General features: G+C 55.7%; 2 protein-coding genes across 13 annotated transcripts; one reads left to right on the forward strand and one right to left on the reverse strand.

The window, feature by feature from the left end:
* Positions 1-2,178: 2,178 nt before the first annotated feature.
* LDLRAD2 (low density lipoprotein receptor class A domain containing 2) lies at positions 2,179-13,330 on the forward strand. The gene is made up of 5 exons (XM_047791446.1): positions 2,179-2,474; positions 4,078-4,506; positions 7,753-7,884; positions 12,846-13,052; positions 13,134-13,330. Exons 1-5 carry the CDS (start codon positions 2,393-2,395, stop codon positions 13,328-13,330), a joined length of 1,047 nt encoding a protein of 348 aa, XP_047647402.1. The 5' UTR covers positions 2,179-2,392.
* A 384-nt stretch (positions 13,331-13,714) lies between these two features.
* HSPG2 (heparan sulfate proteoglycan 2) lies at positions 13,715-121,432 on the reverse strand. Of its 12 annotated transcripts, none has more exons than XM_047792341.1 (99): positions 121,300-121,432; positions 86,868-87,003; positions 83,627-83,671; positions 77,524-77,633; positions 77,363-77,421; positions 76,897-77,057; positions 75,731-75,781; positions 75,183-75,311; positions 74,676-74,939; positions 74,478-74,597; positions 72,327-72,458; positions 72,042-72,186; positions 71,794-71,945; positions 71,549-71,695; positions 69,534-69,697; positions 68,838-69,017; positions 68,549-68,745; positions 68,299-68,446; positions 67,320-67,447; positions 66,941-67,027; positions 66,794-66,852; positions 66,562-66,629; positions 65,402-65,542; positions 65,108-65,284; positions 64,793-64,972; positions 64,568-64,686; positions 63,822-63,933; positions 63,534-63,647; positions 63,324-63,451; positions 62,896-62,982; positions 62,137-62,186; positions 61,738-61,835; positions 61,283-61,423; positions 60,731-60,922; positions 54,549-54,641; positions 54,149-54,229; positions 53,711-53,941; positions 51,478-51,591; positions 50,302-50,429; positions 50,076-50,162; positions 49,141-49,199; positions 48,806-48,973; positions 48,547-48,657; positions 47,133-47,233; positions 46,855-47,035; positions 45,938-46,063; positions 45,639-45,791; positions 45,418-45,560; positions 44,965-45,100; positions 44,727-44,884; positions 44,403-44,553; positions 43,519-43,688; positions 43,286-43,433; positions 42,721-42,866; positions 42,402-42,537; positions 42,162-42,310; positions 41,077-41,212; positions 40,789-40,940; positions 40,267-40,405; positions 40,024-40,175; positions 39,121-39,256; positions 38,843-38,994; positions 38,495-38,633; positions 37,208-37,359; positions 36,903-37,050; positions 35,943-36,094; positions 35,390-35,531; positions 34,916-35,067; positions 34,378-34,516; positions 34,130-34,270; positions 33,687-33,821; positions 33,255-33,436; positions 31,766-31,961; positions 31,337-31,516; positions 30,776-31,036; positions 28,801-29,005; positions 27,916-28,013; positions 27,223-27,489; positions 25,742-25,851; positions 25,404-25,551; positions 25,205-25,321; positions 24,825-24,842; positions 24,463-24,574; positions 23,579-23,723; positions 23,386-23,485; positions 23,151-23,260; positions 22,895-23,003; positions 21,901-21,999; positions 21,297-21,518; positions 20,783-21,027; positions 20,248-20,419; positions 20,031-20,153; positions 19,888-19,944; positions 16,187-16,262; positions 16,018-16,096; positions 15,857-15,927; positions 15,578-15,661; positions 15,066-15,169; positions 13,715-14,953 (listed from the first exon to the last, which is right to left on the reverse strand). In XM_047792341.1, the coding sequence occupies exons 1-99, from the start codon at positions 121,360-121,362 to the stop codon at positions 14,781-14,783; spliced, it is 13,284 nt and encodes a 4,427-aa protein (XP_047648297.1). In that variant the 5' UTR covers positions 121,363-121,432; the 3' UTR covers positions 13,715-14,780. The 12 variants fall into 12 exon arrangements, with proteins under 12 accessions (XP_047648297.1, XP_047648294.1, XP_047648295.1 ...); XM_047792338.1 differs by having other exon boundaries at positions 48,806-48,970; positions 65,402-65,563; XM_047792339.1 differs by having other exon boundaries at positions 35,943-36,088; positions 65,402-65,563.
* Positions 121,433-131,939: the final 10,507 nt, after the last annotated feature.

Genomic DNA, 131,939 nt, shown 5'->3' on the forward strand with positions numbered 1-131,939 from the left:
GGGTTCGATACCTGGCCTTGCTCAGTGGGTTAAGGATCCAGCATTGTTATGAGTTGTGGTGTAGGTTGCAGACTTGGCCTGGATCCCATGTTGCTGTGGCCGTGGTGTAGGCTGGCAGCTACACCTTTGATTTGACCCTTAGGAACCTCTATATGCCACAGGTGTTAAGTGGGTTAAGGATCTGGCTTTGCCACAAGCTGCAGTGTAGGTTCCAAATGGTCTGGGTTCTGTGTGCTTGTGGGCAGCTTACAGTTAATTTCGTCCATCTGGTGGGGTTTCAGTATCTGCAGAACAGCTCAAAGGACATGGGTCCGGATATTATCTATAGCCCTTGAGGAGGAACTAAAGGTCCTTGACTTTGTTTAATGGCTAAACTATCATTGTTTTGTCTTGTTTAACTGTTTTCCTTTGTTTCTGTATTTTCTGACCTCTCTGATTAAATTTATTCTTTGGGTCTCAGGGAAGGCCTAGGAAGCTAAAGGCAGAGGACAAGGGGGGCAGGGAGAGGGGTCTGCTTTGGGGTTGCCCCACAGGGTCCTGCTAGGGTCCTACTTGAATTTGCCTTCTTTAACTTGTAGGTCACAGATGGAGGTTCCCAGGCTAGGGGTCCAATCGGAGCTTCGGCCTACACCACAGCCACAGCAATGTGGGATCTGAGCTGAGTCTGCGATCTACACCATAGCTCACAGCAATGAGGGATCCTTAACCCACCGAGTGAGGCCAGGGATCGAACCTGCGTCCTCATGGATACTAGTCAGATTCGTTTCCGCTGAGCCACGATGGGAACTCCTATTGCTCAGTTTTATTTTATTTTTTTATTTTTAATTTTTGTCCTTTTAGGGCCGCACCCACGGCATATGGAGGTTCCCAAGCTAGGGGTGCAATTGGAGCTACAGCTGCCGGCCTACACCAGAGCCACAGCAACGCCAGATCCGAGCTGCATCTTCGACCTACACCGCAGCCCACAGAAATGCTGGATTCTTTTCTTTGTGTGTGTGTTTGTCTTTTCTAGGGCCGCACCTGCAGCATATGGAGGTTCCCAGGCTAGGGGTCTAATTGGAGCTGTAGCCGCCAGCCTATACCACAACCACAGCAACGGGGGATCCGAGCCACATCTGCATCCTACACCACAGCTCATGGCAATGCCAGATCCTTAACTCACTGAGCGAGGCCAGGAACCAAACCTGCAACCTCATGGTTCCTAGTCAGATTTGTTTCCGCTGCACCAAAACAGGAACTCCTATTGCTCAGTTTTAAACTGCCACACATTTATTCGTTTTTTTTGTTTTTGTTTTTGTTTTTTTTCCCTTTTCTTTTTACAGCTGTCCCTGCAGTATATGGAAGTTTCCAGGCTAGGGGTCGAAGTTTCCAGCCTGCCCCACAGCCATAGCCACAGCCACACCTGATCAGAGCTGAATCTGAAACCGATACCACAGCTCATGGCAACACCAGGTTCTTAACCCACTGATCGAGGCCAGGGATCAAAACCATATCCTTACCAAGATTATGTCAGGTTCTTAACCTGCTGAGCCACAACGGGAACTCCTAAACTGCCACACATTTACTCATTTCCTGGATGCCTGCTCCGTGCCAGGCACTCCGCTATGACCTAGGGCTTCAGGGAGCAACAAGACACTCACAGAAGACAATTTTAGTGGGGACTATTGGACAATACATACAATTGGATCTAAATAAGCAAAATAATTGCAGTGAATGGTGAGAAAAATTCAGGGAGATATGATAGAGTGACAAGGAGGGAGAGCGCTAATTCAGGGTGGGATGTGGTCAGGGAAATGTGGTCTGAGGAGGGACACGTGAGCTTGAAATCTGAACGCCCTGGGGAAGCCAGCCATGCAACGCCACAAGGGAAGAAGATTCCAGGTGGAGGAAATGCCAGGGCAAAAGCCCTGAGGCAGGAAAGCTTTATACCAGAGCTGACTCCTGGTCCAGTGCTCCTTCACCATGTGCTGCCTCCCTGGGTGCTCAGAGAGGCCCCTTTGGTGTCCTGGGCCTCCCTTCAACTCAGCCCTAAGATGCCAACTTCTCTCTGAGGCTGTGGGTCCCTGTGGCTGAACCGGATCTGAGTTTTCTGGTTCCTGTCTGGCAGAGGATGAGCAGACATCCTCCCGCCTTCTCTCCCCAGGCTCCAGCCCCAGCCCCAAATCTCCATGGCAACCCTAGACACAATCCTGACCTGAAGGAGGATCTGGGAAGGGGAGCACAAACATCACTGGAGAGACCAGAGCGGCAGGTGCACTTGCCTCTCCCTGCTCCGTGTGTCCTGCCAACCTCTCCGGTGACCCAGCCAGGACCCCTACACCCCAGTCTCCCCAAAGAACCCACACCGAAGATTCCGCAGGTCTGCCCCACTGCCGGGCACGCAGGGGCCTGGATGGAAGCCTGTCCTCTGCACCTGCCCCAAAGGCTGCTCCTGCTAGGGGTGGCTGCCCTGGCTGCACCTGTTCCACACACAGGTGAGTATGAGGGGGCTTGGTTCGGGCAGGCAGGAGATTCGGGCCCCACCACTCTTAAAGATTACATTTCCCTGATCACACTCATGCAGATGGTCTGGGATCCCATGAGTCAGGGGAAGCTGGAAAACCCTGTCTGGTCTTGCCTGGCCCCCCAAGTCCACCCCACCCCCTCTGGGTGGCTATAGCTCCAAGTCACACAGAAGCGGGGGTCTGGGGGCGGTGGGGCAGTTCTCCGGTCTGGCATCGGAAATACTGTGGGCTTTGGAGTTTGACAGTCCTGTGTTCACACCCTCACCCTGCCTCTTCCTACGTTTCTCCCCCAACATCACTGTTTCTGCTGAAGTTTTAGGTTTTTGTTTTTGTTTTTCCAGCAGTAAAATGGGAAAAATAGCCCCTTGCTCCTTAAGGGACTATTATTATTGTGCATTTAAAGTGAGATAAACCATGCCCAGTGCCTGGCACATAGAAGGTGCTAGCTCATTCCTTCTCTAAACCTCCCCAAGTCCTGGATGCCTCCAGGGTAGGTTCTGGCTTTAGCAGGTCTGCACAGATGGGAGAAGATGCTCCCACATCCCGAGCCCTGAGGGAGACTTTCTCCCCAGAGACCCCCGAAGACTCACATCTTGGCCTGTCCTCGAGCACTGGTGGTGCCCCTAGCATGCACCGGCAAAGCCACCTCCAGTTCACTCTATCCTCACAGACATCAGAGCTGGTTTGAATACTTACACGTTATCTCATCAATCCTCACAAACACTCTGTACCAGTGAGGATGTTTGGGGCTGGAAGTAACAGATAACAAACTAAATGGAGCTTAAACTATAAGGACACTTATTATTTCACTTAAGAAGAATGGCCATAGGTGATTCCAGAAATGGTTAATTCTGCAGCTCAACTGTGTCAGGCGTTTCCATAATTCTGATGACTTCATTCCTGCAAGGTGGCTGCTGCAACTCTGAGCATTGCATCCCCAGCTCTCAAATGTAGGACGAAAATAGGGCCCCTCATCACAGAGCTCGCCCACCTTTTTTTTTTTTTCCTGCTTTTTAGGGCTGCACCTGAGGCATATGGAAGTTCCCAGGCTAGAGGTCGAATTGAAGCTACAGCTGTCAGCCTACACCACAGCTCACGGCAACGCTGGATCCCCCACCCACTGAGTGAGGCCAGGGATCAAACCCTTATCCTCATGGATACGAGTTGGATTTGTTTCTGCTGCTCTAGAAAACCAAAATTTCTTCTTAGCTAACTGGTAATACCTGTCCTGAGCTGTCAGAAGGCTGCTTATTGTCTTTATCTATCCTACTTAGTAGAGTAAATGTTTTGTACAATAGTTCTAGAAAATGCATTTGAAGATAGAGGGCTGTGGTAGACTGTCCTTGGGCCTGCATCATATTATCTTTCTAAAATTTGGAAAATTCTGAAACACAACCTAGGGTTTTTAAATAAGAGATCGAGGACTTACATTTTTTAATCCTCACAAAAATTCTCAAGAAAACTGAGGCTCAGAGAGGGTGAGCGACTCACCCGGGGTCACACAGCAGGCAGGGGGCAGGGCCAGGCTTGGAACCGGGCCGCGTGGTTCCAAGCTCTGTGTTTCTCGCTGCAGGGGACCTGGTGGACCTGTGCGGCCAGACGTGGCAGGGGGCCGGGCTGCTGCTGCGCTCGCACCCCACGTCCCGCCGCTTCTACTTCGTGACTCCTCACACCGACTGCCGACTCTGGTTGCGGGCGGCGGCCCCAGGGGACAGGATCCACTTCCAGTTCCGCTTCTTCCTGGTCTACAGCCTGACTCCGGCGTCCCCGCCCCCCCCTGCACCCAACGCGTCCTCCCCAGCCGACCCCTGCGCCCCTGGGTCCTACCTGCAGTTCTACGAGGGCCCGCCAGGGGCGCCCCGGCCGCTGGGGGCCCCGCTCTGTGGTCTGACCATCCCTGCTCCGGTGGTGTCTTCTGGGGACTTCCTGGCCCTGCGCCTGGTCACCAGAGGCCGCCAGCCGCGCGTGGACTTCGTGGGCGAAGTCACCTCTTTCCAGTTGGGTGGGTTGGGGCTGTGGGCCTGGACCCTGTCCTCTCCTGGGCTCTGGAGACCCTAGGAGACGGAGGGGGCTGGTCCTAAGAGCACGCAGGGGTGGTGCCTGCTGGTCGCCTTAGGCGAGGCTGGTAAGAGTGTTCCACCCAAAGAGCCAACCCCATAATCTGCCTTCCATGGATGTGGGTGTGTCCCTCGCCTGGTGACATGCAACTCCCACGCAATTCCCAGCCACTTGCAACACCTCACACTCTGCCTACCCACTCACTTGCACTGTGCATGTGCACAACTCACACTTCAAACACACAAAGCCACACCATGCACACCCCGCCTGCCTCACACACATGGCAACACACACCCTGTATGACTTATGTATTGCACACTCATCTGCACACACAGTTCACACATCACACACGCTGCCTACACACACTGCTGCTTTTCACACTTCCACACAACTCCCTCACAGACTCTCACGCACTGAATTCTCTGTCCTGGGTCTGCCCTTCAGATGACTGCAGAGGGGCAGAGAGTTAGGACTCCTGTGATTGTAGGTGACAGAAACCCACTTAGGCAAGGAAAAAAACTGATAATAATAATAATCCCTTATTGAGCCTTGCCTTTGCCCCCCCCTTTTTAAATCTTTTTGCCTTTTCTAGGGCTGCTCCCACAGCATATGGGGCCCCCAGGCTAGGGGTCGAATCAGAGCTGTAGCCACTGGCCTATGCCAGAGCCACAGCAACGCGGGATCCGAGCCGCGTCTGCAAACTACACCACAGCTCACGGCAACGCCGGATCCTTAACCCACTGAGCAAGGGCAGGGACCGAACCCGCCACCTCATGGTTCCTAGTCGGATTCGTTAACCACTGTGCCACGACGGGAACTCCTATTTATTTATTTATTTGTCTTTTTAGGGCTGCACCTGAGGCATATGGAAGATCCCAGGCTAGGGGTTGAATCGGAGCTGTAGCCACTGGCCTACACCAGAGCCACAGCAACGCCAGATCCAAGCCATGTCTATGACCTACATCACAGCCCATGGCAACACTGGATCATTAACCCTCTGAGCGAGGCCAGAGATTGAACCTGCATCCTCATGGATCCTGGTTGGGTTCTTTTTTTTTTTTTGTCTTTTTGTCATTTCTTGGGCCGCTCCAGCGGCATATGGAGGTTCCCAGGCTAGGGGTCGAATCGGAGCTGTAGCCACCAGCTTATGCCAGAGCCACAGCAACGCAGGATCCGAGTCGCGTCTGCAACCTATACCACAGCTCACGGCAACGCCGGATCCTTAACCCACTGAGCAAGGCCAGGGATTGAACCTGCAACCGCATGGTTCCTAGTCGGATTCGTTAACCACTGAGCCACGACTGAAACTCCCCTGGTTGGGTTCTTAACCATAAGAACCTCAAGGGGAACTCCGAAGAGTTCTATTATATCGTTTTGCAGGCAGATCTCACTGGCTAATTGGAAATCGACCCCTCCCTTTCAACTTCCTTCCTTGCCTCTGTTTCTACCTCCGTTTATCTCTTGCCCTCCTTCGAGGCACAGGCCAAGCATGTCGCAGATACTCTGTGTTTAGCAGGATTGGACTCCAGAAATCAGGTGGCAGTCGTGAAGCCCTATCACACCTCTGGGTTCCTTGGATCAGTTTTTACCACGTTGATATATTTTCTCTCTCATAGATATTCACTCTTATACCTACACACTTTCTATATATCAGAGCATTCACTTTCATTTGCACATGAAAGAAACTCAACTGAAGTTGCCTTAAGCCAAAGGAGAATTTGAGGGGATCCTATAAGTGGGATACTAAGGCATGGGTTCAGGAGTTCAAGTAATGTCACCTGGGCTCTGTCTCTTTCTTCTCTCCCTTCACATTATGTGGGTCTGTTTGGCTTCCATCTCAGGCAGCTCCTTTTTGTACTTGACAGCAAAGTGACCTTGCAGCTCTAAATCTACAATTCCTATAATCCCTACAATGCTAAAGTCAATAAAATAAAGAGCAAGGATCTTATGGTTCCCAGCACAAGTCCTTGGGGCCAAATGGGTCATATGTCCATTGCTGGGGCCAGGAAATGGAATGTTCTGGTTCTCATGCCCACCTGAGAGCCATACTGTTGGTCAGTTCCACCTGAAACCAGCTTTACTCCACAGAATGGAGTAAGCCAACTTGCCTGCCATACCCTGTGCTCCAAGGGTATGCCATTCTTTAACCTGTGTACAAATTCATTCCTTTAACAAATACTGAGTCCCTGCCATGGCCAGGTGCTGTGCTAGGCTCCGTGGATACACGCAGCAATGTACAAAATAGACGTCCCTGCCCCATTTGAGCTGACATTCTAGTGGGGAAGACAGACCCAAAAACAAAGAATCAAGTAAATCCATACTCTGCAGAGGTAGTAAGGGCTGCAAGGAACCTACATCAGGAGAAAGAGGTTGTGGGTGAGGGGTGGTGCGCGTTCTCCTGCGGACGTGAGGGAAGACCTTTGACAAGATGACATCTGAGTGGAGAGCTGAAGGGAGCGAGCCAGGCAGAGACTGTCAAGTGGGACTGATGACAGGCGCAGTGCCACGAGAGAGGATTTGCTTGCAGTGGTCAGTTTACTGGGCTACCACAGGCTGCGTGCACACACAAGTGCGGATATACATACAGTGGGTGCCACATTCTTGTGAACATAGGACTGAATTCCTACCCTGCTGCTTATATACAAGCTGTATGGCCTTGGTCTAGTGACTTAACCTCCCTGTACCCCTTCTCATCTCTAAAATGGAGCTAGAGTTCCAGCTGTGGCACAGTGGGTTAAGGACCCGGTGTTACGTTTGTTGTGGCATGGGTTCCATCTCTGGCCTGACACAGTGGGTTAAGGATCTGGGAATTATTGCTGCTGTGGCATAGGACCCTGCTGGGGCTCAGATTTGATCCTTGGCCTGTGAACTTCCGTATGCCACAGATGGGGCCTAAATCAATCAATTGATAAATGGAGTTGATAACAGTATTGACCCCACAGGTTTATTGTGAGAACTGGGATGTGAACCATGAGTGGCATGGAATAGGAACTCAACAAATGCCATCACCATCACCATCACGTCCTTAAGATCATACACCTGCTTCTAGCGGAACACTCCTCTATTCTAGCACCTGAATAGCATGGAAACAGCCTCTCCGGCTCATACCTCCCACCCCCCCCCCCCCTTGAGGGCCACACATCCCGTAGGGACCAGAGCCCTCATCTCTCGCCTCCCCTCTCAGCCCCAGGATCCTGTGGCGCCTACTTCCCATGTCGGAATGGCAGGTGCATCCCGCCGAGTCTGGTGTGCGATCAATGGGACATGGACAACTGTGGTGACGGCAGTGACCAGGCTTCCTGGCCCCCAGCCAACTGCAGAGGTCAGTGATGGGTGTGACCTGGGCCCTGCTGAGCAGCTAGGACAGAAGCTGGAGGCCAGAGGCTGGGGTGCAGCAGGAGGGGATAAAGTGAAGCACCGTAGGGAATTGGTTTAGACTCGAAAGCTAGAGTGATGCTAGAGGTGATATAATCCAGCTGCTTCCAAGAGATGTTTCAGAGATGAAGCTTTGCCTAAATGGAGCCTTAAACAGAGGCCCCAGTCATCATGAAGAGAGATGCTCAATATTTTGTGGGGGGGCCTCACCCTCAGCATGCGGAAATTCCCAGGCCAGGGAGTCAACCTGAGCCATGGCAGCAAGCTGAGCCACTGCAGTGACAACACTGGATCCTTAACCCACTAGGCCACCAGGGAACTCCAAGAAATGCTCTATTTAACTGGATGTGGGAGGGGGGCCTGGACCCCGGCTGACTGATGTCCCACTGAGAGATCTGTTTGACCCTCAAGACTTTGAAAATCATTGCTCCAGTCTGCCTCCCACATTTTGTAGTTGTAGAAGCTGAGGCCTAGGGAGGAGAAATGCCCAGAGTCAGTGAGCGCCATAATCAGGAATGACCACTGTGGATGGACAGAGGGGACAAGACTAGGTCACCCTTGATCATCCTTCCTAGAAATCTCGAGATGCCCCCACCCCCTGTCAGGGATGCCCTGTCCTGTCAGTCAGGTTGTTCATTGCAAAAAAGCACCTGGCTGAGGGGTGAAATCCAGCTTCCCAGGACGCCATGCGCTTACCTCCAAGCCACTCCTCGGGCCCTATAGCAGGCTCTTCGTTATCTCCCTCACACTGTGCCCTGTGCCAAGAGGCCCAGGCCCTTCATCGTCTCCTCCACTCCGCTGCATCCATTCCCTCCAAGATCTCCTTTATAAGTTTCACCAGCTGACTCCTCTTCCAGCTCTAGTTACATAACCACCTGCCTACTCAGCATCTCCATGTGGATGTGGAGGCAGATCTGACAAATTGCACCAAACTGAACTCATGATCCACAGCCTTCCCTGCATCCTGCTCCTCACCCGTGTCCCCTTCTTTTTTTTTAGGGCCATGCCCACAGCATATGGAAGTTCCCAGGCTAGGGGTCGAATTGCAGCCGTAGCTCCCGGCCTACACCACAGCCACAGCCACACTGGATCTGAGCCTCATCTGCGACCTACACCACAGCTCAATGCCAGATCCTTAACCCACTGAGTGAGGCCAGGGATCGAACCTGAGTCCTCATGGATACTAGTTGGGTTTGTTACCACTGAACCACAACGGGAACTCCCCAATGTCCCCTTCTTACTAAGTGGCAGCTTCGAACTCTGATTGCTCAGATCCAAACTGTTGTCTTCCTTCACCCCTTTTTCTCCTCTCAGCCCACAGCCAAGCCAGCAGTGAAATCAGCATTAGTCTGATGTTTTCTTTGTCTTTTTCTTTTTTTTTAAGGGTTGCACCTGCGGCACATGGAGGTTCTCAGGCTAGGGGTCAAATCAGAGCTGCAGTTGCCAGCCTACACCACAGCCACAGCAACACCAGATCCAAGCTGCGTCTGTGACCTACACTATGGCTCATGACAATGCGGGATCCTTAACCCACTGAGCGGGGCCAGGGATTGAAACTGCGTTCTCATGGATACTAGTTGGGTTCATTTCCACTGAGCCATAATAGGACCTCCTGGTCTGATGTTTTCCTCATGATAAGACTGGAGTCAGGGGTTTTTAGGAGGAAGAACGCAGAGATAAAGCACCGTTTTCATCACATCAGGCCCAGCCAATGAGATCACTCCCAGCACGATTGATGGATGTTGGTGTTGGCCTTGATCGCAGGGCTGAGGTCGTGTTTGTCAGGTTTCTCCGCTGTTACTCTCCCTGCCTCCTCTCTCCACACAGTCCTCTTTGGAAGGAAGTCGCTATGTGCAGCCCACACATGGATGGGGAGTTAAGCTCCCCTGCCAGAGCAGCTATTTTATTTATTTAAAAATAAATATTTTTGGAGTTCCCGTCGTGGCGCAGTGGTTATCGAATCCGACTAGGAACCATGAGGTTGCGGGTTTGATCCCTGCCCTTGCTCAGTGGGTTAACGATCTGGTGTTGCTGTGAGCTATGGTGTGGGTCACAGACGCAGCTTGGATCCCACGTTGCTGTGGCTCTGGCGTAGGCTGGCAGCTCAGCTCTGATTAGACCCCTAGCCTGGGAACCTCCATATGCCACAGGAGTGGCCCAAGAAATGGCAAAAAGACCAATAAATAAATAAATAAATATTTTTATTTTATTTTATTTTATTTTTTTTTGGTCTTTTCTATCTTTTTTAGGGCTGCACCCATGGCATATGGAGGTTCCCAGGCTAGGGGTCGAATCGGAGCTGTAACCGCTGGCCTACACCACAGCCACAGCAACGCAGGATCCGAGCTGCATCTGAGACCTACACCACAGCTCACGGCAATGCCGAATCCTTAACCCACTGAGCAAGGCCAGGGATCAAACCCACAACCTTATGGTTCCTAGTCGGATTCATTTCTGCTGCGCCGCAATGGGAACTCCTATTTTAAAGTAAAAAAAATTAATTAAAAAAAAATTTTTCAGCCACACCTGTGGCTCGGGTTGCTGCTATGGAGTGGGTTTGATCCCTGGCCCTGGAACTTCCACATGCCATGGGTGTGGCCACAAAAAAAAATAGCAACCCTGTGTCCATCAAAAGAAAAACAGGTAAACAAAATGTGGTCTGTCCACACAATGAATTTTTTTTTTCTCTTTTTTGGCCCGTGGCATATGGAATTCCCGGGCCAGGGGATCCGATCCAAGCCAAAGTTTCAATCTAAGCGGCAGCTGTGGCAAAGCCAGATCCTGTGCCAGGGATCAAACCAGTGTCCCAGGGCTCCCAAGATGCCACTGATCCCAGTGCATCACAGTAGAAACTCCCACACAATGGATTATTATTCAGCCCTGAAAAGGAAAGAAATTTAGACAATGCTACAACATAGATGAACCTGGAGGAGATTAGGAAATGTAAAATAAACCAGTCACTAAAGGACAAATGCTGGAGTTTCTATTGTGGCTTAGGGCGTTAAGAACTTGACTAGTTTCCATCCTACCACCTAGGATATAGGTTCAACACCTGGCTTTGCCCAGTAAGTTAAGGATCTGGTGTTGCTGCAGGCTGCAGCATAGGTCAAGAATGTGGCTTGGATCTGGGCGTTGCTGTGGCTATGATGCAAGCTGACAGCTGCATCTCTGATTCGACCTCTAGCCGGGGAACTTCCACACACTGCAGGTGCGGCCCTAAAAAGGCAAAAAAAAAAAAACCAAAAAAAAAAAAGACAAATACTGTATGATTCCACTTAAATGAGATACCTAGAGTACTCAAAATCATAAGGACAGGAAAATGGAGTGGTGGATGCCAGGGGCTGGGGAGGGGGGAATGGGGAATTACTGATAATGGGTATGGAGTTTCAGTTTTATAAGACAAAAACAATCCTGAGAATGGATGGTGTTGATGGTTGCACAACAAAATGAGTACTTAAAAATGGTTAAAATGGAGTTCCCACTGTGGCACAACAGAACCGGTGACGTCTCTGCAGTGCCAGCATGCAGGTTTGATCCCTGGCCTGGCACAGTGGATTAAAGGATTGGGGGTTGCCGCAACTGCGCTGTAGGTAGGTCACAACTGCAGCTGGGATCTGCTCCCTGGCCCAGAAATTCCATATGCTGAGGGAAGAAAAAAAAAAAAAAAAAAGGTTAAAGTGGCAACTTTTGTGTTGTATAGTTTACCTCTATTAAAATAGCAACCCTGGAGTATCCCGTCATGGCTCAGTGGTTGATGAACCTGGCTAGTATCCATGAGGACTCGGGTCTGATCCCTGGCCTTGTTCAGTGGGTTAAGGATCTGGTGTTGCCGTGAGCTGTGGTGTAGGTCACAGATGTGGCTCGGATTCCTTGTGGCTGTGGCTGTGGTGTAGGCCGGCAGCTATATAGCTCCGATACGACCCCTAGCCTAGGAACCTCCATATGCTGTGGATGTGGCCCTAAAAAGACAAAAGACAATAAAATAAAATAAAATAAGATAAAATAAAATAAAATAGCAACCCTGCCCCAGCCAATGTGTCCTGTCCCTTTTCCTGTGTAATTTCCCCCCATAGCACCCATCTCCATTTGACATATGACAGAGTTTGTTTTGTGTCTCCTTACACTGAAATGCCATCTCTGTGAAGACATTTTTGTCTGTTGCTCACTGTCATATCCCCCAGTCCCTAGAGCAATGCCCGGGGTGCAGTAGGAGATCGACTGAAAAACACTCAACTGGGTGGACCAATGAACCTCTCTCTATGCCTCCGTTTCCTTACCTGTAAACTGAGGATGATAAACCTAACCTTTCAATATATCATGAACTTTAAGGGAAATCCTTTGGGCAAAGTGCCAAGTGCAGAGCATGATGCTTGGTGCATGGAAAATGCTCAGTACGGGTATATATATATATACTCTTTTTAGGGCTGTACCTATGGCATATGGAAATTCCCTGGCCAGGGGTTGAATTGGAGCTACAGTGGCCGGCCTATGCCACAGCCACAGCAACATAGGGTCCGAGTCGTGTCTGCGACCTACACCATAGCTCAGGGCAACACCAGATCCTAAACCCACTGAGCGAGGCCAGGGATCGAACCCACATCCTCATGGATGCTAGTTGGATTCATTTCTGCTGAGCCACAAAGAGAACTCCCAGGTATATACTTCTTGAGAAGTAGCTCCACTCATCAATCCCAGCTCCTGGAGCTAGACTGTGAGTTCGAGTCCACCCCTGTCACTTCTAGCTGTGCGACTTGGGCAAGTGACTTAACCTCTCTGTGCCTCACTTCTCTTATCTGTAAAATGAAAGTACTAACACTCTCTAAGTGGTTTGGGGATGATTAAACGAGACATAGTCATGGTCTGGAAGGGGGAGTTCTCCGTGTGCTAGCTCTGTTATTTCTCATGCAGGTCCCTCTCTGGCGCCCAGCCAGGCAGGGGGTACAGATGCTGGTACCTCCCGGCCCTTGACCCTTTCCCTGGCTCTTGGGTCTTTGGGGACCCTGGGGACTGCAGCTGAGAGGAGTCCCCCTGCAGGCTGGGACCATGAACGACAGGATGCAGCTCTGGAAGGTAGATGGCTTTTGGTTACCACCTGCTCTGCCTCCTCCCACCAAGGTCACAACTGTCCCTCTTCAGTGATGGGTGGGGGTGGCAGGCCTAGGCTCAGGCCTGAGTGGACTCTCGTTCCTTCTGCAGGTCCCCGGCTGCAGGGCGTGGCCCTGGCCTCCTCACTGCTCCTGGCCTCTGCTGGCCTCCTGCTGGGCCTCCTCTGGTGCTGCTGCTCCTCCAGCGGGCTGGCCTGGAGGGCAGGTGCCCGTGGCCTCTGCCTCAGCTGCACCATCTGTTACACGTGTCCTGGCCAGGTGGCCCCTGGGGGGGCCGTGACTGAGTGAGCCAGCCTTCCAAGGTCGAGGGGGTCAGCTCCAGAGAGGCTGCGGGCCTCGGAGGAAGGAGGGTGGGCTCTGCGGTCAGACAGTCCCTGGGTTCTGCTCCCACCTCCCACAGGGCTGTCGAACCTGGGCAGGTCATATAATCCTCTGGGACTCAGTCTACTCCTCTGGAATGTGGGATTATTTCCATCTCGCAGGGTCGTGGGGAAGGCCACAGAAGAGAGCTGACCCTGCAACTTGCATGGCGGCTGGCACAGCGGGGAGCTGACTTCGCTCACCTGAAGCTGCCTCGCTTTGCTCCCAGACCTTACCTGCCCTGCTCTGCCCACCCCATCCCGCCCTCAGGTACCAGGCATCCAGCCCTCATCAGAGACACAGAAGATGGTCTTGGCAGGGATAGCACCGTTTATTAAGAAAGATCAAGACAAAAACCACAGGAGGGTCCCTTCTAGGACACAGAGGCCAGGCGCCCCGACCCCACATATGGGGGCTGCTGGTGGGGAGGCTGCTTGCCCCCATTTGGGCCCTCAGGCTCCCACAGATGGGGCAGGGCTGTCATGTCCCCTTCCTGTCCCTCCCAGGCATGAGTCCTGGTTCTCCCCACCCAAGGCACTAACTCTTTCCAACCACCAATGCCCTTCTCCCCCATGTCCCCTGGGCCTTCACTTCTAGATCAGTGGGGGGACGTGTCCTGGTACGGGCAGGGAGACCCTCTCAGTGCTGGGCTCTGCCTGTAGCAGCTCCTGGTAAGAGCTGGGGTGGAGTTTCCCTTGCAGCCCCTGAGGGCAGGGGCCCTGGACTAGGTGTCGGGTTGAGGGGATGCAGGCCAGGAAGGCTTGGTGGGATGGGGAGGCTGCCAGGGGCAGGTGGCCCAGCTGGCTAGGTAGAGGTGGAGGTGGGGGTGGGACATGGGCTGGCAGGGTGGGGGCTGCCTGCCCAGGGGTGAGCTGCCTTTTGCTCCAGAGTTGGCACTAAAGAGCTTTCCCAACACAGAGGAGGCTGGCAAAGGCCACTGCGATGCCCTTTGCTCCAGGTAGGTGGTGAGACTCCAGGCTGTAAGCCGAGGTTGGCTCCCGCAGAAACGAGGGCTGCCCAAGGGCAGAAGAAATAGGCAGCCCAGCATTCCCTTGGGGGGGCTTTATTGGTGGGGCCAGTTCTGAGCCCACTCAGCCACGATGCCTGACCTCAAGTCCTGGGGCTCTCAAATGCTGCCCTCTAAGGCACCTGCTCCCATCCCACCTGCCCTGCCCAGCAGGCTGTGGCTTTGCCCAGGTGTATTTGTGTGTTGGGGGGTGGCGTGCCCACCCTCCAGTCCAGCCCAGGGCAGTAGCAGCAAAGCGTGGCATCGCCTCAGTTTCTTACAAAATATTCATAATAATAATATTAATAATAATATAGTCGATGTTGTGGGGCCGGGGCGCTGCCCGAGTGTCCGTGTGGGGGCAGGCAGTGCCTATGAGGGGCAGGGGCGCATGTTGGCCCCTGCCTGGGCACGGTGCTGCAGATCCAGGGGCTGTGGGGGTGGGGCGCCAGGCCGGGCAGAGTGTAGCACCAGATTCTTGATACAGCCCGTGATGCCCGAGGAGAACCTGCCCCCGGTCAATGCAGCCACGTCGGGGGCTCCGCCTGCAGGGAGGGGGCGGTGCCTGTCAGCTCCAGGAGGCCACGGGCTCTAGCTCTGGGGGAGCCCCGTGCCCTTCCTCCCCGGCCGGGGCTGAGGCCCGAGCTCCAGACTTACCGATGTAGACGCTGCCCTTGGTGTTGACCGCCACGTTAGGGCCTGGGGACTGGCCGCTGACCAGCTCCTCACCGTCCACCTGGATGGAGCCTCTCCGTCCCTCTCTGCGGGGGAGCTGGGTCAGGCTCCGCACCACCGATTCCCGGTCCTTCCCAACCCAGGGAGAGTCCCCTCCCTTTGCTACAGAGACTCCGGACAGAGAAGTCTGGCCCCTACTCCCTGAGTTCTTCTCTCCTCCCCCGGCTGGAGGAGAGATCCGGCCCCACAAATCCAGCTTCCTAGCACCCCACCCAGGTTTCACCCATCCCCTAGGGGGCTTGTGCCCACCCCCATGGAGTTGTGCCCTGCCCGGGAAGTCTGGGCTCTGGCGGGTGGGCTCTCCGTGAGCCTGGCTTCAAGTTCTGTCTCCCCAGAGCTCAACGCCTGCCCCCCTGTGCCTGGTGGTTGGGGGCATCCTGTCCCATTCCAGAACTCCAGGCCCCTCACGCCGGTGCCCGGGTGGGCTCCCTTACCGCAGTGCCGTCACCCGATGCCACTCCCCGTCATTGATAGGGTCCTCGGAGACAAGGCGGGCCTCCCCACTGCCTAGCTGGTAGCTGCAGTCACACAGGCCCAAGAAGGCATGAGCATGGGGCACGAATGGGGGGGTGGGGCACGCTGGTAGGGGTGTGGCTGGGGCAGTGGGAACTGCAGCTTCTTGTGGGAGGAGCATGGGGCTGACCAGAGGGGAAGCCACGGAACAGGGAGTTGGGGAAGGGAGGGGAGAGGAAGGCTGGGGTGCCCGGACCCACCTGAAGACAAGGTGCCCATCCTGAAGCCCAAGACAGATGAAGTCCTTGCTTCGGCCGGACTCTCCCACCTCCTGCCAGGGAAGCACAGGGTCTCTGGGGGCCCCGGCCTGGAGTGCTCAGCCCCCCAACAGCTGGATCCCAAGCTGGGTGCCCACACTCACCACGCCCTGCCAGAGCAGGAGGCCGCTGGCTGTGCTGGTTCGAACCTCCAGCTCAATGGTCTCGGGCACTTCAGGGAGGCTACAGGGCAGGGAAGTGGGTGAGGAGGCAGAAGTCCCAGACGGCTCTTCCCTACCCCAGGCCCACAGACTCTCCCGACACCCGTCTCACCTCCTGGAGAAGACGCGGCCAGGCAGAGCGAGGAAGCCGTCATCGTAGAAATAGGCTCCGTACTGCCCGGGGGCATCTGCAGGGGGCAAGGGTGGGGCGGGGGGAGAGTGGGAGGAGCTGGGACACCTGCTCACCTGCATGGCCCGACCCTCACCTCCACCCCAACCTGTGCCATTGCAGGGCTCTGAACCCGCAGTCCCTGGAGACCCAAGGGGGCCGCTAGTGGAATTCAGGGGCCTGTGAACTTGGCTGGGAAAACACAGCAGTGCTAGTTTCACTCACTTCTCCCAGAAGGTTAGCAGTTCTTTCAATCAGGGCAGGTGGACCACACACTCACAGAGCAGCAGGGCCTGTGACCCAGTCAGCAATAGAGGATTTCCTCATTGGGTTACGGTTGGTAGTTGTAAATATTTCAAAACACTGTTTATGGAGTTCCCATTGTGGTGCAGTGGTCAACGAATCCGACTAGGAACCATGAGGCTGTGGGTTCCATCCCTGGCCTTGTTCAGTGGGTTAAGGATCTGGCGTTGCCGTGAGCTGTGGTGTAGATTGCAGACGCGGCTCGGATCTGGCGTTGCTGTGGCTCTGGTGTAGGCTGGTGGCTACAGCTCTGATTAGACCCCTAGCCTGGGAACCTCCATGTGCCGCGGGAGCAGCTCTAGAAAAGGCAAAAAGACAACCCCTCCCCGAAAAAAACCACAAAAAACAAAACACTGTTTATACTTATTGCTATTGTGGTAGCCTTTGGGACTAACACTAGATCTTGTTATTTTTTTTATTTTTATTTTTTTGTCTTTTTGCTATTTCTTGGGCTGCTCCCGCAGCATATGGAGATTCCCAGGCTAGGGGTCAGATCGGAGCTGTAGCCTCCGGCCTACGCCAGAGCCACAGCAACGTGGGATCCGAGCCTCGTCCGCAACCTACACCACAGCCCACGGCAATGCCAGATCATTAACCCACTGAGCAAGGGCAGGGACCGAACCTGCAACCTCATGGTTCCTAGTCGGATTTGTTAACCACTGCACCACGATGGGAACTCCTAGATCTTGTTATTTAATGTGTTAACAAAGAAGCAAGGACTTCCTGCTGTGGGGTATCGGGTTAAGGATCTGGCGTTGTGTCTATGGTGGCAAGGGTTTGATCCCTGGCCTGGCGCAGTCGGTTAAGTATCCGCCATTGCTGCAGCTGTGGCACAGGCTGCAGCTGCAGCTTGGATCCAATCCCTGGCTTGGGGACTTTCATATGTTGCAGCTCGCCAAAAACAAAAAATTTTAGGAGTTCCTTGGCAGCCTAGTGGTTAAGGACCTAGAATTATCATTGCTATGGCTTGGATTTGATCCCTGGCCTGGGAATTTCCACATGCCATGGGCACAGCCAAAAAAATTTGTTTTTTTTGTCTTTGTTGTTGTTGTTGTTGCTATTTCTTGGGCCACTCCCGCGGCATATGGAGGTTCCCAGGCTAGGGGTTGAATCGGAGCTGTAGCCGCCGGCCTACACCAGAGCCACAGCAATGCGGGATCCGAGCTGCGTCTGCAACCTACACCACAGCTCACGGCAACGCCGGATCGTCAACCCACTGAGCAAGGGCAGGGACCGAACCCGCAACCTCATGGTTCCTAGTCAGATTCGTTAACCACTGTGCCACGACGGGAACTCCCCAAAATTTTTTAAAAAATATTTTGATACAGGAGTTAAGAACCTGACTAGTATCCATGAGGACTGGGGTTCTATTCCTGGCCTCACTCAGAGGGTCAGGGATCTGCCTCAGATCCTGTGTTGCTGTGGCTGTGGCATTGGCCAGCCGCTGCAGCTCCAGTTCAGCCCTTAGCCTGGGAACTTCCATATGTTGCTATGGTGCAGGTCACAGATGCAGCTTGGATCTGGTGTTGCTGTGGCTGTGGTGTAGGCCGGCAGCTGCAGCTCCAATTCAACCCCTAGCCTGGGAACTTCCGTGTGCTTCAGGTGTGGCCCTAAGAAAAAAGAAAAAAAATTTTTTGAAAAACCTTACTTCGGTATAATTGGTTTTCTTTGAAATCCTATGTATTTTCATTCTGTGGAGTCAATAGAGTCTAGGTAGGGTGATCAACCATCCTTATTTGCCAGGTCCTATCCTGGTTTTAGCTTTGAAAGTCCCACATCCCCAGCAACCCTCCAGTCCTGAACAAACCGGGCTGGCTGGTTACTTAGGTTGGTGGCACATAAATGGTTCTGAATCCTTGGTTCTCTCCATCTTATGGATGGGAAAACAGGTTCAGGGGTCAGTGACGTGCTGGGAAAGTGGAAAGCCGAGATGGCACCTGGACCTTTCAGCTCCACCATCCATACTGTGTCTAACACCCCAACCCTACCTGCTCAAACTCATTCCACACCGACACTGGCCCCTGGGGCCTGGCAGCTAGCAGCATAGGGGACACTGTGTCACCTTCCACCAAATGACGAAATTAACAGCTAACAATTACTAAGCACCTACTCTATGCCAGTAACTGTGCAGGAAGTTTCACATCTAGCTACAAACATAAGTTTTGTTGTTGTTGTTGTTGTTGTTGTTGGCTGTGCCTGCAGCATGCACGAGTTCCCAGGCCGGGGATGGAACCCCTCTCACAGCAGTGACAGTGCTAGATCCTTAACCAGCTGCACCACTAAGGAACTTCCTACAAACATACATTTTTTTGTCTTTTTAGGTCCGAAGTCATGGCATATGGGGGTTCCCAGGCTAGGGGTCCAATTGGAGCTATAGCCGCTGGCCTACATCACAGCCACAGCCACGTGGGATCCAAGCCGAGTTTGCCACCTACACCATAGCTCATGGCAGCGCCGGATCCTTAACCCACTGAGCGAGGCCAGGGACTGAACCTGTGTCCTCATGGATACAGTCAGATTTGTTTCCGCTGAGCCATGATGGGAACTCGTCCTACAAACAAAATTTTTAACTAGATCCTTATAACAACCCTATGGCTTAGCCGTAATATTAACAAAAGTTAACATTCTGTACCAACTCTGGACCAGACATTTTCTAAGCATTTTAAATACATAAAAGAATTTTACTCTTACTTATTAAAAGCCTTGTGGAAGGATGTCACTTCTTTCTATTTTATACATGAGAAAACTGAGGCACTGAGAGGTTAAGTGACTCGTCCAGAGTCACACAGCTGGTAAGTGGCAGGGCTAGGATTTGAACCCAGGCTCTAATCCACTATACCACTACTTCTCTTATATTAGTGATAAATAATAAGATGTATCTATAAAGCAGTTAGCACAGGGCCTGTAAATGTTCAGTAACTATTTTTGTTTCTTTTTTATTAGGGCCATACCTGCGGCACATGGAAGTTCCCAGGCTAGGGTCTGAATCAGAGCTGTAGCTGCCGGCCTACACCACAGCCACAGCAGTGCCAGATCACATCTGTGTCTGCAACCTACACCACAGCTCACGGCAACACTGGATCCTTAACACACTGAGCGGGGCCAGAGATCGAACTCGAATCCTCATGGATACCAGCCTGTTCTTAACCTGCTGAGCCACAATGGGGAGCTCCTGACTCTCTTGTTCTATCTCTCTGTGTCCAGGGAGCCTCTCACATGGGCCAGTTTGGTTTAGAGGTTAGGATGGAGGGTGTGGGGTCCCTGGAAGAGGGGCTGAGAGACCCACAGTCTGGGAGGGACGAGCCTGCTCACCTCCCTGGCTGGTCACAGCAAGTACGTACCGTTGCCCCCACTGCCTTCAAGATGCCAGTCGGACTCTGCGATGCCATGTCCAGAGCCTGTGGGGAAAGGCAAGGTCCAGGCGGTGGGCTATGTCCAGCCCCAGGGCCCCAAGGGGGAGGTGGAGAGAAACCGCAGTGGTTACCTTGTTGGCAGCGTGGGCCAGAGAAGCCGGGGGGACAGAGGCAGCGGGTGCCCTGGCAGGTGCCCCCGTGCAGACAGGGCTCGTGGAGCTGGCAGGGGTTCTCCTCGTGTTCACAGAGGTCTCCTGTGGGCCAGGGCAGAGGTGAGTGGGCACGGGCTGGAGCAGCCGCTGACCGCTCGGTGCCCCTCCCTCCCAGGGCCTGGGCCAGCTCACTCGCCTTTGAAGCCATCCCGGCATAGGCACTGGAACTCGTACTCGCCCGCTGGCATGCATGTGGCGCCATTCTGGCAAGGCTGGCGCTCACACGGGGAGCTGTCGTAGCACTGCCCGATGCCCCGGCTGCCCAGGAAGCTGTAGGTAAGGTCCAGCCGCTTTCCATTCACTGACACCTGTGGGCATAGGGACACCAAAAGATGCGAAGGATGCAGGAGGCAGAGGCACAGGTATACCAACAGAGAGAAGACTGCATCAGAGGGTAGCTGGGAACCCAAGTCGGAGCTTGGGCAGTAACATGGGATTCTAGGGGTGGCGGTGGGGGGACGAAGCTGAGTGTCTACTGTGTGCCAGGAACACCCACCAGTGCGGTCCATCCTCAGTACAACCCTTCGAAGCAGGTGAAATTATCCCCACTTTACAGAGGAGGACAACTGAGGCTCAGAGGTGAAGCGTCTGGTCCCAAGTGCCCCAGGCTGGCTGCAGGTGGAAGGAAATCACCCCGCCTGCCTGCCTGTTATCTGGAGGCTTCTCCTTACCTCGCCTATGCAGCCGTGGAAGTGAGCGCTCATGTTGGTGGCCGGGGGCAGCTGCACGGATGGCTCCACGCCACCGAGGTAGAGCAGGGTATGCAGGTTGAGGCCCTGGCTCTTGCCGGGCGAGGAGCGCAGCACGGGGCGCCCGCCGTTCACCCGCAAGCTGCCATCCTTGTTGAAACGCTCTGCGGACACGTGGTGCCAGCGGCCCAGGGCCAGTGGCTCAGAGCTCCGCAGAATGGCCAGCCCTGGGGAGGATGCCCGGCAGGGTTGGCACAGGGATGGTCACTGCCCTGTCCCACCCCCTCCTGGAACTTGAGCAGATAGGGAACTTCCTTCCTGTCTAGGGTGTCCCAGAGGAACCTGAGAGATCCAGGGACTTGCTTCCAGTCACACAGAGAGAAGCAACGAAGAACGGGGACTCCAGTTGGTCTGACTTCAGAATTCACTCCTTCGCGCCTCCTTGGGGCACAGGGCTTGGTGCCTATGCCCATCTGCATTTGGCGGCAGTGCTCACCTGATCCCAACTCGTAACGGAACTCCAGATGGCCGCCAACCATCGCCAGGGACACAAAGTCCTCCACAGGCCCACTCTGGCCTCCGCTGAACACCAGGATCCCGTCGGGCGCTAGCGGCTTAAATTCGACATCCAGGCGTAGCTCGTGGTGTGTGTTGGTGAGAGCAGGCAGCGCCAGGTAGGAGCCCGTACCCGACATGGAGGGGGTGGTCACGGTCACACCTGTAGCAGCCACAGCTCAGCCAGGGCAGGGAGGTTCTGGTGCCCTGGAGGGCTCCAGCTCCCAGCCTTCCTCTAGGATCACTGTCCACCCCTCTAGTCCCAGAGGCTTGGGACCAGCTGGGCCATGGCTTCGGCAGCAGCCTAGGAGCACCCTGTCCCCTGGCACTGCAGACCAGGCTGGATTTCCAATAAGATGGGGTACCCCTTTGGGACCCTCACATAAGGGATCTGGGCTGCGCAGAAGCTTGGCCAGGTGACTTTGAGGCCCTCTGGCTCCAGAATAATTTTATCATTCACAGGGCCCGTCCTGGCCTTGGCGTGCCCTGTCCAGCTCCCCCATCCTTACTGGATCCCTGACGGGCTCAGGGCCCACTCTGCTCACCTTCCTCACACCTCCTCCCTGAACGGCCCAGGTGGCAGCGGCAGGTGTAGCCTCGGCCATCAGGCCGATTCACACAAGTGGCGTCGGGCCCACAGGCCTCTGGGGGACACATGGGAAAGTGAGGAGAACATTGAGATGGACTGGAGAGGGTGAGGTCCCGATGTCACAGCCCTACCTATTGCCCCCGGGGGCCTTGGCCATTGAGGGCCAGGCCAGCCTGTGAAGGATGTATCAGGAGCCGGGAGGCAGGGCTCTGGGAGGACAAGGGCTGCTCAGAAGACAGGGGAGAAGGAGAGGATTCAGGCAAGGGTGGGGCTGCAAGAAGCCAGGCAGGGGGCAGCATGCGGAGAAGTGAACGCGTGACTCTGTGGTTCTTAAAAGAATGCACCCAGGAGTTCCCATCGTGGCACAGTGGTTAACGAATCTGACTAGAAACCATGAGGTTGCGGGTTCGGTCCCTGTCCTTGCTCAGTGGGTTAAGGATCCGGCGTTGCCGTGAGCTGTGGTGTAGGTTGCAGATGCAGCTCAGATCCCGAGTTGCTGTGGCTCTGGTGTAGGCTGGCGACTACAGCTCCGATTGGACCCCTAGCCTGGGAACCTCCATATGCTGTGGGAGTGGCCCAAGAAATGGCAAAAAGACAAAAAGACAAAAAGACAAAAAAAAAAGAATGCACCCGGATAACTGTTGGGGCGATGAATACCTGGGGGCAGGGAGCGGGTGAGTACCTTGGTAACAGGGCGGGAGGTGGTAGGTACAGGGGAGCAGTGACTGGAGCTGGGGGAGAGCCCTGGAAGTGATGGGGGGTGAGTGCTTGAGGAGCAGAGATGGGAGGCAGAGTGGGGGTGAGGGTGGCAGTGATGAAGTCAGCATCCTGGAAGACTGCTACTTACTTGGGAAAGACAGAGTGGTTGGGGTAGAGGTGGATAAGAAGGCACAGCGATGGGCAGAGGGAAGTACCTGGGGTGACAGGGCTCGGGCGGGTGGGGTACCCACCTGGGTGGCAGTGCAGGGCCTGTGAGTGCTCACAGCGGCTCCCGGTGAAGCCAGCTGGGCACACACACACATAGCTGCTGCTCTCCGAGTCCTGGCAGTGGCCCCCGTTCTGCAAAGCAGCCCCTGAAAGTCAGGCTGGGAACACTCTGGCCCTCCCCCCCACCCCCCCACCCCCCCGACGCCACTCCCCCCCAGGGTCTGTCATGACTGAGGGCAGTGGCCGGGCAGCCAGGAGGAGGGTGTGGCAGGGGGGTACCTGGCAGGGTCGGTCCCGACAGGTGGGGCAGTGGGAGATGCCATGTGCTGTAAGGTTGAGGTCATGGAAGACGATCTCCTCACCCTGGATACGCAGCTCCCGGACACAGCCTGGGGGGCAGGCAACCAGGATGAGTCAAGGCAGGGGTGTGGGGGGTATTGGGAGCAGCCCCAGCCCATGCCCTGCAGTCCCCCCACCCCAGGTGCCCAGGGCTGAATGTGGGGAGGGGGCTCACCTACGAAGCCGCTGCTCAGCCCCGCCTTGGGGATGGCACCATAGTCGGGGTAGCCGCCCAGGTAGAGCTCCTCATTCAGGTCCAGGCCCTGGAACTTGCCCTGGGGAGGAAGGGGGATGTCAGGAACGGCCGGACAGAGGCTGGGCAGAGGTGGGGATGGGCTGGAAATAGGGGAAACAGGGCTGGGTCTCACCTGGGAGGTCCCATTGACCGGGGTCAGGCTGCCCACAATCAGGGAGCCCTGGGTGAGGCTGCGCAGCAGAGTCACGGTGTGGAACTGGCCCAGTGCCAGGGGTGTGGGGTGGCGGATGGTGGCCATGCCTGAGCCTGCATCAAACCTACACCATGGGGTGGGAGTGGGGGCCAGGGCAGGAGAGGACAGATTTGAAGGAAGGGCTGGGCAGGGGGCCCGGGCTGGGCAAAGGTGTGGTCACCACTCCCTGCAGTCCTGCTCCAGTTCCGTCCTTGCCTTGTCCTCTCGTGCCACCACCACCCCCACTTACCCCGTCCCCACCCTCCCCAGGTCTTCTCTCCCCACACCCTTTCCCCGGGAGCTTGTCCAGAGCAGTCCCGGATCTCCCTTCCCTGCAGCCTGGCACCCCTCACTGCTCCCCTGAGCACCCTTCCCTCCGGGAGCACCCTATTTCTTTCCTTCTTTATGTATGGCTGGTCTTCCCCAACTAGAATATGCATTCCCACGAGGACTTGACCTGTTTTTTTATCTCTGTGCCGGTGCCTGGCACATAGTAGGTGTTCAGCAAATAGCTGTTGCATGCATGCATGCATGCATGCTTGAGTGAATTCTGGCCTGCATAGCCTGGAAGGATGCACTCAATATCATAGCCGGTTTCTGCTGCAGTTTTGTGCAAGTCTGAGGCTGCTTCCCTGACACCTGGCCGGTGATCTGTGCCGATCCCAGCAGAATGGGTGGTCGCCGAGGGAAAGGACCACATCTCCTGCTTCTCCAGAACCTCCTTTGTACAACTCAGCCCAGGGTGGCGTGTGCCTGACTAAAATCCTGCAATCTAGTCCCCCAGCCTCGTTTTCCCACATAAACAGGGTGGGAGAGGGTCTCACCGGAACTCAGGTCTTCCGCCCACAAGGCCAAAGGAGATGAAGTCGGGCTGCCTGTTGGCCAGGTTGGTGGGGCTCCCTGGGATCCGCTTCTGCCCATTGTACAGCAGCATCCCTGGGCAGGCACGGCTGCATTAGGGGCTCCTGCCCGGCTCCGGGCTCCCTGTCTGCCCGGCCCCAGAACAAGCGACCCTTACTAAGTCCTGCCCCTCCCTCTGGCACACCCCACATGGCCAGGGCCGTCTCCCTCTTGGGATGGTGCTCTAAATAGAAGGGCCTTGCTGAGAGCCCCTAGAAAGAAACTGAATTGGCTTTTCTTACACTGTAGGGAACACATGAATGAGGAGAGGGAGGCAGAGACTCACCCGAGTAGAGAAGGAGGCCTGGACAGTGAAAGTCAGAGACCCGTAAGAGGCGGGAGGAGACAGATGAGAGAGAGAGAGGAGGAAAGGGTGAGAGATGGAGGAAAAGGGGGAGGAGGGAGCAGAGGCGGGAACAGGGAGATGGGACAGGAGGCCTGGGGGTTGCTGCACCAGTGGCAGAGGGGGAGGCTCAGGCGGAGCTGTCACAGGTGGGGATGGAGAAGAGAGGAGGCATGATGGAACCACAGGGGTGGCCTGGAACCACAGGGGCTCTGGGACAGGAAGGGCTGAGGACTGGGGGCTGCCAGGGCTCATACTGAAATGGCAGTTACTTTGGGGACCCCCCAGCCCCGGGCCCCCCAGTCAGCTCCTCTCCTGCTCACCATCAGCTGAGTCGGGCCGGAAGGTGATCTTGATCTCGAACTTCCTGTAGGCATCCTTGATGGTGGGCAGTGGCAGGAAGGAGTGGGGGGTCTGTGTGAAGTAGGGTACCACCCGCTCTGCGGGCAGAAAGCACAGTTCAAGAGGATGCCCACCAGGCTGCGGGCAGGCCGCTGCCGATCCTGGGGAGCGTGGTCTCACCTGGCACCTGCAAATGGGCGAAGGCTTTGACCTTGCCCTGGCGGTTGGTGGCGGTGCAGACGTACGTGCCTGCGTCCTGGGGCCGGACCGAGGGCAGCAGCAGCATATTGTTCTCCAGGCGGCTGTCAGGTGGCAGGTTCCCATCCAACTGCAAACACCCATGCTTTGAACCCTGGCCTTGGCCCGTGCCTCCACGGGCCTGTCTCCCATCTCCACCTGGGGCCACCCTCAAACGGAGCGCGTGCTCTGTGCCAAGCCAGGTTCTAGGGGCACCGAGATGGTGAAGACCTGGCCCCTGCCCCTCTGGCACACCCGCTGGTCCTCTGCTCAGCATTTACCTTGCTCCAGCTGATGTCAGGAGTGGGGTAGCCAGAGGCCATGCAGGGGAAGACGGCTGCAGAACCAGCGGGCACACGGACCTCCGGGGGTGTGGAGATCTGCGGCAAGGCTGAGAGCGGAGAAGGAGACACAGGCCATCAGGCTGACGGCACTGCCATTTGTGAGTCCAGCCTCTGCCCTGACCTACTGAATCTTCACATCATCCCTGGAAGGGAGGCACTATGTCCCCATTTCACAGATAAGGACGCTTGTGGTTTAGAGGGAAAAAGTGTTCACTTCCGGTTGTGCAGGTGGAACCGGGCAGAGGCAGGGCTCAGGGACAGGTCCAGTTGACTCCACAGCTTGAGACTCTTCAACACACCTAGGTGGAAAGTTGTGTAGCCCCCTGGGGACCTGAAAAGGGGCTACCACAGCAGTGTGGGTAAGTGGGGGGCAAGTCATAGGGCTTGGGGCGAAGAGGAATAGCCTTTTTTTTGGTCTTTTTGCCATTTCTTGGGCCGCTGCCGTGGCATATGAATGTTCCCAGGCTAGGGGTCGAATCAGAGCTGTAGCCGCCAGCCTAAGCCACAGCCACAGCAACATGGGATCCGAGCTGTGTCTTTGATCTACACCATAGCTTGTGGCAATGCCAGATCCTTAACCCACTGAGCAAGGCCAAGGATCGAACCCGCAACCTTACGGTTCCTAGTCGGATTCGTTAACCACTGAACCACGACGGGAACTCCAAAAGGAATAGCCTTTGAAGGACACACTGACGGTGTCTTCCTGGCATCATCCATCGCTCATGTTTTACTGTTTTGTGTCTGTTTTGTGTTTGCGTTGCCTCTGCCATCAGACTGGGCTGGAGGTCTCCCTCATCAGCGCAGGCGCTCTGGATCCCATTTTCTCTCGATGCTTCAGGGCACAGCTTTTCCCTGCAAGTCCCAGCTGCCCCAGAGGAATGCTCCCTTCTATCCCCTGCTGCTCCTGCTCTTATGAAACCTGCCCCTTAGGAGTTTCTCTGTGGCTCAGTGGGTTAAGGACCCAGTGTTGCGAGTGTTGTGGCTTGGGTTGCTGCTGTGGTGTGGGTTCGATCCCTGGCCTGGGAATGTCCACATGCCACAGGTACAGCCAAAAAATAAAAATTAAAAAAAAAAGTAAAAGAAACATGTCCCCGAGAGTTCCCACTGCTGCACAATGGGATTGGCAGCATCTCTGCAGCTGGTTCGATCCCTGGCCCGGCTCAGTGGGGTGAGGATCCTGTGTTGCTGCAGCTGTGGCATAGTTGCAACTGCGGCTCAGATCTGATCCCTGGCCTGGGAACTCCATATGCCACAGGGCAGCCAAAAAAGAAAAAAAAAGAAATATGCCCCTTAAATACACAAAACTGAGAATTCTCAAGAGAGCAGGAAGGAACAGTACAGGAGGGAAGGCAGGTGATGGCGACGTGAGCAGCCCCTGCCCTGCTCCCTGTCCCCAAGAGGTCCCCACCAGGCTTCACCTTGCACCAGCAGCAGCACGTGGGACTGGGTGGTGCCAGCGGCGTTGGTGGCAGTGCAGCGGTACTGGCCAGCATCGGCCAGCTCCACGTGGGCGATCCTGACGATGCCTCCGGTCTGCACGATGCCAGGCCGCAGGGGCCCTCCAACTTTGCTCCATGTCACCTGAGGCTTGGGGTCACCCAGGGCCAGGCACTCAAACTCCACAGAGTGGCCAACCACCACGGTCTGCACGGAGGTCCGGATGTTGATGAGCACGGAGGGCAGGGCTGCGGGAGGATGGAGGCAGAGCAGAATGAGGCCCGCCCACTGCAGGCCTGGGCTTGGAAAGGCCGCAGACTGGCCCGGAAAAGGGAGCTGTGGAGCCCAGGCATTCATCATTGCACTGGCTTTTGCAGGCCTTCTCGCATCAGCACACTCACTTGTGTGCTCCTTTTTTATTTGTGTACTCACGTGTGTATCCACCGTCACGTTCATTGGTTCGTCTGAGTGCCCGCCCACTCTGCCCATCTCCCTTCTTCCTCCCTCCCTTGCAACATCGGTCAAGCCCCCTTCCGATAAGCTAGATGCAACAAGGTACACTTGAATAATTTTCTTGATTTGCGCACATTTAAGGGGCTTCTTGGAGAACATGGTCCCTGTGTCTTTCAACTCTGCCCTCTGCTCTTAGCAGAAGCCTGAAGCCACCCTCTTACCTTGGACAACCAGCTGAGCACTGGCCTGTGCCTGTCCCCATGGGCCATAGGCCTGGCAAACATATGTCCCTTGGCAGCTCTGGTCCAAATTCTGGATTCTGGAAAGAAAAAATTAATAAATACAATTGGTGAAAATACTTGGCGATTGCATGGGAGCTAAAAGCCATCAGAAATCTGCACGTGTTGTAAACTTCTTTTTTTTGTTTGTTTTTTTGCCTTTTCTAGGGCCGCACCCACGACATATGGAGGTTCCCAGGCTAGGGGTCTAATTGAAGCTATAGCCGCCGGCCTATGCCACAGCCACAGCAGTGCCAGCCACAGCAACACCAGGTCTGAGCCTCGTCTGCAACCTACACCACAGCTCACGGCAATGCCGGATCCTTAACACATTGAGCAAGGCCAGGGTTCGAAACCGCAACCTCATGGTTGGATCCATTAACCACTGAGCCATGATGCAAACTCTGTGGTATAAACTTCTAGTCTCCCCCAAACCATGGGAGGTCGGTAGGTAGGCAGGGTGAGCATCTGCACACGGCTTTTAGACCCAGACCTTCTGGTTAAGCACTCAAGGTCACACAGCTATCAAGCAGCAGAGCTGAGATGTGGCTCACAAGTATATATCTGGCCTCGAGCCTGTTCCCTTCCCTTAAATGACAATATGAATATGTGCTACTGATTACTGAAGGTCTCCCGGATACTAAGTGCTGTGTTTAGTGCTTTAGGTAATCTCGTTTTTGTCTCATTTAACCCACTGTACAGCTAGGAACACTGAGGCTCAGGGAGGCGAAGGCCATTGCTTCATGCTAAGCCCCGCAGGTATTCTAACAGCCCCGCCGTGAGCCTTGAGCCGGGGTGCCCAGGTGTAGTCCTGCCCCACCCGCTTACCGGAGCACTCCATCGTGCACACTGTGGCCAGGAGGCAGCTGGCCCCCTTCCTTGACCCAACGGAGCTGAGTGCCCTGGTCGCTGGGCACGATGCAGTGGAACTCGACGCTGGCCCCTATGCTCTTCGTCTCCAGCTGAGGGGTGACCTGAACGGCAGGTGTGGCTCCTGCTGGGTGGGGGGTGGCAGGGAGAGAGCCGGAGGGGCCTGTGGGAACAGGTGTAAGGTTCTGTGTGTATGTGTGTGCCTGGGATGTTCCTGATGCCCCCCCCCACCCCCGCCAGGACCCAGCAAACCCCCCTCCTAACATCCAAGGGACGTTCTTCTCCTGTTTGCCTCTATGACCAGGGAAAAAAGACCTTTCAGGGGCGGATTCATTCATTTGCTCACTCATGCAGTCATTCAATCAACACAAATAAGAGTCTGTGGAGTGCTGGGCTGGGCTTCCACAAGCTCCTGGCCTTTGGGAGGGGAGGGCAGTTCAAGGTGAGAGCGGGAGGGGTCAGTCTTGGAAAGATTCAGACATTTTTGGCTGTGCCCACAGCATGCAAATTTCTGGGCCAGGGATCCAACCCAAGCCACTGCAGTGACCCGAGCCACAGCACTGACAACCTGATCTTTAACCACTAGGGGACTAGGGAACTGCAGATTCAGACATTTAAAAAATTTTTATTTATTTTTATTTTTTTGGCTTTTTATTAGGTCCATTCCTATGGCACATGGAGGTTCCCAGGCTAGGGGTCGAATCAGAGCTATAGCTGTCAACCTAGGCCACAGCCACAGCGATGACAGATCCGAGCTGTGTCTGATCTACACCACACCTCATGGCAACACTGGATCCTTAACTCACTGAGCAAGGCCAGGGATTGAACCTGCATGGATACTGGTCAGATTCATTACCACTGAGCCACAATGGGAACTCCGGTTTTAGACATTTTAAGGAAAGACAGCAAAGCCTATTCCGGCTCTGGCCTAAGAGAGGAGGATCCCAGGGGAAGGCACCTACATGTCATGGGGCAGGGGATGGATGGGCAGGTGGGTCAAAGGCATATTATCACCATTTACCAAGTACCTGCTATTTGCCATGGGCTCTACATATGTGTGTCTAAGTCAGCCTACGTGCTGGCATTGTTCTCTCTGAGGCTTGGGGTTCACTGACCCACAGAACTATCAAGTGGCTGAGCCTGCACTTGGGCTCACTGCAGCCTAAGCTCTTTTTTTTTTTCTCTTTTTAGGGTTGTGCCCGCAGCATGTGGAGGTTCCCAGGCTAGGGGTCCAACTGGAGCTACAGCTGCTGGCCTATGCCACAGTCGCAGCAACGCCAGATCTGAGCCGCATCTGCTACCTACACCATAGCTCTCGGCAACACCAGATTCTTAACCCACAGCGGAACGAACCGGCAACCTCATGGCTCCTAGTCGGATTCGTTTCCACTGTGCTAAAATGGGAACTCCATGCAGCCTGAGCTCTTGAGGAGACCATGGAGTTGCTGGATTCTTTGCAGATCCACAGAAGCCCTGGGCTTCAGGGGGTGGGTGCTGCCCTAACTCGTTCATTGTCCTCACTCTTCAGGTTTTACGCAGCCTACTCTGGGTCCCATGGTGGAAAGACCCAGGGCCACTAAGATGTCTGGGTCCAGGCTCTGCCCTAAAGTGTCCTCAGGCTGGGGGATGAGGCAGGCAGGGGTACTGATGTAAACATAGCCCCCGGCAGGGTGAGGTCAATGCCAAAGGAGGGATGCAGCAGTGAGAGTTAGAGCTGCTGGGAACACAGTGACAGGGGTCTTCCTGGAGGAGGCAGGCCTGCCTGGGGCCTTGGAGAACAGGGGAAAGGAAGACAGTCCAGCCAGGGGAATGGAGAGAGGTCTTCCTGTCCCAAGTGAGGGTCTCCGGGCACCCGTTGTGGGGTAATTGAAGGGTTCAGACGGCCTGGAGGAAAGCTGACCCCCATGTGCCAGCCTGAGCTGTAACTGCTCACCTTGGACGAGCACCTGGGCGAAGGCCTCAGCCGAGCCCACCTTGTTGGTGACACGGCAGCGGTAGCGGCCCGAGTCCTCAGGAGCCGCAGGCTCAAAGAGCAGCATCTCCTTCCTTGCGGTCACCCTACTGGGGAGGCTGCCACCCACTCGGCTCCACTGGAAGGTGAGCGGGGGCGTCCCGTGAGCCAGGCACTGGAGGTGCACCGTCTCCCCTGCCCGCACTGAGGCGTGCTCTGGGACCGTGGTGGCATATGGTGGGCCTGGGATGGGGGGGAACACAGAAGTTAGGGCAGCGAAGAGCAGAGGTCAGGATGGGAGCAGGTGTTGGGACGTGCCAAAGGAACAGAGAAGCTGAGTGGTGAGCCAGAGAACCAGGGATGAGGGAAGCCAAGGTCCCAGGAAGGGAGGTGGGTTTCAGGTTGGGGCAGGCTCTGGGGCCCTGCATGGGGCCCTACAGGTGGGGTGCCTCGGGTTCTGTTCAGGGCATAGCCTGGTTGGGGGGCTTAGACCTCCATGCAGTGCAGAGATGGTGGCTCAAGGAGGGTGGACGAGTGCCTTACTCTCTACATGCAGGGCGATGGTGGCCTCAGCATGCCCAGCAGGGCTAGTGGCGTTGCAGATGTACTGGCCCGAGTCCTGCTGGGCTACCCGCGGGATGATTAGCGTGTCACCTTCCAGCTGATGCTGCCAGGGCAGTGGGGAGCGCAGCTTGGACCAGTGGATGGTGGGCGTGGGGCTGCCTGTGGAGTGGAGTGGCACAGGTTGGCGGGCTGCCCCAGGACTAGCTGGGGGTGGGGACAGTCAGGAAGGGACCTGGGTGAGCATGCTCCTTCGTGGGGGTCACAAAGTGGGTACCTCGGCCATCACTGGGAGATGACCAGCAGCAAAGCCCCCTCCCTGGCTTTGACATCTTCAATTCTCTTGTGTCTAAATTCAGGCCCCAGGGCACCATTAGCCTGCCCGCCCCGTGTGCCAGCCCCCGTCCACACCTGTGGCTGAGCAGCGCAGGGTGGCTGTGTGTCCAGCTTCCACAGTCAGCTCAGCTTCTTCTACTTGGACTTGGGGGGCCCCCGGGGCCACGATGCCCGTGTCTACGATCACTTCCACACGCTTCTGTGTTGTGCCCAGTGCATTCTGAGCTAGGCATACATAGATGCCTGCATCTGATGGCTTAGCTGAAGATATCTGGAGGAAAGCAAGGATGTTGGCTATGGAGGCAGGGGGTGGGGGGACCTTGGCATCAGCCCCCAGCTCTGGCTTGGTTTTACCTTTCCTCTATTCATCCCTTTAAAAACTTTTTTGGTTATATTTCTAGTTGTACAACCATCATTGTCCCTTTGTTTTTAGCTTTCCTTTTTTTGTTGTTCTTTTTTGGGGTTTTTTTTTTGGCTGCACATGCAGCATGTGGAAGTTCCCAGGCCATGGATCAAACCTGCATCACAGCAGTGACCTGAGCCACTGCAGTGTCAACACTGGATCCTTAACCCACTGAGCCACCAGAGAAATTCCTTTGGCTTTTTTCTTTTTTTTGTCTTTTTGCCATTTCTTGGGCCGCTCCCATGGCATATGGAGGTTCCCAGGCTAGGGGTCTGATTGGAGCTGTTGCTGCCGGCCTCCGCCACAGCCACAGCAACGCAGGATCCAAGCTGCGTCTGCAACCTACACCACAGTTCACAGCAACGCTGGATCCTTAACCCACTGAGCAAGGCCAGGGATCGAACTTGCAACCTCATGGTTCCTAGTCGGGTTCGTTAACCACTGAGCCACGACGGGAATCCCTTGGCTTTTCTTTTTTTTTTTTTGTCTTTTGTCTTTTTTTTTTTTTTGTTGTTGTTGTTGCTATTTCTTGGGCCGCTCCCGCGGCATATGGAGGTTCCCAGGCTAGGGGTTGAAGCGGAGCTGTAGCCACCGGCCTACACCAGAGCCACAGCAACGCGGGATCCGAGCCGTGTCTGCAACCCACACTACAGCTCACGGCAACACTGGATCGTTAACCCACTGAGCAAGGGCAGGGACCGAACCCGCAACCTCATGGTTCCTAGTCGGATTTGTTAACCACTGTGCCATGACGGGAACTCATGGCTTTTCTTTTTGACTGGCTGCTTGAAGGTTCACACTCAAGATGTCCCTTTAGTCCATTCATCCACTTGTCCATCAACCCATCCCCCATCCATCCATCCATCCATCTATCCACCCATCTTACCCATCCATCCATTCACCCACCAACCTACCCACCCAACCACCTTCTTTCTCCGTATCCCTTCTTCCTGTCTTCCACCTTCCTTCTTTCTTCCTGACCATTCTCCAATCCACCCCTAATACAACTACACCTGTCCTCCCTTTCTCTCTCCATCCATTCAGTGCCCAGCTGCCTATCCACCACCCATTCCTCCAAGCATCTACTCAAGGATGGGCCCTGACTGGCCTCAGACCCAGATGAGACGCCCTGGCCTCTGGCCAGGGGGAGCCACTCCTCACCTGCAGCAGCGTATGGCTGTCCAGATGCCCATGCGGCCGCTGCTCCAAGTTGGTCGGGGCGCCAATCCGGGTCCAGCGAGCAGAAGAGCGGGGCTCCCCAGCACTGACACACTCCAGGGTGATGGCCTTTCCTTCTTTCACCCGCACAGGGCCCTCGGGGAGCACCGACACCGTAGGGGGCCCTGCCCAGAGGAATGACACCACTGACACAAACACAGGGCTCTGCTGGCACTTGTGTGCTGTTGCCAACCCCTTGTCAGTAACTGCTAGTGGGCACTGGTCTCCCCACTGCTCCGACATAAAGACCAAGGCTCAGGGCAGGAGAATGCCCAGCATGACACAGTGGCAGAGGCGGGATTAAAGCCTGGAGGTTCGGACTCAGAATCAGGGATGGAACAGGAAGCCGGAGCCCATGGGGTTGAAAGCCCTCACCGTGCACATTGAGGGTCACGACGCTCTGGGCCACACCATAGGCATTAGAGGCCACGCAGCGGTAGGCACCATGGTTGCTGGGCCGGGTGCCCACAATGGTGATGATGGAGCCGTTGGGGCTGATGTGGACGTTGTCTGTGGGGTTGACATTGGGGAGGGTACAGTCAGAGAGCATGTCCTCATGCCTTGGTGCTGCTAGTAGGCACACTGGTGCCCTGTGCCCCCGAACCCTCCAGTCTGGGTGTGCCCAGCTCATGGGTCACAGATGGCCGATGAATGAGTCCTGGGAGACTCCTGGGTCCAGACCCCTCACCATCCAGAGAGGGAGGGCCTTCCCCAGGGCCACACGGTGAGCTTGGTGCCATTGTCGCCTCTGCCCAGCCACCTGCGGTGGTCACGGAACTTTCATACCTGCCTCCAGCCCACCCAGCCACCCGGCTCACCCTCTAGCTCCTGGTTCCGAGTCTTCCACTCAAGGCTGATGGGGGCTGCCCCGTCATGGATGAGGCACTTGAAGCTGGCATCCTGGCCCTGCTGCACGGTGCTGCTGGGCGGGTCGATAGAGATGACAGGGCTCCTAAGGCCTGGGGGAGGGGGGCAGAGGGCTGGGCTCGGCAGGGCTGGGTGGGCTCATCCCCCTGCCTTGGCTCCAGGGTCTCCCCACCTCCCCCCCACTGGTGGCCTCACTCACGGTAGGACCCTGCACTGGGTGGGACAGTGACCGTGAAAGAGGCCTCCAGCTCAGGGCCTGAGATGCCAACCACACGGCACACGTATTCTCCAGAGTCGGCCTGCGAGACTTGGTGGAGCCGCAGCCGGGAGCCATGGGTCTGTTGGAGCGAGGAGGGGGTAGTAGTCATTGCATCAAAGCACTCACGACAGGCAAGTCCCCAAGCCCGGCTGTGCCAGTGCCCAGTTCTCCCTTGGGTCTCAGGAGCTCAGGGCTCCAGCTGGTGGGGACGAGAAAACTTCATGCATAGAATCCTACGTGTCCAACCCACCCCCTTGACGGAGGAGGAAATTGGCTCAGGAAATGATTCAGCAGCAGGGCCGGAAGAAAAACCCAGGTCTCTCGACTCCCAGGCTGGTGAAATCCTCCCCATAAAGTATTTTATCCTCGGGGTCCCCAAGCAGGCCTGGGTTTATATGAAGAAGGTTTGGGATGCAGAAGGCAACTGCAGGTTCAACCTCACCTGCCCTGAAATCCTCCCCATCTCTGGCTCCTATACCTGATGCCGGGCAGGGAGGCTGCCGCCACGCTTGTGCCACGTGACTTGGGCGTGGGCCTGCCCAGGTACCACGCAGTTCAGGTCCAGGGTCTGCCCTTCGGTCACGTGGGAGGAGGAGGCCTCAATGTAGATGGGCTGGGCCAGTCCTGGGGCTGTGGGCACAATGGTGGGTGAGAAAGGTGAGGCTCTGGGGGGCAGGCCCAGACCCAAGGAGGGGCAGTGATGCCAGCTGGTCCTCCTGGAGGTGCAGTGGCTTAAGAGCAACTAACTTGGCTGAGGGCCATTGACCTAAGAAGGGTCTCTGTCCCCGGAGGGCCAAGACGCCATGGTGAGCCTTGGTCCCCACATTAGGGGAGGGATTGCAGGACCTTCATGGAGCTGAGCACTAGAGCCCTGCTGGAGAGCAGGAGAAGCAAGGTCGGGAAGGGGCCCCCACACCTGTGCCCAGCACTGCCCACTGCTACTGTCACTCACCAGGAATGGGGCTTGGGCTGGAAGCCTCGATCGTGACCAGCACAGAAGCCTCCAGGGTGCCCGAGCTGCCAGTCACTCGGCATGAGTACTCGCCGGAGTCGGCAGGGGACACCTGGTTCAGCCTCAGCAGGGGGCCGTGGACCTGGCCAGGGTGGGGCGGGGTGGGGAGAGGGTGAGCTGGGGGCCTGTGGCCAAGGCTGCCGCAGCCCGCTCACACCTGTACCCCACCTGTACCACGGCGGAGGCTGCCTCCCACCAGAGGCGTCCTCCTTGGACAGGAGACATCCTGGCATGTGTTTACTATTGTTTTTCCTGGGAGGAGAATGTCCAGGGTCTTGAGTAAGAGGTGTTTTTTTTTTTTTTTTCTAATTCACACTCAGGGGCTGGGCAGCCACTGATGGCCCTGCCATGCCCAGCCTGGTTTTGATTACCTGACTCCCAGTGATCTCCTGCTATAACTTTCCCGAAGCCCTGGATGTGGGGTATTTTTCCTCCTGGGGAGGGAATGGATGGGGAGGGGGCACCCACATCCTGCTATCTCTGGCCTCCATACCTGGTGTCGGGTGGGAAGACTGCCCCCGCGCCTGTGCCACGTGACCTGGGCGTGGGCCTGGCCAGGCACCACACATTTCAGATCCAGGGTCTGCCCTTCGGCCACGTGGGAGGAGGAGGTCTCAATGCGGATGGGTGGGGTTCCACCTGCAGCTAGGACACAGGAAGAAGTCAGTGAGCTGGGACTCCCTGTGTCCTAGCCCCTGCCCCCAGGGTGCCCAGATGTTCAGACCAGAGGCCATGGGGAGCTGGCCCTGATTCCTCCCTTCCCTCAAGGTCTGGAGCAGCTGGGTTAGCCTGGGGTATAGAGGAACCTCATACTCCCAGTCCTGCCCCAGACAACGGCCTCTCCATCTCCTCCTGTGTTCCCAGCACTGCTGGTAGCCAGGGCTCAGGACCAGGCACCTCTACACAGATCACTAATGTTTCCCAAACTTGAGTAGCTCTGGCTAAGAACCTAGACTTGGGCCAGAACATGCAGCTCAGTGGGTTTCAGGATCTGGCTTTGCCATGAGCTGCGGTGTAGGCTGCAGATGCGGCTCGGATCTCGCATTGCTGTGGCTGTGGCGTAGGCTAGCAGCTGCAGCTCCAATTCGACCCCTAGCCTGGGAACCTCCATATGCCACGGGAGTGGCCCTAGAAAAGGCAAAAAGACCAAAAAAAAAAAAAAAAAGAGGGCACCACCTAAAAACATCCGCTCAGGCCCCAGAGGTGCAGTTCCAGCCTGCAGGGAACTCTTACTGCTGCAAGAGCGCTACCTGCCCCACTTTACAGATGAGGAAAGCGAAACATGGAGAGCATCCCTCGTGGACAGAGGAGCTGGACTCAATGCACACACGTCAAACTCCGGAGTCCATGCTCTCGGGCCTGAGAGATGAAGAGCTGGCTTCCGACCTCGGCCTGCTGGTCCCTTCCTTTCCTCCCTCCTCCAGCCGCCCGGCCCCACCATAGGGATCCTCACCAGGGACGAGAATAGTGCCAGAGCCAGAGGCCTCGATGGTGACCAGGACTGAGGCCTCCAGGGGACCAGAGCTGCTCACCACGCGGCACACGTACTCGCCCGAGTCAGCCGGGGACAGCTGGTACAGCCGCAGCCGCGAGCCGTGGGCCTGAGCAGGGGCAGGACGGGAGACAGAGAAGCGGGATGAGATGGCCCTTGGGATCCTCGAAGGCCTGGGGCCAGGGTTCCACCTCTGACCCGGGCCCCTCCCTGGCGCCCCCACATCCAGCAACCCTCCCACTACGTCCTGTCCCCGATTCCCATACCTGGTGGTGAGCGGGGAGGCTGCCTCCACGCTTGTGCCATGTGACCTGGGCATGGGCCTGTCCAGGGACCACGCAGTTCAGATCCAGGGTCTGCCCTTCGGCCACGTGGGAGGATGACGACTCAATTCTGATGGGCATGGCCCCGCCAGGAACTGCGGGCACAGAAACAGCAAGCTGGGGTCAGGTTCAGGAACAACTGGGTTGGTGGGAGCCTCAACTATAGAAACCCCTTTCCCCCAAGGTAATGATAATAGCTAACACTGGAGCTCCCGCTGTGGTGCAGTGGAAACAAATCTGACTAGGAACCCTATGAGCTTGCAGGTTCGATCCCTGGCCTTGCTCAGTGGATTAAAGATCCGGCGTTGCCATGAACTGTGGTGTAGGTCACAAACGCGGCTTGGATCTGATGTTGCTGTGGCTCTGGCGTAGGCTGGCAGCTGTAGCTTTGATTAGACCCCTAGCCTGGGAACCTCCATGTGCTGTGGGTGTGGCCCTAAAAAGCAAAAAAAAAAAAAAAAGCTAACACTTAGTAAGCACTTACAGTATGCCTGGCACTGTTCTAAGCACTTTACGTGCATTAACTCATTTAATCCTCACAAAATTTGCAGACTTTCTGCGATAATGGAAATGTTCTATGACCTGCACTCTTGAATGCAGTGGCCACCATCTATATGTGGCTACTGAGCACTTTTTTGGGAAACATGAGGATGTTAATTTAAACATTTAACTAAATTTTTTTTTTGTCTTTTTGCTATTTCTTTGGGCTGCTCCCGCGGCATATGGAGGTTCCCAGGCTAGGGGTTGAAGCGGAGCTATAGCCACTGGCCTACGCCAGAGCCACAGCAACGCAGGATCCAAGTCGCGTCTGCAACCTACACCACAGCTCACGTCAACGCCGGATGGTTAACCCACTGAGCAAGGGCAGGGACTGAACCCGCAACCTCATGGTTCTTAGTCGGATTCGTTAACCACTGCGCCACGACGGGAACTCCCCATTTAACTAATTTTAATGACCACCCGTGGCTAGTGGTCATTGTACCTGACACCTCTGCGGGGTTGACATAATCAATATCCCCATTTCACTGGAGAGGATCCTGGAGCTGAGCGAGGAGAGTAACTCTCAAGCCCTTTGTGGTGTAGGCAGGACTCGAAACCTGGCATCTTTTTGCTGGCCCTGGGCGAGGGCGCCCATGCTCGTGTGAGGGCTCGGACGGCAGAGGCCTTCCTCCCCGGGCAGCCCTGCTCCCTGCATCTGCCAGTCCCTTCCTGGACCTTCATTAGACTCACCAGCGGGACTGCGGGTGCTGGGGGAGACTGAGACCACGATGGAGGCCTCCTGGGCCTCGATGTTGTTGTTAGCCCGGCACACGTACTCGCCCGAGTCCGCCACGGACATCTGGTGCAGCCGCAGGTGGGAGCCGTGGGCCTGGGGGACGTGGAGAGGGAAGGAGGGAGTCGAGGGGCCCAGGGGTCACTGGCTGGCTCAGGCCTCCTCCGTCAGACTGGCTGAGGCTACCTGCTGTCTACCCAGGGCGGGAGGGAGGACTACCCTGAGATTGCCAGCTAATGCTTCAGGTTCTTTGCCCAGAGGCTGTCCCTGCACTGCCCGCCCCCCTGCCAGGCTCCACCCCGTACCTGGTGTCGGGTGGGAAGGCTGCCCCCACGCTTGTACCACGTGATGGTGGCCTGGGGTTGCCCAGCGACCACGCAGGTCAGATCCAAGGTCTGCCCCTCGACCACTGTGGGGGATGAGGACTCGATCCTGATTGGTGGGGAGACACTGGGCACTGGGGACAGAGAGGAACAGACCGCCCAGCCGGAAGTCAGACAACAGTGATGGTGCCAGGGACCTCACTGCCTCCCCTGCCCCCACTGGTCTAGAGCCCCCCCTCCCCCACCCTGTGAGTTCTCACCGTGGGAGGAGCCGCCGCCCTGGATGGTGACGATGAGCGAGGTCTCCTGGGAGCCAGCACCGTTACTGACGTGACACACGTACTCACCTGAGTCCGCGGGTGTCACCTGGGGGATCCGTAGCCGGGAGCCCACGATCTGAGGGGGAGCAGGTGTCAGTAGGTGAGGGCAGCACCTCCACGTCTCAGGTACTGATGCTGCCGCCTCTGGACTCCAGGGGCCTTCCTGCCTTGCCTGGGGCCCCCAGCCCTGGCCGCTCTCAGGACTCCCCCCAGTGGCCTTCCTGAGGCTCTGCGCTGGGTAGACCATGCCTCTAGCTTTAGTACTGTTCTCACCCATCACCCCTGCAGAAAGCCCACTGAGGCCCTCCCTGGTGACTCCATAGCACCCTGCTGTGGCTCCTATCACACTGCTGTCACATGGCATGTCTGCCTCGCCCTTTAGCCTGTGAGCTCCCTGAGGACAGACCAGGGCTCATTCCATTTGAATCCTTAGTGGCAGGAGCAGGACTTGACCTAGAGCAGGTTCTCTAGGAAATGCAGAGAGTGAATGAATAAAAGAATGTTTGGTTAAAATACAGGATCTGGGAGTTCCCTAGTGGCACAGCAGGTTAAGGATCTGGTGTTGTTACCGCTGTGGTTCGGGTCACAGCTGTTCGGGTCACAGCTGTTCGGGTCATTCCTGGCCTGAGAACTTCCACATGCCATGAGGAGGTCAGAAAACCCCCAGGATCCGACTGAGGTCTCTGGGTCCTCAGCACTGGTCTATCCAGGGCCCATCTAGCAAGAGCACTCGATGTTTGTTGAATGACTGAATGAGCACACAGGGGTTGCTGAGAGCCCCTCCTGATTCCCATCAGGATCAGTGACCCGAGCTTTTGCTCTTCCTGCCTGCTGGTTCCATACCTGGTGCCGGCTGGGTAGGCTGCCTCCACGCTTATACCAGGTGATGGTGTGGGGCGCTTGACTGGCCACCAGGCAGTTGAGGTCCAGGGTATGTCCATTGGCCAGGGAGTCTGAGGAAGACTCAATGCGGACAGGATACACCACACTCTGGGCTGGGAGGATGAGATGGGAGACAGGGTGTGGGAGCCCCTGAGGGTGCAGCAACCCTCCCAGCCTGCTTGTTATGACACCTGGGGCACTCACGGCGGGAGGGGCCGAGGCGCTGCTGGATGGTGACAAGGACCGAGGCTTCCTGGGTGCCTGAGCTGCTGACCACACGGCACACGTACTCCCCGGAGTCAGCTGGAGTCACCTGGGGCAGCCGCAGCCTTGAGCCATGCACCTAAGAGGGGCAGGAAGGAGGAAAGTTCAGAGCCGGGCACAGGGGCTCACAGCCAGACTCTAGCTCCCTTCCCCGGTCCCCCTCCCAGCCTGACCCAACCAGATGGAGCTGGAGGAAAGCTCTCCCAGGGTCATTCATGCCCTTCGATTCCCTTGCCTGAGGATGGGCCAGGGTCCGGTGGGAAGAAGCGGGGGACCAGCATTTGTCGATGTCCCACGGGGTAGGTGAGGGGGGCAGTGTGAGCCAGCCCACTTGACAGCTGAGGACACTGAGGCCAGTCAAAGGACTGGCCAGGCAAGTGGCAGAGCAGTGTCTGAACTCAAAGCTCCTTACTCTGTGTTCTCGAGTGTCCTTCAGGCCCCCCTTAGCTCCCTGCCTCCTACCTGGTGCCGGGCGGGGAGGCTGCCCCCACGCTTATGCCATGTGACCTGGGCTTGGGCTTGCCCAGAAACCAGGCAGTTCAGATCCAGGGTCTGCCCTTCAGCCACATGTGAGGAGGACGACTCGATCCGGACTGGAGGGGTGACTCCCAGTGCTGGGGACAGAGGGCAGAAGGTCAGTCCCCAGCTGGGAGGAGTGGGGGAGGGGAAGGTGTGAGTGAAGTCAGGGATTACTGGTCTCAGGGGCCCTGCGATCGCTGGAGTGGGGAGCCTCCCTCCAGCACCACTTACCAGGCACAGAGTCTGCAGGCTCAATGGTGACCAGGACAGAGGCCTCCAGGGGCACCGAGCCACCCACTATGCGGCACACATACTCGCCCGAGTCAGCCGGGGACACCTGGTAGAGTCTCAGCAGTGAGCCGTGGGTCTGTCCAGGATGAAGTGAGGTCAGAGGGGGCCTCTCAGGACCCTGGCACCATAACCTGCACCCCTGCCTCCCTCTGAGCCTGGAACTGGCTTTTAGCTGCTCCCCACTGCTTAGGGATGGAGAAGCAGGAGTAGGGGGTGGCCAAGAGGAGCCACGGGGAACGGGGCAAATACCTCAGACACACCTCTTTTTTATTTTTTATTTTTTTGCAGCATATGGAAGTTCCCAGGCTAGGGGTCGAATTGAAGCTACAGCTGCTGGCCCACGCCACAGCCACAGCAACACCAGATATAAGCCATGTCTGTGACCTACATCGAAGCTTGCAGCAATGCCAGATCCTTAACCCACTGAGCGAGGTCAGGGATCGAACTTACATCCTACAGATACCAGTCAGGTTCTAAACCCGCTAAGCCGCAATGGGAATTCCTTAGACATACTTTTTAATGTCTCTGGACTCAAGAAGCATCTTACAGTGAACTGCAGTTACAAATGACAGGTTGTTTTTTGTTTTTCTTAGAGGCACATAAAATAATGGTACATGCTGCAATCAGTGGCTTCCTAAATTCTAGAAACTAGAGCAATAATAAAGGCTCATGATATTGCAGTAATAACAGCTTATAGAACTTTCTATGAGCCAGAGCTCTAAGCACTTTGCATATAAATTAATTCACTTCATCCTTAATTCCTTAAGATAGGTACTATTATTAGCATTTTCGGATGCTGAAAATATGGTACAGGGAGGTTAAGTAATTTGCCCGAAGTGACAAGCCAGTAAGCAGTATTCACACCTAGGCTGGCTGGTTCTAGAGTCCGGGTTCCAACCATACACTGCAGCGGGGTCAAGGCCTCCCCGTCACAGAGGAGCCTCGGGCCTCCCCACCCTGAGCTCCGTTCCCCAGTGGCCTCTTTCCCGCCCCCTTCTTGGCCTGTCCATCCACCCATCCTGTACCTGGTGCCGGGCGGGGAGGCTGCCCCCGCGCTTGTGCCATGTGACCTGGGCGTGGGCCTGCCCGGGCACCACGCAGTTCAGATCCAGGGTCTGCCCTTCAGCCACGTGGGAGGAGGAGGGCTCGATCCGGATGGGTGTGCTGCCAGGAGCTGGGGGAGAAGATGGTCACCGATCAGGCCAGTTCTCTGCAGCTGCCCACCCCCCTTCCCCTTTTCTGACCAGCCCTGTGGTCCCACTCACGGTAGGCGAAGTTGGCTCCCTGGGTCCTGGTTACCGTGACTGTGATGGTGGCCTCCACACCATTGCTGGCCCGGCAAACATACTCGCCTGCATCTGCTGGTGAGGCCTGGAAGATGTAGAGCCGGGAGCCGCGGACCTAGACAGCCAGGGGCAGTGGTGTGAGAAGGGGGCTTCCCAGAGTCCAGCAGGCACCTCCTACCCCGTTCCTCTGAGCTGGGAACTGAGTCCCTCAGCTCAGGGGCTGTCTGCTGCTCCCATCCCCACCCACCGTCCACAGCTTGGCCAGCTGGCCCCCTCCCACCTTCCTGCCGCTGTGTACCTGGTGCCGGGCAGGGAGGCTGCCTCCGCGTTTGTACCACGTGACCTGGGCGTGGGCCTGCCCTGCCACCACACAGTTCAGATCCAGCGTCTGCCCTTCAGCCACGGTGGGGGATGAGGACTCGATCCTGACAGGCGGGACGGGTCCTGGGGCAGTCGGGAGAGGGGCGAGGGTAGTAGGTGCCCCCCAGAAGAGAAGGCAGCTCAGCCTTGTGGCTGTAGTGGCCTGGGCTTGGGGTCCTGAGCAACCCTGAGGGGCGGCTGGGGCGGGAGCCAAGGCTTGCCCAGGGCGTGAGGAAGCAGGAGAGACGAGGGTAATTGAAAATTAGGCTGGGAGGGAGGAAGAGGAGGCAGGAGCAGAAACACGAGAGACGTGGCCACAGAGAAGTGATGGGAAGATGGCATCAGAGAAGCGGCATCTGTCCGGGCCAGGCCCTGTGGCCAGTCCCAGCGTGGGCTTCCTGCCACCCTCTTCCTCATGTCACCAACAGGAAGTCACCAGGACCTCAGCACCTGGGAAGGCTCTCAGCCTCCTCCAGCTCACCTGGTCACCAGCAGTCACTTACTAGGGATGGAGCCAGTGCCAGAGTCAGACGCCTCAATGGTGACCAGGACGGAGCTCTCCAGGGGCCCAGAGCCAAGGACTACACGGCACACGTACTCGCCTGAGTCGGCTGGGGACACCTGGTGCAGCCGCAGCCTCGAGCCATGGGTCTGAGTGCAAAAGGGAGGGTTAGGAGGGGGCCGAGGCAGCCCTAGCCAACCCCTCCAGCAGGCTGCCCCTGGGGGGCTGCTGTACCTGGTGCCGGGCAGGGAGGCTGCCCCCACGCCTGTGCCACGTGACCTGGGCGTGGGCCTGTCCGGGCACCACACAGTTCAGATCCAGCGTCTGCCCTTCGGCCACGTGAGATGAGGAAGACTCAATGCGGATGGGGTGGGTACTGCCTGGAGCTGGGGCTCCACCAGGAGCTGGGGCACAGAGGGGCTGGTCAGAGGCCGGGGGCTCAGGAGCAGCCTTGAGCAGGGCCCTGGGATAGGACCACGCCCTAGCTTGGGAGGGCAGCTGAGAGGCCTTTCTGGGGCTGGGACCACACTTTCCTGCCTGGGCAGGGCCAGCCAGACCCCTCCTTCCCTCCTCGACCTTCACCTTGGTGGTCAAGGCCCATCCGCCCACCCAGGACTCCTGGGTCTGTGACAAGCTGCTCTGGCTTGCAGGGACATAGAGTCCTACAGCACCCAGCTTGGGCCAAAGGATGAAGACAATGGTGCCACTTCTTTCAGAGTGCCTGCTGTGTGCTCACACCACAGGGCCGTGGTGCTGTCCCATTTCACACACGAGGAAAATAAGGCCTCAACGGTAAAATCAGTTCAAGGCTGATGAGGAGTAGAGACAGCATCTCAACACAGATCAGCCTGACTCCCAACTCAGGGTTCAACCCTGACTCTGCTGCTTTCAGACCAATTCTGCAAACAGTCCCCCCACCACGGGGTCCCAGGAAAGTCAGGTCAACCTTATCCCCATCGTCAGTCCCTGCATCTCCCCTTGCAGGGAGTGGAGGGTCAAAGCCTGCCTCGAGGGCGTCTTCTTGTCCAGATGTCACCGAAGAGACCACAGGCGCTATCCTTGGGAACAGACGGGAGGTCGGAGGGCTTGGCCCCCAGCCAGCCCCGGCGGCTCCTCACCTGGGGTGTAGCTGGGGCCTGAATGGGTGCTGTGGAGGACAGAGACGATGATGGAAGCCTCCTTGGGGCCTGACTCATTCTCCACTCGGCACACATATTCTCCAGAATCAGCTGGTGATACGTGGGACAGCCGCAGCCGGGGGCCATGCACCTGGGCCAGGTGAGGACAGAGGTAAGTGACAATGGGGTTACCACTCCCGCTGAGCCTCCGGGCCTGGCTCCATGCAGAGCCGTCCCAGGCCAGAAGCTGGAGAGGGAGGAAAGAAGGGCAGGCCCTGCAGAAGGCCGGGCCGCGTGAAGGACCGGGCTCAGGGACACTCGTACCTGGGCGTGGGGAGGCAGGCTGCCCCCTCGCTTGTACCACGTGACCTGGGTGTGGGCCAGCCCTGTCACCACGCAGTTGAGGTCCAGGGTCTGCCCTTCGGTCACAGAAGGCGACGAGGACTCAATCCTGACTGGCGGCGGGGAGCTGGCACCTGAAGCTGGGGCCAGAGGAAGCGTGAGTGGGCCTCAGAGAAGCCCTGGCCGGCCCTCCCACTCCTCAGCCCCCAAGGCCCCGCACCTGGAAGGACCACCACTTGGATCCGGGCCTGGGCGGTGCCCGCAGGGCTGGTGGCCACGCAGAGGTAGAAGCCGGCGTCGGCGGTTGTGATGGCTGGGATGAGCAGTGTGGCGATGTCGGTGCGTTCAGACCGGGCCTGCCACACAGCAAATGAATCAGCCGCCCGAGGGCCGAGGCAGGCTGGCAAGGGCCAGTGGGGAGGGCAGGCAGGGGGGAGCCTAAAGAGTAGAGGCCAGCTCAGAGCCAAGATCAGGGCCCCAGCTGGGCACCAAGGAGGGCAGAACCAGCCATCAAAGCAAGAGGCTGACAGCAGCCACCTGCCAGGATGCAGGGAACAGGGCGTCTGAATAGGCCCCCATCTTGGAAGTGAAGGGAAGCAGAAGAGGTCGGGACTGGTGGCAAGTGCTGGGATTCCGCTGAGCCCATGGGCCCGGCCTGGTCGGGCATCCTCACCTGCGGGGGGAGGCTGCCCCCTTCCTTCCTCCAGGTGATGGTGGCACTGGGCACACCTGCAGCCCTGCAGTACAGCCTGACGGTGCGGCCCTCGTGGACCTGGGTCCTCTCTGGACTCACCTGGACCCTGGGCCCGTTGCCCCCTGCAGACAGATCCCTGTAAGGACACCTCTCTGGGCTGCTGCGCGCTCCCCACCCGACCCTCAGCCCTGCCCTCTCACCGTGCACGTGGAGCACGGCCCTCGCCACGTGCTGCCCGGCGCTGCTGTGGGCGTGGCACAGGTACTGGGCTTGATCCGAGGGCTCAACGGCTGGCAGGCGCAGGATGCCGCCAAGGATTTGGGCCTTCTGAGGGAGCTGGCCACCGGGGCCCCCTGACGTGCAGAAGCAGGGTTAGCATCCACTGGGATTGGCATTGCCAGTCCCCCCGGAGGTTGCAGTCTACATCCTAGAGTCCTGCCCTTGGCCCCCCACATCCAGGACAGCCAGGCCCTGACTGTCATTCCTGCCACGGCCTCACCTGTCCACTCGAGGGTGGGTGTGGGGTTCCCCGTGGCGCTGCAGCGGAACTCAGCCAGCTGCCCAGGCTGCACTGTGAGCTGCGGCGGGTGGATGGAGGCCATGGGGGCGGACGGGGTGCCTGAGGCTGAAGAGGGAGAAGAGGACTAGGTGGTCAGGGCGGGGAGTGACCCACGGCAGCAGTCTCCTTGCTGCTCTCTTTGCTTCCACTCTGGCCTCTTGTGGCTATTTGTCCACGGAGCAGCCAAAGGGAGGTTTTATTCATTTATTTATTTTTTTTGCTTTTTAGGGCCATACCCTTGGCATATGAAAGTTCCCAGACTAGGGGTCGAATTAGAGCTGTAGCTGCTGGCCTACACCACAGCCACAGCAACACCGGATCCGAGCCACGAGCCACATCTGCGACCTACGCTGCAGTTCATGGCAACGCTGGATCCATAACCCCCTGAATGAGGCCAGGGATCCAACCCGCATCCTCATAGATATTAGTCGGATTTGTTTCAGCTGAGCTGTGAAGGGAACTCCCAGAGGGAGCTTTTAAAGTACCAGGGGGATCTTGTTACTTTCCTCCTTCAGGCCTGTCCATGGCCTTGTATGTATGTATGTATGTATGTATATATGTACGTATTTTGGCTGTCCCATGGCTATGAATTTCCTGGGCCAGGGATCAGATCCAAGCCATAGTTGTGACCTACATCGAAGCTGTGGCAACACCAGATCCTTAACCCACTAGGCTGGGCCAGGCGATTGAACCTGCATCCCAGTGCTCCCAAGATGCCATCAGTCCCATTGTGCCACTATAGGAACTCCTGTCTGTGGCTTTTACTTTTATTTTATTTTATTTTTGCTTTTTAGGGCTGTACCCGCAGCATATGGAGTTTCCCAGGCTAGGAGTCCAATTGGAAATGAACAACGTACCTTGCACGTGCAGCGTGGCTGTTCCCTGGTCCATGGCGAACATGTTGGAGCCAGTGCACACGTAGGTGCCTGCGTCACTCGGCTGTACGTTGCGAATGGTCAGGATACCATTGAAATCCATGGCTCGGGTTGGCAGTTTCCCATTGTGCAGGCGGGTCCACACCAGGGTGTAAGCAGGAGACTGCGGGGGGGGGGGTGTCGGGGGTTGGGGGTCAGGGTGGAGGCCGAAGACCTGGGAAGACAGATCCTCACCCCATGTCACTCCCTGCCCCTCCCACCTTGCTCTTGGCTGTACAGATGAAGGTGACATCGGTTCCAGGGCGAACACTCTGGCTCCGCTGCTCTTCCACAGTCACTGTGATGGGCTTGCTGGGAGCCTCTGCAGGGATGGGAGGTCCCCTGTGAGCTGTGTGCTGGCCAGGCCCCTGTCCCATGGCCACTTGCTCTCTCTCCATCACCCTCTCCAGATGTCAGCTCCTTTCCCGTCTGACTTGATTCCATCCCATCCCTCATCCCGGCCGAACCCCCCGTGCGCCCGGCAGGCTATGATCAGAGCATCACACAACCATCCACGTGGCTCTGATTCATGATCGCAGACCCCAAACGAGCTCCTCTCAACCTCTCCACCCTCCCGAACCCCCCACCCCTTCCACTTCCATGGCTGATGGCTTCAACTCACGCTTCTCATGAGAAGCGAAACCATGAGTCATGAATTTTCCGTGTCTCCAAATCTACCCATCTCCCTCCTTCCTGGTCCCTGAAGGATGAGACTTCTCCCCCTCTCCAGCCCCCTACTTCCCCTCCTGAGCGCTGGAGCCCCCCACTCCCACCCCCACCACAGGGACTTCCTCCCGGGGGGGGGGGTTGGGGGGGCCTCTCCTGCAACATCAGCCTCATTTCTCCCTCCCCATGGGATCACTCTGCTCCACAGATAAGTGTGTTCTAGAATTTTCCATCTCCGAAAACGCCCCCTTGACCTCTTCTATCCCCCAGCTACTGCTCCATTTCGTGGCCTCCCTCAGTGCCAAGAATCTTGTAAAAGCTGTCTACACTCTGTCTTCCCATCCACTCTTCACCTCACTCCAATCTGATTTCCACCCCTTCTCGCCACTGAGAACCGCTCCTGCCAAAGCACCACCTCCAAGGTTATTTCTCTGCCTCAGCTGGCTTCCCGGGGGCCTCTGGTGAGGCTGGCCACTCTCTCCCGGAAGCCCTTTTGCCTCTCGATCTTCAACACTTCACTTCCCGGCCTCCTCCTGGCTACTGGCTGTGCTCCCCGCTCAGACTCCCTTGCTGCCCTCCCTCCTCTAAGTGACACGTTCGAGTTGGAGCCCCTTGGGCTCTGTCCTGGGTCCTGTCCTTGAGCCACACTCTCCGGGGTAATTTCATCCTGGCCCCTCCTTATGCCAATAGCTCCCAAGTTCATTTCTCCAGCCAGGGCCCCTTTCCTGAGTTCTAGGCTCACAGATCCAAATGCCCACTTGATGGACCCACTTCCATATTTTCCCCAAACATCTCAAGTTTGATTGAGTTCAAAACCAAACTTGGGGTCCCCTCTAACTTTTTGGTAGCAACTGCTGCCACGTTCATGTCCCCTCACCCTGTCACTTTATTTTTATTTTTATTTTTCTTTCTGCCATTTCTTGAGCCCAGGACAGGCAGTCTTAGGGGTGGGAGGTGATAGGAACTCACCAGTGACCAGCAACTCTGCCCGGCTGGTGTTGGCATGATGGAGATTGCGACAGGTGCAAATGTAGACCCCAGCATCTGAGGGCTGGACGCTGGGGAAGTGGAGCTCAGAGCCTGGCAGCAAGGAGATGGGAGCTTGTCACTAGAGATGCACCCTTGCTCCACCCAGCCCCGAGTGTAAGGACAGGACCTCAGTAGGGCAGGGACAGGCCTCTGCCTCCTCTCCCACGGGGGTGGCTGAGGGGCCTGGGGCCATGTGTACCTTGATGTCGCTGCTGGGTGCTGCTGGGCAAGGGCCGTCCATCTTCACGGGACCAGTAGAAGTAGTGGGGTGGGCTCCCACTGACCTGGCACCGCAGGGAGTGGGGACCACCCTGGGGTACTATGCTCCGAGGTGGTTGGACCTGAACCACCAGAGGGGCTTGGTCTGCTGGTGGTGGTGGGGAACAGGAGAGGCCATTCAGGCAGGAGGCCCCCAGCATGTAGCATTGTCTGCCCTCCAAAAGACTGACATGCCCCACCCTTCACCTTACTCCCCAAGCCCCTAGGCCCCGTGCCTTACCCATCACCCCAACCCAGGACCATGGTCCCACTTACCCTGTGGCAGGCACCGGCCCCCTCGCACATTGGGGTTACCCACGTATCCTGGGGCACACCTGGAAGGAGGGACAAAGACCATCTCTGTCAGGCCCCGGGGATCAGTGTCTCAGAGAGCACCTCGGGACCCAGAAGCTCAGCTCTTTCTCCAGTGTTGGGTGAGGAGGCTCAAAGCTCTAGAAGGACTTCATAGACCAAAAAAGCCCCAGCACAAGGTCTCTGTGAGCTGGGAAAGGGGAGTGGGAGGAAACAGCAGGTTCATTCATTCAACAAACATTTATTAAGCAACTTCTATGCTAGGTTCTGGAAACACAACAGTGAACATGATGAAGTCCCTGCTCTTATGGAACTCACATGTTGGGAACTCAACATGGAAACTATATAAATGAGAATGAGGGACATGTGAGGGCACAGTAGTGGTGGTGGCGGGGGTGGGCACTAATCCAGCCCTGAGAATCCAGAGGCCTCCCAGGGCTTCCTACCATTACAGGTGGTAGACTCCAGAAGAGCTGGGACTGAATCTGTCTTGCTCATCACTTTATCACCAACACATTGGCACACTGCATGGCATGCAGTAGATGTTCAATAAAAAAATGTGCTGAATGAGAGAATGAAGCTGAACCTTGAAGGCTAGGCAGGAGTTAGTCAGGAACAGGGGAGGTAGGGCTTTGAGGGTGAAGAAAGTTCCACGTAGAGGGAAACATGAACAAGTCAAGAAGTTAAGCCAGCTAGAGCACAGAGTTGGGTGTCAGAAGTGGGATAAGACGAAGACTGATAAAAGAGCTTGGGCTGGTCCCAAGGGCAATGGAGAATCTTGGAAGGGTTTTAGGCATGATCCTGGTAGGTACGTTTCTGAGCAACACCATCCGGGACTCTCACCTAGGAATCTACTATATGCCGCCCACCCCCTCCATCCCGCCTATTTGTAAACTTACTGCTCACAGTACTGGCCAGTGTAGCCAGGTTCGCAGGCTGTGCAGCGGTACCCACCAGCTCCCAGGCTTTCACAGGTGCGGGAGAACCTGGAATCAGAGAGGCAAAGGTCAGGCCATGCGACACCCACTCCCCAACCCGTTCCCTCCACTTCTGCCCCCAAGTTGGTGCAGTGTCCTCCACTCCCCAGTGGGAGTTCTTCCTTGGGCCTTGAGTGAAGGCACCCACATGTTCTCTGGGTTGGCCAGTGGGCAGGCACAGGGCTGGCAGTCCTCAGGTGTTCCAGCCGTGGCATCTCCATAGTAGCCAGGTGCGCACAGCTCGCAGAACTCCCCAGCGGCGTTGTGCTGGCATTGCTGTGAGGTGTAAGGATGTTAGCCACTTGCTGTTTGGCACCATTTACCAAAAAACATACAATTGTAATTCCTTGACTTGGAAATCCCATGTGTGCAAGCTTATCTTAAATAATTGTGGAGGGGCACAAAGAGTTCACTACAGGATGCTCCTCTCAGGGGTCTTTACAAAAGCAAAATGCTGGAAAGACCCTTGAACAAAGACCTGGGAAAATGAAAGCGCATCCACGCAAATAGCTATCAAAGAGTCAGATACTGATTGCATTTCTTACATTGTTCTCCCTCAACCCCTGCAATAGAAGAGGAACGTGAAGGGTGCACCTGGGGATGTCAGGGCAGAGTTTTGGAAAGAAGCACCTCATTGTAAAAATGCCTGTGGGTTTTATGTTCTCCAAAGAGAGGCATGTTTCTTTTAATACAGCACGTTCTTCACTCCACTTTTAGTTTGTGGCTCTGTCCACCACCCAGTCCTTGGCTACATAAGGCTGGAGGGCTGTACATGCACCCCTCTGAAAAGTTCAGGTATAAAAAAAGTATTCAAATATTGAAAGATGTCCATGAACTTGTACGGGAAAAAAGTCAGTCATCAAACATGATGATCCTATTTTTATTTGTAAACAACGAAAGGTATATTAATCTGTATAAATAACTGCCCAGAAAAAAGAGCAAAAGCGCTCCACAGTCCAATGTTGACAATAATTATTTCCAGATGGTAGGATTACTGGGACTTTTTACTTTCTTGTTAAGTTATCTCTATATTCTGATTCTTCTTCGGAAAACATGTGTCACTGTGGTGTTAAGAAATAGCAGGGACCAAGGTTTTCTTCATCGAGAAGGACGTTATTCCACAGTCCTGGCCACCATGCCTGAAACCCCTTGAGGACCAGACCTGCTGGTCTAGATGCTTTGCCCCATAGGCTGTGTCCTGTGACCTTGCCCCAGACCGAGGCTGACCTTACCAAATGTATCCCTCTGTACCCCACAGCCAGCCCTGAGACCCCACCCAGGCCCAGCCGAGCTGACCCCTGCCCTGGCCCTGCTTGCATCTTACCGAGCAGGCCCCGGTCTCTGGGTGGCACAGGTCTGAGTGGCCATTGCATTCGCAAAGCTCACAGTGGCCGAGGTAGAGTCCACTCCCAGTGCGCGTGTAGCCTGGGGCACAATCCTGGGGGTAGAGCGGAGAGCTGGCCTCTATCTCCAATGTGGTCCCACCCAAAGCCAGCAGCCCAGAACCCCTCTCCTCCATCCCCCTCCACCATCAAGGCTCCTAACTGGCTCCTAGTTCTCCAGCCCAGCCCCCCCTCCCCCTCAGGAGCCCTCGTTCCCCATCTTCATTTTCCCAACACTCCAGAGCTGGGACAGTATCTGCCCCCATTCTGCCTGGCATCTCCAGTCACTCAATATACTGAAATAATAGTTTAATCTTAATCTTTTGTTTTTCTTTTTATGGCAGCACATGCAGCACATGGAAGTTCCCAGGCTAGGGGTTGAATCAGAGCTGCAGCTGCTGGCCTATGCCACAGCTTGCAGCCATGCCAGATCCTTAACCCATGGCGTGAGGCCAGGGATGAAACCCGTATCCTCATGGACACTATGCCAGGTTCTTAACTGGCTGAACCACAATGGGAATTCCTAACAGTTCATCCTTAATGGAGAACCCTTCTCCATCCCTAGGGCTTTGTTCCTGAAAATTCTTCCGGCAGAGTCCTTATAGAAAAACAACCTCTAGATGGAAAAAAGGGGTTCAGGAGACTTGGATTTGGGATGAGTCCTGGAAGATCTTTACGACTGTGATTAAATTCACTCAGCGAAGGGAAAGAGGTAGCACTCCTACAGCCAAGGATGTTTTTACACATCCCGAGTGAGTCACCATGGGTTCTGAGAACAATGAATTGCTATTCGCGGCCTCTTCTTTGAAATCTCTCCAGGGCCTCCCTCCCTGACCATTTCAAAGGGATGTTTATAAACCTGTTTTATTTCACTGCAGAAAATGTGCACCAAGGATTCTGCTTTGCCCAGGGGTTCTCCTTCAAAATGTGTAAAAATTTATAACTTCAAGGGATGCCAAGTTCATCTATCTGGATTTGATTTTTTTTTTTGTGTGTGTCTTTTTAGGCCCACACCCCACAGCATATGGAGGTTCCCAGGCTAGGGGTCCAATCGGAGCTTTTGCCACTGGCCTACTCCACAGCCACGGCAACACCAGATCCCAGCCGCTTCTGTGACCTACACCACAGCTCATGGCAATGCCGGACCCTTAACCCACTGAGCAAGGCCAGGGATCAAACGCGCAACCTCATGGTTCCTATTTGGATTCATTTCCGCTGCGCCACGATGGGAACTCCTATTTGGATTTGAAAGCTCTTGCGGCCATAGCAAAGGTGCGGAGATGTACAACTGCAGAGATGTGGACCTCGCACTGGGAGTTCCTGAACTGGGGGGCACTATTCTCACATTCAACCTCCCTGCCGCCCACCTGGCATCACAGCCCTGCCCCTTGTCTCCCGTGATCCCCCTTCCCCAGTTCCCTGTTCACGCATGAGAAGTTAGCTGGTCGCCTGCCATGTGCCTGGGGATTCAGTAATGAAGAGTCAGCTCGGGCCCTGCCCTTGGGTTCAGTCTCCCGCCAAACCCTGCAGATGTTCTGGAGTCTCTCCAGCGGACAGCCTGCTGTTCCACACCCCCTGCTGCCCTCCCCTCCCAAGAGGGCCATCTCCCCCGCATCCATCTCACTCACTACGGGCAGAGGAATTTTCCTTGGGCCCAGTGCTGATCCCAGCACTCCCTGGGCGGCTTGGCAGTCCCTGCTGGACTAGCCTTGCTCCAGGGCTAAAGAACTGCCCCCCACCCCGTTTCCCAGAGGAGACCTCCTGCCTCGCAGGCTATGTCCCCACACATTCCTCTTTCTGAACTTCTGCTTACTCTGCCCTTCTGCCTAGAATCTTCCTCTAGGAATCTTCATGTTGTTGGGAAATGCCATTCGGAGACTCTTTCCTGCTCTGCTCTGTGTCTTGGTATGGTCTCCTGTCTCTGGCGGGCGCCCTGGGAGCACAAGCTGGGTCTTAACCTCCGCTGAGTGTAGCTCTGTGCCCTTGGGTATGTCACCCACCTTTAGCGTCTCATTAAAAAGAGTCTGTTAAAAGGGGATAATCACACATCTCGCAGCGCTGTCATGAAGAATAAATGAGATGTGGCCGAGTACACGCAAGTCATGATGGAACTCCCAGGCAACTGCTGGCTGACCCAGCTGTGTTAGCGCAGACACCTGGGCTGGCCACACTCACCTGGCAGGATGAGCCGACATAGCCTGGGGGGCAGCGGCACTCCTCCACCTCGGGGGCCCGGGGTCCCTCCGAGGGCCCGGGCTGGGCGACCTCCAGGCTGACTGAGCTGATGCTGGCTGCTAGTGGCATCGAGGAGAACGTGGCCCGGACCAGGAGCTCGTCCAGGTCTGCCAGCGCCATCAGGAGGTGCTCACGTGTGGCCGGCTGCCCATCAGGCCTGCGCCAGAATTCCTGGGGTGGGGGGTAGTGACAGCAATTGCAGGTGAGGGGTGTTGGATTGTGGGTGCTTCTCCTGCAGCACCCCCGCCCCCAGCTCCTGCCTTCCCGGGCTGTGAGCTGAGGATGGGGGAGTGAGAGGCAAGGGTGGCTAGAATCAAAACCAGGCTTCAAAGCAGGGTGGACAGTGAGAGGGGTCAGACGTGGTGTGGCGCCTCTCACCTCTCGGAAAATGATCTCGTAGCTCCTCCTCTCTGGGCCTTGCAGCGCTGGCTGGGAGGCCACCAGCATGATGTTGTTGCCCTAGGGAGACACCGGGGGGGATCGGGAGGGGAATCAAGGGGCTCTGGGGACAGTGGGATCCTTCAATCCCAGCCTCCCACCTCTCCAATCTCCCAAGCTTATGTGCCTAAAGGAATCAGGTGGGTGCCCACTGCCCCCATCGCCCGCCAGCCAGGCCTCTGCCTGGGTAGTGTCCAAATGGTGGGGTTGGGGCATGGGCCTGACCAGTGGGTGGGTGCCGGGCCAGCTGAGTGCTGGACCGAGAGGACAGAAACACCGAGGGTGTCCCCTGCCTCTACCTCTCCCTTCTGCCCGCCTGGTGTGGAACCCACGTGCTCACCGTGATCTGGACGTCAGGGTCAGAGAGCGGGCTGCCCTGGGCCCCTGCCGTGTAGGAGAGAGAGTATCGCAGCTTTCCGCCGTAGGCTGCCACCTGCAAGAGGCAAGCCCTGTGGTTACAACCTGACTCAGTCCTCCTCTGGGGGGTGACCATACAGGGGAGGGGGGCAGAGCCTCTGGAGGCTTTTTTGTACCCGTGTGGTCCCTGGCACCCAACCAGAGGCCGGTGGTTGCCTAAGTGACAGGACATCTCTCAGTTCCTTCTGTCAGATCTAGTGGCAGTAACCCCCTTTCCCATTGTCTCACAATCCCAGCAAACAAGCCCCAAGTCCCTTCCATGAAAGGAACTTTCCATAAACCAGACGGGGGGTAATGACAGGGACCACCATGGGGAGGTAGCAGGAGGCTCCAAAGTTCTCAGCCATGGCAGGGGCACGGGGGTGTGGAGGGTAGCCCCTCAGAACTCTTGCCTCCAGGGTAGGTGGTTTTTATTTATTTGCTCAGAATCCATTTCCCTGTTTTGCAAATTGCAGTCTTGGTTTCCTTTGTTTTTTGTCTTTTTAGAGCTGTACCCATGGCATACGGAGGTTCCCAGGCTAGGGGTCCATTGGAGCTGCAGCTGCTGGCCTACACCACAGCCACAGCCACAGCCGATCTGAGCCACGTCTGTGACCTACACCACAGCTTGTGGCAATGCCAGATCCTTAACTTACTGAGCGAGGCCAGGGATCTAACCCGATCCTCACAGAGATGTCAGGTTCTTAACCCACTGAGCCATGGGCACTCCAGTCCTGGTTTCCTTTGAGGGAAACGGTTGTACATGCAGAAGGTGGGGTTTGAGGGCCCATCCCCTCCTCTGCAGTGGAGACATGAGCCAGGCCTGTGGATGTGCACATTCCACCATCCCCCCTCTCTGCTCCATCAGGTTCACGAACATGTGAGCCTGGCACTTCTGCACTTTCTACTGGAACAGAGAAATCTCCTTTACTAGTCAGACTGGAAGCTGGAGAACGGTGCCAGCTGAGATCAAGTCCTCATGAGGCCCTGGATCCAGCCATGCCTGACACCAGTTATCCTTGGGCTTTGTAGTTGCATGAGCCAGTAGATTCTTCATTGTAGACAAGACAGACGGCTGTGGGTTTTTTATTGCTCACAACTGGAAGGGTCCTTATATTTGCTGCCGGGGGCTTCCACAGGGGGCAGCCAAGGCCCCGGCTCTGCCCCACAGGACCTTCCTTTCTCTCTGCCACCAGGGCAAATGTTCAGATCAATACTACACTGCGTCAGGCCTGGCCCATTCTGCTGGTGAGCATTTATTAAACGTCTACTGACTACATGTCAGGCCCTGGACTACACACGCTCTGAGATGTTCTCCATAAGATCAGGGTGAGGTAAGGGATCCGGGGCATAACCAGATAACATGACACAGCTGGATGCCAGCAAGTTCATCGCCATGTCTAGGACCAAGCTGCAGGTGAGTGTAGCAGGGTGGCTAAGAGAGCAGATTCTGCAGTCTAAGACTGGGGGTCAAGTTCAGCTCTCCTGGCTGGATGGCCTTGGACAAGTCACTTAACTTCTCTGAGTCCAACTTTCCTCATATGGAAATGGGAATAAAACTAATATTTACCTTAAAAGGTAATATGAGGATTAAGTAATACAGACCACATAAAATCCTGCACTCAGCATAGGGCCTGGGGAGTACACAGCCTCAATGCTTGCTAACAGCTCATTGTGCCCAGTTTCACCCTTGGTTCCAACAGGTCTTTCCTGTCTTCGTTTCCTCCTGGACCAGACCTTCCTGTCTGCTTCTCTGAATGTTATTGTACTGCATATTGTGTGTATTCTTTTTTTTTTTTTTTTTTTTGGCCATGTCTGCGGCACATGGAAGTTCCCGGACCAGGGATTGAGCCTAAACCACAGCAGTGACAACACCAAATCCTTAACTGCTAGGCCACCAGGGAATTCCTGTTTGTGTGTATTCTTTTTTTTTTTTTTTGTCTTTTTAGGGCTGCACCTGCGGCATATGGAGGTTCCCAGGCTAGGGGTCTAATCAGAGCTGTAGCTGCCAGACTACACCAGAGCCACAGCAACACCAGATTTGAGCTGCATCTGCGATCTACACCACAGATGGTGGCAACGCTGGATCCTTAACCCACTGAGTGAGGCCAGGGGTTGAACTCGTGTCCTCATGGATACTAGTCAGATTTGTTAGCGTTGAGTCACAATGGGAACCCCTCAAAAATGGTTTTGAAAAGGGGCGGCCTGATATTTTAGGATTTGATGACACCCTTGTTCCTCCCCCTCCCCCATCCTGGTTACCTTGTTCCCCAGGAAGGCTTTGGGCAGCTGCCAATAATAGAGGCTTCCAGGAAGCAGAGAGAAGCCTTTGTAGGAGAGAGAGAACTAGAAAGAAGGACAGGTCGTGAGAGAGGAGGGAGCAGGCGGGGCTGCTGAGAGGGCAGAGGTGGTCTTGGCAGGGGTGAGCAGAGGCCCTGGAGGGAGACCTCGGAGGGGCAGAGGGACAGGAACCCCACCCCCAGCCCTGGAGCTCAGGTCCTGGCCCTGCTCTTTCTTTTTTTTTTTTTTTTGTCTTTTTAGGGCCACACCCATGGCATATGGAAGTTCTCAGGCTAGGGGTCAAAGTTTCTGGCCTACACCACAGCCACAGCAATGGCACATCTAAGCTTCATCTGCAACCTGCACCACAGCTCACAGCATTGCCAGATCCTCAACGCACTGAGTAAGGCCGGGGATTGAACCTGAGTCCTCACGGGTACTAGCCAGGTTTATTTCCACCGAGCCACAACAGGAACGCCCCGGCCCTGCTCTTTGGACAACTTGCTCCCCCTGTCTGGGCCCAGACATCCCAAAGGCTCTCACTGGCCACGGTTTGGGTATCTCCCCACATCTGGTGCTGTGCTCTTCATGGACCCCAAGAGTATTTATGGGGCGCACCAGAGAACAGTTACAAATTTAGTGGCTGTTTTGTTTTGCTTTTGAGGGCTGCAGCCACAGCATATGGAGGTTCCAAGGCTAGGGGTCTAATCGGAGCTACAGCTGCCAGCTTACACCACAGCTCACAGCCACGCTGGATCCTTAACCCACTGAGCGAGGCCAGGGATCAAACCTGCAACCTCATGATTCCTAGTCGGATTCGTTTCCACTGCACCACAATAGGAACTCTGTGGCTGTTTTAATGTATATTTAAAAATGTATAACCAGCATAATTGAGTTGGCAAATGGTTGATTTAAAGAAAAAACTGGAGTAAATAATAGTCTAAATCATGGGCTGAAAAGGCAGAATTTGTAAAGTTGGGTGAGAAACTAAAGTCTAGAAAACACAGGGGGTGGGGGGGTCCCTTGGTGGGGGTCTTGGCACATACCTGAGAGCCTGCAGAGGAAGAGAGAGAAACAGAGGAGGAGGAGGAGGAGGAGGGGGAGGAGGTCCGAGCTGCTTGCAGAGCAGCTGCAGGCTGGGGATGGGGCGAGAGCCCCTGGGGCTGGGGGTGGGAATGGGCAGCAAAACTGGAAAGAAGCTGCCAGATCTCCGCATCCATCCGCCTCTGGGCCTCATCCACCTGGGGGACCGGGAGAGGGAGGATGGAGAAAACGAGCAAAGGAACAGAAAGGACACCATGAAGCTTAGCCTGCTCCCAGGTGACACCAGGCCCAGCCAGCTGCCCACTTCCCTGCCCTCGGTTCACAAGTGCCAATGCCCAATGCTCCTTGGGGGCCTGGAGGAGCTACCTGGAAGGGGCCCAGACTACGGGGAGAAGCTCATACAGTGGGTGCCCCTGGCAAGAGAGGGGCAGATGGCTCTGCCCAGCTCGGGCAGCCCCGGGGGCACTGGGGTGGGAAGACCACTCCTTGGGCTTCATGCTCCAAGCATGCCCATGGTACCAGCCCAGGCCATTCATGTTTCTGGAATGTTTCCCAAGGGCAACACTGGAGTGGTGTGGCCATCAGGCTGGGGCCTGACCTCCGGGAAAATGACCCAGCAAGGCCAGGGCCTCAGCTCAAAGCTCTGTGGACTCTGCTCTCTGGTTTCCTCCCTTGGGCTCTAGACCAGCCTGTCCCTGGCCGGGCCTTGAGTTACCTGTGATAGTCGCTGTGCCCGGCCCTTGCCCCGTGGGGACCCCGGGATCCTCCCAGCTGCCACAGCTGCCCGCAACTGCTCCTCTGAGAGGGATGTGCGGTTCTGATGGGCAGAGGGCACAGGGCAGCTCAGACCCCCCAAGGCTAGAGCCCTGGAGAGTGTCCCCCTCCCCATGGATACGGTGGCCAGAAAGGCCCACACTGTGTGGGGAGAAAGATGCATGCTCCCCTTTCCAGGCTGGCACGCAGGTGTTAACTCCCGCCACAGGGGGTGATACACACACAGAAGGTTAACAGGGCTGCTTGGGAGGCAGCGCAGGGGTAACCTGGTGGGCCAGGTACAGTCATGTGGTTTAGCATCAAGTTAGTTTTCCTGCCACCTGGACCAGCCCTCTGGCACAGCTGGTTGGCACAGGGACCAGACCACACAGCAGATGAGGCACATACCGCCACTGACTTTAACTCTGGCCATCACAAGGGCGTGGGCACAGTAGTGCCCTGAGCACAGCAGTGTCCTGAGCATAGGCCATCAGGCCCAATCTGAGGCTGTGCAGACCCACACTGCCTGGGATGCTGGCCGTCTCCCCATGCGGACCGAGGGCATCCAAGAACACACCGTGCCCATGCCATGTCAGTTTCACAGCACTCAGATGGCACGCCTACCTGGTGAGCCCGTCGCATCCGCGTAAAATAGGCCTCCCTCTGCGGGGTACAGGGAAATGCCGGGGTAGGGGGGAGGCAGAGAGAGAGAGAGCGGTCTGGGAGCTGCAGGGCAGAGGGGAGGCGGACACAGCAAACAGGGAAAGAGGAACCCGAGAGGGGAGAAGGCAGCAGAAGGCAGCCTGCCCTGGGAGGAAGCTGGGATACTTGGGTCTGCCCAGGATCAGGGACAGGGCAGCCTCGGAGATCCCCCTCCTAGGTGTCCCTGACCTCCCTGGGGCCATGGGCATGGGGACACATCTGTCTGAACACCGGCCTCGGCCAGTAGGGGACTGCTGGACTACGACCCACTATCCCTGGGTGCTGCCAGCTGGGCCTCGACGGCTCATGCGACACATGTGGGTGGTCGCCTAGAGTCCACCCAAGGACACCACCACAACACACCATCACCATTGCTCCATCGCCTCTGCCCTAGACCATGACTCTGGAGGAGCAAAGACGTGTCCAGCTCTGACTAGTGCACAATATTTAAGGGTAGCCTCTGACCCGGATTTGAATCCCAGCCTTGCCACCTTCAGGCTGTGGAGCCCAGGCAAATTACCTAAGTTCTCTCACCTGTTTCCTCACTTCAGAAATACAGCCGTGGTTGTGATTTATGACACATAAAAGCGCTTGGAACCATGCCTAGTGCAGCGTTAAGAGCTCAATAAATATGATCTATAATCAGAATGATATTTTTTTGGTCTTTTGTCTTTTTAGGGCCGCACACGTGGCATATGGAGGTTCCCAGGCTAGGGGTCTAATTGGAGCTACAGCTGCCGGCCCACACCACAGCCACAGCAACGCAGGATCCGAGGCACGTCTGCGACCTACACCACAGCTCATGGCAAAGCCGGATCCTCAACCCACTGAACAAGGCCAGGGATCAAACCCACGATCTCATGGTTCCTAGTCGGATTCGTTTCCGCTGCGCCACCACGGGAACTCCTATAATCAGAATGATTATTGGCCTAACACCGCGCACAGGGCGGATGGCAGAGAGGAGTGAATTCTGAGTGAGCAAATGAAGGCAACAAACTGTCTCACGTGTCCTGTGCTTCCCAGGACTCGGCCAGGACCTGACCACCTGCATGAAAGCTAATAATCATGGATGTGAACAGGTGAGCACTTGTTAGACGCCAGGCTCGGGCTCTAATCCTCCGAGCGGCCCTGGAGCTGAGGTTTATCCAAGGGAAACCGGCTGGGAAGCGACACAGCTGGGTTTAGATCAAGGCTCATCTGACCCAAAGGCTGCATGCTTAACCATGACACGGCTGACGATCTCGGGTCAACTCATGTTTGAGTCCCCACTGGCCCCAGGGCTCAGCAGGGGCCTGGCTCAGAGCTGGCGCTCAGGGAGGGCCTGGCAGGCCCTGCCGCATGTCACACCTTGTCTCCCTGGTATGTCTCCGGCAGCTGCCAGTAGAAGGACTCATGGCCAAGGTTGGCGAAGTTGCCAAAAGAAAGCTGGGCACCCTCGGGCACAGGTTCCACGGTGAAGCCTCCTGTCAGGCGGCTGTTCCGCTGTGGGTTCACCAGGGCAAAGCCTTGGAAGTCCCCAGGCGCAAAGCGAGTGGAGATCTGGCAGCAGAAGGAGGAGGGGGGTCAGTCTGGGCGCTGGGCATGCGCCTTGGTGGAGGAGGGGCACGGGAGGGCATTAGAGTGGGTGATAGGGGGCTGCGAGATCAGGGCTAGGACAGAAATAATGGGTGAATGGAGAGGACATTGGGGGGCTGGGGTCACGGGAGGGCATTAGGGTAGGGGGGTGAGGGTTGCTGGGATCTGTGCTTCCACGGGCAGTAACGGAGGCATAGGGATGTGTGTCCCCTTAAGCAAGGGGACGCCGCTGGGCCAGGCTTCTCACTTGCCTCCGTGATGACCCCTGTGATGACTTAGGAGAGGCGGGGGTGGGGTGGGGGGGGGTGGGACCTGGGATCTTACCAGGTGGCGCATGTAGGAGGAGCTGGAGCACTGCTGGGTGACGCCCATGCAGAAGCAGGGCAGGCAGCCATCCGGGTTGCTGGCACTCAGATAGAAGTGGTGGGGCCGGCAATGGCTGCAGGTGGGGCCCTCCACCTGGGCCTGAAGGATGGATAGAAAGGTGGGTGCAGGGAGCTTGGATGGGTCTCTTGCACCTCCAGCCGCCTTTGAGGCCAGCCTTGAGGCCTCTTCCAGCAGTTCTGGGGAGGTCCTGCCATCCCCATGCTTAGGCCCCAGCTCCCATCAGATGCTGCCAGACTTCCCACAAGGCCCCCGAGCTGTGAGATGGGGGTGAGGCCCGAGAGGAAGGGTGGCGGGGGCACAGGGGCAGCTCTGAGGGTGTGGTGAGAGGCAAGGCCAGGCAACCACTGGGGCCGCAGTTCAGGGTGGTGTGGAGGGCAGGGGTTTGGACTGACCTTGCACTGACATTGTCCAGCAGCGTCGCACTGGTTGCTAATGCTGCCCTGGGGGTGACAGCTACAGCCAATCGGCTCTGGCACTTGGCCGTCGTCTCCTGAGGTAGAGGAACACCACAGATGGAACCCCAAACCTTCCACCCAGCATCCCCATTTCCACCACCCTCTGGGCATCTAACTGGCCCCCTGAGAGAGGAAGTGCTTGTTCCCGAACCCCTACCAGGTGTGGGCATGATACACACTCATAGCAGCCCTTGGGTGGGCCTTTTACTCGCCCCATTTTACAAATAAAGAAGCTGAGGCTCAGAAAGGTAAAGTCACTTGCCCCAGGCTGAAGGAGAACAAAGGCTCTGTCCTAGCTTCACCCCTGGGGTAGCCAGATCCCAAAAGCCTACTCACTGTGGCAGGGCTGGCCCTGGCTGGGGTTGCCATGGTAACCTGGTGCACACCTGGGGCGAGAGAAAGCACTGGATGATGGGGCCAGAACCGCAGAATCCTGGATTGTGCTGGGGGCCCCATAGTGGACTCGATGACCTCAGAGTGTTGGAAGGAACCAATCAGCCTCACTCACCCATTTCACAGATGGGGAAACAGGTGGGAGAAGAAGGGCAGGCACATGCCCTAGGCCAGAAAGTCAGTGAGTCAGGCCAGTCAGGCCTCGAACCTAGGACTTTCAGCAAGGATGTGGGGTTTTCTGGCAAGACTGGCCTGGCCAGGGCAGGGGGTGTTGGGGGCTGGAAGTGAACTACAGGCCTAGACTTTTTCTTTGTGCTTTTTTAGGGCTGCACCCATGGCCTATGAAAGTTCCCAGGCTAGGGGTCGAATTGGCCTACACCACAGCCAGAGCAACGCAGGATCCAAGCTGAGTCTGTGACCTACATCACAGCTCACGGCAACGCCGAATCCCCAACACACCGAACGAGGCCAGGGATCGAACCTGCATCCTCATGGATCTTGTCAGGTTCGTTAACCACTGAGTCACGAAGGGAACTCCAGGGCTAGATTCCTGACTCCAGGCTAAAGATTAAGGCTCTCAGGGAGGGGAGCTGATTGTTTCTGGGATGCTGTATAAGGGAGAGGGGGAGGCCTCTGGTCTCACTTGGTCGGGAGGGCTGGGCCCCTCCTGCACGCTCCCCACCTGGCCCGCCCCCGCCTCACCTCTCACAGTGACGCCCGCTGTGGCCTGGGGAACACGCATCGCAGGTGGGGTGGCCGTCCGTGTCCAGAAAGCAAGTGTGGGTGGCTCTGTGGGTGGGAGGAGCAAATTGGAGGGTCAGCAGCCCTTCAGGACTGGGGAAGAGGGAGAAGAGGGGCATCATGGGATTGAACGTGATGAACTGAGAGCTCCACGGCATCGACTCATTCTCACACAAGGGCCAAGGTGGGGAATAACATCAACCCCATTTCACAGATGAGAAAGTAGAGGCCCAGAGAGGGAACTGTTTCTTATTCAGGGTGACACACCGGGGAAGGGGTGAGGCAGGGATTTAACCACTGCCTCTCCGAAGGGCCTGGGAGGAAGGGAACCTCAGACAGGAGAGTGGATGTTTCAGGAAAGGGCAGGTTTAGGCAGGGACTGGACGCACTGGCCAGCAGCAGGGGCTCCATGGCATGGGCATGGCTGGCAGTCCTGTGGCGTCCCACGCTGAGCGTCCCCGTAATATCCTGGCTGGCACTGCTCACACCGGGGGCCCTCCGTGTGGTGCTGGCAGCCCTGGAGGGGAGATCATGGGTTGAGGCTGGGCCTCTGGAGACCACAGATCCTGGGAGTAGGAAGGAAGGAGGGTGGGACTCACCTGGCAGGCACCTGTTTCGGGCTCACAGACCTCTGTGTGGCCATGGCAGCTGCAGCGTTCGCAGGTGCCCAGGTAGAGGCCACTGGGCATGCGTGTGTAGCCGGTGTCACAGTCCTGGGGGCAGGAAGACGCGGTGGGAGGGGCTTCCTCAGCAGGGCCCCTTCTGGGCAGGGACCACTGGATGGTGGGGCGGGGGTGGGTCTGGGGAGCCGGGACACCTAAACGAGGAGGAGCCAGAAGCTCCATGGAGGGAGCTGGCAGGACAGGTGGGTGGAGCCCAGGGCTCACCTGGCAGGATGGGCCACGGTACCCAGGTGGGCAGGTACACTGCTCCACTTCCAGTGCAGGGTCCTGGCCAGTGTCCTCGGGCACAGCCACGTCCATGCTGATGCCAGAGACCCTGGGTGTGGCAAGACCCCATTACGAAAGGGTATTTGCACCATGCCAGGCATTCCGGAGACCCACACTGTCTTGCTGCGATGCTACTGGGGCCCCATCCAGCCCCCTGTTCGGGTGTCCACCCTCCAGCTGCTACCAGGACTGTAGCGAGTGGCTTATCCTGCACCTTTTTCCAGAGAACCAGCCTTCCTGGCCGGGAGATGTCACATCACCCCACTCCCTTGGGGTGACCAATGACAGGCTCACCCAGGGTACAAAGGCCCCTCTGCCTCAAGTCGGATGACTCTGTGGGGCTCCGTGGGGATGATACCGAGGCTGGTCTTTACCTGGAAACTTACACTTCCTTGCCTGGCCCTCCCCCTCCTGTGACCCTCCCTCTCTCTCAGGTTCTCCTTGTGAGCCCTGCGCACCCAAACCCCGTCTTAGGCTTTGCTTCTAGGGAACCCAACCTGAGACAAGCGCTGTGAGGGACCAACTGTCATAATCTCCACCTTACAGATGCGGAAAAGGAGGCCCCCAAAAGCTGCAGAGCCGGTAGGTAGGTGGCAGAGCTGGCGGTCTGGCCGCACTACATCACATGGCTTAGCCTGGAGCTGCCCCCAAGCCCCCTCCAGTCCTGCCCCAGCCCCAGACACCTGCTCTCAGCTGGCCGCTGGGTGTAGGATGCCTGGATCAGGAGCGTGTCGATGCCCGCCAGTGCCATCAGCAGGTGCTCCCGCGTGGCCGGCTGCCCATCAGGCCGTTGCCAAGCTTGCTGCCAAGGAGAGGACATGTGGGCTGCCACCCCTGTCATCCTGACACTCTGGAGCAGGGGGCCTGCCTGCCTTCCCCCAGAGGTCTCCCGGGACAGTGCTGCTCACCTCCCGGAAGGGCACGGTGAAGGTGCTGGGCTGGCCGGGGCTCGGCTCCTGAGAGGTGTGATGCTCTAAGATGATGTTATTGCCCTGCAGGACCACCAACGGCTGCCCGTGCAGGGGCACAGAGCCAGGCTGGGGCCGCTGGGTCACCGTGAAGCGCAGCTCTCCGCCATAGGAGGTCACCTGGGACACAGGTGGACAGGCGCTCAGCTGGGGCCCCCATGGACGGGCCCTGCCACCGCTCTGGCCGTCTCCTCTGCCTCTTCTCCAAAGGGATCAGGCTGCCTGGACCTCCTTCTCTTCCCACCCCCTGCCCACCTTGTCCCCCAGGAAGCGTGAAGGGAGGCTCCAAAAGTAGGGTCCCGATAGGAGGCTGTGAAAGGAGGAGAAGGCCAGCTCCCCGGGCGTGGGTGATGAGATGCCCTCGCTGGTGGTGTGGGTGCCCGCGGCGTTGGTCAGGCTGAACTGAGCGGGCTCTTCAGAGGCCCCAAGCACCTGGGATGGGGAGAAGAAGCCAGGATGTGGGCCATGGCCTGAGACTGGCCCGTGGTCCACTCAGCCCTGGGCTTGGTGGTCCTGCCAGTCTGCCCCGACCCCGCCTCACATGGGTACCTGAGCGCGGCTCCAGGAGGAGCTGGTGCACTGGCGACTGACGCCCATGCAGAAGCACTTGAGGCAGCCATCGGGGTTGCGGGCGCTCAGGTGGAAAGAGCCGGCGACACACTCGTTGCACAGGCGCCCCACCACGTTGTTCTGCAGGCACAGAGCTGGGAGCTGCAGGGTGGCCCATGGGAGGGGCTGCCTGGAGCTTCCGGTCTAATCCACCCATATTCTAGATGGGAACCCAAGGTCAGAGGGAGCCGGGGAAAGGGCGCAGGTAGGAGGGATGGCCACTGTGTGAACAGAATTCCCAATTAATGGGAGGGTTTTTTGGCTGCTCTGTGGCATATGGAGTTCCCGAGCCAGAGATCATTCTGAGCCACAGTTGCAGCAACGCAGGATTCTTAACCCACTGTGCAGGGCCAGGGATCGAACCTGTGCCCTGGCGCTGCAGAGATGTTGCTGATCCCATTGCACCACAGCAGGAACTCCCAGATTAATGGGATTTTATACAACCAAACCTTTTGCTCTTTTCTCTTTGGCTGCTGGGGGCTCACAAATAAATTTAGATTTGAAAGCTATTACTTGGTTAAAATAATTACTGGTACTATTTATGGAGTGTTTCATGCACTGTCTTGCTTTCTATTCAACCACTCTACTCCAAACTAGTAACTCCTCTGAGTCCCTTGAGAGGTCTATGATGGTTCCACGCTTCACTCGAGGAAACTGAAGCTCGGGATGGAAAATGATTTACACCAGGTTACTCGGCTCATCAGCTCTTTCTTCTGCAGATACCTGCTGGTCCCATCCTCAATGCAAATGATTTCCCTCCTCTGAGCCCCATCTCCTCACCTCTTGGCTGGAGCTGCTAACAGCTACAGCATTGTGTCAACGCGAGAATGAAAGCACGGTTGAAGCGAAGGTACAGAACAGATACAACGGTTACACAAAGAATGACTAGTGTAAGGTCACCTGCCTCCCCAAGCTCTCTGCTGCCAGGCTGCCTCTCATGAGGGGGAAGACTAGTCGGCCAGGCCCATCAACCTGCAGCCAGGCCACCAGTCACTGGCCAAAGAGCTATGGAGAGGATGGAGATGAAGCCTTCTTCCTTCCTCTCGGGGCTGTGTTCTGGGACCCAAGGCCCCCGGGGTCGGGGAGGGGAGGGCACGAACCTTACAGCGGCAGGCCTCCCCAGAGGTCCCCGTGCTGCCTCGCTCATCACAGCGCACAATCTGCTGGTCTGGAGACACAAAGAGGGTGTTGGCTGGGAAGGTGGGAATGGTGGACATGATCAGGACCGAGAAGGCGGCTCCCCAGGGGTCATGCGGTTTGTGCTGGGCTTGGGGATTGGCGCCCCGCGGGCAGCCTGGGGACGTGCCAGGGGATGGTAGCTGCAATACTCACTGGTGGGCCTGCACTTCCCGCCTGGCTGGATGGGGTTGCCCTCGTATCCGGGGGCACAGCTGGGGGAGGGAGAAGGTTGTCAGCCATGCTCCAGTGCCCCTACCCATGAGGGCCCCTTTTTCCTGGCTCCCGCCCGCTCGCCCTCACCTCTCACAGCGGCGGCCCGTGTAGCCTGGGGCACATGCATCACACGTGGCTTGGCCATCCGTGTCCAGGAAGCAGGTGTCTGAGAATCTGGGGGTATCAAGTGGACAGGACATGGGGCAGGGCTGCAAAGACGGGCCAGGCCAGGACTTACAGTTCCACCTGCTCATGACCTGCTGCCCCACAGCAACACTAGGAAGGCAGATGGGCCCATTGTATGGAAAAGGAAACAGGCCCTGGAGGTCAAGGGGCCTGGAATGATTTCATGACCAGGAGAAGATGTGAACCCAGCTCTCCCCCCTCCCCCCTCCAGAGCGTGCCCTGGGCCCGCTGCACCGCCTCCTCCCCAGCCCTGTCTGCTCCATCCTGAGCTGGGTCTGACCTGCGGGAGGCGTCGATGTATGGGCAAGGGCAGGGCCGGCAGGCCGTGGCCGTGCCCTTGGTGGCATCACCAAAGAAGCCGGCCTTGCATTTGTTGCACTGTGGCCCCTCTGTGTTGTGCTGGCAATTCTGGGAGGAAGGGAAGGGAGTGGTTCAGGTTCTAAGGAGCAGCCCTCTGCCCCCAGCATAGGGCACACCGGACCAGATGGATTCCTTGAGGGTGGGCCTTTGAGGCTATCTAGACCAGCCTCCCTATCGTGCTGGAATTACCTCACAGTTGTTTTGTTTTATTTTTTTGGCCATGGCATGCAGTGGCTCGATGTGGGCCCATAGTTCCCACACCAGGGACTGAACTCGGGCCACAGTGGTGACAGTGCCAAATCCTAACCCTTAGACCACCAGGGAATGCTCAGCCCACTGCTCGGCAGAGAAGGGAACATCCAGCTCCATCCTGATGGGGAATTCATCATCTTATATGGTAGCCCCTCCCATAGAAGGTTCCAAAGGCCTGCTTTGTATTGACCTAAACCCATATTCCTTTCCAGTCTGCACCCATTGGCCAGTTCTGCCCTCTGCAGGCCATTCCTTCTACCCCCTGACAGCACTTCAGGAATCTGGAGGTAACAGTTCTCCCTGCTTGATCCTTCTCTCCTGTCAGCTCCACAATCTCAGCCCCCTTCACCATTCCTAAAAAGCAGTGTATGATTTATAGGATCCTTCCCCTTATGGCAGCTATGCTTTATACAATACTCTCCAGGAATGGTCTGAACAGGGTGGAAGAAAGTAAGAGCTTCACCTCCCTCATCTAGACATAATGTCTCTATTAATGCATCCAGAGGTCATGATCGTTTGTGTGGCAGCCATGGCGGTCATTCTGAAGGCTTATGTTAAATTTGTGGGTACAAGGAAGCCTCAGCCTGGACCTCCCACCCTGCCCCTGGCCCTTAGCCAGTGTCCAAGTGTCAGTTGGCATGACTCACCAAGCAGTGGCCATACACAGGGTCACAAGAACTGGCGTGGCCATTACAGCTGCAGCCAGAGCAGGTACCCAGGTAGGGCCCACCAGGCACCCGGGTGAAGTGGGCATCACAGCTCTCACAGGATAAGCCGGAATAGCCAATGGGGCATCTGTGGGGACAGGACAGTGGCTGCAGGAACCACGAGGCCTTGCTGTCTCTCCCCTATCTTTGCCAGGGTCTCTGTGGTACGTAGCCCTGCCGGGTCAGGCACCTGCACTCCTCTACGCTGTGGGCACGGCCGTGGCTGGTGGCGTAGGTGACAGTGGTATCCATGGAGATGTCACTCAGCCCCACACTGGCCATCTTGGCATTGTACACTGTCTGGATGAACACAGCTTCCAGGCTCTGAAGTACCTGCAGCATCTCTGCCCGCTGTACGGGTCGGCCAGACTCATGGACCCAGTGCTCCTGGGTGTGGGCAAAGGCAGGGGTCATGTGTCAGCGCTTGCCCAGCCTGTACCCCCTGCACCCCCAGCCCCAAGGACTCAGGCCCCACACACCTCAGAGAACTGGACCTGGCGCTGGTTCAGAGTACCGGGCTGTGTGGGTGTGTGGCCTCGGGAGTGCAGGCGATGCCCGGCGCCCACAAGGACCACATCTGGCCGCTGCACCGGCTCCAGCGTGCCACGCGCCAGCTCATAGCGCACCTTGTAGCGCAGGAAGCCACCATAGGAGTCCACCTGGCCGAGACAGGGCAGATTAGGGCTGGGCAGCCATGGGCACGTTTGTCACCCACCGTGTGACCAGCCGTCCCTCTTCTCTGTCACTCTGTGCAGCTGGTGTTCACTGTGTGCCTGGCACAGAACTGAGCACAGGGAAGTAGAAATGGGTGGGACTTGGGCTCTGCTTGGGGGTGCTCAGTCTGATGCGGGGGAGGAGTCTGATAATGCTGTTCAAAGGTGCCCAGGGCAGCCAGAGGAGGGACACTGACTCCACTCAGGCGTGGGGTTGGGAGGGGGGAGTTTCCAGGGAGGGCTTCTCAAAGGCTGAGTTGGCATTCCTCCCGCCTTGACCCTGGTGGGCAGAGCCCCTGCCCTGAATGAATGAGGCGCTGCCACGGGGGCTGCCCTGGGGTGTGATAACCCCTCTCCCAGAGCAGAGACGGCCCTGTTGCCCTCCAGCATTAGAGGGAGGTTCTGGGCATGTGCGGAGGAGCTTGCCCCCTCCCCATCCAGGGTGGCAGCCCAGCCCCTCACCTTGTTGCCCAGGAACTGCTCAGGCAAAGCCCAGAAGGAGTCGTGGACCAGGAAGCGTCGGGACAGGTCGACCAGTTGGAACTCCTGCAGGGCAGCGTCGATCTGCAGCTGGGTGGAGGAGAGCGGCGGCATGCCGGGCTGCGAGGGCATCGTCACGTTCACGCCTGGGTGGCAAGGGGGAAGGGTGAGGGCATGCGCATGGTTACCCGAGGCAGCCACCTTGAGGGGAAGTAAGCCAGAGACATGGGAAAGTTCTGGGAGAAATGTGATTTAGAGAGATTGTCAGTCTCTCTCCCAAAGTCAAGCAAAAGTCTTTCCTCCTGAAGTTCTGCAGCAGCAGTTCCCAAAGCATGCTCTGGGAAAAGGCAATGCTGCAGAATGACTGGTTGGGAACCATTTGGAATCCCCAAGGTCAAAGAAAGGTCAAGGGGATTCTATGCAGCAGGACTTCTCAGAGCCTTTGCTTTGCCAATAGATCCATGGATTGTCAGGGTTGGAACAGCCCTCAGGGGGCAGCAGAGAGCTACACAGGGCTGAAGAATGGGTGCCCAAATTCTGGTTCCACCACCCTCCAGATGTGTGAGTCTGGACAAAGCCTCTGTACACCCTCTCTCTCTTTTTTTGGCTGTGCCTGTGGCATACAGAATTGTCTTGGCCAGGGATCAAACCCACGCCAGAGCAGTGACCCAAGCTGCTGCAGTGACAATGCCTGATTCTTAAGCCACTGTGCCACACGAGAACTCTTTATCTGTAAAATGGAGCTAATAGTGGCTTGCCTCACAGGGCTATTAGGAAGCTAAAATTAGCAAACTGATATCAAATGCTTAAAACAGAGCGTGGCATTGCTGTGGCTGGGGCGTAGGCCGGCAGCTGTAGCTCTGATTCGACCGCTAGCCTGGGAACTTTCACATGCCCAAGGGTGGCCCTAAGAACAACAATGACAATAAAAACCAACCAGAGTGTGGCGCAAAGGAAGTGCTCGGAAATTGGTTAGCTGTTCACGCATATGGGAATTCTCTCTACGGCCTCCTCCCAAATCTCAAGGGCAGCACCAACCATCCAAGAGAACTTTCTGTGATGATGGAAAGGTTCTTGAAGTCAGGTCCACCTGACGTCTGGGCTCATGAGGTTCTGCCTCTCAGAGGGGAGAACCGAGCCCAACTGTCTGCCTCTGCATTTAGGAAAAAAGGCCCAGAGAAGCCAAGAGTCTTGAAGCCACACAGGCAGTAATTGGTGCAATGGTCAGCTTCATGCTAAGAAGATGCCAAAGCCTGGGTTCTTACGATCTGGGGTCCCTGGTACCTTTCTGTCTCTAAGGATGAGGATGACGAGGACAGGTGAGGAGGGGGAGGATGATGTTACGGAGTATTTACTGGGCACTTACAACAGACCAAGCATTATTCTTTTATTTATTTATATATTGTTCTTTTTGGCCACCCTGAGGCATATGGAGCTCCCAAGCCAGGAATCAGATCTAAGCCACAGTTTGGACTGAAGCCACAGCTGTGATGATGCCGGATCTGTAACCCACCACGCTGGGCCAGGGATCAAACCTGCATCCCAGTGCACCCAAGAAGCCGCCGATCCCGTTGAGCCACAACGGGAACTCCCCAAGGACTATTCTGAGTGGCTTATGCGTACTAATCCATTAAGTCCTTATCACAACCCAGGTAGTTATTATTGCATCCCCATTTTGTAGATGAGAAAAATGAGACACAAGACAGTAACTTGACCAAGAGCACACAAGCAGTAAGGGTCTGAATCAGGATTTGAACCCAGAAACTGGCTCCAGAGCCCATTCTCATCATCACCTAATTTGGGCAAATAGAGACGGTGGCTTTTCCTTAAAAAGTTTATTTTCCCCCGAAATGCTCTTCTTACAGAGCTCAGCCTTTCTTTAGCTGCCCTACGTCCCTCCCTGAACCTGGCCCTGCCTGTCCAGGGCGTGCTGCTCTCCTGTATCTGCCCTCTAAGCCCACTGGAGCCTGGAGCCTGCCTCCCATCCACCGACTCACCCTTGAAGTCATTGGGCCGGTCAAAGCGCAGCAGGATCTGGTCTCGGAAGCGGCGGCTGCTCTGGCACACGTTGGTGACACCAAAGCAGAAGCAGGGCAGGCAGGAGGCACTGTGCTCCAGGTAGAAGTGCCCATCGGGGCAGGGTCCTGCTGGATGGCATGGGAGTGGGCTGCAGCAGCGGGTCCCAGCCAGGTAGCCTTGGCTTCAACGCCACCCCTGGGGCCCACTTGCCCGTCGGCCGTACCTCGCTGCGGGATGAGCTCCAGGACCCCGTCGGGGATGCCGAACACCATGCCGCGGGCATTCATGGCCTCACAGGTGTAGGCCCCTTGGTCTGCCTCCTTCACGTCACGAATGATCAGTGTGCCACGGCCTCCCTCACTGGTCACTGTCACCCTGGTGGGCCCCAAGACACAGGTGAGGTCAGGCCTGGGCCACGGGCCCCACCGCCTCCCCCACATCCCTCGCCCCCACCCCGGGCCAGAGCTGCACCTGGGATGAGAGGGGATGTGGCCCCAGTTGAGTCTCCAGTTGATGATCGGGGTGGGGACGCCGATGGCCACACAGGTGAAGGTCACCGTTTGGCCCCGGGAAGCCTGGATTGACTCCTGGGGAGGGGTCACCACCTGGGGAGGCACTGGGAGACGGGAGCAGGAGTGAGGGGCGGCGTGAGGGACAAAGGGAGGGAGGAGGGGAGCAGCTCCGAGGAGCCAGGCGGGAGGAGAGACTGTGGGGAGGGGCCCGGGCCCAGAGCTCGCCCCCCAGCTCCCCGCTCACTGCAGCCAAACTCGTCACTGCGGTCCGGGCAGTCACTCTCCTCATCACAGTGGAAGCTGGCCGGGATGCATGTGTTTGTGGACACACAGCGGAACTGCGTGGGCCCGCATACGTCCTCGGGGCGCTTGACGGCTGGGGACAGAGCCAGGTGGTGTGGGCAGCAGACACTGCCTTCAGGGAGGACCGCCCCCATTGCCTACCTATGCCCAACAGCCTGCCCTGGCCATCTTCGCCAGGTGTCCCCAGCATCACTCTCTCATCTTATCCCCATGACAACACAGCTGCCTAGATCAGGCCCAGACAATGCTGCCGTAACACTGCCCACAATGTCATGGTCACCAGTCGGCCATCAAAAAGCCATCACTCACTCTGTTTCCCAAAACAGAGTTATACCTGGCATGTCGGTCACTCGGCTCCCCACACATTCAGCCATGAGAGAAGCACAAGACCCCTGGTCAAAGGCACGGCCTGAGTGGCCAGCATCTCTGGACACCAAGTAATACCTAGGCAGTTCTCTCTGCTGGAGAGGGCTTGCAAGGGCCTGCTGGCCCAGCCTCGCTGCTCCGTACCTTCTAAACGGTCCAGGAGTAGCACCTGACCAGAGGCCTGGAGTTGGCCGGGCCCCAGGGCTGGGCCCCAGCCAGGCATCTCTAGTGGATGGTAACTGACATTCTTCAGGGAGACTGAGCTTGAGACAGACACACAGGCGGGAAAGAAAGGGCACAGTGGTGCAGGAGCAGAGGCCACCCGTCCACCAAGAAGGGACAAGGGCAGGCAGGAGGCAGCCACCTACTGACCCCCCGCCAGGGGCTTCTGTGCCAACACCTCCCAGCCTCCAAAGCCATTCAGCTTTCACGTTCTCCATTCTGTGCTCTGTCCACAAGCACTTGGCCTTCCTTAGACTATTCCCCACAGAGGCCTCCGAGAAGGGCTTTTCAACTAAACCCATCAATTACTTCTCCCGCCGAAGGGGCCGTGTTGTCAGGCAAGCTTAGGGCCACAGAAGGGCATCGTCAAACTCTGCCTGTCTGCAGCACAATGCTCCTCTCTCCAGGGTTTGCCGCAGAGCAGGGAAGGTGAGGGAAGGCAAGGAGGAGAAGCTGGACTAGCAAACACCAGGAATGTCAGCTTGCACTCAGACATGTGACCCAGGATCACAGAGAAATGGTTAAAGGATCATCCTCAGTCTTGGACTAACAAGGCTCAGGCTTTGTCGCATAGGACAGGACACACAAGATGCTACCTGATGTGGGCTCTGACTCTCCAGTCTCACCCACTTAACTGTCACATTGTCTGTAATGGCAATTAGGTGGATGGAGGTCAGATGGATGGATGTGCAATGGGTAGATGGATGGCTGGACAGATGAATAGAAGGTGAGAAAGATATTGGCTATAGGAATGGCCGGCTGGCTGGAGAGCTGGAAAGATGGACAATGCATGGATGGATGATGAGTGGGTAGATGAAGAGATGGATGGGAGGAAGAATGGTGGACAAATGGATTGATGGACAACAGATGGGATTTATGATAGAATGGATGGTGAGATGAACTGGAGGAAGGATGCTGGATAGACAGGTAGATAGACCAATGAAGAACTTTGCAAATAAACAACGGATGGATGGCTAGTTGGATGAATGGGTGGGTGGATAGATGGATGGAAGGGAGGAAGGATGTTTGACAGGTGGATGGATGGAGAGATGGGCAATGGATGGTTGAATGGTTACATGGATGGTTGAATGGTTATATGGATAAAAGCTGGGCAGAGGGAGGAACAAATAACTCAGAACCAGCTCTAGATGAAAAACTTCTAGGCCCATAAGGGGAAAGCTTTGAGTCAGGCATACATCAAAGACCCCGTCATCAAGGGACCCTGGTGTATCAAGCCCACTTGTATGACACCCACACAAGCATAAATAACAAATAGAAGATCAATGGTAACAAAATGAAGAAATAAGGAGTCATTAACCATGAGGAGTCTGGCTATACTGCTTGCTGCAAAGGCTAGCTCTAAGTCAAAGAGACACTTAAAGTTTGTCCCCAGGGTCCTCCCACTCAGCCAGGGACAGCAAACAAACCTGCCTGAGTAGGGTGGGGGCGAGGAGAGCTAGGCCTGCGTGAGGCCGGGGCCCTGGGTGGACCTGGGGACACTCACGGCAGTCAGCCTCATCGGTGCGGTCCTCACAGTCAAAGTCGCCATCACAGCGCCACAGCTTGAGGGCACAGTGTCCATTTCCACAGGGGAACTCATTGGGCTCACAGGGCGGGGCGGGGCCTGGGGGGACAGGGCAGGGTTCAGCCAGTGGCCCTCGGTGGCCACTCCCCCACCCCTGTGGTCCTGCCCAGCCCTCACCGCAGTCCAGTTCATCACTGCCGTCCCTGCAGTCCTCCTGCCCGTCACAGACGTAGTCCTTGGGGATGCAGTGCCCACTGCGGCATGTGGCCTCGTGAGGCCCACAGGGCGCAGCCTTGTCTGGACTGGGGAACAGAGCCTGGGGAGCAGGGGTGGCTGGTAGCTGCCGAGCAGTGGCTGCCTCCGGCTCAGGTGGTGATGGCGGTAACGGCGGTGTCTCTGCCAGTGTGGGTGGCAGGGAGCTGAGCACTGGGACCGGCTCCTCTGTGGACAGAGCCCGCTTGGTGTTGGCAGGAAGGGGTGGCTCCTCACCCCTTCCCCTCTTCCCCCCTTCCCCCATTCCCCAGGGCCTGACCTGTTATCACCCCTCCTGTATCCCTGCCTACCTCCTTCAGACTCCTTTGCCTGCAGTAAACCCTCCCAGGCCCAGGCTGACTTGGAGGTCCAGGCATACCCTGGCCCTCCCCTGGCCTCTGGAGGCCGCCGTGTCCCCACACAGCCCCTCACCACAATCAAGTTCATCAGACATGTCCCTGCAGTCAGGCCTCCGGTCACATCGATACTCCAGGGCCACACACTCATTGTACCGGTGGCAGGCGAACTCGGCCTCGGTGCAGACTCTTGAGAACTGGGGCACTGTGGGGGTGGGAGGGAGTCAGAGAGGCTGGCGGGAGGTTGCTGGAAGATGTCACAGGTGGCACAGGCACGGCAGGGCTGGGAGGGGGCCTTGGTGCCCCGTGTCAGGCCGCGTGGTTTCTAGCAGACTCAGCAAAGGCAGAGAGCAATGGAGGACACATCCACAGCACACGTGGGACATGTGGCAGTGATCTTCCCCAGCCCTTATTAGACTCCGTACACAGTTGACATGCCACACACTACACAACCACTGCAATACACACATGCAGGCCACAACCAGGCCGAGCAAGGATGAAGAGGAAGGGGAGGAGGGGTGGCTTGGGGCTGGGCCCAGCCATCTTGCCCTCATCCTTCCTTCTCTTTCATCCATTAACTTCTCAAGTTATCAGGCTCAGCCTGGGTCTGGCTTCCACTCTCACCTGGTGTCACTGCAGCCGCCACAGCGGCCAGTGGGGGCGGGGGTGTCTGTGCTGGAAAGGAAGGTGTGATCAGCAGCCGGCCCACCTGGGACCTGGGAGCTGTGGGCTGCAGGGCTGAGTCAGGCCCATCCCACCATCCCTAGCCAGGAGGACTCATTGGAAAGTGGAGAAAAGAGGACTGGACACTCAACAATCTTTAGATCTGGGCCTGGGGATGCCAAAGAACAAATTTGATCTTTAGACACATTAATTAGGGCATTATGTGCAAAACAAGGGAGGTGACAGTTTCATCATCGTCATTATTATTTTTGATAGGGTTGCATCATGGTAGGGATGCAGTTTGTTCAGTTCTGGGTTCCACTGAGTCAGGGATGGTGACATGCTGGAGCCTTCCTAGAGAGAGAGGACTGAGACGAGACTGAGGTAGGCTGGGAACTGGACCTAGCCTGGGAGGAATGAACTGGGACTGTTTGGTCTGGAGAAGAAAACACTCAGGGAGTTGAAATAGGAGACAGAGGGTGCAGTGAAAAGAAAGCTGGGTTGACTGAGAGTATGAAGGCCAAGGTTGTGCATCCAACCGGGGTGTGACTTGGGGCCAGTTTCACATTCTCTCTGAGGTGTGTTTCTCACCTCATCCCGTCACAGGTTCTGGCAAGACCAGCACAGATGCCGGGTTTGGTTTACATTCTGGCTCTTCCGCTATCTCTGTGTGTGGATTTGGACAAGTCATTTTGCCTCGCTGGGCCTTAGGCTCCTCACCTCTAAAAAGGGAGAAATAATATCCACTTCCTCGGAATTATTGTGAAGACTGAATGGGAGACTGGAGCCTTGCATCAGTAAACAATGGCTGGTTATTACTTAACACAAGTGTTTGGGACCTGAAAGCATCATGTGAAGAGAGGAATGATCACCTACTGTGATGGAGAGAGGTCAACAGAGAGGAGCAGAAATGGGGTCTGATGGGTACATGTGAGAGGAAACAGATTATACTCCACCCGAGCAAGTCGCATAAAGACTGATGGGGCAGACTTGTAGGGTAGAGAGCTCCCTGTCCCTAGTGGTGTGCAAGGCCAAGCTGGAAGAGCCCATGATGGGGACACCGAAAGGGGCTCCACACGAGTCTGAGAAACTAGAGGAGGTGACCCCCAGTTCCAGGATGGGCTCACCTGTGCCCAGGCGTCGGAACTGGAACCCCTGGGGAGAGGTGACGTAGGAGGCAATGGAGCCGCTGGAGATGACAGCGTGCAGCACCTCCTGAATCTGAGCCCCATCGGCGTTCCCTTCGGAGCCCACGTCCAGCTCCACGAAGACCCAGCTGTCTAGCTCCCTAGGGATGGGCGTGGGCCGGGCAGCAGGGTAAGGACAATACCAGTGGTCTCATCTCCTCCCTGGGGCCCCTGCCTGCCTGATGCTCAGGCTGGATCTCTTGACTCTCCCCATCTCCCCGACTCCTGGACAAGTCTGTACCCCACGCACGGCAAGTTAAGGTCCAAAGAGTCCCCCTACCAAGAATTTCCATCAACAGAGGTTCAGCCTGTCAGGCCTCTCCTGCCTCCCCCCCCAGACACCGGGCTTCTTCCCTCCCTGGTCCGTCCCCCACCACCCCCGCCCCCGCTCGGGAGCTCTTCTCACTTGATGAACACCACGCTGACAACCTGGTCTCCGGGAATCTTCAGGTATTCTGACTCCAGCTGGAAAGGGACACAGCACCATCAGCCTGCAGGTCCCTTTGCCCGATCTTCAGTCCCACCCTGCTACCCGGGTGGGGGTTCCCCAGTGCCCCTTCACCTCACCGTATCTACCACGGCCTCAGACACCTCTCGGAACGCCTCGGAGCCTGCATCCTCCAGCTGAGGGCTGTAGTCGATGGAGCGAGTGAAATTTACCAGGGCTCGGAAATAAACTGCAGAAAGTGGGGAGGCAGGAGGGGGTTTGTCACGGTGAGGGGCCCAGCCTGGCAGGTGGTGGCCTCAGGCAGTGGGCCAGTGGGTGGAAATGGGGAGATGGGCCCCGGAGGCCTCTCGCTGCGGCTGACACCTGTGTGCCCTCAGCTATGCCCAGCACTGCCCGTAGGAGCACAGGCTGCAGTTGGTCCTGGTAGGCCTGCCCAGGGGTCAAAGTCAAGGCCCCACCCTTGTGTGAGAGGCTTCAACTAACAGGGAAAATGGCCCGATCCAGACACCAAGTGATTGTGCAGAAGGGGAGATCCCCCATCGGCTCAGAGGAAGGCTGAGTAGGAAGGGGTGGTTTCCAGGGGAGGCGGGCCCAGCACAGAAATTACTCCGGAGTGACTGTGGCATGCTACCCCTTGTTCGTGCCCGTTCCTACCCATCCCTCAGGGCTCAGCTCAGCCATCACCTCCTCTAAGAAGACCGCCTGAACTGCCCTCCTTTCCTAGTCCTGGCGGGGTAGAGACTCCTCCTCTGGGCACCTTCAGCGCCCTGGCTTCTCCATCAGAGGACCTTCTGCCCCATGTGGCATAAATCCTGCCTGGTTATACACAGCCTATGGAGCCTCGTCATAAAGATCGTGGGTTCTGAGGTCGGCCACGCCTTGGACACGGACCGCCCCTTTCCGAGCGTCTGTTTCCCTTTTGGTGAAATGCGGAAATTAATTACGTTGACAGCACTGGGTGCTGTGGGACTAAATGACATCATGCTTACACGCCCATCTCTCTGTGCACTAAGATGCAGGCCTGGTGCGGAGCAAGTGCTAGGCAGTCGGAAGCTGTTGGCATCTTTCTCTCTCTACCACTAGACCATAAATTTGACGTGGGGAAACCTGGATCTCCTTCACCCCTCAACCCCCAGGGCTTGCACAGTGCCTGGCACACAGTAGGTGCCTAATAAGTGGTGGCGGAATACATTCATAGCAGGTTGGTATGAGCATACCCTTATAACTATTGTTTGCTAAGCACCTACTATATACATTTTATGCACATTAAATCTCATAATGTTGATAAGTTCATAATAGAAATTACAAGTATGAATTACTATGAGTTGCAAATGAATCACATATATGTACACACACACAAACACAGTGCTTAGATCCGAGTCTGCCACATAGAAGATGCTGAATCAAGCCACACCACACACACCCCCTGAGCACCTATTATGTACAAGATTTTTTTTATGCATTAATTCTTAGAATGTTCATGAATTAACGTGTAAATTACAAATACTGAGTTAAAATGAGTGACAAATGAGTTTAAAATGCATACAAAGTGCTTAGAACAGAGCCTGGCACCTAGGAGGAGCAAAATAAGATGAGCTCTTACTAGATGAGAGGCAGTAGACATTAGTGGGTACAAGCTCAGCCTCTGGAGCACAACTGCCACTTATAATTAAAATAACTTAAAATTTCCTTGTGACCTTAAAGAAAGTTACCTAATCTCTCTGAGCTTGTTTCCTCATCAATAAAAGGGGACAAGAGGAGTGCTCACCCCAGGGGCTATTGCGAGCCTTCTCATGAAAGAAGCTAATGCATGTAAAATGCTTATAACAGTAGCTGCCGCACCCTAGGGGCTGCATGAGTTAACCGTAAGTATTATCTTTTTTTTTTTTTGTCTTTTTGCCATTTCTTGAGCTGTTCCTGCGGCATATGGAGGTTTCCAGGCTAGGGGTCAAATCGGGGCTGTAGCCACTGGCCTACACCAGAGACACAGCAATGCAATATCGGAGCCGCATCTGTGACCTACATCACAGCTCACGGCAACGCTGAATCCTTAACCCACTGAGCAAGGCCAGGGATTGAACCCGCAACCTCATGGTTCCTAGTCGGATTCATTGACCACTAAGCCACGAAGGGAACTCCGTGGTTATTATCTTTTGTCTTTAAGACAAACTGGAGGGATGGATTTGGTTTTATTTCTTCCCATCTGAGAGAGGCATTCACTGCTTTAACAAATCTATATTGAAAGTCTTTACTGCGCTAGGTGGTGTTCTAGGGGCAGGGGATACGGCAGTGAACTCCATCAATGATCGTTCCTGTCTCAGGAAGATCACTTTCTAGAGGGAGGAGAGAGGCAGTAAAACAAATGAGCAAGGAATCTAAGGACGACGGGGAACCAAGGGCTGGGGGAGCGGGCCCGCTGGGGTGGGGGGAGGTGGCTGCTTTTCCAGGAAGGCTTCTCCTGAGGGGATGCTTGAAGGCAGCCAGTGCCCCAGTGAGACACTGGGTGGCATCTGGGACAAATGCATTGCAGGCAGGGGGAACAGCAGCTGCAAAATCCCTGAGGGAGAAGTGGGCTTGCAGAAGTGACAGATGACCAGCGGCTGGTCCTGGAGCAGGGAGTGGCACTGGCTGGGCCTGTCCTCCCTCCCCTTCACTCTGTCAGGCCTACAGGTGCACAGGCCCTGCCAGCCAGTGCCCTCCCCTTCTGTGGCTCGGTGGGGAAGCCCTGGGGGTGCCGGGACAGGGCGGCGGAGCGAGCTGCCGGGGTGAACTCCTGCACTGAGAGAGGGTACTTTTTGAGAGCAGCGCTGCCTGCTCTGAACTGTGGGAACCGTGCTGGGCTGGGCTCCTGGGTGCTGGGCGGGGTAGTGTGGGCTGGAGCATGAGGGCCGCAAGCCTGGCCACAGAGGCCCCTTGTGAGCCGGCACAGAGGCCCATTGAGAGGCCCCCACCCCGGCCCCTGGCCTCAGCCCCATGGCCCAGCGCGAGTGAGGAGGCCAGGCGTCTGCCCAGGAATGTGCCCGCTGCCAGGGCAGGGGGCAGGGGCCCCACAAAGCCCCTTTCTACTAGGGCCTGGGAAGGGCACGGACCTTCCAGCCTGATACCCCCCCACAACGCCCCTTCTTCCAGACCAGGGGCAGGTCAGGGTGAGTGCCCTCCCTCTTCTGCCCGGAGCTGGGGCAGAAGGTGAGGCCTTGTCTGTTTCAGGAACCAGCTCCAGAGCTGAGGGTGCCGAAGGGGAGCAATGCAGACCAGGGCTGGGAGGGCTCCTGGGTGCCTGACTGGTCAGGCCTCTCCAGGCTGGCCCTCATCTGACCCCATCTGGAGAGCTCACTTGGAGCCAAAGGCTGCAGGGACGGGAGGCCCTGAGCTGCCTGGCACCCTGAATGGGGTGGGGACGCCCACTTGATCACCCCCAGTCGGTGAGCTGGCTACCCTACCTACTCTTGATACCGTCCCTGCGCGACAGAATTCCTCCCCAACACACCTGGGCCCCCGATCCCCAGCCAGTCCCCCGATGTCCCCTGGGTACGCTCAGGATCAGCCAGGCCTGAGGTGGATACAAGTCACCTCCAGACTCCAAGGCCTTTTTCCCGAGGGGGGGCTGCACCCCTTCCGCCCATCCAGCACCCCGAGGGGAGAACACCAGGGCACCAGGGGTGCAGCCCGCTATGCTTAGACTGCGGGCTCAGATGGGGCCTGGCTGCCTCTGGGCTGGGGCAGAGGAGAGGGCGGGCCAGCTGGGGCAGGGTGGGGGCTGGCCTGGCCCCAGATCCCGCAGGGACGTGTCTCTGAACCTCAAGTGTGGCCAAGTGCAGACTGGAGAGGAACAGAAGAGGAAGGAGAAAGGAGGGGAAGAGCCGGGAGAGAGGGTGCGGAGGGGGAGAGGACAGCGAGTCCCCACTTACTGAGAGGAGGCTCCTCATCGGGCTCCGAGACCATCCCACCAGCCACGAGAGGGCGGCCCGGGGGTGGCCGGGGGCCTGCGGAGTGGAGCAGCAGGGAGAGAGGCAGGGGAGGGGCAGAGACAGCAGGGAGGTGGAGAGAACCACAGGGAGAGACAGAGGAGGGTGGGGAATGACGGAGACACAGAGAGATGGAGACAGAGTCACAGAGATGGAGACAGAGACACAGGGATGGAGACACAGAGAGAAGGTGGAGGGGAGAGTGTGAGAGAGAAAAGACGAGACAAAGGCATAGGGAGAGAGAGAGGGAAAGAGAGACATGCAAGCAGAGATGGCGAGTCCAAGAGACAGAGGGAGAAAGGCAGAATAAGACAGGAGGATGAGGCGCAGAGAGGACAGACACGCGGAGCAGGAGAGAGACAGCCCAAGGCGAGGGCGGGGTGGGGGGGGAGCAGGAGAGGCATGGGGACAGGTGTCCGCAGGACAGACAAGAGAAGAACAAAGAGATAGTCAGAAGATGGAAGGAAAATGGGTGAGGAGAGGTGGGCAGGGATCCCAAGCTAGGGGAGGCAGAGCCAGGGCTGTGTGTGTGTGTGGAGGGGGGTTACTGGCCTATGGGGGGGTGGGACAGCGCTGGGACGGAGCTAAGGGGAGCCACAGCCCTGCCTGAGGGAAGAGGAGAGGGAGGAGCCATCTCGGGGGCTGCATTCCAGGGTCTGGGGTTGGGTCAGACGGGGGCGGCCAAGCATGGCCCCCTCATGGTCAGGATGGCCCTAGTTTACTCGAGTAAGGCGAGAACTGCCCTTGGGCAAGGCTGACACAGGCACAATGACCCTGGGAATCAGGGAGATGTATCTGTTGCCTCCTGGGCTGAGACTCAGCCCCCAAGGGCAGTGGGTCAGCGTTTGGGCCTGGAGGGCCTAAGGCCTCACATCTTCCCAGAGATCAGCCCCACTCAGAAGGAAAAGCTCCTGTCCTGCCCCCCTCCAGCCCACCCCTGCTGCTCTCCATTCCCACCCCTCCCCACCGCTGGCTTCTCGTACCCTCACAGCTGCTTTCATGGGAGGAGGTGGGCTAGCAAGGACCCCTCAGAGCAGGTGTAGCTACCACAGTGAGCAGCCCCCTGGGAGGGGCCCTAGATGTTTCTGAATGGACCGGGGGACTGGACCAGGGCCCTCGGCGGGCAGGCTTGGCTTGGCAAGAGGCAGCCCCAGGGACGCATCGGCACAGGCCATTCTGGGCTGTGGATTGCACGCATGGGTCCCACCTGACACCCCCACCCAGGCCCCAGCCAGGTCCCAGGCATCCATAGCCCTGCAGAGACCTACGCGTGGAAAAGCTTCAGGCAGTGTCTGAGTCCCAGGTGCTGGGAGGTCACAGTCAGGATCGGGCCACCCGGGGGCCAACCCTCCTCCTGTTGTCCTGACCCAGGTAGGATGCGTTTGAGTGTCTCTGACATGCCAGCCAAAGGGAGGCAACCCTACCTCGGGAGAGGCCCAGCCAGACCCGCCCCAGGCCTGCCGGGTGGGCAGCACTAGATACTGTGGGGATGCCCGGTGGCGGTGACTTGGAACCGAGTTCCATCCTTGTCCCTGATCACGTTGTGACCAGGCTCCAGCTCCCAGAGAGGGCAGCAGGAATCACGTGGGGCTGCTGGGCCCTGTCCGGGGTGGTTCCTTCTCTACCCAGAACCCCAGGGTGGGAGGAAACAGGGCCTTGGAGCCCCTGTCTCAGCACTGGGCCAGCCCCTGCTTGGCTGTGCACTTGGAGGGCAGGAGGCAGTGGACAGAGGCCTGATTCCTTTCCCTGAATGAAGCCCAGCCTTCTTTCCCCAACTCAGGAAGTCCAGCTTCCCAGCAAGGTGACCCGACCTAAGGCAGGTTCCCGCCCAGGGCCAGCTCATGTCTTGCCTGAACGCCTTGACACAGAGCCCCTCTGTCTGAGCCCCCTGCCTGGGGTCTCCTGCTCCATAGTGGTCACCCCCAAGGAGGGGTCTGGGGAAGGACCCCACAGCTGAGCCACCCGGGGAGGTGAGAATCTGGCTTTGAATGCTGAATGGCTGACTTTCAGTCTCCATCAGAACCTGGCACCTCCCAGCACAGGTGGGCACAGAACCTGGCCACCCCCAACCTTTCAGGGACCGGCCAACCAACACACCCAGCTGTCACTCAGTGGGGATGAGACCACCCCATGGCCAGTCCAAAGAGACCTCAAAGCCCTCAGCCCAGGAGATGGAGCCTCTGTGGTTGGGAAGACCTTCCTGGGGCTTCCCCAGGGGGCAGGGTGGGGGCCTGTGGGAGGGCCCCCAGACACTTACCCATCTGGAAGTCCCCGCTGCCCAGGTCCCCGCTGCCCACGCCATCTGCGAGCAAAAAGAGACTTATTCAGCAACAACAAATCTTTGTTGAGCACCTACTAGGTGTCAGGCACAGTTCTGGGCACCTGGCACATGGGGGTAAGACATGAAAACACAGCTGTAGCCTCGTTTCCACACCTACGGAGGGCAGGCTGTAAAAGCCAGCTTGGAAGCCTCCCCCAGAGAGGGTGTGGACCAGGATGGATGGGGTGGCTGGGGCCAGGCCAGCCTGGCCTCTAGGTAGAGACAGGAGGAAGTGGGGTAGGGGTGGTAGCCATTCTCCATGGGCTGCTGCCCACCCCTTCCCCTTAGGTCCTGCTTCTGCTGGGCTGGCAGGAGAAGAAGTAGCACCCCCAGGGTCAGGCATGCTGTAAGGAGGATCTTGGGGTCAGTGGGATCAGGACTCAGGATGCACACAGCTCTGAACCCACCTCTATTTTTTTAATCTTTTTTTTTTGGCTGTGCCCATAGCATATGAAAGTTCCCAGGCCAGGGATCAAGCTCATGCCATGGCAGGGACCTGAGCCGTAACAGTGACAACACTGGATCCTTAATCTGCTGAGCTAACAAAGAACTCTTTATGTTTTTGGTTTTGTCTTTTTAGGGTCACATTCATGGCATATGGAGGTTCTGAGGCTGGGGGTCGAATTGGAGCCGTAGCCACAGCCATAGCAGCACCAGATCCCAGCCCCATCTGAGACATAGGCCGCAGCTTGTGGCAATGAAGGATCCTTAACCCAATGAGCGAGGCTGGGGATGGAACCTGCACCCTCATGGATACTAGTTGGGTTCTTAACCTACTGAGTCACAACGGGAACTCCTCTTTATGTTTTTATTTATTTATTTATTTTTGTCTTCTTGCCATTTCTTGGGCTGCTCCCGCAGCATATGGAGGTTCCCAGGCTAGGGGTCGAATCGGAGCCACAGCCACTGGCCTACACCAGAGCCATAGCAACGCAGGATCCGAGCCGAGTCTGCAACCTACACCATAGCTCACGGCAATGCCGGATCCTTAACCCACTGAGCAAGGCAACCCGCAACCTCATGGTTCCTAGTCGGATTTGTTAACCACTGCACCATGACGGGAACTCCTATGTTTTTAATTGAAGTGTAACTGTTGCATAATATTATATAAGTTACAGGTGTATAATATAGTGATTCACAATTTTTAAAGGTAATACTCCACTTGTGGTTTTCATAGAATATTGGCTATATGGCTATATTCCTCATGTGGTATAGTACATCCTTTTTTTTTTCACATTATATTCTATGCAGTTATTTCCTTTTTGGTATTCTTCAAGTATTTTCTTATTTTTTTATTTTTATTTTTTTGGCTTTTTGTTATTTCTTTGGGCCGCTCCCTCGGCATATGGAGATTCCCAGGCTAGGGGTCGAATCGGAGCTGTAGCCACCGGCCTACGCCAGAGCCACAGCAAGGCAGGATCCGAGTCGCGTCTGCAACCTACACCACAGCTCACGGCAACGCCAGATCGTTAACCCACTGAGCAAGGGCAGGGACCGAACCCGCAACCTCATGGTTCCTAGTCGGATTCGTTAACCACTGCGCCACGACGGGAACTCCTCTTATTTTTATTTATTTATTTGGTCATGCCTGTGGCATGCAGAAGTTCCCAGGCCAGGGACTGAACCCAAGCCACAGCAGTAACTGGAGCCATGGGAGTGACCATGCCAAGTCCTTAACTTCTAGGCCACCAGGGAACTCCTACAATATAACCTTGTAGCTTATTTAATTTTATTTTATTTTGCATTAAAATTTTTAAAATTATAGTTAATTTACAATGTTCTGTCAATTTCTGCTGCACAGAAATTGTGCAGTTTTATATATATATATATATATACCTACCTTCTTTTTCTCACTTATAGCTTATTTTATACCTAATAGTTTGTTCCGCTTACTCTGCCCCCGGCATATTGCTCCCCCTCCTTCTGTCTCCCTACCAATAATCACTAGTTTGTTCTCTATATCTGTGAGTCTGTTTTTCGTTTTTGGGGTTTTTTTTTTGTTTTTTTGTCTTTTTGCCTTTTCTAGGGCTGCACTTGAGGCTTATGGAGGTTCCCAAGCTAGGGGTCTAATCAGAGCTGTAGCACCGCCCTACACCACAGCCACAGCAATGCCAGATTCAAGCCACATCTGCAACCTACACCACAGCTCACGGCAACAATGGATCCTTAGCCCACTGAGCGAGGCCAGGGATTGAACCCACAACCTCATGGTCCCTAGTCGGATTCGTTAATCACTGAGCCACGACAGGAACTCTGAGTCTGCTTCTTTTTTGTTATATTCACGAGACTGTTGTATCTTTTTTTTTTTTTGGCCATGCCCATGGCATGGAAAAGTTCCCGGGACAGGGATCAAACCCACCACACAGCTGTGACTCAAAGCCACAGCAGTGACCACACTCAATCCTTTAACCACTAGGTCACCAGGGAACTCCATAGTTTTTAGATTCTACCTATAAGTGATATCATATAGCATTTGTCTTTGTCTGACTTATTTCACTTGGCATAATGCCTTCCAAGTCCATCCACGTTGTTGCAAATGGCAAAATCTCATTCTTTTTTATGTCTGAGTAGTATTTCACTGTATGTCCACCACATCTTTATCCATTCACCTGCTGATAGACATTTAGATTCCTTCCATATCTTTCTTAGCCCATTTCTTTCCTTTTTTTTTCATATATCCCTTCTTTTTTTCTTCTTATTGAAGTATAGTTGATTTAAATGCTGTGTTGGTTTCCGGTGCACGGCAAAGTGATTCAGTTATATAGAATATGTATACACATACATTCTTTTTCATATTTTCTATATTATAGGTTCTTACAAGCTATTGAATATAATTCCCTGTGCTATATAGTAGGGCCTTGTTGTGTATCTATTTTATACATAGTAGTTTGTATCCGCTAATCTCAAACTCCTAATTTATCTCTCCCCCCTTTTCCCATTTGGTAACCATAAGTTTGTTTTCTATGTCTGTAAATCCATTTGTATCATATTTCAGATTCCACAAATAAGTGATTCCATATATTTGTCTTTCTCTGACTGACTTCCATTTAGCATGATAATATCTGAGTCTGCCCATGTTTCTTAGCCCATTTCTTGAGGTGGCATCTTGGGCAAGCTTCCTGGAACCCCAACTTACCCCTCACCCCTCCACTCCCAGCCACCAAAAGCCCGTGCTCACCTCCGGAGGCCTCATCAGCCAGGAAATCCTCGTCATCAGAAAGGTCTGAATAGCTCCAGCCAGCCCGGCCGGCGCTAATTGTCTCTGCATCCTCTGGCAGGGACAAGCCATCATATGCTCTTAGCCCGTGGCTCACCTGTGGGACAAAACACAACCAATTATGTCAAACTCTCCAGTTCCCGCCAAGCCCAGGACCCCTCATCTCACTTCAGGGGGGAACCCAGAGTCCCTCCTCAAGGCCCTCCAGTGGTTAAGTCAGAAGTGGTTTGGCAAAGACAGTCAGGCTGGGGCTGTACCACTATTTTTTTTTCTTTTTTTGTTATCTTTTTAGGGCTGCACCTGTGGCATATGGAAGTTCCCGGGCTAGGGGTTGAATCAGAGCTGCAGCTGCCAGCCTACACCACAGCCGTGACAACGCCAGATCTGAGCTGCATCTGTGACCTATGCCAGAGCTCATGGCAATGCTGGATCCTTAACCCACAGATACAGGCCAGGGATCAAAGCTGCATCCTCATGGATACTAGTTGTTGGGTTCTTAACCTGCTGAGCCACAATGGGAATTCCTGTACCACTATTTGTGACTCAATTTCCCCAAATCCCATTAGCCCCTGGAGGTCTCAGAGCCCAACCCAGCAAGTTTACTGGGTCTGAGTGAATCCTTAAATAAACAGAAAATAAAATTAAAATCACTTTGGTATGTGATGACTCTTCTTCTGGAACATGAGTTAGTGGACAGGGAGTCACAGGCAGATAAAGGGTGACAGGGCCAGCAAAGATGGCCATGGACATGGGCAGGCGGAAGTGTGGCCAGCATGGAGGGGGTACAGAGGCAGAAACGGAGGGTGAGTCAACTGAAGTTGTTGCCCCCGGCAGCAGCTCCCCACCCCAACCATCTTGGCCCCTACTCTGCCTTGGTTTGGCCTCTAAATCTCCAGGCCACGGAGAACACATTCCAGCCATATCAGAGACCCGCTCTGGCCCTTGCAGTCACAGTGACAGCCTCAGCTGTGCACCCAGAGGCAGGGCGCGGGGCCCAGCAGCTGGGCTGACTGTGGGTGGAGGTGGGGTGGGGGGCAGGTCAGGCCTGGTGTCAACTCCCTGTGAACTCAGGATGCCGCTGAGCCCAGCACACATGCCACCTCAGGCTCCCATTCCAGAAGGGCTGCTTGGACCCCGCACCTGCAGGCTGGCACAGAAGGGTCCCTGCCGGCATGACCCCTGCCTTTCTCAGGCATGGGTGTGGGCAATGGAAGGCCTCTTTCCCTTGAGATGAGATGGAGATGTTGCTAAGGGAGTTCTATGAGACAACTTTGAGAAAAACTTTGAGAAAAACAAACCCAGCAGAGCCCAAGGGAACCCCAAACACAAGAGTCCTGATTCACGCGTCCAGCCGCAGATGGCCTGGCGCGAGCGTCTCAGGCCCTGCCCTGGCCTTGGCCCTATCTGGGGAGCCCAGCCGGGCCAGAAGGAAATGGTCTCCCTGGTGAAAATGAAACCCAGCCTTCCCTGGCTAGACAAGGTGGTGGCAGCAGGACAGAGGCCCAAGGAGAAGAAAAAAGCCAAAGAGACAGCCCGTCTCTCCCTCCTCGCTCCCCCAGCTCCACACAGTCCATGCACCCTGGAGCCTCTGGACTTTTCTCACACTGGTCCCTCTGCTGGAATGCCCTTCCTTCTTTTGTTTATCTGGCTAACTCCAATGCCTCCTCCAAAACTCGGCTAGACATCACCTCCTCCAATACTCAATAACAAAAAGGAACAAATTCCACATAGGCCTGGAAACACAGATGCGTCACAATCAGATGCAAGACTCCACACGATGTGATCTCATTTGTAGGGAACTCCAGGGAGGATGTCTAATCTATGAGGACAGAAAGATCAGTGGTTGCCTGGGACCAGGGATGGCTGGAAGGAGCCCAGGAAACCTCTTGGAGTAATGGTCCCCTGGGTGTGTATATCTCATTCTCATTATTGAACTGTACCCTTCAAATGAGTATGTTTTATTGCATGTAATTTTTTTTTCTTTTGCTTTTTAGGGCCGCACCTATGGCATATGGAAGTTCCCAGGTTAGGGGCAGAATGGGAACTGCAGCTGTGGGCTTACCCCACAGCCACAGTGACTTGGGATCCGAGTCGCATCTGCAACCTACACCACAGCTCACAACACCACCAGATCCTTAACCCACTGAGAGAAGCCAGGGATTGAACCCACATCCTCATGTGGATACTAGTTCGATTCGTTTCCCCTGCGTCACAACACAGACTCCTATTGTATGTAATTTACACCCCAGTCCAGATGATAAAAGAAAATCTCCTCTGGGAGGCTGTGGCATGACTCCTTGCCCTGCCCAGCCCCTCTGCCCCTGCCCCCGGGGCTGGATTCTGGGCTCTCCAGGGCGAACACTGTCATTACAGTACCTCCATTGGAATGGGCGCACCCTGAAGGCAGGGACTGCGATTAAGTCCCCTCTGCCCTCTCAGCACTCTGTGTTCAAAAATACCAATGAATGAATGGACCAGAGTGCCATCACCTGCTAATTCTAGCTGCTTCCTGAAGATGACTTGCTTTGAAGGTACCAACCACTCCCACGCAGTCTATATGCATCTGGGAGCTCCCTGGGGGTGGGGGCTGGGGATATTTGGTCATCTTTGCCTTGGCTGTGCTACCAAGCCTTGTGTAAGGTCTACACTGCCCACCATGGCCTAGAGCCCCTTCCCCCACAATCCATGGGCAAATCCCTCCGCCTGTTCCTTTTCCTCTTCCCTCCCTTTCCCTCTGGACCAGTGCCCATCTGGCCTTGGGTGGCCAGGGGACTTCTGGGCTGTGCCCATGAGGTTTGCATCTAGGAGAGAGCTTTAGCACCTCCAGGAACTGGTGAGAAATAGATTCCGGGCTCCTTCTCAGAGCTCCTGAGTCAGACTCTCCCCACCCCATGTGGGAGAGTTAAAATTGTACATGCTCAGAGGTTTCTGACACTCACTGGTTAAAAACCATAAGACCAGCCCCCTACCAGGAGGGGGCTCGCCCTCCTCCCCTGGCTAGGGGTCCCCACTGGGTGCAGGGTGGGTCCTGAGCCCTGACTGATCTAAGGGGAGTATGAGGCTAGGGCTGGCATGGGGGCACTGACACTGGGCAGAGACAGTTAGAGGGGCCGGGCTTGGATCCCCCCATCTGAGGAGGGCTCTCTTTGTGTCGCTGCCACCCCTCATCCTCCCCATGCAAGCAAGGCTGTGGGAGGGGGGAAGGCATGGGGCACAAAGATTTCTGGCACTCCCCGATGCCAGACTGCTGTCTGGGAAGGCAAACCCTGGTGGCAAGCAAGGTCCAGAGTTTCTCCCAAGGAGGGAGAGGCCACCGGGGCTTAGGACTGGACAGGAAATAGCAAAGGGAGATTCAATTTGGAAAAAATGCTAGGAACACACATCTGCAGTGAGAGGAGAGAAACCAGACCATGTCAGGTCCTGGACTGAAGCCTCCCCACCCCATGACCCCAGGGAAGGGGCCCTCCACATGCCACCCTGCCCTGGCTGGCAGCCCCCACCCTAGGCCCTGAGGTTCTGGGGTCAGACCAAGCAAGGGACAAGTCAGCGAGAGCAGAGACTTCATTTGTGAAAAGCTGAAGATCAAAAGGTTTTAGCAGCTGTATTTTACATCAGGAAGGGGAGATGAAGCCAGACCGGAAAGAAGCTTCCAGAAAGAGTCCAAAGGAGCCTGAGACTTGACCATAGAAGGGAACTTGGATTCAGACGTGGAAAGTCCAGGGTCTACTTGGGGAATAGAAGGAACCAGCATTTATTGAGCATGGATTATCTTTAAGGATTTTATAGGTGTTAACCAAGGTTAGGTGTTAGGCAGCTCCACTGTAAAGATGGGGAAATGGAAGCGAGTCAGGAACCTGCTTGATGATCTAGCCCAGGGTAGAGCTGGGGTTTGAACCCTAGTGGTCTGGCTCCAACATCTAAGCCCTTACCACTGTGCCACACCACCTCTATAACCAAGACTGTGGAGGAAGCAAACAGACTGAGGTCACGGAGAGTCGCTCCCGCAAGGGCCTCTTAGCTCCATTGCAATTCACAGTTTATAGAACACTTCCTCAGCCTTAGTGTCATCTGACCCTGACCATGACCCCCTGAGGGGGATGAGCGGTTGTGAATGGCCCCTCTCACTGGCCGACAGAGTCAGGACTGACCCAGAACCTCTGAACTCCTTAGCCCTGGCCCCGGCTCACCAGGAAAGGAGCTGGGGCTGAGCTGGGCCTCCAGGCCTAAGCAGAAGGCAGGGCCAGGAAGCCCAGGGCTGGTCAGTCTCCATCCCTCACCGGACCAGCTCCCAGATGCCTGCACTGGTAGGAGCCCGGACCCAGGCAATGGGTGCTTAAGATTCCAAGGAGGGTCATCAGTGGCTCCAAGGTCAAAGGCAGGAATAGAACCCAGGTTTCCTGCCTTCCAGCCAGTCTCCGGCTGTGAGGGAGCCCTGCTTCCTCCCAGAGGAACCCAGGACTTAAGGCAGGCGTTGGAGCCGGATGGCGGGGCCAGAGGGCAGAGCTGGGTCAGAGAGGAAGGAGTCAAGCAGAGAGGGGGATTTTCCAGACCCTGAAGGTTCCTGGTAGGGGAAAGGGGAGGGGCGGCTGACTCACACATGCCAAGGACTGTTCCAGAATGCTGGGAACAATTGCTTGGCGCGGAGGTATAGGTAGGGTGGCCCCCCAGTGGTGAGGCACTCCCTGAACAAAGGCAGCGTAAGGCTGGTGGAGGGGACCAGAGAGGCAGGTATCCAACAGGTGGGGGACTTCTCGGGATTCCCTGAAGCTGGGTTGTATCTGGGCCCTCCTGGTGGGGACAAGGACACATGGAACTCTAGGTGCAAGTTGGGCAAAGACCCTTGGGGACAAGGGACAGAGGCTGGACCCTCCTCTCCTGGCCTGAGTGAGGATGCAGACGGAGCCAAGGATGGTGGGGAAGAAGTGTTGGGGGGGGGGTGAAAGGTCAAGCCCTTATGGAGGGGTACAGAAGGCAGAGGCTTGGGGTGCAGGGGGGGAGTTTTTGAGGACTGTGGGTCTTACAGAGGTTCCGTGTACAGGTTAAGATGTGTTTCTGGTGCTGCTAAAAGCAAAACCATAGGAAGGTGGCGGCAAGGTGAACAGATGACAATGAGGACGTCATTGTCCACTTTCTCCATGCCAGGCCCTGTCCTAAACACTGCCTGGACCACCTCAATTAATTCTCACAGTAATGCAGGAGGGCTGGCGCCACAGGGCCACTATCCCTCATCTGCAATAAGGGAAGTCCAGAAAGCTCTGAAAATCGAGAGGGGTTTGGTTTTGTTTTTGAATAAGTTTATAGCAAGTTCATCCAGTGCCAAGTCCTGACCTAAAGTGACATGAAGTTATTAGTAGCTTATTCACTCCACTTGGGGGGAGTAGTCATACGTTTTGCTGCCGCAATATTCATGTGTTTGATTTCGGGGTGTTGCCCCAGACTCTACTGTGGATGTCGCATCACAGCTGGCACACGCTCTTTGTCACCTTTCTTAAGTTTGGAAACTGCTGAATTCCAAGACACGTCTGATCCCAAGGTTCTCAGTTAAGGGGCTGGGATTTATACTGTGATTTCCATTTTGCAGAGGAGGAAACCAAGGCTCGGAGAGGGTCATTTGGGGCATTTGTGTAAATGGGAGTAAGACTCTGAGACCCTCAGCACGGCACCCTGTGTACAGTAAGTGCTCGGTAAGCATTAGCATTAGTACCAGGCAGGGGCCCCAGGGCAGAAGTGAAGGGATGAGAGGTGAGGAGGTGATGCGTGTGGGCTCAGGCCTAGGGTTGCCTTCAGGTCTGGGATGAAGGGTCTGGCTCTGATGCTTGGGCCCTGGGCAGGCGGGCTGGGCGGGGCCCTGGCTGGGGGTGAAGCTCGGTTTCAAGGCTCAAGCTGTCTGCCTGCTCTGAAGTTGGCTCTGCAAAGCCTGGGGGACTCCAGGCTTCTCCAGAGACATTCTTCACATGTCTTGGGCAGCCAGCCCACCACCCCCACTCCCCGTGGTCCAGGCTGGGGACTGAGCCCCCCACCACCCCCACAGCTGGCCAGGAGGGTCTGAGCACCGCAGTTCCCAAGGTGGCTGCAGCTGCCCAGGGCAAGGCTCCAGGCATCTGGGCTGGAGTGAGCTCACTCCATCCAAATCCAGAGACTACGTGGGGGTGGGGGCGAGCGAGCCGCTGCCTGCCCACCTGCTTTCTGCCAGCACCAGCTCTGCCTCAGTGCCCTGCCCCCGTCCTCGGCAGAGGAACCAGCAGATGCTGTGATCCAAGCCCCACCCCCAAATCTCCAGGGAGGGACCTGACCCTCCCCTGAGACCCCAGGCAAGTTCCCCCTCCCACTGTGCTACTGTGCAGGCTCCCAGGTAACCCCACAAGTGCTCCCCTCTCTCCGTTACAACCCAGGCCCCAGACATAGGGTCAAGGTGCCGTGCCCCGCCCCCAGGCCGCTGGGTACCCTGTCCACGGGGCAGCAGACGGCAAAGGGGAAGGAATCTGTCGGGACAGCACTTTGCTGTGCAAACTGCCAGGGGCGGGAGCGACCGACACAAAGGCCAAAAGGCCTTTAATCCCCTGGCAGGCTGAGAGGGGCGCCGGGCCGGAAAGGAGGTGGCCACAGCCTTCTCTGGCATGCCTGCACTGCCCGTGCCACTCTGGAGGCCTGGCAGCTTCCCACACTCGGGCTCCCAGGGCGGCTGGCCCTTTGCCAGCCAGGTGGCCAGGAAGAACAGCAGGTCCCCAACAAGGAGAATGGCCGAGGCTCCTCAAGTGCTCCCCGTGGGCAGGTGCTGAGATAAGGGCGCTCCAAGGCTTATCTCGAGCAGACCCGTAACCTCATCAGGCAGATATGGGTGGCTCCCCCACTTTAGAGATTAAGAAAGAGGTTCAGAGAAGTGAAGTCCCCTGCCCAAGGTCACACAGCAAAGGCAAATAAATCCAGTTTGAAAGCAGGGGCCCTGTGCTAGCTCAGGGCATAGCTGCCAGCAGGTCCCTCTTTCTGACCCCTGCCCTCTGTACCCCAGCCTGGAACCTGGACAGGCAGCAGTTCAACCAGGGCCCCACAGGAGCACTGAGGCCCAATCAGGGCCTTCAAGAGAGGCCAAGGGAGTGGGAAGCTGGGCCTGGGGTTTCTCATTCCAGCTCTACCCTAAACTCACTAGGGAGTCTCGGACAAGCCCCGTGACACCTTTCCCTTTTAGCAAATGACAGCCATCTCAGTTGATGTGGACAAAAACACCAGGAGGGCAATGACCTGTATCTGTTTTGATCACTGTGGCATCTTTAGAACAGACAACATCATAGGTGCTCAATTAACATCTGTTGAGGAGTTCCCACTGTCGCTCAGCGGGAACAAATCCGACTAGTATCCATGAGGATGCAGGTTCGATCCCTGGCCTGGCTCAGAGGGTTAAAGATACAGCGTTGCTGTGAACTGTGGTGTAGATCACAGACACAGCTTGGATCTGGCGTGGCTGTGGCTGCGGCGTAGGCTGGCATCTACAGCTCCGATTGGACCCCTAGCCTGGGAACCTCCATAGGCTGCAGGTGTGGCCCTAAAAAGATTTAAAAAAAAAAAAAAAAGAAAGAAAAAGAAAAAGAAAAAAAATCTGTTGACTGACATAATGAATGAATGAATGAATGAACTTGCCCAACAACCCTGAGGTAGGATTTTAGCCCATGTGACAGAGAAAGAAAGGTTGAGAAAGAGAAAGTGAGGATTCGCCCAAGATCTCACAGCCAGCACGTGCCAGAACCATCCCTGGGCTTCATTTCCCCACTGGTAAAATCAAGGCCCGTGACACCTCATCCCAAGGAAAGGAGCGAAACCTCACATCCTAGGACGCCTTGCCCTTGGATTCTGATCCCTCCAGGCCTCGGTTTCTTTGGTGATAAGATGGGGGCAAAACCCCCGGCTCTGTTGGCCTTCTCCCCAGGGCTGTGGGGAGAGGCAAGGAGAATGAGGGGAGAGCTGCTTTGGGAAGTGGGCTGAAGAGCCCTAAATCCATCTGGCCCTTTGCTGGTGGACTTGACCTGGTCTCTGCCTCAAAGACCCCTCTGATGTAGCTGGGGCGGGCACCCCAAAGGGGCTGCTACCACCATGCCCAACCAAGAGCAATTATCATGAGTCTCAGAGACATGTGGCTGGTGGGGCAGAGAGGGTAGACACTCCTGATTCCAGGCCATCTTGGTCACTTTCTAGACGGGTGGTCTCAGTTCCCTCACCTGTTAAAAAGGATCACAAATCAGACCTGCCCCATTAGGTTCAATTTGGGCCACTCTGACCGCTATTTACTGAGCAGCTACCAGGTGCCGGCCCTGTGGAGAAAATGAAGTAGATGGACCCAGAGCCCTGTGTTCCTAGGGCAGACCGGCCACTAAACCGAGTAATGATAACACGGTGTGCGGAGAACTCTGCAGAGGAAGGATGGGGCTGGGAGAGCCCAGGGGAGGGTCCCCCCATTTAGTGAGGCTGGGTGGGAGGTTGCGGAAAGTTTCTCAGGGGAAGTGACAATTCAGCTGGATTTGAAGGTGATTTCTCCTAAGGAGGATGGAGAGCGGAGAGAGAGCATGTACTGGGCAGGAGGAAGGTGCAGCAGCGGGACACTGCGTGCCAGGTGGCAGAGGATCAAAGGAGACCAGCCCTGAGTGGGCTTTTCCACTTCAAGAGCAGCGCCCTTTCTGTGCTGTTGCCATGGTGCTGGTCACAGAGCCCAGTTCTCCCGGTCCCCCCAGACTCCCCACACTCCCGCTTGCTCCTAAGCCCCACGTATGGGCCTCCCTGGTGCTGAGCGTGCTGCCTGCAGCTTACAGGGAGGAAGCTAAAGGGAAATGTCCCTGCCCCACCCATGTGCCAGGTGGGGCCAGTGTGGCGGGAGCCTGGCCAGAAGGTCCCCTTGTGGGTTGAACATTATCCGCCGAGCACTGTTGGTGCCAACAGCGCCTGCGGTGTTCACGTGCCTGCCTCTTGCCCGCAGCCCGGCTTGATCCTCAGATTCTCTGGCTCGTGGGTGGCCCTGTCGCCATGGAACACTGGAGTGTCTGTGGGCCTTTGAGGCCACGCCAACCTGGTCAGCTGTGCCTGTGCCTTCTGGGGTCACAACCCCCCGACTTCATGAATGAAGTCCTTAGCACAGTGCCAGTCCTATGGGAGGATGGGGGGCGTGTTTCACATTTTTGATGAAAGGAGACACCACTAACAACAGCGAAGCTGAACGCACTAGGTTAGGGCTTTCCACCGCTCTCGATTCGAAAGCAAGCCCTTATTACGGCCAGCCTGGCCCTGTGTGACCCGACACACACACAGACACCTATACATACCTCTGGACCTCCTCTCCTACTGAGCCGTCCCCATGTTTGTCTCCATAGTCCTCAAACCTGCCAAGCCACCTCCCACCCCAGGGCCTTTGCACTTGCTGTGCCCCCTGCCTGGGACATGACCCCTAGCTGTACATTCTCTTCTTCCTTTGGCTTCCGCTCAAATGTCACCTTTTGAGAGACCCACCCTGGCTACACCCCAGGTCCAGGATCCATTGGAGTTGGCTCTCTGTCACCCCCTTAACTTTTACTTCAGAGCAACTCCCCACCTACTGTCTCCCCCAAATTTATGTGTATCATCTGTCTCCCCAAGGAGAACATCAGCTCCAGGAAGGCAGGGACTTGGTCCACCTTGCTCACTGCTGAATCCCCAGCCTCTAAAAGTCCCTGGCACACAGCAGATGTTCAATAATATTTGTTAAATTAATGAATGAGTGGGGTTTACACATGAAGAGGCTGTGGCTCAGAAAGGTGACTTGCCCGTGGCCACAGAGTTGGAAGAGCCAGGACTTGAAGCCAGACGCCTGGTTCCAAACCAGGAACTCTGTTCCACCCGAGCCCGCCCCCTGCCATCTCTGACGTCTGGAGCTTTCCAGCCAGGAGGCCCATCTCTGGGAGGACGAGAAGCTGGTCACTGGGGACAGACATGTCCACTGCCCAGACCAGCATCCCAGGGCATGGGCGGGAGTCTTGGAGGCGAGCAGGCCCACAGCGCCAGGTCCGGGGCCTTCTGCACGGCAGCCAGACAGCCGGGCCTCGGTGACTCCACTCCTGCTTGCTCCCGTGGGCATCAGCAACAGGAAAAAACAGGCTGGAACGGCAGTCCAACAGCTGCGGCCAAAAAGGCCAGCTCCCCCTGCCCCCAGGGCTTTCCTCATCTGCTTCCTGGAGGCGGGGAGGGGCAGGCAGGCCAAGCCCGTGGCTGAAGACAGGCCTGTGGGCAACAAAGCTGGAAATAAGAGGAAGGGCGCTCTTCCTTTGGAAGGGCCCCGGTCCCCTCTCCTCGTGACTCATGTCCAGTCCAGGCAAACTAACTCCGGACAAGAATGGGTATGGGGGAGGGTTGTACAAACACCTCAGGGAAAGGCTGATCCACAAAGCTGAGTCGGTTCCCTCCATTCTAAATGTCCCAAACACCATGACGAAAGAAGGAGGACAGCTGTTTAGGGTTTCCCAAACTTACTTAATTCGGAGCCCTTTCTTCATGCAGACAAGGGTTCCGCTGAACACATTTTGAGAACACCACCACCACAAGGGTTTTGAAAAGCTTGTTCCTGAAGACAGAAAAGCTCCAAGGCCCCATGGGCTGAGGTGCTGACAAAGGAAAGGCAGGCTGAGGGACAGCTAGCTGGTGGCAGGAGGGTACGCTCTCTTTTGAGGTGAAGAAACCCAGACAGGAGCTGCCCCTCCCCTCCCTGGCCGTCAGCTGCCCTCACAGGGGATGAGTCCTCTCAGAGGGGACAGCGCACTTGGCCGAGCACCTGATCACTCCTGGTGCCCTAGGACCACAGAGAAGGTGTGTCTCTTAGGCCCGGAGACAAAAGGAGCCGAGCATTGGAGGGGCTGGTGGTCCTCCAGGCAGCAGGTGGGCCGTGAGGGATGGAGGATGTGCTTCCAGCTCACCCCGTGGTCTTGGGTAAGTCCCTTCCCCTCTCTGGGCTTCAGGCTCCCTGTCAAATCATGTACTAGACCTAGATCGCCAATTTCCAGCCTGAACTCAGCAGCCTCAGGGACCACTTTAGAGAGTGGGTGAGGGGTTGAGGGGGACAGGTAGAGTTTGGGCCCCCTGTCCCAAATACATGCTTCAATCAAAACAAATCCACCTTTTCCCATTTTATAGTCTGACCTTCTATATAAAATATGTCTGGTTCAGTCCCTGGTTAGCTATAAGCAAGTCACTTCCCATCTCTGTGCCTCAGTCTCCTCATCTGTAAAATGGGCATGATAATCTATCTTGATAGAATCTGCCCCAGAGGCCTGTTGTGAAAATTAAATGAAAGATGGAAAATGGCACTAGCACATGGTGAAGGCTCTATAAGTGTTTGCTGTTATTTATCAAAATATAAGAATATACTCTATACATGTATGTATAACCGGGTCACCAGGCTATACAGTAGAAAACTGGCAGAACACTGTAAACCAGCTATAATGGAAATAATAAAAATCATTATTAAAAAAAATATTTAATTGGATTTCCCGTTGTGGTTCAGTGGTAACAAACCAGATTAGTATCTTTAAGGATGCGGGTTTGACCCCTGGCCCCACACAGTGGGTTAAGGATCTGGTGTTGCCGTCAGCTGTGGTGTAGGTTGCAGACGTGGTTTGGATCCCGCTTTGCTGTGGCTGTGGCTGTGGCCAGCAGCTGTAGCTCTGATTAGATCCCTAGCTTGGGAACCTCCACATGCCGCACCTGCAACCCTAAAAAAAAATAATAATAATAATAATAACTAATCAAAATACTATACTTGTGATTGAAACGAGGGTTTGATAGCTTAATAAGTTGGAAAGTTTTCAGCTTAGATGATCCCAAAAGTTCTTTCTGGCGCTGCCATTTGAAATCCTGGAATGTTACCATGTGAACAGTCTGGGCTGTGAGTCTCGCCAGCACAGAGGGCGGGGCTCGAGGAGGGAATTACGAGGAGCGGACTTCAGGGAACCAACTAGCAATGGGTTCCTTTCATCATCACCACCATTCACCTGTTTATCCCTCCCCACCAGCCTGTTCTAGAAAGACTCAAAGTGGCTTACAAAGAGGTACACATAACAGCCAGAGAAAATTAACTAAACACACCTAAGAGAAACTCGAGTACAGCAGACAGACAGAGCCTGGAGCCAGGCGAATAGACAGAAAGCATGTGGTCAGTTCTGGATGTCTGGGAAAGCAACAAAGCATTTGGTTCTGGGCTCTCCTGTGGCCAGTGCGAAGAAGGAAACCTGACCGGTCCTTGGATTCTGGGTCCCAGGAGGTAAAAACAAACTCGTTGCTTAGAAGGAGCACAACTATTCCTGATACTGAGAACACAAATGCCCTGAGGGGAAAGGTTTATCTGGTGCCCTTCTTTGTCCTTGCTGGTGGAGCCAGTGTCCCATCGGTGTCCACTGACCATGACCTTTGGAGGCTGAGGCCAGGAGCAGAGGCTACAGTGGTCAGAGGTCCAAGAGGCTGGAATGGCGGTCCAGGGAGTGCCCCCGGCATCCTTGGTCTGGGCAGGATTACCCATCCCTCCCCGTGCCTGAGCACAGCCAGGGCCCAAAATAGCCAGAGCTGGAGAGGGTGCCAGGAAGCCCGGGGCAGGGGACCTGGCTGGGCCCGCCCACAGTGGAGGGCCCACTGGGCCAAAGCACACACATCCCTGGGGCACAAAGGAGCACCTTCACCTGGGCACACGGCCCTCTCTGGGAGTCCCCCACCCGCCAGGCTCCCCCCTCAGCTGCACGTTGCTCACGCAGAGCCCAGGCAGCTGCTCCACCCTGTCCACAAGGCAGGCCTTCCTGCAGGAGCCAAATGGAAAAGTCTTCGCAGAAACACGGTACCATATAGGGAAGTGCTGGAAGACCTCCTCCCGCTCCTCACCTCCAGGATCGGCCTCCCTCAGGATTCTTGAGGATCCCCCAGCTGCAGGCCAAGACAATGGGGGCTATTCTGGGCTGCATGGGGGTATTTAAAGCTTTGGCTGGGCCTCATTCCTGGGGAACAAGAAGCCTTGACCTTGGCAAGACCTTCCTGAAATTGTTGCTGCTCAGACTGCGGGGGCTGGGTCCCAACCTCTCCAGCCAGGCCTCTCCTGCACAACTGCCTCCTTCTCCAGGAAGCCCTCGAGGCCACTGCCTAAGACCCTCAGAGGAGCTAGGTCCTGGTCCCTGCTCTGCCACTCATCTCAGCCCCAGGTTTCTCCTCTGCCGATGTGGATCATACGAGCATGTGTAAAAGTACTTGGAGGCTTCCGTGGTTAAAATGACGTTGTGTCTTCCTAGCTGTCACGGGGGGGAGAAGGGAAGCAAGGTGGAAGTCTTGTCTGTTTTGTCACTGCTCTTTCTCTAGCACCTGGCACACAGTAGGTGCCAAATATTTATTGACTGATAAAAAATATTTGTGCAATGTGTCTGGAACCCTCGCAGAACCACCCACAGTGCTGAATACACAGGTGGCTAATACTCTGCAGATAATATTGCCAGATCTCATTTTGGGCCCTTGGACCATGCCAGGCCTTGTGCTAAGTACTTTACATTGATTATCTAATTTGCTCAAACATTCCCAAGAGGGAGGTACTATTGTTATTTTATTTTACAAGCAAGAAAATGGGAGTTCCACTCCAAAGGGTTAAGGAGCTTGCCGAGGGTCCTAAAACGACGCAGTGGCCAAGTCGGGAGTTACACCGAGGAACCCCTAGGTCTCTATCCCAAAAAAGGCAGCAGGGTGAGCCCTGAGCTGGGAGCCAGGAGCCTGAATTCAGCCACTCGGTAGCTATGTGACTTCAGGCGAGTCACTTGGCCTCCCTGGCACGGTTTTTTCTCCCATAAAAACAGGAGCATTTCTTCTTCTTTTTTTTTTTTGTGTTATTAGTAAAATCAAAGGAATTAAGGGATGTGATCATGGCTCCCCCCATGTCAGCCCCAACCCCTCTCCAGACCAGCAGCCATGAAGGATGGCGGGAAGGTGTCCCGGAGAGGATGGGGTGCCCAGGGCTGACTCTGGAACAAAGCTCAGCAGCTGCTGACAACAGCTGGTACGAATTCTGGGCCTGGCCCAAGCAGGGGGAGAAGGGGCGGGCTGCGAGGTCACCTCTGGCCCTCTGTCACCCTTCCCTGCTGACAGCTGCTGGGGGCTCAGGGCCAAGGGCCCTGCAGCAGCAGGGGGTGGAGGCAGGCTGGCTGGGGTCACCTCAGTCGTGATGCTGCCAACTGCTCAAATCCCAGGGTGCCCGGCCCGCTGGGCCCACTGGCTGGGACACGGGCCTCGCTGCCCCACCCCACGGCTCTTTCGCCAGTTCCTGGGGTGGAGGGGCTGGAGCAAAGGTCTGCAGGCTGAACATGCCCTGCCTGGAGCCTGGGTTGTCCCAGAGACCCTGGGGGAGGTGGATGGGCAGGGCTGGGTTGGAGGGGGTCTGAGGAGAGGCCCTGTGGTTCTCCTGGCAGATGGCCTTCCTGGAGCCTGTGAACTCAGCCTTGCCCGGCCCCACCCCGGGCCCCACTCAACCCTCTCCGGCGCACTCCCAGCTCAGCGCCAAGCCTTTCCAGTCCGCTGCAGCCCACGCGGCTCCTGCTCCTCTGAACTCTTGCACACCCATCATTACCACTGGCCATATTTTCCGAAGCAAATGCTGAGAACAGTTTAACAAAGGATCCTCGGCCTGCTTCTGGGTGTCAGAGGCAGCCTGGGAGACGTAGTTTGGGTTGCAAACTCTAGGACATGTTCAGAGTGTTTTGGAAAGGCTATTTTTATATGATTTTATTCATTAATCAAAGCCATCCTCGGAAACATTTGTGGGCCACACGCCGCCTCACGCCACTTCAGGCTGACAGGACACCCCAGCCTGGCAACTTCCTAGCTGTGCAGCCCCGAGCAAATCCCTCGACCTCTCTGAGCCTCTGGTGCCTCATCTAAAACAGGAATAAAAATGGTCACCTCACAAGGCTGCTGGGAAGATCCAGCAGGACAATCCAAGGGTTTAACCCAAGGACTGGTATCTACTGGATTTAAGTCTCTCTTCTTGCCTTTTCTCTCTTCCCAAAACCTGACACAGTAAGAGTGAGCTCTTCAGAAACCCCTGGGGAGAAGAATTCCTGTTCTGCCCAATCACAGGCTAGGGAGGGCTCAAGACAAACCAAGACAAAAGGCACCAACTGGGTCCTGGGCTGGAAGGGATCGCCTAGCCCAGTATCCTCACTGATCAGAAGGGGAAACTGAGGCCCGGAGAGGGGAAGTAAGGACCTCCAGGAGGCCCACAGTGCTGGAGAGACTGAGCTCACACCCCATCCGTGACCGACAGCTCGCTGGGTGACATTACCTCTTGGAGCTGTTTTAGTGCTGCCCCCTCCCCCCACCAGCACTGTTACAAGGATAAGCTGCCTTGTGTACGTCAAGATCTCAGAGCAGCATGAGTACTCAGAGCAAGAGAGGAAGTCTCCCTGCAAGCTGATGGCAGAGGCAGGCTCAGGCCTCAGGGGTCCCAGCTCCTAACACAGGGTCCTTCACCTCCCACGATGCCCCCTCCTTCCCATCCTTCCCCAAGGCTGGGGTCCAAGCTGCACCGATAAGGACACCGGGAAGGTGGCATCAGGCTGGGTCTCTGTGGTGGGCTCATCAAGGCCTGCGACCCCGGTCTCCACCTCTGGGATTGAGAATGGGCCCCTCTGGCCCGTACCAAGCCCCGGGCAGACAGGCCCAGCAGAGGAAATGGCAGGAAGGGCTGGCAAGCCAGAGGTGCATGTCCTTGGCAGGGAGAATTCACCTCCCAGGGACTTGGGTTACCCGGTTACCGGAAATGGTAAATCTCCCGCTGCCTGCCACCTCGGAACAGGAATGTCGGCTGCCTGGGGGAACATCCTGTCCACCTGTCCCCGGAGAGCTCAGGGACAGCCGGGACCTGGCCCTCCCTCTGCTCCCTGCCCAACTCCTGGGGCCTCAGCTTGGTGCTGGGGTCTCCCCAGCCAAAGGGCACCTGTCATTTGGGGAGTGGTTGTAACTGACCAATCTTAGGAGAAGAAGAGAGGGCTGGAAGGGGAATCCCCTAAATACTGACTGGCACCCCTAAACCTGACCCACTTAATTCTATCAAATGCGGATTCCGAGCCCCAGGTTTGGATGAAGGCTCTAGTCTTGTTAACCCAACAGGGCACAGTGTAAGCTCTGGGGTAGGATTAACCTGGCTGGAGGCCTGGCTCAGCAGCTTATCAGTTGGGAGGCTGGGTAAGTCACGGCAGCACCTCCTGCCCCCAACTTTGGTTTTTTTTTTTGTCTTTTTGTCTTTTCTAGGGCCACTCCCGTGGCATATGGAGATTCCCAGGCTAGGGGTCCAATCGGATCCGTAGCCAATGGCCTATGCCAGAGCCACAGCAACGCAGGATCCAAGCCACGTCTGCAACCTACACCACAGCTCACTACAACACCGGATCCTTAACCACTGAGCAAGGCCAGGGATCGAACCCGCAACCTCATGATTCGTTAACCACTGCGCCACAATGGGAACTCCATGCCCCCTCTCTTTGATACGGACATGACAAGGCCATGATGGGCACTCTGTAACATTCACTGAGCTCCAGTGTGAGTTGCATTAGCACAGGGCTTGGTGCACAGCAAGGGCTCAATAAACAGTCGCCATCAGGTACTGAGATGTGTTGAGAAGGGGAAGGGAAGATAACCAGTAACTGTCCTGTGAGCAGGGGCCTCGCCACGGAGTTCCCTGCCCTCATGGGGCTGACATTCTACTTGGAGCCAGGCTGGTCATAAACTGGTACTTGTTAAACGGTGGAAGTACTAAAAAGAAGAATATAGCAGGGTGAGGGGGACTGGGAGTGGCTGGGTGGAGGTTGCTATTTTGCACAGGCTGGTCAGGGAAGGTGGCACTGCAGTGCGAAAAAAGCTGGTGCATGCACAGAAGAAGAGCTCTCTGAGTGCAGGGAAGAGCAGCTATAAAGCCCTGGAGGCATGAGTACCCTTGGAATGTTCTGGAAACAGCCAGGAGGCCAGTTATATTATCTAATCCTCATAACTGCCCTGAGAGGGAGGTATAATTATCCCCATTCCCCAGATGAGGGAATTGAGGCTCAGAGAGGCTTTGCCAGGATCACAGAGAAGTAAGTGGCAGAACCAGAATTCCAAGCCTCCTTGTCAGCAAAGAGTCAGGGGCCACTGTCTGCAGAGGTCCCAAGGGGAAGGACAGAGCGGGAGAAAGGTATGCAAGGTGTTCAATCAAAGACTTGACTCCTCCAGACTGGCTGTGTGATTTTGGACAGGTCACATCTCCTGCTGGGCCTCCCTGTCCTCAGCACTCGTGGACCAGTGATGCCTGTTGGTCCACCTCCCCGCTGATGAGGGAGGGGCCAGAAGAAGGGGGAGCAGAGACCATGATGTTGGGAGGTGACCTTGAACTTCTCTGATCATCCCAGAGAAAAGCTCATTCCAGACAGATATGAATACCACCTACTGACCAGACTAACCTGAAGCGCCCAGAGTGACCTCCTGCCTGACCCCCCGAGAGTTTGCACCCCACCTACGCCTGCCTGGGCCTTGTCTGCACTCAGCACCCAGGGCCCAGCCACAGCCAGGAATCTGTCCTGAACTCCAGCTCCAGGTGTCAGCCATGCCCCTCACCTTCAGCACCCAGGACCCAACCCACACCCAGCTCCTAACCCGGCAGAGGCCCGTGACTGGCCTTTGCAAGCAGGGGTGCCAAAGCAGGCCAGCCCTCATGGGCACGGGGCCAGACCCTGAGGCCCAGCCAAGTGCAAACAGCATGCTTGGCGCCCAGATACAGGCGCGTTAGAGCAGGCAGGCTGCCCACTGCCCCCGTCACAACAAACCATCATCTCCGCCCTGCCGAGAGGGGCCCAGGCAGCCCAGGCGGTCAGCACCTCTGTGGGGAGCTGGAGAATGCCAGGGGAGGCCTCCCCACCCCCACCCAGGGAAGGGGCAGTGGGAATCGCCCAGGTGGGTGGAGCAGAACACAGCACAGGGGAGTGGGTGGGATGCGAAGGGGGGAAGGGTGGGCTGGATGGAGCCAAGTCATGGACTTTTTCACATTATGTGTGGAGTCAGGCAAGGCAGAGAGTGAGACCTCCTCAGTGCCCAGGAGAAAGTGGGGATGGCAGTGTGACAAGAGGGGCAGTCCTGTCTGCCTTCACCAAGGCCCTGGGGTCTCTCAGGCCTCCATAGATTGGGGCTCCCAAGTGGGACAGGGATCCAGGAAAAGTGACAATAGCTATTCCTTACTGAGTGGCACCAGTGCTATCTGGCAGAACTTTCTGCAGTGAGGGAAATGTCTGTATCTACGTTGTCTGATAAGTAGCCACCTGAAATGTGGCTGGTACAACTGAGAAACTTTAATTTTATTTAACTGAATCTGAAATTTAAAGTCACACGGGGATTAAAAACTAAAAAAAATAAAAATAAAAAAATAAACAGTCGCATGGGGCTGCTGGGCACCCTATTGGACAGTGCAGGCTGTGCCATCACCAATCCTTCACCCAAGTGTGGAGGAAGAGCTCTCTCCACTTAACAAAGGAGGAAGTTGAGGCTCGCCCAAAGCCATAGCCGGTAAGCCGCACAGACGGAATCAGAACCCAGGCCTGGCCCCTCCATTGTGCTCCCCACCCAGGGTTATTGTCAACCCTGGCAAAGACGAAAGGAAATTGTACATGCGTGGGCGATAAGACTGCCCCGTTAATCAAGACATCAAGTCTTTTGCTTTTGGCCTGAATTCTGCCAGCTGCACCGGTTATCACACGCTGACCAGACGGGCCATTTATAAAAGTCTTTGATTTCTTGACATGAAGAAAAGGCAGAATGATGACGGAACAGTCCCAGCTGGTTGACGAGCCAAGTCCCTGAGAACGCTGGGAATCTTCAATGACAGCAAAGCTGGGCTTGGCCTTTCCCACCTCAACACCCCAGGCCCAGCAGCCCCCTGAGAACTGGCGGCTTGCGTGCCACATTCTCACAAGGCATATTTTCCTGCTGCTCGGCCTTTACGTATGCTGTTCCTTCCTCCCAGAATGCTGTTCCTATGCCTCCCAATCGAATCTACTCCTCCACTCATCCATCCTTCAAGGTCTGGCTTAATTACCACCTCCACTCTGAAGTCTTCCTGGACCCCCCACAAAGACATCTTTCTCCCCCACACAGCCATAGGACTTAATTTCTACCTCTTAGAAGACTATAGATTTGATCTTAATTATAGCCTCTCAGGTAAATGTCTCTCCTCTCCCGCTGGAAACAAAGGTTCTTGGGGACAAACTCCAAGTTGAGGTTTTTTCATCATATTTGGCATATATATATATAATATACATTTTCATCATATATGGCATATATATATATAATATACATATATTAACCCTTAGATACCTCCCAAAGCCAAGGATAATAAACTGAGTTGAATTATAAGAGTGGTTTAGAAGTTTTGGGACTCAGTTTCTTCTGGCTCTCCCCTAACCACCTCTGATCCCAACAGGAAGTCCTTTCCCTGGACTCTGGACTTCAGTGTGTACATCTGTAAAATGGGGGCAATGATAGTGCCCACCTTATTGGGAGATTATTTGTACTTATTATATTTATTTGACAAACACTATGTGCCAGACACTTGACAAATATTACTTTCTTAACAACCCCATGAGACAGGGAATACTATCACTCTCCCCATTTTATAGAGGAAACTGACAGTGAAATTAAACAGATGACAGACATAATGCAAGTCAGGTGCTTATCACAGTGTGTGGCACACGCTAAGTGCTAAATAAACTGTAGCAACACTTTTTTTTTTTTTTCCTTTCTGTATAATGAAGAGTCTACAGAATTGGACGAAATTCAGGATACTCTCCCAAGGCTGGGTCCATAGTGGATGTTCCTCAAAATATTCGCTGCTAGGGTGACTCAGTCCCCAAACATACCAGTGACAGGAGGGGTGGCCCTAACTAAGCCCAAAGCAGCCCCCGCTCTGACTCTTCCCTCCCCCATCTGATCCACTGTTGGTACCACAAGCACATCAGCAGAGAAGCCCTTCCCTGCTCCCACCTTTCTCCAAGGACGGGAAGTGTGGAATGACTTTGGGGAGGTGACTCAGGTCCAGCTGTACTGATCCCTTGGGTGAATGGTGATAAGAGAGTCTGATTAAGTCTCAGAGGTAAGGGATATGCTTGACCTTCTCCAGTCCTGCCAGGAGCTCGGACGCCCCATTCTTCTCCCCAACCCCAGCCCAGACCAAAAGAGGGGAAGGAGAAGCAGAATGGGGAACAGCATCAATACTGATGGAGTCTCTATGGAGACCATCTCTCCAAGCCCCCGTTTTCTCAACTGGCAAATGACAGTTCCTATATCACAGGGGTGGTTTCGAGATAAAATGAGCTTCTCCATCTTTAGCACACCCAGGAATCACCAGATCTTGCTTGGGGTCTTGTCGGTGTCCAGATTCTGATTCAGTAGGTTTGGGTGGGGCCTGAGACTCTGCATTTCTAACAAGTTCCCAGGTGAGCCCCAAGCTGCTGGTGCATGGACTGCCCTCCGGGTCATGACATCAACGAGGGATTAGAATAGCACCTTGTGGAGTTCCCGTCCTGGCGCAGTGGTTAAAAAATCCGACTAGGAACCATAAGGTTGTGGGTTCGAGCCCTGCCCTTGCTCAGTGGGTTAACGATCCGGTGTTGCCGTGAGCTGTGGTGTAGGTTGCAGACACGGCTCGGATCCTGCGTTGCTGTGGCTCTGGTGTAGGCCAGTGGCTACAGCTCCGATTGGACCCCTAGCCTGGGAATTTCCATATGCCGCAGGAGTGGCCCAAGAAATAGCAAAAAGACAAAAAAAAAAAAAAAAGAATAGCACCTTGTACACAACAGCCCTCAATAAAAGTCAGCTCACTAGACTTTTTCCTCTAGAGATTTGATCCTTAAGAATTGTCCCTAGGGTACTAGAATGGTTATGTCACCGCCAGACATAACTGAGTGATTTGCCCAAGCACAGAAGGCTTGGATTCAGGGCAGAAGCAGGGTTCAAGGTCAAGTCTGTAGACCCATCCTTTCCAGGCATCACACCACCCCAAGCCCCACCCGCTTCAGTGGCAGCCAGAGGCTTGGAGCTGAGGACACGAGCAGCTTTGCCCCTCGGTCCCACTGCTGGCTCCTGCTGGGCCAGCCAGGCCTCCAGGCACAAGCCCAGGCTCCCCCAAGAAAAACCTTGAGCCATCACCTCCACTCCCCCAGCAGCAGCCTCCAGCAGCTTCCACCTCCATCACCTTATAAAGCGCCCCGAGCTGCACTTTTCCAAGCTGCAGTTTAAATTTATATGGAGCGAACCAACTGTCCTTTCCCTGCAGCCTCAGCCTGACTGCTTCACACATTCCTTCTGGAGCAACATTACCTAATTTAACCATAGCCCCTGCTCTCCAGGGTTCTCAAAATAGCAGCGGCCAGTAGGGGAAAATGCCCTAATGTTAAAATAACCAATTCTCCCTCCTCCCCCACTCTTGGCCAGCACCGCCTCAGACCCAGCCCAGGGAGGAACGAGGGCTGGGAGGACCAAGGTGGGCCTGGTTAGAGGCGGAGATCCCGCCATCCTTCCAGCGCTCTCACAGACACCTTCCCCCACATCCTCCAGCTCATCCCAGGGGCCAGGGTTGCCCTGGTTACCCAAGACTAGCATTCAGCTTTCACCTTTTCCTAATAACAGAAACTATCGTAGGAATAATTGCTACCCTTCCCCAGGTATTCATTCTGAGCTAAACACTTCCTATCCCTTGGCTCACTGACAGCAGAAAAATGTAGGGATGAATATTCTCTGGTTTCAGATGAAGAAATGGGGGCTCAGAAAGGTGCAGTGACTTGCCCAGGGTTACACAGCCCCGAGGTGGCAGAAGCGGGATTGGAACCCAAGCCCAGGTACCCCAAAGCCCTAACCATCTACTACCTGCTAGCTGGGGCGCCGCTTGCAGGGCCTGAGCCCAGGAGAGGAGGCGCGGGGGTTGGGGGTGCTAGAAGGAGCCTGCTCACCTGCTGTATCACCGCAGGGTCTGCTCACGTGGCTGGCACCAAACCACAGGGGTCTGTTATGTCCTCCCTCACATTTCACCCGGATTTTCTGAGCCTTAAATCTGTCCCTAGGACCCCGGGGGCACAGGCCGCCTGTCAATCTGTGATCCAAGCCCCCTACTCCCTGCTCCCTCCCTGACCCCATGTGTCCCAGAGGAAGGCTGCCGCATTAAAGCAGGGAGCACCCAAATGCTGACATACCTCAAGTGCAACCAGTGGTTAAGGAGCTGGGAGGGTGGGCCTCCCACTCCCCTGCTCACTTAATGCAGAGTAATCATTAACCAGGGCAGAGCACGCACCCCCAGGGCCAGCTCCAGGTCCCTTCCCACCTGGGGAATTCTAGGGCCACTTTCCCAGCCACCCCGCTGGGACCCTAAGGCCCCTGGTATGGGAGTGGGGTGGTTTGGCAGGAAGGCCTAATCTGATATCACTAGGGCAGGTGGCCCAGCAGGTGCCTGGAGGGCTCTTAGGAGCATCAGGGGCCCCCTGCACTCACACCCCTTCCTGCCCTGCTCCCTTCCCACAGTTGGGAAGATTCACGAAGTGAATGAAGAGTGTTGGACAAGAGGGTGGACCCTGGAGCTTGGGGCCTCCTCCAAGGACAGGGGGAGGCAGAACAAAACCAAGCCCCAAGGTTTACCCAGGACCAAGCACCAGGGGCAGTCTTGAAGGGCGAAGGGGACCTTCACAAAATAACAGTTCCTGTTATTTATCAACTGCCTATTCTGGCCGGACGTGATTTCCATGGTGTCTAATCTTCACCAAAACCCTGCAAAGATGGTATGACCATTCCCCGCTGATAGATGAAGCTGAGAGAGGTTGAGTCACCAGCCCAGGGTCACACAGCAATAAGTAATGGAGCTAGGACAGGGCTCAGGGCTGTGTCTCCTGCCCATGACACTGTCCCGAAGTGCAATCTGCGGAATTAACTGGTGGGGGGGGGGGGCTGAGAGGCCTCATAAAAGGGCTTCTGAGTCCTGGCCAGGAACCCCAGGGCTGGGGGTGGGGGTGGAAGGCAGAGTGCTCCCCCCAATCTGCATGTGCCAGGTAAAGGTGGTCCCGAGGCTTCTAGCACTTTGGGGTAGGTGAGGCCTCTTGACATGCTGAAGGGTGGTGGGTGGGACCTGCAGCCCCCCCCTACCCCCAACCCCGGGTCACTTAGAGAATTCCCTTCAATCGCTCAGGTGAAACGTAGGTGAGGCCCAGGCAGGCTGGAAGCTTTGATCTTATCACACATTCCTGCCTCAGCCTTCCTGGTCCCTGTCCCCTCCCTACCCCTCCCTCCCACGAGGTGGGAAGCCAGGACAACTTAACCCTTTCTTCCCATTTCTTCAACTCCAGTCCGGGCTTGAGCTGATCTCTGCCGTCCCTCTAGCTCCCCCAGAAGAGCTGGGAGAGAAAAGGGGGAAAGGAAAGTGGTTCAGCCCAATCTCCCTTGTTTAACTTGGCGCCGCAGAACCCCAACCTGAGCTCTGGCTCCTAGATTAAAATAACCAGACTCAGTATATTTATTTATTTAGTCTTTTTAGGGCCGCACCCATAACATATAGAAGTTCCCAGGCTAGGGGTCGAGTCAGAGCTATAGTTGCCGGCCTACACCACAGCCTCAGCAACATGGGATCCGAGTTGTGTCTGCGACCTATACCACAGCTCAAGGCAACACTGGATCCTTGACCCACTGAGCAAGGCCGGGGATTGAACCTGCATCCTCATGGATACTAGTCGGGTTCATTACTGCTGAGCCACAAGGGGAACCCCCAGACTCAGTATAGATAAGCCTCGCTGTTTTCTCATCCATCAGCTCATCTGAGACTCATGGCAAAACCCGGCCTTCTCTCCTCTCTGCCCCTGTGGGTCTGTCCCCTGCCCTAGCCTGTGGTGGGGGTAGGGGGCTGTCTCTCAAGACCCCTCTCCCCGTAAGCTATCTGGAGGGAAGCAGACAGTAACCAGAATAACAAATAGGGGCTGGGACAAAGCCACAAAGACCCCAGGCATCTCCCAGAGGTTATGCGGCCCCCAAAAGCTACTCTCCAGCTCTTGGAAGACTCCTCCTTGAAGGCAGCCTCCTTTTATTGAGTGACCTTCTCTTGTTGACTGGTCTCCCCATCAGACCAGAAGCTCCTTGGACCCATGCCTGGTGTTTATACCCCACACAGGGCTGGGAAGAGAGCTGGCACTCCATAAATGGTTGCTGAATGAATGAATGGATGATGCCATTTTGCAACGGGGAAAATTCTGCTCTGAGAAGTTAAACGACTTGCTCTGGATCACAGGGGCAGGGCCAGGAGCACAGAAATCTTGTGACTCCTAGTCTAGTGCTTACTCACTAGATGGACATTCACAGAGCCCCTGGATCTTAGCTCAGCAACAGGTAAATGGACGTGGGTAGACCCCAGCAGGAGTGACCCCAGGCCCACACGGGAGGAGAGCCAAGGTTTCAGCAAAGTCTAAGGGAGCAGGAAGCCAGCTCCTTCATCCGCCTCCCTAGCCCAGGGCCTGGCCCTTGTGGGCAGAGAGCATCAGTGAAGGAAGGCATGAGATTGGTGAGACAGTGGGCTTTGCATGGTGGCACCACCCACTCTTAAAGACAAGCTGATAGATTTCTCCAAGAACTCAATGTTCCCTTCCTCAGAGTTGCCAAGTGGCCAAAGAACAAGAAAGGAGCCCATTTTGTGGGCAGGAGAAGTGAGGTCCAGGGAAGAGGGGCAGTAGTTGACTGGCAACCCACTGGAGGCCCAGGCCTTGACCTCCTGCCTCCTGGTCTGACCAGTTACAGGGCAGGGGACTGGAATGCATGTCACCTCAGCTATCTTGGTTACTTCCTCTCATTCTTTCCCAGGGTTAATGACTCCAACAGTAGGCCAGGGCCTTCCTGCTCACACACTTGATAACAATGTGAATCTAGGGACGATGGGGACAACTTCTGGGCCCCTGCCTTCCTCCTCCTCCAGCCAAATGCTCCTGGCTCTGTAAGCCCCACTTCCTCCAGAAAGTCTGTCCAGACAATTCATGCCAAATTGATCTTTTCCTTCCCTGACAATCTGCTATTGTCTAGACTGTGAGCTGTGCTGGGTAATTATGGTTTGGGAGCCCAACGAGACCCAGACCTTCTGGAGAGCAGGGGCTGTGCCTCTGATCTCTTCCAGAAGGACGGACAGAGCTGGAGTCAGCTCTGCCACCTCCTTTGCACCTGGCTGTGTGATTTGGGGCAAGTCACTGCTCTCCTCTGAGCTGTTTCTCATCTGGGAAATGGAGGCATAAATCCCAACTACAGAAGGTTGTTAATGCCTACAAAACATGAGCGCAACGGCTGGCACACAGTAGGTCTTCAGGCAATGAATGGGTGAATAAACGAATGGCTGGATGAATTCTTGATTCCTCCACTGCACAAAGGTGTTCAAATGACAGTTTGGATCTTGGATCTAGATTCTGCTCCCAGCTGGGCTGCTACTGAGGCAGGCACACAGCTGGCTCAGAACAGGCTCCACTCTGTGAAAGTCTCCACTGAAACCCAATCAAGGCAAAAACCTAGAGGGCCCGAAGGGAGCTTGGGACCTGACAGAAGGTTCCAGGGTCCCAAAGGTCTCCGTGCCAGGGAAAGCTAAATCTACCTCCCTGGGGAATATTATCACTAGATTGAGCTGGAGGCCAAGGGCAAAAGGCACCCAAGTCTGAGAAGCAGGAGCTGGATAAGCCCACGTGGCAGATATGCAGCTTGCTGTATCCCCTGCCAAGGCCAGCCCAGTCCACTTCCTCCAGGCAGCCAGCCCTGACTACACCAGTCCTCCCAGATGGTCCTCTCTCTCCCCGCAACAGGTTGGACCCACTTGGGAAGGGATGACAAGCCCTTGAGTCAGACGACCTAGGCCCTGCTCCCAGCCGAGCCACGGACTGAACGAATAACTTGCAGCACTCACATCCCCTCTCCGTGCCTCGTGTTCCCCTTCTGCAAAATGGAGATAAGGATGCCCATATCAAAAGATAAGAATGCCCACATCAAAATAATGCCCCATATGTAGAGATCATATGCGATAATGGCAGGAGAGAGCCCTGGGTGGGGCCTGGCTGAGAGAGGGTGGTGGCTTTAATTAGAAGGTGTGAGGGCTCACTGAGTGCTGGCCGAAGATCCGGGTGACTGAGGTCACTGGGGAGGAGACCCTGGCAGTCCCAGGGCACCAAAGACACTGGTCTGTCCTCAGGACACTCCCGAGTCTCTGCTCCTCTGGCTGAAGGGTCACAGGAAGACAAACAACAGGAGGGAGAAGAGGCTGCTGGGGCTAGGATTTATGAGGCCAGATTTCAGCGCATCCAGCCCCGAAAGGGATCCAAGAAGAGGCATGATCCCAGTTCCCAACTATTTGAAAATTGGAACCACCAAATAAGGAGAGGGATGAGTCAGCTGGGGTGGGGGTGGGGGGGCGGCTCTTTCGGGGTGAATATGGGGAGGCGGGACAGAGAGAATGCTGGGGGCAGGGTTGTGGAGGTGGCCTGGGAAGGGGCCAGAGGCAGCTGGGAATTCCCAGCCCCCCCCAGGAGAAGCATCTGTGGGGTCACCTAAGGCCACCTCTGAAGTCCTCCCCCTGCCCAGCCCCAGGCTGCCTCCTCCTCCCCAGAGCCTGGGCTGGGGGGAAAGATGCCAAGGGTTAAAAAACGAAACACCTGGACATGACCCACCCTGGTGGGGAAGGGGCGTGGGGGCATGTCTCCAGCCCCCACCCCCCACGCCAGGGTGCAGGCTCGGGGAGAGGTCACCAGGCACCTGTGCTCCTCTTTCCCTTTAGTCCTGCGACTTCAGCGCGAGTCCACGGGGCCCGATTTAAAGCTGTGCGACGCCGCCTCCTCTGGCCACGGACCTGCTACACGTTTCCCCAGGGCTCCCCGAGCAAGGTCCTGCCTCCTCGTGAGCCTGAGGGAGGATGGGGCTGGGATGCAGTCCCAGGAAGCCCCCCCTCGCCCCTCCCCTTACAATGCATGAACATCCTCTCTGCACCCATGGGAGCCACTTGGCCCCACCTCTCGTTGCTCAGAGCCCACCAAATGCACACATCTGGGAAGGGGACAGTGTGTCCACAGGCTCCAGCCTTTCCCAGGCCACACCCTGGGGTGTGCCCCCCCCTTCTCCCCCCCAGGAAGGAGCAATCAGAGTGGAAGGGTGGACTCTGTCCTGCAGCTGCAGCCTCAGTGGGGGAAGGGGGGGGCCAGTGACAGATCAGACGCAGTTACATCAGGGGCTCACAGACTGACCAAGAGAGGCAGAGGGAGCAAGGATGATCCCTTAACTCGATCATTGACTCAACAAGCCCAGGGCAGAGCCTAGGTTGGTAGACGGCAGCCAGTGTGATCAGGAGAAGGTGCGTCATGCTGGGCCCTGGTCAAATATCACTCTGGCCTTGGCCTTGGCAGGAACAAGACTAACAGCAGCCACCTCTGTCAAAGTCCTCTCACGTTCCAGATACTGTTTGTGAGATGCAGCCACTGGTCTCACAGTCACCCAGGAAACAGGCATCATGATTCGCATTTCTTTTTTTTTTTCTTGTTTTTTTGGGGCCGCACCCTCGGCATAAGGAGGTTGCCAGGCTAGGGGTCCAATCGGAGCTGTAGCCACCGGCCTGCACCAGAGCCACAGCAACATGGGATCCGAGCCGCATCTGTGACTTACACCACAGCTCACAGCAACGCCAGATCCTTAACCCACTGATCGAGGCCAGGGATCAAACCTGCATCCTCACGGATGATAGTCAGGTTCATTAACCACTGAGCCACGACGGGAACTCCATGATCCACATTTCTGACCTGAGGCTCAGAGAGATGAAGCAACTTGCAAGGTCACACAGCCATTCAGGGCCAAGCCAAGACTTGAAGGCAGGGCCCTGTGAGCCCACACATCTCCCTTGACCACAGTGCCCAGAGAAAGGGGCTTTGAGGCCAGTGAGGGCTCAGACAAGATGAAGACGGCAGGGTGGGCATCCCGGCTTGTCCCATGTGCTCCAGGTCTCAGCAGTGAGCAGTGGCTATGAAGATCAGCTCCCTTGCGTCCAGTGGCCGGAAGCAGCCCCTTCCCAATTCTCAGCAAGGAATTGGGTGGCTGGCTTCCTCAAGGACATTCATTTATTCACTCGGTGAATGGGCACCTACTGTAGCGCAGCAGCTTGGCACCGGGCAAACCACAACGAACAAAACTGAGTGCCTGCCTTCCTGGAGCTTCCATTCTAGATGCGGGAAGGTGGTGAATTCCAATTAAACACATAAATATACAAGCTATGAGCTTAGGCTGTGGGGTTCCCAGAGGCCAGTGTCTGCAGCTCCACAAATGCACCTGCAGCAAGACCCTTCCCCTACAGGTCAAGGGAGAGGCTCCAACATGGGGCTGAGGGGCTGCTCTAGCTGTGAGTCGGTCCAACACTGTCCCCACCCCCATGCCATCCCCGCTGCCTTCCTGCCAGGCCTGCTCCTGCTGGAGTTCTCCCATCTCAGACGCAGTGCCAGAGATTCCGGAGACATCCCCAGCTCCTCTCTTTCTGACCCACTGACCCCCCAGCCCCTCAGCAAATCCTGGCGGCCCTTCAAAATACACTCAGGTGGAGATCCCGTCGTGGTGCAGCGGTTAACAAATCTAACATCCACGAGGACACAGGTTCGATCCCTGGCCTCGCTCGGTGGGTTAAGGATCCGGCGTGTCGTGAGTTATGGTGTAGGTCACAGACGCGGCTTGGATCTGGCATTGCTGTGGCTGTGGTGCAGGCTGGCAGCTACAGCTCTGATTCAACCCCTAGCTTGGGAGCCTCCATGTGCTGGGGTGCAGCCATAAAATGCAAAAAAAAAAAAACAAAAAAAAACCCCCAAAATACACTCAGGATCCCCCACTTCTTCCCACGTCCAGGGCCCTGGTACAAGCTCCCAACATCTTGGGGCTGGGTCACAGCCTCCTTGCTTTTGCCCTTGACTGTCCCACACTGTCTTCCCCACACAGCAACTAGAATGATCTCTCATCTCACTCAGAAAGACATGTAAAGTCCTTTCCCCGGCCGAGGCTCTGCTCCATCTTCCCTTCCCACCCCAACCCCCCGGCACACGACCAACCCTCACTCAGGCTGCTCCAGCCACGCAGGCCCCTTGCCTTCTGCAGATACGCCGAGCACAGCCCGGGGGCCTTTGCACAGCCCAGGGGCCTTTGTGTTAGCCTTTCCCTCTGCCTGGGTGCCCTTGCCCTAGGCACCTGCAGGGCTGCTGCCTCCCTTCCTTCAGATCACTGTCCGTCCTCTTCCCCGCTTTATTTTCTCTTCCAAACACTTACCCCCGCCTGACATATTTATTGTCTCCCTGAACCAGCTATGATGTAAGTTACCTGAGGGGAGGGAATTTGACTTTTTTGTCCTCGGCCACAACCTTGGCACCTAGGACACAGTCAGAGATGCTCGATAAATATTGGTTAAATGAATTTTTCGTCTAACACTTTGGAGATTTTGGATTTACAGAATACGTCACCAAGTTCATCATTTGTCCATTCATTCATTCAACACAGACTGCAAGCGTCTGTGTGCCAGACAGCTCCCTAAAATCGAGAGCAACTGAAAAACAGCTCGCCCTCCCCTGTGGCTTGGGGACAGGGCTCTGGTAGGTAGCCAGGAGCTGGTCTTAAGGACGTCTCACGGATGCCACGCACACTCTGCCGTGCATGCTTCTCCCCCCTCGCCCCCTGCCAAGGCCCTGAGGTCCCTGCAGCCCTGGCACAGATGGGCATTGGAGAAAGGGGGAGTACTAGGGGTGGCTGAGACTTGAGGCCCCACATTCCTGGGCCTCAAAGAGCCGCCTTGTTCCTGGGAGTTTCATGGCGGTGCCCCTGGCCCATCCACCCCCAGCAGCCAGGAGCCACTCCCTTCTCAAGGCCGCTATTGACATGGACCCAACACCACCAGGCTGGGCAGTGAAGCTGGCGGCTCCCCGCGAAGCGAGTTCCACACATTCTTCTGGGTTTCAGTCAGCCAGCTCTGGGAGCTGGGGCGGCCAGCAGGCCCCAGCCAGGCCCTGCAAACAGGAGGGGGCAGCAGGGCCACAGAGGCCAAGGGTCGGGGCAACATTCCAGCTGGGCCGGGACCCTCCGCCTAACCTCCCCCTTCCTGGCAGGGGTGAGATGGGGGGAAGGCCAGGGTGGGCCCTGGAAGGAAGGACCGTGGGCTCGCCCCCGCCCCCGCCCCCAGCCTGAGTCCTCACAGCTGGGAGTACTTCCCGCATATACCCCAAGTGGTCTGAGGGTCCAGAACCCACATGTCTGGCCTCCAAGCAGCTTCTGAATCATCACTCCAGATCTTTCCACATCTTGGGCGGCCCCCTTACCCTCCCTCCCAAGACCGGCCCTAAGTCCAGGCAGCCCTAAAGCCTCTGCAGACTCACCCTAAACCTTCAGCCCCCAGGGAAGAGCCAGGGGAACCCAGAGAAGGCTCCATGCAGGATGGCAAGCTGTTCTGCCTGTCACTCCCCATCCAGGGTAGGGCCCAGCCTGGCCCACTGGGGCCTTAAAGCCACCCTATTAATTCAATTGTCTATAGGGTCTCTTGATGGAGCAATTAATGAACAAACCTACAAAACAAACAGGTAATCAATCCTACACATGACTGCCCTAGAGTTAAGCTTTTCTAGGCTCCCACCAGGGCAGGTGTCCCCAGGAGGCCCCGTGGACACTCGAACACACCTATCCTGAATGTCAGTGTCCCAAAGGCAAACCCCGTGCTATTCCTTGCCTGTGATCACTCCTGAACCACCTAGGACCTGAGTCCTTCTATCAGCGTTAGTGATGACAAGTTATCAACATCTATCGCCTGCCTTCTACAAGCACACAGGATGCAGGCAGAGTGGGGAGAAGCTTCGCGTGACTTCAAAGCCTGGCTCATGGTGCCACCGAGCAGTGTATGTGAGTCGCTGGGCAAGTTCTGCCATCTCTCTGTGCCTCGACCTCCTCTGCTTAGAAAATGGGGATCATACAAGTAACGGTAGCTGAGTTCATGCAATGGACATATTTACTGAGCACGTACTAGCTGCCAGGTGTTAGGGATATAGCGGCAGCGAACAGAAGCACAAAAGGTCCTGCTCGCATGGAGCTTAAACAGGGGCAGGGGGTGGGGGGGATAAAGAAGTGAATAAATACATGTCAGAGTGACAGGGACAAGAAGAAAACAAAGCCGTGCACGGGGAACACTGAAACTGCTGGGCAGAGTAGTCGGGGCCTGAGGGAAGGGAGAGAGGATCACCAAGGTATCTGGGGGACAAGTGTTCTAGGCGGAAGGAACAGCAGATGCAAAGGTCTTAAGGTGGGAGTGTGCCTGGCAGGGTTCAGAAACAAAGACCAGTGTGGCTGGAGCGAGTAAGTAAGGGGCACGGGGGCAGGAGGAGAGACGTGAGAGGGATCCGGGGAGGCCAGATCGGGAGGGCCTTGCGGGCCAAGTCAGGGGCTGGGGTCTGACTGTGAGCAACGTGGAGGAACGCAGGGAGGTCCAGAGGGAGGGGACGACACGTGAGGGTTCATGAGAAATGTCACGCCTGGCAGACAGCAGGCAGTGGATTAATGTGGACCATCCATGTTATTTTGTCAGCATCCAGCCTGGCACCCCAAGACTGCCTTCCCCACCACCCCAAGCCCTAAACCTCATCCACCTTCTGCCATCTTCCTACCACCCATCTCCCAGGCCAGGCGTCAGGCCCGCAGATCCCAACTTGCCTGCGCCGAGCCTGAGAACAGGCCCAGGCCAAGCCATCGGGGGCCACGGTTCCCCAGACACAAGCAGCTCAGCTAGGGCCCGGGGGTGGGGGGCGTCCAGCTCTGCTCCTGCCAGCCTCCGCCTCCCTCTGCAGACCCGCACCTTCCTTCTGGAAATTCCCAGGGCACTCACAATGCCCTCCTAGCGCAGGTATGGAGCAGGGGGGTAGACCGGGCAGCCAGTTTTGTCAAGGGGAGGGCTGAGCTAACACTGCCCTGAGGGAAGGGGCGGCGCCTCCGCAACCGCCCACAGCCTCCCCAGCAAGGAAACCCAGCCGAGGCAGGAAACAGGTATCTCGGTGACTTCCCTCCTCAGCCTTGGAAAACACCTTAATCAACCTCAAGAATCCTGTCTCTTGGCAGGGCTGGCCCCCCGAAAGGAAGCCCAAGGCCCCAGCAGGAAGAAAGGGGTCAGCAGGCCACGGCAGGCCCTGAGTCACCCAGGCCTGGCCCCCTCCCCCAGCAACCTCCCCCCACCTCCCCTGAACTGAAATTACTCCCACACTCAATCACAGACCACTGTTCCCTCTGTCTCCTGCCCCCACTGAGGTCTTGAGCTCCCTGAGGACCATCTTACCCTCCCCTGGCGTTCTACCCTCACACACCCACCACGGGCTGATGGACATGAACTGGAGGGCAGAAGAGATCAAAGGCAGCAGGCAAGGAGGGGCCCAAGGCTGGCTAGGGCGCTGGGCTAGGACCCTGCTGCCATTGAAAACTTCCCACAAACGTCTCATGCCCATTTTACAGATGTGGAAACTGAGGTTCAGAGACGGGAACTTGCCCCAGCTAAGAAATGGTAGAGCTGGGATTCAAACTTTGGTCCTTGAGACTCCAGAAGTCAAGCTCCTTCCAATCCTTCCACTCTCAGCCATGAGTGGGACCATGAAGACCCATGTGGTCGCTGAGGAGCCTGGAATCCCACAGGATTAGAGCTTTCTGTTCTCCCATCTTGGTGCTGGGCAAGCACAGACAGGGCCTGTTCTCCTCACTCATAAGCCCCCGGTGCTGGCTGGTTGCACGGGTGCACAGTAGGTGCTTAGCTAGTATCTACTGAATGAATGAACCCTGAACTCCCACACGCTGTCATGGAAGGCTGCTCAAAGATGTGGCGAACGAACGAATGAATGAGGACTGGCTGCAATCCGGGAGTTTCTGTGGAAATTCCTCCCGCACACAGCAAACAGCTCCTTCCCCCTCCTGTCAAGGTAGAGGTAGAACCCCTGATCGGGGCAGAGCTGGGGCAGGGTCAGAAAAGGAGGACGTTCCAGGTGCTAAGTTGGTGCCCCACTTTCTGGAAAAGTAAAGATCAGTATTGGGAGCTACAAGTGTAGGTCAAGACTGGTGAGCAACCAGATAGGCCCTGCTGGATGTGCTGGGGTGAGAGGCTGAGACAGAGGAGGAAGGAAGCTGCCCCATGGGGACTGGGGGAGGAGAGATGCTGGGTGGGTGGGGCAAGAGAGGTGAGGGGTCACATCTGACTCAGGAGGCCAGAGGTGAGAGGGAGCAGGCAAGGCAAGGACAGGGAGTCAGTCACTGAGCAAACACTGGCCAGCTTAGAAAAGTCCCTCTCTTGGCTCTGAGACCAAGGGGCAGGGACAGCCCAGGACCACCTGAGAGAGGCTGGGGGTGGCTCTGTGGTTCACCACACAGGCCCAGCTCCCCAGATGTGCCCCCATCCACATGTGCCCCAAGCGCCCTGCCCAGTGACCCCGCCCTGCCCTTCTGGAGTTCACTGAGTCTTCCGAGCCTCTCCTGGCCAAGTGTTCTCTTTCCCTCAGCATGGGCCCATCCAAGCTCAGAGCAGGGGACTGGGCTGTAAGGGGCAGGCCTCTCCTGCACCCTGAGGACCTGGGAGGAAGAACTCTGGGGAAACAGATCCACTGAGTGTCCACCACAAACAGGGGTCCACACCGCCACTTCTGCAAGTACTCCACCCAGTCCTGCACTTTGAAGCTACGCATTTTGAGTTTCCCCCAGGCATGTGGGCTGGTCTCAGAGAAGTTAACAACTTGCCCGAGGTCACACAATTGCTCAGTGAAGAGCAGGGATTGATTCAGTTCCTGGGCTGTGCGACTCCAGGGCCCGTGGGTGTTCCACACAAGACTCAGTTGTATCCAGAATGGTTCTTTACTTATGCCTGCCTGGTGACCAGCTCCCCAAGGGGACAGACCTCTCCATAAAGTTCCAGTGAGGACTGGTAGGGTCCCCATCACCACCGAGCGCTCCTGTTCCAAGTTGGCACAGAAAGGCGTGTCCTCTCCCTGCCAAGTTCCCACCCAGCTCGAAGTTTCTCCGCCTGGCCCCCAGGAATGGCAGGCCGGGCCATACCCAGCGCGACTCGGAAACCCAGCAACGTGGCCGGACGACCCACGGGCTCCCACGAGGGCCGGCCCCGCCCCCGGCCCCACGCAGGGTTCCCTGGGCGCCCCTCCGGACAGCCCCACGGCGGAGGGTGGCGCTGGCCTGTTGGCGGCCCGGGGTCCCTGGCGGGCGCCGCCGTCCCGGGCCAGATTCCCGGCCGCGCAGCCTCTGCGCCCCCGCCAAGTTGGCGGGCGCGGCGAGCGGGGCCCGGGGTGCCTCCCGCCTCTCCGCCCCGCACACTCACCGCGAGCAGCCGCCCTTGTAGCAGCAGCGCCAGCAGCAGCACGCCCGCCGCCCGCTGCCCCATGGCCTGGCCCGCTCCGCTCACTCGCTCGCTCGGAGCCCGCCCGCAGCCGCCGGCTCGCCAGCCTGCGGACTCCTCGGGACGGCGCGGCCCGCTCCCGCCACCCCCCGCCCCTCCTGCTGCTGCCCGCCCCGCCCCCGCGGCCTCCCGCCCCGCCCCCGCGAGGGCAAGACCCCGCCCCCGGGTCTCCCCGCCCCGGGCGCCAGGCCCCGCCCCCAGGCCCGCCCCCGGACCGAGGGCTCCACTCTCTCCAGCCTGCCGCACAGCCAAGGCGGCCTTTGTCTGGGCCACCGGCCCCCTCCTTGTGGGCCGCGGCCCAGCCCGGTTCCCGGCCAAACCCGGCCTGGAGTGTGGGATCGGACGGGGGGCCGGGGCCCTGTGCGTGGGACCTCCCTCCCTCCATGCTCACGGCTCTCCCGCACGCCCCCGACCCATGTGTGGACCCCTAAATCCTTTCTCACACCCTTTCACACTTCGCAGACGTGACTCACATGGGCCTTTCTCCAGGTCCCTCCAGAATAGCACGCGATCACACGGACACGGTCACACACGCTCATGCCAACTTTGGCTCACAAGATCACCTGCACATTCACAACTTTCACGCTCTAATGCTCATCCACTGCCCGTAAACGCTCTGCACATGCTCGCAGTCTTTCACCCAAATTTCGTAAACTAACAGTCCTCATTGACTCAAAAGATCATTCTATCCCTTGTACACTTTACCTCTATAGGTGATGCAGTGGACACAACTTACACACGCGCACACACACACTCTGCCGCTCACGTTCATAATCACATTTTCACACACTAACCTATACGAATGCCAATACACAAAGCATAAGGCCATTTTCATGCTCAGATTCCCTACAGGCGCTCCCCGCTCACACAGAGGCCAATTCTTACCTGCATAGCACCTGCCTTTTTACATTTTCTCACACACTGACCACATTGCCTTACACTGGGGACCCAATACTGAGCCGAATTACCCCCTATGCACACAAATCCACAGACCAACTTTGATTCACACAAGTTACAGCACCACTGCTTAGAGACACACGGACTCACACACCCAGGCCCAGACACAGACACTGCCAAAGCCCCAGTCACAGATGCTTGGATGGTAAATCACAACCCCTGATGACACAGACCCAGAGACAGCATGCACGGCCACGCTACCAGGCCTCCCTGGGGCTGTGGTCTCCTTTCTGCCTGAAAATTTCCAGGGCAGCCCAGGCTGATGGGTGGAGAGAAAACTGGTGTGTGTGTGTATGTCACTCGGAAGAAAACTTTTGAGTAATGATACAGGGAGGAGGATCAAAACTGAAGTTTCCATTGTTTCCTATGAGAGTTGCTAGGTTCCAGAGACTCATGCCTGGGTTTGCAGCCAGGAGTGAGGTGAGCTGTGGACAGAAGGAAATGCCCAGCTAACTGGGCGGCACCAGGCCCGGCTCCGGAAGGCATGTTCCCTGTGATAGGGGCCTGCAGACTCCCAGGCACTGTGGAGCCTCCCATCTCGGAGATGAAAACACTGGCAGCTTGACTGGCACCTGAGGGATTAAGAAAATACTGGCATACTGACTCCCATCCCAGATAAACACCCCATCTCCCAAAGACCGGGTTCTTCTCCACCCTGTGGGGCATATCTAGAGGACCAGCTCAGAGCTGTAAAGGGGCTTGAACTACCTCCACAGTGGTTCAGCCAACTCCCTGGCCCCAATCCAGATGCCAGACTGAATAAAGTCTGTTTCTGCTCCAGACAGGAAGACAGGGGTGACAGAGGAGGGATGCTGCTCTTGGCCCTTGGTGAACCCCTAATCTGATGGAGGGAAGGGGGAGGATTAGTCTCTGTTCTCATGCTGTTCTCAATCTGATGGAGAATCCTGGCTCTCCCCCCTCGTTGGGCAATCCTGAGCAAATTATTCCACTTTCCCCTGTCTCTGTTCATCATCTAGACAAGCAGAGTAATGCTAAGACCTCCATCACAGCGTTGTTATGAGGATGAAAATGAATTAATCCATTTATTTTTTTTTAAAGCACAAATCGGGGCACATGGGTAAGCACTAAATAAGCAGTATCCGTTTCTCTTACTCCTGTTTTGGGGTGAGCTCCAGTCTGCAGAGAGAGACACAACTCTGGCTTCAGGCAGTTGGAGGAGCATACTCTGTCCCCAAAGTTGCTCTCTGTTTGAAGGCCAGAGGTAGCCCCAGCCCCAAGGATCCGCAGTCTGATGGGGGGAGTACAACCTTGCCCTTGGGAACGCCCTGTCTGATGAGGAAGGCTACAAAACTCTACTGACTTCAGAGCTGGCAGGTGGCCAGCTTGGTGGCAGGATTTTTCCAAGGCCTTGCCTATCTGTGGAGGGTCAGCATCCATGACAAATCGCATTTTGTGAGCTGCCTTGGTGTCTGTTCCCAACTTCGGGCTCTTTAAGTCCCAGAGCCTTGGCTTCATGGATGATTTGCTCGTAAGCAAAGGAAACGGAGAACAAGCAACGCTTTGTAGATGTTTGGTTAAGACTAAATCTGAGCTATAAGTCTTGCTTCCTAAAAGGGGTTGGGGAAAGAGATGGTAAAGCTGACTGGAGACCGGAAGGAGCTGGGCTGACGTGGAGGGCAGGAAATATGGCCGGTCGAGAAAGTTCCAGAGGAACTCCACCTACCCTGATGATTGGTCACCCCCCTATTTATTCTGCATCCTTTCCTTCCTACTAAGGGATTTGGCCGGCTCTGTTTTATTTTGCAGTCCTTGATATCTTTAGTAAATGTTCTCAAGTTGCTTTGTCTAGGGCCTGGCTATCTCCTCATATGGCTTAGAAGAGGAGCAGAGGCCAGACCTTCCAGACTCCAGCTGAGCCGGGAGGCGCCTGTGATGGCACTGTACGTACTCATAGCTCAGGGTGCTGGTCACGCTCTTTGGGAGAGAAGCAGTTTAAGTCTCGCACAAGATTCCTTAGATAAAGGGAGACTTCCAGGGTTTGGATAGATAAGAGCAGCGAAATAATTTGTCTTCTGAGAAACAGGAGGTGAGGGACTTCAGGAGCCAGTATCCAGAGTTTGGGTGGGTCACCTGTCTGCCACTACATAATTGACAGGACTTGGGGTCACCTGGCTTCCATTCCTGCTCCAAATCTCTCTCCCTCTGAGAATCTCACACACCTCCTTCGTCCATTCTTTCATTCATGGCTGCAGTGGTCGGTTGGGCAGGTTGTTCACTGAACAAGGGTATGAAGCCAAGGGGGCCTTGCTGTAGTGCTACATCTGCAGAGAGGGGATGCCTTTTGATAATATGACCAAAGGCTCCATTGGGGCTAGTTGTACCCTGCATTCATTTAGTAATGAAAGTAAACATCTGTTGTGCACAAGGGTTCCAATGCCTGCGTGGGAAAACAAATGCTAGCAGGGTGAGGGTAGGCACTTGAGTGAGAATGTGGAACAGGAAATTGGTGTGAAAGGGAGTAAGGGTGGAGGAGAGGGAACAAGCAGACGATGTGGAGACGAGGAAGAGGAGGAGGAAGGACACCGTTCTCAGCCAGCCCTGAAAGTTCATGGAGAGGGAGGGAAGCATGTAAGCCCGGGGAGGTACAATCCAGCCCAGCTCTCTAGCCACATGCCTCCCCCAGCATGGTCTTTGCACATGCTGTTCCTTTCAAGTGCTGTTCTCACCCAACACCGACCCCACTGTCTTTAAGATTCAGCTCAAACCCCATGACACCCTAGAAGCCTCCCTGACCTTCTGGGCTGGATCCTGTCTTTCCCATACTCTCTCTCCCCTGTGCTTCTCTCTCTTGACAGTTTTGACAGTGGCAATAATTTTGAAGATCGTTCCATATGAAGAGGCCTAATGAAGGCCAGAGTGTGACTGTCTGGTTTCTGCGTTGTTCCCAGCCGTGTCCTCGGTGAAGAGCACAGTGCCTGGCAGAGGTGGCACTTTTGAGTAATGTTACTCGAATGAAAGAGCAAGCTGGTTCAAGCATGATGTGAGGCATAAGTGTTCCCTTTCTGATTTGCACTGGGGCAAAGATAAACTCCCCTCACAGTCTGATCAACATCGAATCTCATATGGCGCTCCTGTTATGGCTCAGTGGTAACGAACCCAATTAGTATCCATGAGGATGAAGGTTCAATCCCTGGCCCCACTCAGTGGGTTAAGGATGCGGTGTTGTCTTGAGCTGTGGTATAGGTCACAGACACGGCTCGGATCTGACATGGCTGTAGCAGTGGTGTAAGCTGGCGGCTGTAGTTCTGATTTGACCCCTAGCCTGGGAACTTCCATATGCCATGGAAGACAAAAACAAAACAAAACAAAACAAACAAAAAAAATTGAATCTCCATGGATCACAGTCCTAGGCAATAGGTAAGTGAGTGTATTTTATTATCACCCTTTTCAGACGAGGAAACTGAGGCCCAGGGGATGACAGGAGTGGCGTACATCACACAGTCGGTACGTGGTAGAGCCCAGATTCATGTCCATGTCTGTCTGACTCCACATCCTCAACCATCCCGAATTCTGCTTCCTGCTGGGTTGTTCTCAACTCTGCCCAGAAGGGCGAGTCTTCTGGAAATGGCCCTGGGTTTGAGACCTCTGGCCCGCCTAGTATTCCCACCACCCCTCGCCATCATCAACTGCTTTTTTGCTGAGCTTCCACCTTGGGGCCCTGGGCCCGGGGGAGGGTTCCCATGCTGTGCCTCATGGGTCACCTGTCCTCTAAGATGCTCCTTGGCAAGGGGGTTCCCTGGCCAAGAAGTTTGGGAACCCTGTCCTCTTCCCCACACTTGGTCATCTCAAGGGACACCAGCACAGGAAAGTTTCTGAGCGGGCCTCCAGTAAAGCGGCTTGTCCAACTCTGTTTCATCCAGCACTCCGCAGCATATTTGAGAAGGAACCCACTTGATTTTTGGAAAACCCTTTTAATAGCTCGCTAGACTGGTGTTTCTCATCACTCACTCTGAAAATCCGGCCCCAGAGCCTGGCTCCTGAGCTGACCATAAATGGTCTCTGTAATTTGAATTCATCACTCGAGCCCCCGCACCCCCACCACATCCCTCCAGTCAGGCTGGAATTCTTAGGACCTCCATACGCCCCCACACATTCCCTCCCACACGCCCCTACTTCAGCTATAGATGACTGCTGGGGGGGGGGGGCCGTTGTCGGAGCTCCATAAACGCTCATTTTTTTTTTTTCCTTCCTTTGTCACTGCACACATGGGCCCTTTCCCTCCTGTGATCAGCATATGCTAGGGATTGCACGTCCCGCTCTCCTCACTTCACATTTTCATAAACACCATTCTGTGTGTCAGTCAAGACCAGGGCCACTTAAAAATGGCTCGGTGGCCCAGTGCCAGCCCCCGAACTGTGTATTACCAGTCTGCGACGAGATAAGACGCTTGCTCAGGGTGTAAATCAACTGTGTCAGTCAGCACTCTGTTTAGCTCAGCTGACACTCGTTTTTCTCGGAATACTTGGTCCGTTTTGGAAGCAGCGCATGGCTTTACATTCTGGTACAAGCTCTTTATTGCAGATGGTGATTGTTCGCGTCGCGTGGGCCAGCGACTTTGAATAGCAGTCGAATTGACTTTGCACATAACGTCTCTAATAACTGCTTGGTCTCATGTCTCCTCCACACCCCTCATTCATTAACCCTATCCTATCCTTGGATATCTGGGCTGCCTCCGGGTCTCTGGGATTCATAAAGCATCGCTATGAGCTGACACGAATGCACCTCTGTGTTTATTTTTACAGTTCTCTTAGTTTCTAAGGACCACAAAGCTGAGGCCAGAGAGGTGGGGTGGCCTCTGCAGGGTCATGAGTGAATCAGGCCTCCCACTCCGGCCTCCTGCCCCCGGCCCCTTGTTCCTTCCTCCAGCCTGCACTGCCCTTCCTCCTGAGTAGATTTTCCGTCCCTTTCATGGTTTTCTTTGCTGGGCTATGCGCCTTCTGCTGTGTTCCCACATGTTGTCTTTTGGAGCTTGAGAGAAATCCTTTTGGAATGTCCTGTGCCTTCTCCCTCTAGTTCCCGGCTTTGTTCAATTGTTCAGGAGAAATTCCTGCCCTGTTGGGAGGGGCCCAGGAGGCTGTTAAAGAGTTTGCCAAAAAAGGTGGTACCAAGTGGGACATAGCACATAGCTAAGGCTCCTTGCCTCTCCTGAGATGAGATTTCAACTTTTTTTTTCTGTCTTTCTAAGGCTGCACCCGCGGCATATGGAGGTTCCCAGGCTGGGGGTCGAATCAAAGCTGTAGCTGCCGGCCTACGCCACAGTCACAGCAACGCCAGATCCGAGCCAGGTCTGTGACCTACACCACAGCTCATGGCAATGTTGGATTCTTAACCCACTGGGCAAGGCCAGGGACTGAACTTGCATTCTCATGGACATGAGTCAGATTTGTTTCTGCTGAGCCATGAAGGGAACTCCTGAGATTTCAACTTAAAAAGAGGGCTCTGGAGTTCCCGACGTGGCTCAGAGGAAACGAATCCGGCCAGGAACTATGAGGTTGCAGGTTTGATCCCTGGCCTCGCTCAGTGGGTTAAGGATCTGGCATTGCCATGAGCTATGGTGTAGGTCGAAGATGTGGCTCGGATCTGGCATTGCTATGAATCTGGCATGGGCTGGCAGCTACAGCTCCGATTAGACCCCAAGCCTGGGAACCTCCATATGTCACAGGTGCGGCTCTAAAATGACAAAAAAAAGAAAAGAAAAGGAAAGAAAAGACGACCCTGTGGGTGTGGTTGGCGGGAAGGTGTCTCTCACTCCTACTTTTCTGTGTCCTATGTACAGGCGGTAGGACCAGTCACGTGTAGGCAGAAAAGACAGGAACGGATACAGTGAGTCTCAGGAATGAAGAGGTGGGGTGGGCTTGGGCTCAGGCTCAGAGGGTTCAGAGATGAGAAATGGTTGAGGGAGGGGAACAGAAGGAGTGTGTCTCTTCAACACACACCTTGGCCATACAAAGAACTGCATTTATTTTCTAGAATCATAGACTCATGATGTCAAATTATCTGTCTGAAAAGGGCCTCATCAGATGGTTTTAAATACACAGAAGGGGTTTTACTATCAGGTACCTATACTCGGTGTTCCCAAAGGAAGCAGGGACCAGTGGACTCGGGCAGTTGAGATCACTGGTGGCTTATGAGAAAATTTCTCCCTTTGTTGACTGTTTCTGGGAAGGGCATATTTCAGGTTAATGCTGCCCTGTTCAGAATGCCGGTGCTGGGGGCCGCCCAGACCTTCAGGGTTACACACCATTCTTGCTTTGTCTAAAGTTCTGCATATTTTGGAGGCCAAGTTTTATCCCTCTTTCTCTTGGAGTTTGTTCAATGAATTCTAAGGAAAAAAAACTGCATTCGCGATGGAAGGGGCATTGACTGAGGGGCAGAGCCCTGGAGTGAAATCCCAGCTCTGCTGTTTAGCAGCTACAGGAGCTTGAGAGTGTCACTTTATCTCTCTGAGCCTCAGTTTCCTGCTCTGTAAAATGGGGGACTAAACCTAGCTTCACAAGGAGCGAAGGGCTGCTAGCCTCTGTTTCAGGCCTTGGCAGCATGCCTAACACACAGTGTGGGTGCTCGGTAAATGCTGACATACGTCTGCAGGCACGAAGGACTTTCCCCAGCCACCCTCAGCTACAGGGACACCTAGGCTGCTTCTATACAACAGGTGGACAATGCAGCAGGCCGTGACATTGTTCTGCAGCCGGTATGCTGCTTCCTGTTTACGTGGAGTCTGTAGATGCATGGCTTGAACCGTGGACATGGGGGGCTTCCTGTGGCCTCTGCATGGCCACACAGAGCACAGGGCCTTCTCCAGCTAAGAGCCGTATTTTCTCTGCGCTTGTGCTGAGTGCTTGGTGGAAGAGAATCCTGAGCTGTGAGTTCCTACCCTGAGTAACAGACCTGATTCCACTTCAGGGTTTTGCTCCTCAGCCCTTTCCATTCAAAGTGCAAAGAGCCTATCCCTTAAGGGTACCATCTAGTCCTCAAGCTTCAAACTTCATTTGAGCACCTACTGTGTGCTTTACTCTGTAATGACTTCTTTTTTTTCTTTTCTTTTTTCTTTTTTTTGTCTTTCTGCCATTTTCTTGGGCCGCTCTCACAGCATATGGAGGTTCCCAAGCTAGGGGTCTAATCGGAGCTGTAGCCACCAGCCTATGCCAGAGTCACAGCAACGCTGGATCCAAGCCGTGTCTGCAACCTACACCACAGCTCACGGCAACGCCGGATCCTTAACCCACTGTGCAAGGGCAGGGACCGAACCCGCAACCTCATGGTTCCTAGTCGGATTCGTTAACCACTGCGCCACGACGGGAACTCCTGTAATGACTTCTACCATTCATTGAGCACCCACTGTATGCTTTGCTGAGCACCTACTACTTGCAAGATATCGTAATCATGAAGACAATTATAATTATTGAATGTCTACTCAGCATATAGTTCTTTTTTGTCTTTTTTTTCTTTTTTTTTTTGTCTTTTTGCCTTTTTCTAGGGCCGCTCCCACAGCATATGGAGGTTCCCAGGCTAAGGGTCTAATCAGAGCTGTTGCTGCAGCCTTACACCACAGCCACAGCAATGCGGGATCTGAGCCACGTCTATGACCTACACCACAGCTCATGGCAATGCCGGATTCTTAACCCACTGAGCAAGGCCAGGGATTGAACCTGCAACCTCATGGTTCCTAGTCAGATTCATTAACCACTGCGCCACAACGGGAACTCCTCAGCATATAGTTCTTGTCAATGAAAAGTCAACCTTTTTGGGAAGAGCCACTGTGTTCTGTGACTGTAACCATTACCATCCTAATCATTTATACCCGACCTCTCTGTGCCTTGGTTTCCTCTTTTATACATTTATATAATAAGGACAGTTCGTCCTTAAAAGATTAATGAGAGGATTAAATGAATTTATATGCACAAAGCGCTTAAAACAATGCCTGGTGTATATTTAAGATCTTAATAAATGTTGGCCATTATGATTAATATTATTAGCTATCGAACAACCATTATAGGCAAGACACTGTAATTATTCCTTTTTTTTTTCTTTTTTCTTTTTTTGCGGCCGCACCTGCAGCCTGTGGACGTTCCCAGGCGAGGGGTTGAATCGAAGCAGCTGCAGCTGCCGGCTTACGCCACAGCCACAGCAATGACAGATCTGAGCTGCATCAGCCACTTATGCCGCAGCTTGCAGCAATGTTGGATCCTTAACCCACTGAGGGAGGCCAGGGATCAAACCTGAATCCTCAGGGAGACACTGTCAGGTTCTTTACCTGCTGAGTCGCAATGGGAACCCCACTGCAATTACTCTTAAGAAAACAGGAGTTCAGGTTACAGAGCATCTATTGGGCACAAAGTCTTGTAATCAATACCGATATAATAATTGAGCCCCTCTGGTGAGCCAGAACCCAGCTAGATACTGGAGACTCCAAGAACAGGGTCCTAGGCGAGGGCTTCTCCTCTGATTAGGGGGAAGTGAACTATTTTAAAGCTGGGCATCTTCAGGAGAGTCAGAAATGACGCTGACATATATGTGGGCCGAGGGCGAGAAGGGGCTGGCTTTGAGTGGCCAGGGAGAGGTTTTAGAAGCCAGGATACTCTTGAAACTTCTCTTGAGCTGGGCCAACATGGAGCCCTACAAGCTGCATTCCTGTGAATGTTTGTCTGGGGAAGGTGTCACCGGGAGCCTGGGGACCCATCAGACCAAGGCCAAAGTCTTCTCCCTTGAGAAGGAAGGGGCGCAAGAGCCAGAGAAGAGTGTGCTGCACTGTTGAGCTTTGGGCCTGGAAGGACCTCCTCGTCCTCCAGGGATGGAATAACAGTGGGGGCAAATTCAATGGGCTAGGGCTCCGGTGATTCCTTCTTCCTTCCTCCTTGCCCTGAGACCATCGTAGTGATCTCGTGGCTATTCAGGCTTGCCAGCTTCTCTGCCTGGCCATAGGGCTAGGCCACAGCAGGCCACCTCCTCCAAGAGCCACAGAACCATGCAAACCTCTGGGTTCTGCATTATTTCAAGGTCAGCTCCATTCCACATTCTGAGTTGCTCTTGGTCCTCATATTTCCAAGGAGACAGGAGAACTCCAGCAAGAAGGGACTGGGCCTGAGATTCAGAACCACAGAGAGGGAGTTCCCATCGTGGCGCAGTGGTTAACGAATCCGACTAGGAACCATGAGGTTGCGGGTTCGGTCCCTGCCCTTACTCAGTGGGTTAAGGATCCGGCGTTGCCGTGAGCTGTGGTGTAGGTTGCAGACGCGGCTCGGATCCCGCATTGCTGTGGCTCTGGCGTAGGCCAGTGGCTGCAGCTCCGATTAGACCCCTAGCTTGGGAACCTCCATATGCTGCGGGAGCGGCCCAAAGAAATAGTAAAAAGAAAAAAAAAAACAAAAAAACAGAACCACAGAGAAACGGGCCCTGAGGCCTGAACTGGTCCCTGGGCTGCCTAGGAAGAGCTTGGGACTCAGGCAGCCTGAATTCTTAGGTGGGATCACTCTCAATTCTCAGCTCAGGAAGCTCCAGGCCTGGCTTGGGACTAAGAGGAGAGATTCAGAAATATCTGAGTCTGAGGGCCTTTGAAATGATCCACTCATGTTATAGAAGGGGAG

This window comes from Phacochoerus africanus, chromosome 8, assembly GCF_016906955.1.
Source record: "Phacochoerus africanus isolate WHEZ1 chromosome 8, ROS_Pafr_v1, whole genome shotgun sequence".
NCBI classification, from domain to species: domain Eukaryota; kingdom Metazoa; phylum Chordata; class Mammalia; order Artiodactyla; family Suidae; genus Phacochoerus; species Phacochoerus africanus.

Excerpts from the sequence above, each read along its gene's own strand:
- LDLRAD2 (XM_047791446.1), top strand. The coding sequence starts at position 2,393 with ATGGAAGCCTGTCCTCTGCACCTGCCCCAAAGGCTGCTCCTGCTAGGG. Across the intron at positions 2,475-4,077 it reads TGCACCTGTTCCACACACAG|GGGACCTGGTGGACCTGTGC; the intron begins GTGAGTATGAGG and ends TTCTCGCTGCAG. Across the intron at positions 13,053-13,133 it reads CTCTGCCTCCTCCCACCAAG|GTCCCCGGCTGCAGGGCGTG; the intron begins GTCACAACTGTC and ends TTCCTTCTGCAG.
- HSPG2 (XM_047792337.1), bottom strand. The coding sequence starts at position 121,362 with ATGGGGCAGCGGGCGGCGGGCGTGCTGCTGCTGGCGCTGCTGCTACAA. Across the intron at positions 77,422-77,523 it reads CTGAGGCCGTGGTAGATACG|CTGGAGTCAGAATACCTGAA; the intron begins GTGAGGTGAAGG and ends GTCCCTTTCCAG. Across the intron at positions 68,447-68,548 it reads CACAGCGTAGAGGAGTGCAG|ATGCCCCATTGGCTATTCCG; the intron begins GTGCCTGACCCG and ends CTGTCCCCACAG.